The 137,352-nt window shown below is 39.2% G+C and overlaps 4 protein-coding genes across 12 annotated transcripts in view; all 4 read right to left on the bottom strand.

Moving 5' to 3' along the window:
- TXNDC15 (thioredoxin domain containing 15) overlaps positions 1 to 18,403 on the bottom strand; it is a gene marked incomplete at its 5' end in the record, with an annotated part of 23,868 nt that extends 5,465 nt beyond the window's left edge. The window contains 3 exons of one of the 3 annotated variants that reach the window (XM_082652485.1): positions 850 to 1,013; positions 9,567 to 10,054; positions 18,172 to 18,403. In XM_082652485.1, coding sequence (XP_082508611.1) covers positions 850 to 1,013; positions 9,567 to 10,054; positions 18,172 to 18,403 — 884 coding nt within the window. The remainder of the gene's footprint in view (positions 1 to 849; positions 1,014 to 9,566; positions 10,055 to 18,171) is intronic. The other 2 variants (XM_082652487.1, XM_082652486.1) reach the window with 2 other exon arrangements.
- A 22,521-nt stretch (positions 18,404 to 40,924) lies between these two features.
- LOC309820795 (UPF0461 protein C5orf24) lies at positions 40,925 to 51,950 on the bottom strand. 4 transcript variants are annotated; one of them, XM_082651793.1, is made up of 4 exons: positions 51,724 to 51,950; positions 45,036 to 45,465; positions 43,236 to 43,309; positions 40,925 to 42,687 (listed from the first exon to the last, which is right to left on the bottom strand). In XM_082651793.1, the coding sequence occupies exons 2-3, from the start codon at positions 45,460 to 45,462 to the stop codon at positions 43,269 to 43,271; spliced, it is 468 nt and encodes a 155-aa protein (XP_082507919.1). In that variant the 5' UTR covers positions 45,463 to 45,465; positions 51,724 to 51,950; the 3' UTR covers positions 40,925 to 42,687; positions 43,236 to 43,268. The 4 variants fall into 4 exon arrangements, with proteins under 4 accessions (XP_082507919.1, XP_082507920.1, XP_082507918.1 ...); XM_082651794.1 differs by having other exon boundaries at positions 40,925 to 42,380; XM_082651792.1 differs by having other exon boundaries at positions 40,925 to 43,309.
- Positions 51,951 to 55,171: 3,221 nt separating this feature from the next.
- On the bottom strand, positions 55,172 to 121,728 carry DDX46 (DEAD-box helicase 46). Of its 4 annotated transcripts, none has more exons than XR_014296606.1 (24): positions 121,569 to 121,728; positions 119,149 to 119,337; positions 117,722 to 117,865; positions 114,280 to 114,376; positions 111,579 to 111,744; positions 109,985 to 110,136; positions 108,835 to 108,948; positions 107,270 to 107,435; positions 106,432 to 106,552; positions 105,682 to 105,857; positions 104,632 to 104,753; positions 103,216 to 103,294; positions 101,336 to 101,418; positions 88,419 to 88,583; positions 87,193 to 87,355; positions 77,628 to 77,821; positions 75,884 to 76,021; positions 75,420 to 75,569; positions 72,174 to 72,350; positions 69,782 to 70,000; positions 69,262 to 69,406; positions 62,186 to 62,259; positions 60,813 to 61,021; positions 55,172 to 55,190 (listed from the first exon to the last, which is right to left on the bottom strand). XR_014296606.1 is itself a non-coding variant. In XM_082652608.1 (23 exons), exons 1-23 carry the CDS (start codon positions 121,583 to 121,585, stop codon positions 60,974 to 60,976), a joined length of 3,099 nt encoding a protein of 1,032 aa, XP_082508734.1. In that variant the 5' UTR covers positions 121,586 to 121,728; the 3' UTR covers positions 59,100 to 60,973. The 4 variants fall into 4 exon arrangements, 2 of the variants coding, with proteins under 2 accessions (XP_082508734.1, XP_082508735.1); XR_014296607.1 differs by lacking the exon at positions 55,172 to 55,190 and adding an exon at positions 59,100 to 59,539; XM_082652608.1 differs by lacking the exon at positions 55,172 to 55,190 and having other exon boundaries at positions 59,100 to 61,021.
- Positions 121,729 to 126,176: 4,448 nt separating this feature from the next.
- On the bottom strand, positions 126,177 to 135,140 carry CAMLG (calcium modulating ligand). Its single transcript, XM_082652523.1, has 4 exons — positions 134,869 to 135,140; positions 132,855 to 133,315; positions 130,088 to 130,153; positions 126,177 to 126,791 (listed from the first exon to the last, which is right to left on the bottom strand). Exons 1-4 carry the CDS (start codon positions 135,038 to 135,040, stop codon positions 126,600 to 126,602), a joined length of 891 nt encoding a protein of 296 aa, XP_082508649.1. The 5' UTR covers positions 135,041 to 135,140; the 3' UTR covers positions 126,177 to 126,599.
- Between the last annotated feature and the right edge of the window lie 2,212 nt (positions 135,141 to 137,352).

Genomic DNA, 137,352 nt, shown 5'->3' with positions numbered 1-137,352 from the left:
CTGGCAGTTCCATTACCCACCCTGAAAATCAGTGCCTCATTTTCACCACCAACTTGACTATCTTCCAGACTTTCCAAATTTATTCACACACAACCTCCTTGTGACCTGCTAATAAGCAGCATCTGACTTAGAGGAGGAGGGGAGTACACAGTTTATAACCCCAGGCACAGTCACAGGGGAAATATACAACATCTGCACAAAGTTCTTTGTAACTTACCTTACTGAACATTCAGAAAAGACAAAACCCCACTGAACAATATGAAAGAACATAAATTTAGCAAGGGTAAATGTATTTCAAAGGCCTAAAATAATTCGTCAAATTTATTGAATGTCTCCTAAGAACACGCATGCAAGAATACATGTGAGCATGAAGAAAGAAAAGGAAGGAGGGAAAGAAGGAAAGAAAAAACTAAAAAGGAAAGAAAGAAATCCTTAGTAGACATAAAACGGGTGCCCAGAGTTAGGCTGCCAGGGTGGGAACCTAAGCTGCAGATGAAAGTCACAAAGGAACACCCTACTTAGGATGCTAATTTTGCTAATTCAGTCTGGCCCGGACCCTAAAACGTCCTCTGCCCCCACCCCTGCCATCAGGCAGAGCCATCACTGAATTCCACCACGCAGAGAACAGTCTTTCTTTCTCAAGGGGCCTCCAGAAAGTCTCCCTTGGGAATGTGACAGTCCTCACTAGTCACACTTGTTTCTCCCTCCCTCAGTTCCATTTCAAAGCTCAAGCTCAAACCTACCTCCTCTGCTCCTAACTTAACTGATTACGACCTCCAAGTAACTGCAACCATCATCCAACAAGATGAGGCAGAAACCCCACCAAGGGAAGATACTAAGGGAAGATACCTGCTGTGCTGAGATGCATCCAGTGCCAAAAAGTGAAGAGCTGGAAACGCCCGGGGCAGAGAGTTAAAATGAGGGGCCAAACTGGCAGAAAACCGGCACCAAGGGGTGTAAAACAGGACTAGAGTGCAGTCACTACCGTTTGGGTTGAGAAAATCCATAAGGTCCTGTGGCAAAAGAAACAAAGTGTTAAAGTCAGCAGTACAGGATGTACACTTTTTCTGGAAGGATACACAAAAAACAGGAACCACTGCTGCCGTCAAGGGAGAGGAGGTAGGGGCAGGGACGGGAGGGAGACAGTAGTGCAGCTCCCGAAGAACCTTCTGGATTGGAACCATAGGGATCCATGGGTCAGTAGAAAAGTACTATCAAATGACATGTTATAAACTTTCCTCCAAGGTTTCTTTTTTTCTTTTAATTGAAGTATATAGTTGATTTACAATGTTGTGTTAATTTCTTTTCCATTATGGTTTATCAGAGGATATTAAATACAGTTTCCTGTGCTATACAGCAGGACATTGTTGTTTATCCACTCTCTATGTGATAGTTTGTGTCTACTATTCACAAACTCCCAGTCTATCCCTTCCCCACCCCCTTCTTCCTTGGCAACCACAAGTCTGTCCTCTATGTCTAAGAGTCTGTTTCTGTTTCCTGGATAGGTTCATTTGTGTCGTATTTGAGATTCAACACATAAGTGATATCATATGCTATTTGTCTTTCTCTTTCTGACTTACTTCACTTAGTATAATCATCTCTAGGTCCATCTATATTGCTGCAAATGGCATTATTGCATTATTTTTTATGGCTGAGTAATATTCTATTGTATATGTGTACCACATCTTCTTTATCCATTCCTCTGTCAGTGGACATTTAGGCTGTTGCCATGTCTTGGCTATTGTAAATAGTGGTGCTATGAAATAGGGGTGTTCTTTTTTTTTTTTTTTTTTTTGGCTGCACTGTGCGGCATGCAGGATCTTAGTTCCCCGACCATGAATTGAACCTGTGCCCGCTGCAGTGGAAGCGTGGAGTCTTAACCACCGGACTTCCAGGGAAGTCCCAGCATGTTTTTTGTTTGTTTGTTTGTTTTTTACATCTTTATTGGAGTATAATTGCTTTACAATGGTGAGTTAGTTTCTGCTTTATAACAAAGTGAATCAGTTATACATATACATATGTTCCCATATCGCTTCCCTCTTGTGTCTCCCTCCCTCCCACCCTCCCTATCCCACCCCTCCAGGCGGTCACAGAGCACCAAGCTGATCTCCCTGCTTCCCACTAGCTATCTACCTTACGTTTGGTAGTGTATATATGTTCATGCCTCTCTCTCGCTTTGTCACAGCTTACCCTTCCCCCTCCCCATATTCTCAAGTCCATTCTCTAGTAGGTCTGTGTCTTTATTCCTGTCTTACCCCTAGGTTCTTCATGAGATTTTTTTTCTTAAATTCCATATATATGTGTTAGCATACGGTATTTGTCTTTCTCTTTCTGACTTACTTCACTCTGTACGACAGACTCTAGGTCCATCCACCTCATTACAAATAACTCAATTTCGTTTCTTTTAATCGCTGAGTAATATTCCCTTGTATACATGTGCCACATCTTCTTTATCCATTCATCCGATGATGGACACTTAGGTTGTTTCCATCTCCGGGCTATTGTAAATAGAGCTGCAATGAACACTTTGGTACATGACTCTTTTTGAATTATGGTTTTCTCAGGGTATATGCCGAGTAGTGGGATTGCTGGGTCATATGGTAGTTCTATTTTTAGGTTTTTGAGGAACGTCCATACTGTCTCCATAGTGGCTGCACCAATTTACATTCCCACCAAGAGTGTAGGAGGGGTCCTCCTCTAAGCTTTCTTAATATTACTATAGAGCAATTTTAATATTTTTCATAATTCATCAATTCATATACTAAGTACTCACAGGGTACAGGCCACGGTCCCAACTTTGGAATTCTGCATCTCATACAATCTAACCACATTATTAAAGCACTGTGGTCTCAGGCCCAAACTATCATCTCAGCAGCTCCAAGTCTGTACTAAGCAGTCAGATCCATGTGTTTGACCAAAGGTTAGTTCAGTTTGAGGGTGCACCATCCCTGCCACCACCAAAACTCAGACTGCTCAAACTGCTTGCTCCTGGTCATGTGTGTGACGCCCATTAAAAGGCCACAGAGCTGAGGCACAGCATTCACCAGGCACCGAGGGGAGGGTGAAAGGCCAGTGCTGACAACTGCCTCGGAGGGGAGCTCAACATACCATATGTACCCTCATTTGAAATAAGCAATCACACCTCTCAGAGCTAGGATTCTTCTCTTACATAAGCAGCCTGAATTCATTCTGCTCTCTGGCTTTAACAATCTTACAGAAAATGTCAGTCAGTATCCCAGTATTCTCTTTAGAATCACCATTTAGCCAACTAGATGGAAAAGCATGGCTGGGCTGGACAAATTGGTCAGCTCTCAGTCCAGAGTAAACACTAGATTCACACTCTTTGGAGGAAAAAAAACTTTTCATCAATGTAACATACTTGACGGAGGTATAGAACCAAGATGGTGGAGTACAAGGATGTGATCTCACTCCCTCTTGTGAGAACACCAGAATCACAACTAACTGCTGAACAATCATCGACAGGAAGACATTGGAACTCACCAAAAAAGATACCCCACATCCAAAGACAAAGGAGAAGCCACAATGAGACGGTAGGAGGGGTGCCAATCACAGTAAAATCAAATCCCATAACTGCTGGGTGGGTGACGCACAAACTGCAGAACACTTATACCACAGAAGTCCACCCACTGGAGTGAAGGTTCTGAGCCCCACGTCAGGCTTCCCAACCTGGGGGTCCAGCAGTGGGAGGAGGAATTCCTAGAGAATCAGGCTTTGATGGCTAGTGGGATTTGATTGCAGGACTTCGACAGGACTGGGGGAAACAGAGACTCCACTCTTGGAGGGCACACACAAAGTAGTGTGTGCATCGGGACCCAGGGGAAGGAGCAGTGACCCCAGGGGAGACTGAACCAGACCTACCTGCTAGTGCTGGAGGGTCTTGGGCAGAGGCGGGGGGTGGCTGTGGCTCACCATGGGGACAAGGACACTGGCAGCAGAAGTTCTGGAAAGTACTCCTTGGCGTGAGCCTTCCCAGAATCCGCCATTAGCCCCACCAAAGAGCAGGGTAGGCTCCAGTGTTGGGTCACCTCAGACCAAACAACCAACAGGGAGGGAACCAAGCCCCAGCATAAGCAGACAAGCAGATTAAAGTTTTACTGAGCTCTGCCCACAAGAGCAACACCCAGCTCTACCCACCACCAGGCCCTCCCATCAGGAAAGTTGCTCAAGCCTCTTAGACAGCCTCATCCACCAGAGGGCAGACAGCAGAAGCAAGAAGAACTACAACCCTGCAGCCTGTGGAACAAAAACCACATTCACAGAAAGATAGACAACATGAAAAGGAGAGGGATATGTACCAGATGAAGGAACAAGATAAAACCCCAGAAAAACAACTAAGTGAAGTGGAGATAGGCAACCTTCCAGAAAAAGAATTCAGAATAATGATAGTGAAGGAGATCCAGGACCTTGAAAAAAAGAATGGAAGCAAAGATCGAGAAGATGCAAGAAATGTTTAACAAAGACCTAGAAGAATTAGAGAACAAACAAACAGAGATGAACAATACAATAACTGAAATGAAAACTACACTAGAAGGAATCAATAGCAGAATAACTGAGACAGAAGAACGGATAAGTGACCTGGAAGACAGAATGGTGGAATTCACTGCTGTGGAACAGAATAAAGAAAAAAGAATGAAAAGAAATGAAGACGGCCTAAGAGACCTCTGGGACATCATTAAATGCAACAACATTCGCATTATACGGGTCCTAGAAGGAGAAGAGAGAGAGAAAGGACCCAAGAAAATATTTGAAGAGATTATAGTCGAAAACTTCCCTAACACAGGAAAGGAAATAGCCACCCAAGTCCAGGAAGCGCAGAGAGTCCCACACAGGATAAACCCAAGGAGAAACATGCTGAGACACATAGTAATCAAATTGGCAAAAATTAAAGACAAAGAAAAATTATTGAAAGCAGCAAGGGAAAAACGACAAATAACATACAAAGGAACTCGCATAAGGTTAACAGCTGATTTCTCAGCAGAAACTCTACAAGCCAGAAGGGAGTGGCATGATATACTTAAAGTGATGAAAGGGAAGAACCTACAGCCAAGATTACTCTACCCAGCAAGGATCTCATTCAGACTGATGGAGAAATCAAAAGCTTTACAGACAAGCAAAAGCTAAGAGAATTCAGCACCACCAATCCAGCTCTACAACAAATGCTAAAGGAACTTCTCTAAGTGGGAAACACAAGAGAAGAAAAGGACCTACAAAAACAAACCCAAGGGCTTCCCTGGTGGCGCAGTGGTTGAGAGTCCGCCTGCCGATGCAGGGGACACGGGTTCGTGCCCCGGTCTGGGAAGATCCCACATGCCGCAGAGCAGCTGGGCCCGTGAGCCATGGCCGCTGAGCCTGCGCGTCCGGAGCCTGTGCTCCGCAACGGGAGAGGCCACAACAGTGAGAGGCCCGCGTACAGAAAAAAGAAAAAAAAAAAAAAAGGAACTAGAGAAAGAAGAACAAACAAAACCCAAAGTTAGCAAAAGGAAAGAAATCATAAAGATCAGAGCAAAAATAAATGAAATAGAAACAAACAAAACAATAGCAAAATCAATAAAACTAAAAGCTGGTTCCTTGAGAAGATAAATAAAATTGATAAACCATTAGCCAGACTCATCAAGAAAAAGAGGGAGAGGACTCAAATCAATAAAATTAGAAATGAAAAGGGAGAAGTTACAACAGACACCACAGAAATACAAAGCATCCTAAGAGACTACTACAAGCAACTCTATGCCAATAAAATGGACAACCTGGAAGAAATGGACAAATTCTTAGAAAGGTATAACCCTCCAAGACTGAACCAGGAAGAAATAGAAAATATGAACAGACCAATCACAAGTAATGAAATTGAAACTGATTAAAAATCTTTCAATAAACAAAAGTCCAGGACTTCACAGGTGAATTTTATCAAACATTTAGAGAACAGCTAACACCCATCCTTCTCAAACTCTTCCAAAAAACTGCAGAGGAAGAAACACTCCCAAACTCATTCTATGAGGCCACCATCACCCTGACACCAAAACCAGATAAAGATACTACAAAAAAAGAAAATTACAGACCAATATCACTGATGAACATAGATGCAAAAATCCTCAACAAAATACTAGCAAACAGAATCCAACAACACATTGAAAGGATCACACAGCATGATCAAGTGGGATTTATCCCAGGGATGCAAGGTTTCTTCAATATACACAAATCAATCAATGTGATACACCATATTAACAAACTGAAGGAGAAAAACCATATGATCATCTCAATAGATGCAGAAGAAGCTTTCGACAAAATTCAACACCCATTTATGATAAAAACTCTCCAGAAAATGAGTATAGAGGGAACCTACCTCAACATCATAAAGGCCATATACGACAAACCCACAGCAAACATCATTCTCAGTGGTGAAAAACTGAAAGCATTTCCTCTAAGATTAGGAAAAGAGAAGGATGTCCTATCTCACCACTATTATTCAACATAGTTTTGGAAGTCCTAGCCACAGCAATCAGAGAAGAAAAAGAAGTAAAAGGAATACAAATTGGAAAAGAAGAAGTAAAACTGTCACTGTTTGCAGATGACATGATACTATACATAGAGAATCCTAAAGATGCCACCAGAAAACTACTAGGGCTAATCGGTGAATCTGGTAAAGTTGCAGGATACAAAATTAATGCACAGAAGTCTCTTGCATTCCTATACACTAATGATGAAAAATCTTAAGGAGAAATTAAGGAAACACTCCCATTTACCACTGCAACAAATAGAATAAAATACCTAGGAATAAACCTACCTAGGGAGACAAAAGACCTGTATGCAGAAAACTGTAAGACACTGATGAAAGAAATTAATGATACCAACAGATGACGAGATATACCATGTTCTTGGATTGGAAGAATCAATATTGTGAAAATGACTATACTACCCAAAGCAATCTACAGATTCAATGCAATCCCTATCAAATTACCAATGGCATTTTTTATGGAACTAGAACAAAAAATCTTAAAATCTGTATGGAGACACAAAAGACCCTGAATAGCCAAAGCAGCCTTGAGGGGAAAAAACCGAGCTGGAGGAATCAGACTCCCTGACTTCAGACTATACTACAAAGCTACAGTAATCAAGACAATATGGTACTGGCACAAAAAGAGAAATAAAGATCAATGGAATAAGATAGAAAGCACAGAGATAAACCCATACACCTATGGTCAACTAATCTATGACAAAGGAGGCAAGGATATACAATGGAGAAAGACGGTCTCTTCAATAAGTGGTGCTGGGAAAACTGGACAGTTACATGTAAAAGAATGAAATTAGAACACTCCCTAACACCATACACAAAAATAAACTCAAAATGGATTAGAGACCTAAATGTAAGACCGGACACTATAAAACTCTTACAGGAAAACATAGGAAGAACACTCTTTGACATAAATCACAGCAAGGTCTTTTTTGATCCACCTCCTAGAGTAATGGAAATAAAAACAAAAATAAACAAATGGGACCTAATGAAACTTCAAAGCTTTTGCACAGCAAAGGAAACCATAAACAAGATGAAAAGACAACCCTCAGAATGGGGGAAAATATTTGCAAATGAATCAACATTCAAAGGATTAATCTCCAAAATATATAAACAGCTCATGCAGCTCAATATTAAAAAAACAAACAACCAAATCCAAAAATGGGCAGAAGGGGGCTTCCCTGGTGGCGCAGTGGTTGAGAGTCCGCCTGCCAATGCAGGGGACGCAGGTTCGTGCCCCGGTCCAGGAAGATCCCACGTGCCATGGAGCGGCTGGGCCCGTGAGCCATGGCCGCTGAGCCTGCGCATCCGGAGCCTGTGCTCCGCAACGGAAGAGGCCACAGCAGTGAGAGGCCCGCTTACCGCAAAAACAAACAAACAAACAAACAAACAAAAATGGGCAGAAGACCTAAATAGACATTTCTCCAAAGAAGACATACAGATGGCCAAGAAGCACATGAAAAGCTGCTCAACATCACTAATTATTAGAGAAATGCAAATCAAAACTACAGTGAGGTATCACCTCACACCAGTTAGAATGGGCATCATCAGAAAATCTACAAACAACAAATGCTGGAGAGGGTGTGGAGAAAGGGGAACCTTCTTGCACTGTTGGTGGGAATGTAAATTGATACAGCCACTATGGAGAACAGTATGGAGGTTCCTTAAAAAAACTAAAAATAGAATTACCATATGATCCAGCAATCCCACTACTGGACATATACCCAGAGAAAATCATAATTCAAAAAGACTCATGCACTCCAATGTTCATTGCAGCACTATTTACAACAGCCAGGTCATGGAAGCAACCTAAATGCCCATCAACAGACGAACGGATAAAGAAGATGTGGTACATAAATACAATGGAATATTACTCAGCCATAAAAAGGAATGAAATTGGGTCATTTGTTGAGATGTGGATTGGGATTGACATGTATACACTGATGTGTATAAAACTGATGACTAATAAGAAGATGCTGTATTAAAAAAAATTAGAAAAAATAAACAAACAAAAAACATACTTTGCAACCTAAGTGTCCATCGACAGATGAATGGATAAATAAGATGTGGCACATATATACAATGCAATATTACTCAGCCATAAAAAGAAACGAAATTGAGTTATTTGTAGTGAGGTGGATGGACATAGAATCTGTCATACAGAGTGAAGTAAGTCAGAAAGAGAAAAACAAATATCATATGCTAACTCATATATATGGAATCTAAAAAAAAAAATGGTTCTGAAGAACCTAGGGGCAGGACAGGAATAAAGACACAGACGTAGAGAATGGACTTGAGGACACGGGAGGGGGAAGGGTAAGCTGGGACGAAGTGAGAACAGCACTGACATATATACACTACCAAATGTAAAATAGATAGCTAGTGGGAAGCAGCCGCATAGCACAGGGAGATCAGCTCGGTGCTTTGTGACCACCTAGAGGGGTAGGATAGGGAGGGTGGGAGGGATACGCAAGAGGGAGGGGATATTAGGATATATATATATGTATAGCTGATTCACTTTGTTATACAGCAGAAACTCACACAACATTGTAAAGCAATTATACTCCAGTAAAGATGTTAAAAAAAAATATATATATATATATATATATATGTATAAAACATACTTCTCAGGGACATGACTAGTCTAAACAATGCTAAATTACAATTTTAGTAATTCAGATCTTTTATTTTTATGCCTCCATAACAAATACCTGATTTAGAAGAAGAAGAATGCTATGATTCTGATACCAAGCACCTATCTGTCCACTGGGATTTTTATCATGAGACTTGGTGGTGAGATTAACCCAAGGCTGACTAGGTTTAGGCCTCCTAAAAAGCATATTCGACACTAGTTATATCTCCTCCTTTTCCTACAAACATCACAGAAAGCCAGATGAATTTTCACTGATGCAGCCATTAAATGCTATCCCACTTACAATATGATAAAGATTATGACTCCTCATTTGAAAGTTGATACAGTATCAAATCGTAAAATGAAATGTGCGGAAAAGGAGAAAAGCACTAAATACTTTTGTCTTACCTGTGACATATTTAAAATTTTCAGAGTGAAATTTTCTAATCCCGTCACATTTCTCTCCTCGCAGTTCACCTTCGGGGATTTCAGACTTTCGGTGGTGTTGGCATCCTCTGTCGGCGGGGGGTCAGATTCCACCACTTCGGGCTCTGCGTAGTACTCCTCTTCTCTCTCCGGGAAGCTGGCTCCAGCGCTGTCCAGAGAGAAGAGGCTCTCCCGGGGGTTGCACCTCGAGTCCTCCTCCCCTCCAGCCCTGCAGGTGCCACTGCTGGGCTCTGGGCTCAGTTTGTCCTCGGCTTCCCCAGGAATCACAGACAACATTACCATGTGTTCACCATCAGCGTCCAGCCCCAGCACTGCCTCGGCCTCTTCAGCAGCCAGGTCCTGGCCCACTGGGTCACGGGAAGGCACCTCCTCACTCATGTACCCAGCCCCCACCTGGAATGGGTAAGCAGGCTGCTCCTCTGACCATAAGTGACCTCTTTTCTCTGCAACTAAAACATGCCACTATGTTCACAGTCACATCTAACTTCAAAATAAATGAATCCCAAAGAATTACAGTTCTCAAATATGAAATTTTCCCCTCCAGGGTAAAAAGTTACCTTCCCATTAAACTGTCACAGAGCCACCCATCATTCTCCAGGTCATGAAGAAGATCACAAGGAGATACTAGATTAATGAATGCCAGGAAGTGGACAAACACATAGCTTCATGCAAAACCTGCTGCTTGCCATGCGGATTACAAGCAAAAACATTCCACTGCAGACATCCAATTAGGAAAATATAATACAAACACTTTAACAATTTAGTTTCTTTGATGAGACTATCCAAGAAAATGATGATGGCTTTATGGAATATTCTACCATGGCAAAGCATCTTTGCACCCATTATAACAGCTCTGTGAGATGGGCAGCACAAGGGTTATCATCCTGACTTAATAGATGAGGTACAGAGAGGTTCAGTGTAATGCCCAATGGCACACAGCCAGTAAGCAGCAGAGCCACGTCTAAGAGCGAAGTCTACTGACTGCTACTCCAGAGCGGGCCTTACCCTCCCCACATGATACCTCGGAGGGCTGCTGGGCAACACTGCCCGAAGAATGCTACTAGAGCCAGCTCCTTCCCGGGGTGGCCTCTACAGCTGGCCTCTGCTCTCCTGCCTGCTGCCCTTGGGCTACTGCCCTCAGGAGTGCTAAAGGTGCACCAAGCAGAGCAGGGGCAGCAGCAGGGAGAAGAGGAGGAGGGTTTTCCTCTCACTTTGGAGCCACTAGATGCGGCTTGGGCCAAAGGTTCCGGTAAGGGGAGAGTCCTGGGCAGTCTCATACATCCATCCAGCAAGCTCCACTCACCTCTGTACAATGACTCCTGCCCTCCACCTCTCATGACCTCAACGACAGCCGCCAGACTCCGGGCCAGGCACTGACCAGGGGAAACGAATGGGCCCAGCTGCACTCAGACAAGCCCACCATATGGCTGGGGAGCCACCAGCTGTATAATGAGCTCTGCATGCAAACAGTGTGTCTAGCAGAGTGTGAATGACCAACTGGCTTCAAAGCCGGGGAGGGAGCTGGGAACTTCCTAAGGTATGCACGTTTGTATAACGTCTCAAAGAATATCTCCACAGATGTTTGCAGATTCATTCAGCAATTCAAAAACACTCTCTGGGAATTTGCTTCAGGCTAAGTGGAATAACAGGAACCAGATTTATTCTCCCTCCTGAAACAACCCAAAAATCAGCCAAATATGTGAAACAACAGTTTCAGGAGACTAGCAATGAGACAACGAAGGACAGTGGACAGGAAGCAGATGAGAAGAGCCCTACAAACGCTCTAGCTTACTGCCTGAGAGAGTTCCTGCCCTGTCTCAGGGAGGGCCCAGCTGACTTCTCCAGTTGAGATGGAACTGAGGGTCCAGAAAGACCAAGAAGCTAGAGTTTGCAGGACAGAATACTGGAGATGGGAGAGCTGCAGAAAGAGGACTCTGGAGATCTGTGGAGGGGGCCCCGCCTTGAGTATACTGGTCAGCATATGCCTGTAAGTGAACTACCCCAAGCCAGGGAAAGAACCACTCAAAGGGATTAGAGGTAACAGTACCCAACAGCCACAGAAAGCTGGGAATAGTACCTGTCCCCACCCACTAGCCTGGGAAACCTCCTAAGTCACAGGGTACTGGGGAGAGTACGCGAAAGGGACTTGCCTCAGCAGTGGGGCCCAATTAACCCTAAAGTAAATACAGCTCTGCTTCCATCTAGCAATCCTTAAAAGTGAGAATCACACTGTGTTCAAGTAACTTAACTGTATCCCAGAACAAAGCTCGAGAATATTTACAGGAATACTAAAATATCTAGCACTCGACCAGGGAAAATTTACTTCTGGCATCCAATCGAAGATTACCAGGCATGCAAAGAAGCAGGGAAATTCCCCTCATTATCCATAATGAGAATAAGCAACCAAACCTGACCCAGAACTTGCACAGATTTCAGAATTATTAGATGAGGCTGTCAAAACAGCAATAACTGCATCACATATGTTTAAAAAGTTAACTGGATATAGAGAACATAAGATATAAAAAAAGACCCAAATCAAAATGCAAATCAAAACCACAATGAGATATCACCTCACACATATTAGAATGGCTATTATCAAAAAGACAAGAAATGACAAATGTTGGTATGCATGCAGACAAAGGGGAACCCTTGTGCACTATCAGTGAAAATGTAAATTGGTGCAGCCACTAAGGAAAACAGTACGGAAGTTCCTCAAAGAATAAAAAATAGAACTACCATATGATCCAGCAATTCCACTTCTGGGCATTTATCCAAAGAAAATGAAAACACTCACTTGAAAAGGTACATGCACCCCCATGTTCACTGCAGCATTATTTACATAAGCCAAGACATGGAAGCAATTGATGGATGCATAGATAAAGAAAATGTGAGATATATATACATATATTTGTATATGTATACGTGTGTATATATATGTATATATATATATATAAAGTATTATTCATCCATTTAAAAACAGGAAATCTTGCCATTTACGACAACATGGACAGACCTTGAGGGCATTATGCTAAGTGAAATAAATCAGAGAAAGACAAATACTGTAATATCTCACTTAAATGTGGAATCTAAAAACAAACAAACAGGGCTTCCCTGGTGGCGCAGTGGTTGAGAGTCCGCCTGTCGATGCAGGGGACACGGGTTCGTGCCCCGGTCTGGGAACATCCCACATGCCGCGGAGCGGCTAGGCCCGTGAGCCATGGCCGCTGAGCCTGCGCGTCCGGAGCCTGTGCTCCGCAACGGGAGAGGCCACAACAGTGAGAGGCCCGCGTACCGCAAAAAACAACAACAACAAAAAACTCCACAAGCTCATACAGAAAACAGTTTGGTGGTTGACAGAGGTGGTGGGTAGGGGGTGGGCAAAATGGGTGAAGATGGTCAAAAAGTACAAACTTCCAGTTATAAAATAAGTAAGTCATGGGGATATAATGCACAGCATGGTAACTATAGTTAATTATACTGTATTGTATATCTGAAAGTTGCTAAGAGGGTAGTAAACCTTAAAAGGTCTCATCCAAAGAAAAAAATTTTATAACTGTGTGTGATGATGGATTTTAACCAGACTTATTGTGGTGATCATTTTACTATATATATATATATATATATATATATCAGATGATTATGTTATACAACTGAAACTACTATAATGTTATATCAATTATATCTCAATAATAATTTTTTAAAAGACCCAAATTATACTTCTAGCAATGAAAATTACAAGGTCAGAGATGAAAACTGCACTGGATGGGATTCATAGTAGATTAGACATTACAGAAGAAAAGAGTAGTTAACTTAAGGCATAGCAATAGAACCCATACAAAATGAAACACACAATGAAAAAACGAATCCCCCCCCCCCCAAATTAAGAGTGACAGTGAGCTGTGGGACAATTTCAAGTGGTCTTATGTACAGATAATTGGAGTACCCAAAAGAGAGAAGTAAATGGGGGAAAACACAAAAAGTAATTGAAGAAACAATCACTGAAAACTTTACAAACCTGATGAAAACTATAAATCCATAGATCCAAGAAGCTCAACAAACTACACCAAGATACATCATAATCAAACTGATCAAAACCAGTGACAAAGAAAAAAATCTTAAAAGCAGAAGGAGAAAAAAGACATGCTATGTATAGAGGAACAAAGATAAGGATGACAGCAGATTTCTCATTGGAAACAATGCAAGCAAGAAGAACAGCATCTTTAAGGGACTGAAAGGAAAAAAACTATAAACCTAGAATTCTATACCCAGCAAAAATATCTTTCAAAATCAAAGGCAAAATAAATACGTTTTCAGACATACAAAAGCTGAAACAGTTCATAACCAGCAGACCTACATGACAAGAATCTGAAATGAACTTCTTCAGGCAATAGAAAAAGATACCAGGTGGAAATGTGGATCCACACAAAAGAATGAAGAGCACCAGAAATGGTAACTACGTAAATAAATATATACAATTCTTTCTGAAAGTCTAGCTCTGAAGGGGAAAAGAAAGACCCGGTAGTTGTTATGGGCAGGCAGGGGGCTAAGGGAAATTTTTGTTTTGGTTTTTAGGACACAGGAGAAATTTAAGGATATATAAAGCTCATGGGAAAGTGAGTAAGCAGGGAGAGGTGACAATACAGGTTAGAGAGGGCAGAGTACAGGGCTTGAGAAGCAAGATAGGTCCTTGACAGAAGAGGGTCAAGCACTTCTTTGCCTATGACCTAGAAAAGGGGCTGGGTGCCTGGGCAAGGAGCTCTGTCAATGGGGTGCAGATGGCAGTCCTTCTGTAGCCTTTGGTTGATAAACATGTACTACTTGTATAATCATAAGTAAAAACAAACAAACATATTTACTAGATCGTCCTCAAGACAGAGCAGAAAATGAAGCCAGAGAGGCTAAAAGTCTGGAGAAGAACAAAGGGTGCCAGATTTGGGAACCAACTCCACTCCCAAATGCACCAGCTCTGCAGAGATCTTCTCTCTCTGAACCTAATCAACATTCTAGGTCCTCTAAAGTAAATGGAGAATGCCAATATCCTAAAAGAATCTCAAGAGAAAAAAATCAGGGCACAAAATAGAATCTGGTTCTTCTGATCACCTTTATGTAAAACTGGATAGATGTCCCTTACAGAAAATCAAAAGGAAGTCTGAGTGATGCAGAGAGCTAGAATTTTGAGTCAGGAGTGTTGTTTTTCCCTCCTGTGAAGATATTTAAGTAGAGAGGACAAGTTAGGAAAAAAACAAAAATTCTCACACCCTCAGGTACCATTTTTTTCATTTAAGCATTGGGAAGAAAGGAAACATTGAATTATTCCACTCCAAGAAATGACCTACCGTGTGATAGCCATTGAACCCTCCCATGGTAATGCGCCTTTTAAAAAAGATTGCTTCTCAATGTCAATCATCTGATTATAGTTTGAGCCATGCATAAAGTGGAAATGACTGCACTATTGGCAGCAAGGAATATGTTTGGAGAACAGGGGCGAGGGCACCACTCCAACTCTGCCAAGGAGCCCTAGCCTGGGTCAGCTCCTTCATACCCTTTCAGTTGTTCTCAAAAGACTCTCTACCAGCCACAGGTTTTTTTTCATAATGGCTTCTGTGTCAGGGGAGCCAACTGGGGAGGACCAAAAACAGCTGGGGGTTAGAGGGGCAGCAACCCGTACTTTCCATAGGAAATTTTCAGTGTGTGCATCTAACAAATGGAGAAAATATCACTGAAATGCAGACATTCATAGGGCTACCATGCAGATTAAATGAGAAAAGACGTATATGGTCCCTGGCACATGGTAAGCACTCCATAAATGGCTACAGTGATGGTGATGATGATGATGATGATAATGGTTATGACTGATGCTTACAATTCAAAGAGATGGACGGGAGCCACAACTAGGTCCTATTAATTCCTCTGCTAAATACACTCTGGATCCATCCACTTCTCCCAACCCACTCACACCCCTCAGCCCAGGCCACAGTCATCTCTCACTTGGACAACTGCTGCAACCACCAAAATGGTCTTCCTGGTTGGCCCTCTACCCCCTCTCCAAACCCTTCTCCTCACAGCATCCAAGTGAAACTGAAAGTCAAAGGCAAATGTGATCATGTCACTCCCCTGCTCAAACCCTTTCAATGGCTTCCCCCTACGCTGTGAATGAATCCATGCTCTGTAGCATGACTACCAGGCCCCAGGTGATAAGGCCTCTGTCCATACTCCCAACAGGTGCCACTAGACATTTCTGGTCCCTGATCACTCACACCCTCCTCCCCCTACCTCAGAACTGTCCCGAGGGCTGTTTCTCTGCCAAGAGCCCTCCCTCCACTCCCTCTCTTCTTCTGGCTAATCTGACACATCCTTCAGATCTCACCCTAAACTTCACCTCTGTAAGGTGAACTTCACCCTCCTAGACCCTCATACCAGAAGGGTCTCCCATTACAGCATTCCATAATGCCCTGGGGCTCTCCTTGAAGCATTTTCCACTCTTGTGGAAAATTTACTTAATTATTTGTGGTCATTTAATGCCTGCCTTCCCCATCAGACAGGAGGGTGGGCGTATTTCTCTACTTGCTCTCCACTGCACCCAGAGTGCCTAACAGAGCATATGGCATATGACAGGTGCTCAGTCAGAATCTGCTAGTTGACTGTCTAGTGAAGACAGGTGTGGGGTGTTGAAGTCCAGGGTTGGCACCCGTTCCTTGACACCTGGACAGCACTGCCACCTCCACTTGCTAATTTGCCAGTGGTATCCTCTGCAGAAAAAAAGTGTTGGATTTTCAGCCACCCCCAAAAGGAACCAGCTGGTGAAGCTTCCTCAGTCCTCACCTCATTCATGGCCTGGCCATGATGACCAGTGATCCACCCCATGGCTGGTGTTACCCTCAGGTCTGTATGACGTGACCCTCCCTGCCAGGTAGGCTCACACTGACTGCCGAATCAGCCAGTGTTCTGCCAGGAAACAGCACGTGCAACTTGGACAATTGGAGGAGAACTTAATAAAGGTACCTCCAACATGTGAGCTGGGTGTAGAGAAACCAAAAGCAATGGTAAGGAATCCCAGGGTCAATAACAGCAGAGGGGGAGCCAGTTACCACTCATAGACCTTAAGAGTCCAGAGGCAGAAGCCTTGAAACAGAGAGTACAACCTTCTATAAGCCCTAACTTTCAGTGGAGGGACACAGCCAACCTGCGATATCCCCAAGGGAGGGAGCTGAGAGAATCAATAACCTGACCTCACTCTCCCTTCATGCCAACACAACAGAAGCCAGAAGACAGAAGAGCCAGTTGTTTATTCCATATAGGACAGCTACTCAGGGCACAGAGCAGGGTGGAGAAGGCTGAAGAATGATCTGAGAGACAAACAGAAGATATCCAGCACATGCTGTCCCCTCTCTGAGGCTGGTGGTTAAGTGTAGTGACAGAGAAGTGTGGTACAGAGCTTTGACTGTGAGGTCAGGCAGACAGAGGCTTGAATTGTAGCATCTCAACTTCTCTGTTGGACCTTGGTAAAAGACTTAGGGGATGCTGAGTCTCAGTTTACTCATCTATCAAATGGGGACAATAACAACATACATTTCATAAGCATTTAAAGACTAAATAAGATGATGCTCAAAAAGCACTAAGCACACTGCCTGGCAGATAATGAGTGTTTTCATTACTTTTCATTACTCAGCAAGCCGGCTGCCCTGCCTCTTTCCAGGACACGGCAGGGAAAGGAAAGATCTGTGTATTCCTGTTAAGTTTTGAATGACAAGAAAGGCCAAAGGGTCTGGACTTTAATAGGGCTCTGCGGAGTAGGGCGAAGAAACAATGGGAATAAGGCCTCCACTCCTGGGCCCAGCCATGCCTCCAGGTGGCTGCCTTCCCCACGGAGGGACCCTGAGAGCATGCTCTGGCAAGCAGCAAGTTACCCTGGGATCTGCTGTGTTTTCCTCATCTGTCCTTCACAGGCACCTGAGCAAGAGTTACCTTCTTACGAAAGTGGTCCAGCAGGGTGCAAAGTAAAGCGTGGGCTTTGCAGTCAGAGATACAGGCTCTGCCAATTACCAGAATCGCAAACGTAGGCAGATTACTTAGCCTCTCTGAGCTCAGCATCTTCATCTGTAAAACACGGATACTCACGGAATCTATCTCATAGGATCGGTGGGAGGGCTAAATAAGATAATGATAGCACTATGCACAGTTCCTGGCTCCTAATAAGAGCACCATAGATGTCGGCTATTCGTTATGATGATTATCATTAATAATGAAGTGCTCAGCACATGAGGGTACGCCTCAGTAAGCGCTAATACACGGTTCCTCCCGACTGAGTCACCTGCTCAGGGGCCTGAACATGGCCCGGGCATCCCGCCCCGCCGGCCCCTACCCCGGACCGCGAGCGGAGACCACCGGGGGAAGGAGGTCGGGATAACCCGGGGAGACGCGCTCTAGGGGGCGCCAGGAAGAGGCGAGGCGCGCAGCGCGGGCCTTCGCGCAGGTAAAAGAGCGTCGCCCGGGTAGACAGTCACCTCGCCGGTCATTACACGCACGGCCGCCCGCGCCGCCGCCCACGGCCCCAGCCCGCACTCACCCTCCTGGCTGCGGGCGGAAGGCCCCAGCACCCACAGCAGTACCTGCCACCAGCCAAGGAGCCGCATGGTGCGCGGCGGGCAGCGGCCGCACCACCCAGGCCGAAGGGCAACTGGCACACAGCGACGCGAGTCGCGCTCCTTGCCGGAGGAAGGCTTGAGGAGGAGAACTCGGGAGCGCGGGCGCGGCTCCGCGCCGCCATCTTGACAGCTGGCAGCTGCCGCGGGCGCCATCTTGAAGCCGGGCGGCCGCCTCCCGTCTCTGGCCTGTGCCATGGGACTCGGGGCTGTTTGGGAGCCAAGCACCCGCCATCTCAGGTCGTTTCGAAGTTTCCTGACCCTCAGGTCCTGGGCGGGGTTCCGGCAGAGGCCCGTTGCCCTCTTTCTTCACCCGGCAATCGGGGCCGGGCAGCCGGCAGCAAGCCCTGCGCCCGCCCAGCGCTTCGTTCCCGGGCCAGAAAGGCCCGGAAGCGTCCTCCTGGAGTGCCCCATCCAGGGTCAGATCCCTTTCCTCATCCATATTATCCTTCCCAGGTTGCCAGATAAAACACAGGATGCCCAGTTAAATTTGAATTTCACATAAACAACGAATAATTTTTACTATAAGAGACCGACCGAGGCTGGGCTGCGGTAGTTTTGCTATAGTAAATTTTCTAGTGGTTCCAGGAGGATCTGACACAGTGGACAACATGCGTGGAAAGCCCACGTTCTTGATCACCACATTCATCTTTTGGCCAACAACCTCCCTCTCCCCCAACAGTGTAGTAGCAAATATTTTCTTCTTTAAATTATTCTCTCCCATACCCTCCATACTGGTTTTGAAGGTCATGATAAAGCCAATGGGACAGAGGATTAAGGGGATTTAGGCTTAATGAAAAGGAGGCTGATTTGACTCATCTGGACACTCCAACGTGGATGCTCTGTGGTTACAATTCCGTCCTTTTTGTTATGTCCTTTTCCCTCTCTGTGTTTGTGTTTTGGTTGTTTGGACAGATGCACTTAAAGATGTTAGACTTGTTGCCTTTCGATAAATACTATATATACACTCTGATGGAAACTCAATAAATACAGCCAACAGAATAGAATGCGAATTTGACTGTCTCGCCACCAGGTGGCACATGCACTTATTTGCAGTGAGAAAATTGCATTCAGGTTTGAAACTTTGATTTTACTTTCGTTTCTAGGGGGTAAAAAAGTTGACATCATCCTCTTCCTTTGGCTGAGATGAACTCTATGCACCAACACCATACAGCCCGGGGATTGTTCATACAAGAATCTGATAATAATTGGAATTGTTCTTCACAGCTACACACCTGCACTCCTGGTGTTTTGTCTCCCCTGATCGGTTTGCATAAATTTTTTTAATCTATTGAGTCATGAGGACCTCTTTGTCTCTCTCCCTCCCTCTCTCTCAACAGACAAGTATTTACTTTCATTTAGATCACTGTGGCAAAGTGTATTTTCCAAAGCTTGCCACAAAAATATTCCCCATCCCACATGCTGCTGTGCAACGTAATTTTGCCACTGGCCCATCAATAGGTAGAATCTAATTCCCCTCCCCTTGAATCTGGGTGGTCCTGTGATTCACATATAACCAAGAGAATGTGGCAGTGTATGAAATGATCCTGTATGACTTCTGAGGCGACACAGCTTTATCCTTTTTTGCTGGAAGGTTTGCACAGGCGTTCTGAGCCACGAAGTAAGTAGATGGACTGTCCTGAGGCTGTATGCTCTGAGGAAGTTCAAACCTAGCTTGCATAGGGAAGCCGTGACACGTCAAGAAGAGAGATGCCTACCATCACCAGCTGAGCCTGGCCCCATGCTGTTGCAGCTTCGGCAACCATTGGACTACTACTGCCTGAGAGACCATAGCCAGAGATGCACAGCTTGAGCTGTTTCCAAATTCCTGACCCACAGAAACAGAAATTTTAAAAATGTCATTTTAAAAATGGTTCTGAAGAACATAGGGGCAGGACAGGAATAAAGATGCAGACGTAGAGAATGGATTTGAGGACAAAGGGAGGGGGAAGGGTAAGCTGGGACGAAGTGAGAGAGTGGCATGGACTTATATATACTACCAAATGTAAAATAGCTAGCTAGTGGGAAGCAGCCGCATAGCACAGGGAGATCAGGTCGGCGCTTCGTGTCCTCCTAGAGGGGTGGGAGGGAGACACAAGAGAGAAGGGGATATGGGGATACGTGTATACGTATGGCTGATTCACTTTGTTATAAAGCAGAAGCTAACGCACCATTGCAGAGCAATTATACTCCAATAAAGATGTTGAAAAAAAATTGTTATTTTAAGTCACTAAGTTTTTGGTGATTTTTTAAATAGAATAGATAACTGGATTGTGTTGTTTTGTAATGTAATACCTTTCATCTGAAGAGGATATTTAATTAATAAATCAATACTTTGGGCATGTATTCACATAGTTATTCTTCCAAGCTCCTTTCCTGTCTTTATCATTTTAATTTTGATGGACTTAAGATGACCCAATGTACTCATTATTATTTCATCAATACTGGATATGCTTTGCAGTTATAACAAAAGGAGATTAAACTAAGCTCCTTCAATAATTAAGTAGCCTCCCAAGATATTTAAGAGACTTGTGTCCTGAAGCACAAGGTAGATCAGGCAATGTACAGTAGTTAAGAAAACTCTAAAAACATCACAGGCCATACCCTAAGTTTCATTCCTAATCAAAACCATGCTTTACTTTGATGTACATGAGATGCTACCTGGTATAATCACAAGTATAAACCTCAACTGTAAAACAAGGAGACCTCTGCATTTTTTTTTTTAACGTTTTCTCTTTTTTGTAATTTATTTTATTTTTTTGGCTGCACTGGGTCTTCGTTGCTGTGCGCGGGCTTTCTCTAGTTACGAAGAGCGGGGGCTACTCTTCGTTGCGGTGCGCGGGCTTCTCATTGCGGTGGCTTCTCGTGTTGCGGAGCACGGGCTCTAGAGCGCAGGCTCAGTAGTTGTGGCGCACGGGCTTAGTTGCTCCGCGGCATGTGGGATCTTCCTGGACCAGGGCTCGAACCCGTCTCCTGCACTGGCAGGCAGATTCTTAACCACTGCTCCACCAGGGAACCCCCGACCTCTACATTTCTGATCTGGGTATTAAGCCTTTGGCATTTATGATTTCACTCAGATGGCTTTCTCCCAGAGATACCATTCTTATTTGACTCATTAGGAAACTAAAGCCAGAGAAAATGGCTCAGTGTCACATAGGGAGTTTCTGACACAGCTGAAGCTAGAATATCAATCTGAATTCAAAACTTTTTACACTGATATACAACCAGTAACCCATTTCAAATGTTATCACACTGTTAACCAATACTTCATAATAGCTTGTGTAATAAATATTAGATTTAACTAAATTGTGTTTAAAAGCTAATGAGAAGGATCCTACTGAGAGAGGTTTCAGACACAGGAGAGAGGATAATTTCTGAGGAAAAAGTACGGTGGGATCCAAAGAGGGATAAACTAGAGACAGTAAGAGGAATATTTCCTCCATTGTAATAGGAGGAAAGGATGAATGCAGATAAGCTATTTTCTCTGTCAAGAAGAAAGGTGGTCTGCTGAGAGAGAGCATGTGGTGATCTAAGTATCTAAGGAGAGTGGAGAGTGGAAATTTGAAATAACCTGAATAAAGAATGGCATGAGAGCTGACTAAGGATACTACTAAGATAGTGTTGGGGATCCAGCTGTGGTTGCAAAGCAGGAATTTATAGTGGCAAATGGCACAGTTAAGCATTTTTCTCCAATAGCATTTAGCAGCTCTGGAGTAAAAGGGAACCAAAATTAGCCCAGAGTCAGTGTTTTGCCAGGCTTGCATGATGGAAAGTCCGCGGCAGGGGGATAGGAGGGAGTTAGTTGAAGATAATGATAGTTGCTAATGTCCTTATCGGTATAGTTGTGTCTTAACATCATTTTGAAAGGGAAATCTTATGAATTGGTTATTCCTTAGGTACGTGAGTACTTAGTATAACCTAACAATCATGTACAATCAGTGTATTGATTATCTAGTGTTGCATAACAAATTACCCAAAACTTTGTCTTAAAATAGTAATAATCATTTATTATCTCACACCATTTATGTGGGTAAGGAATTCAGAAATGGCTTAGCTGGGTGGTTCTAGCTCAGGATCTCTCATGCGATTGCAATCAAGATGTTGGCTTGGGCTGCAGTTATTTGTAGGCTTGACTGGGGCTGGAAGATCTGCTTCCAAGATGGCAAGTTGACACTGACTGTTAGTAGGATGGCTCAGTTCTTAACCATGTGGATCTCTCCATAGGAGAGTTTCTATGTTCTAATGATATGACAGATGGCTTCCCCCAGACCAAGTGATCCAAGGGAGCAATGCTAAGTGCAGTCCATTATGTCCTAGACTCAAAAATCACACATCGGGACTTCGCTGGTGGTGCAGTGGTTAAGAATCTGCCTGCCAATGCAGGGAACATGGGTTCGATCCCTGGTCCAGGAAGATCCCATATGCCACAGAGCAACTAATCTCGTGCGCCACAACTACTGAGCCCGCGAGCCACAACTACTGAGGCCGCATGCCACAACTACTGAAGCCCATGTGCCTAGAGCCTGTGCTCCACAACGGGAGAAGCCACAGCAATGAGAAGCCTGTGCGCCACAACTAGAAAAAGCCCGCACACAGCAACAAAGACCCAACGCAGCCAAAAATAAATAAATAAAATAAATTTTAAAAAAGAAATCACACATCATTATTTCTGCAATATCCTATTGGCTACACATTTTACCATGCAGGAGGGGACAACACAAGGACATAATACCGGGAGGTGAGCATCACTAGGAGCCATATGGGGCTGGCTTACCACAACTGAGTAATAAGATTTGAATACCTATAGTATTAATACTTGATGATGTTATAATAATAAGAAAATAACATAAAAATTACTTATCCAAGCCATTACCTAATGGTCAATTACCTACTTACCTAATATGTTCTTCCTCCCCTATTCAATTCATTGAATCTGATTTTTTTGAGATGTACTTGAGTTTACAACAGATTTGAGAAGTTCTGTTTAGGAAATGCCAAATCCTCAAGCAATAAAGAAATCCATAAATTATGATTCAACTTACTGTGTTTGATAGTATAACCAACATAGCATTTGGAGATACTGATTCACCAATCCCACCTTCAAAATATTAAAACTGACATCAAAATGGTGACTATAAAAAGTTACAGGGAGTTCCCTGGTGGTCCAGGGGTTAGGACTCAGGGCTTTCACTACCATGGCCTGGGGTTCAATCCCTGGTTGGGGAACTAAGATTCCACAAGCCCCACGGCATGGCCAAAAAAACCCAAAAGGACAATAGGCTATATATATTTTGTTTTAAAAACTAAAACATGCTTTCTAGCACATGCTAGAATACTCTTTGACTTAAATTATAGCAATATTTTTTGGGTCTATTTCTTAAAGCAAAGGAAATAAAAGCAAAATAAACAAGTGGGGCTAATCAGACTTAAAAGCTTTTGCAGAGCAAAGGAAATCATCAACAACCTACTGAATGGGAGAAAATATTTGTGTATGATATGACTGATAAGGGATTAATATCCAAAATATATAAACAGCTAATAGAACTCAACATCAAGAAACAAACAACCCAATTAAAAAATGAGCAGAAGACATGAATAGACATTTCAGAGAAGACATACTGATGACCAACAGGCACATGAAAAGATGCTCAATGTCATTAATCATCAGAGAATTGCAAATTAAAACTACAATGAGATATCACCTCACACCTGACAGGATGGCTGTCATCAAAGAGACCACAAATAACAAATAACAAGGATATGGAGAAAAGAACTCTCATACACTGTTGGTGGGAACGTAAACTGGAGCAACCACTGTGGAAAACAGTATGTTTCCCAGAAAACTAAAAACAGAACTACCACATGACCCAGCACTTCCACTCTGGGTATATATCTGAAAAAAACAAAAACACTAATTTGAAAAGATACATGCACCTCAATGTTTACAGCAGCATTATTTACAGTTGCCAAGATATGGAAGCAGCCTAAGTGTCCATCAGCAGACAAATGGATAAAGAAGATGTGGTGTATATGTATACAATGGAATACTACTCAGCCATAAAAAAGAATTTGCAACAACATGGATGGACTTGGAGGGTATTATGGTAAGTGAAATATGTCATACAGAGAAAGACAAATACTGTATAATATCACTCATAAGTGGAATCTAAAAAATAAAACAAACTAGTGAATATAACAAAAAGGAAACAGATTCACAGATACAGAGAACAAACTAGTGGTTATCAGTGGGGAGAGGGAAGGGGGAGGGGCACGACAGGGGTAGGGCATTAAGAGGTACAAACTATTATGTATAAAATAAACAAGCTACAAGGATATATTGTACAATATAGGGAAGAGAGCCAGTATTTTATAACTATAAATAGAATATAACCTTTAAAAATTGTGAATTACTGTGTTGTACACCTGTAACTTATATAATACTGTACATCAACTATATCTCAATCTTTTAACAAGTAAACAAAAAAACAGTACATGCAATTCTTAAGAAGGCAAATAAAATCATTCAAGTCTTGGAAGTATCCTTACATTCAAGTCTTCCAAGCAAGAATAACTGCGCAGGGACTACCCTCGTGGTCCAGTGCCTAGGACTCCGAGCTCCCAATGCAGGGGGCCCAGGTTCAATCCCTGGTCAGGGAATTAGATCCCACATACCACGACTAAGATCCAGCATGCCACAACTAAGATCCAGCATGCCACAACTAAAGATCCCGCACACCGCAACTAAAAAAGATCCCAGAGACTTCCCTGGTGGCACAGTGGTTAAGAATCCGCCTAACAATGCAGGGGACACGGGTTCAAGCCCTGGTCCAGGAAGATCCCACATGCTGCAGTGCAACTAAGCCCACGCGCCACAACTACTGAGCCTGCACTCTAGAGCCCGCAAGCCACAACTACTGAGCCTGCGTGCCTCGAGCCCGTGCTCCGCAACAAGAGAAGCCACAGCAATAAGAAGCCCACGCACCACAACAAAGAGTAGCCCCCACTCGCTACAACTAGAGAAAGACCGCATGCAGCAATGAAGACCCAACGCACCCAAAAAGAAATAAATAAAATAAAATAAATAAATTTATTAAAAAATAAAAAAAAGATCCCAGGTGTCGCAACTAAAACAGATTCCTCATGCTGCAACTAAGACCTGGCACTGCCAAATAAATAAATATTAAAAAATATAATAATAACTGTGCAGAGAATTCCCTGGCGGTCCAGTGGTTGGGACTCTGCACTTTCACTGCTGAGGGCGCGGGTTCGATCACTGGTTGGGAAACTAAGATCCCACAAGCCGCAAGTCGCAGCCAAAGGAAAAAAAAAAGAACAACTGTGCATCAATTGATGTTCCTCTTCTTTCTCTTGTCCATTCCCCACTCCAGATAACCTTCAGATAATGTAAAGGTTAAAGGAATATCTTGTGATATTGCCTGATGTTCTGCTAATACAGAAAACAAAATGCCCAAATCAATGGGCATGTTTTACAAATTTGAAAATTCAGTATCTGCTTTCATTTTATTAAGATACTTTCATGTTAAAAGACCTTTTAGAATGTATAACAAAAGTTAAAATTATCATACTAAAATATGTCAGGTGATGGGTTAAGTATTTTAGTTTGGTTATATATCCCATATAATTCTTGCAATATCTCTGGCATAGACATTATATACATTTTTTAAATGAAGAAAATAAAAGCTTAAGTAATTTGCCTAAGGTCCCCACGTTAAATGGCAGAGCTTGAATTTGAACCTGAAACTAAACTCTGTCAGTATGCCAAATTGCCCGAATGCATTAGTAAGTCCCCTACATATGAAGGAGTTCCATTCCGAGAGCACGTTCATAAGTCCAATTTGTTTCTAAGTCCAACAAATTAGCCTAGGTGCTCAACTAACACAATCGGCTACGTAGTACTGTACTGTAATAGGTTTATAATAATTTTCACACAAATAATACACAGAAAAAAAACACAAAAAATACAGAAAACAATTTTAAACTTACAGTACAGTACCTTGACAAGTACAGTAGTACAGTACAACAGCTGGCATACAGGGCCTGGCATCGAGTGAACAGGCAAGAAGAGTTACTGGCTGGAAGAGGGAGAGGAGGTGGGATGGTAGAGCTGAAGGATCGTCAGCAATGTGAGACAGAAGACAAGCTGCAATTTCACTCATGCCTGACGCTGATGGCACAGGTTCTAGTTCCTTGCTAGATTCAATTCTATCTACCCTCTTGAAAAACGGATCCAGTGATGTCTGGTTAGTACTGTACCAGCTACATCACCGCTGCTTTTACGCTTGCTTCTGGACATCCCGGGCTTGAAATAAAGATACTGTATTACTGTACTCTATACAGTACTGTACAGTATACAAAAACACAACCACTTGTAGAGGATGCACGCATGTGACAATGTACACCAGACATGGGAACTAACTTAAGTGATTCAACATGAGAACACATGTTTGCATCGCTGAAAGTTCACAACTTGAAGGTTCGTATGTAGGGGACTTACTGTATTCTCATTTAATTCTCACTACAAACCTATCTCTGAGGCTTAGATTAAGCAACAACTTGAGAAAGGTCATAAACTACTGAGTGGCTGTGCAGGGACTCAAATCCAGGTCCATCTCTAAATCCAATGTGTTTTGCTATAAACACAGAAATTAAAAGTAACACATATTATAAATATCAAATTAGGAATATGAAACAAATAATTTACTGAAATAGGCAGTGAGTGCCCTAGAACAACACTTTACCAGTAGTCAATATATCTATTCCAAATCAGGGTTCAAACTTTTCACAAACGCCAGATCAATAATATCTAACTTCATATAAGCTAACTGCAACAAACGTATTACTTTGTCAAATGCCATGAAGAGAACAAATCTTTATTCAAATACCTCTGCTCTCATTGGGAAGCTGCTGTGTGGGATGCTATGGCAGGGGTGAAGGGGAGAGAGAAAAAGGTTTAGAGGATGCTTTAGAAGAGCAGGAAACTGGCCATTGGTAAGACATCCGTGTGCTGAGAAGGACTATAATTTGAAAACAAAAGTATGTTTAGCCATATTTCATTCACACTTCTAAAGTCTGCTCAAAGGGATACCCAAGAATCTGAAGTTCACTTGGAACAGATCTCAGGCCAGATGTTGTACTTCAAACTAGTGCCTTTTTGTTCTCTTTGCTTTCCTTCCTCATCCCACCTTTCTTTAAATATCCTTTGTTTATAAAAATCTTTTTAAAGATAATAGTGTCATTGTAAGGATTCTTTCAAACAGTTTAAATATTTTGTAAAATAGCAAAATTCTAGAAAATAAAGAGAATTCTTCTAAAACCCATACACCCTAAAATTCAAAGTAGAGCATATTGCTTCCCTAAATTGCCTTGTTAAGTCAAAAGACCCTTTTTTGTGAGTCTGGGACATCTTCTCATACCAAAATGCAAGGAAGCAGACAAAGAATACTAGGCCTATGCCAAAATGATTGAGGAGCCAAACTGGCTCCTACAAGCCAAAGATGGAACAATTTGAGCATAAAAATGAATAATTTCAATAGAAGGAGATATATCATATATGTTAGAATCCATGAGTTCATATTGAAAAATATTTTTTTAAACCTTCAATGAACCAAAAGTACGTCAGTGATTCTCAGTTTCTGTTTGAAAGTAGAGAAATAATGATTATTTGACTGGTTTCCCTATCATTTTATGAACTAGGTGTTCTCACCTATACTATCAGCCAGGTTAGGTCCTGCTGTCTCTTGAGTGAGGCTCATTTAGGTCAAAGCAGCCAACCTATACTGAGAATGTGGGGCTCAGAAGTCTCCAGCACCCTGAGATAGTGACCAGTGAAGACAGCATGCTCACTCTCTGTTGCTGAAAATGGAATGAAGGAACTTTTAGGACTTAATAACTCCTTTAAAGAGAAACACCTGTATCCATGCTTGGAACAGAGCTCACACGTCAATACTGATCTGCAAATGAGTATGGTTTTTTGGTTTGTTTTTTGTTTTTTTTGTTTTTAATTGAAGTGTAGTTGATTTACAATATTATGTTAGTTTCAGGTATACAACATAGGGATTCAACATTTTATAGAACATACTCCATTTAGAGAAATGCAAATAAAAACAAAAATAAACAAATGGGACCTAATGAAACTTCAAAGCTTTTGCACAGCAAAGGAAACCATAAACAAGACCAAAAGACAACCCTCAGAATGGGAGAAAATATTTGCAAATGAAGCAACTGACAAAGGATTAATCTCCAAAATTTACAAGCAGCTCATGCAGCTCAATAACAAAAAAACAAACAACCCAATCCAAAAATGGGCAGAAGACCAAAATAGAAATTTCTCCAAAGAAGATATACAGATTGCCAACAAACACATGAAAGAATGCTCAACATCATTAATCATTAGAGAAATGCAAATCAAAACTACAATGAGATATCATCTCACACCAGTTAGAATGGCCATCATCAAAAAATCTAGAAACAATAAATGTTGGAGAGGGTGTGGAGAAAAGGGAACACTCTTGCATTGATGGTGGGAATGTAAATTGATACAGCCACTATGGAAAACAGTATGGAGGTTCCTTAAAAAACTACAAATAGAACTACCATACGACCCAGCAATTCCACTACTGGGCATATACCCTGAGAAAACCATAATTCAAAAAGAGTCAAGTACCAAAATGTTCACTGCAGCTCTATTTACAATAGCCAGGAGATGGAAGCAACCTAAGTGTCCATCATCGGATGAATGGATAAAGAAGATGTGGCACATATATACAATGGAATATTACTCAGCCATAAAAAGAAACGAAATTGAGTTATTTGTAGTGAGGTGGATGGACCTAGAGTGTGTCATACAGAGTGAAGTAAGTCAGAAAGAGAAAGACAAATACCATATGCTAACACATATATATGGAATCTAAGGGAAAAAAAAAAGGTCATGAAGAACCTAGGGGTAAGATGGGAATAAAGACACAGATCTACTAGAGAATGGACTTGAGGATATGGGGAGGGGGAAGGGTAAGCTGTGACAAAGTGAGAGAGTGGCATGGACATATATACACTACCAAACGTAAAACAGATAGCTAGTGGGAAGCAGCCGCATGGCACAGGGAGATCAGCTCGGTGCTTTGTGACCACCTAGAGGGGTGGGATAGGGAGGGTGGGAGGGAGGGAGACGCAAGAGGGAAGATATATGGGAACATATGAATAACTGATTCACTTTGTTATAAAGCAGAAACTAACATACCATTGTAAAGCAATTATACTCCAATAAAGACGTTTAATTAATTAATTAATTAATTAAGTTATTACAGGACTTCCCTGGTGGTCCAGTGGTTAGGACTCCATGCTTTCACTGCAGGGGGCACAGATTCGATCCCTGGTCAGGGAACTAAAATCCCTCATGCTGCACAGTGCAGCCAAAAAATTAAAATAAAATAAAATAAATTAAAAAATAAAGTTATTACAAACAAAGGCAGAACACTCTGACGTAAATCACAGCAAGATCTTTTTTGATCCACCTCCTGGAGTAATGAAAATAAAAATAAACAAATGGGACCTAATTAAACGTAAAAGCTTTTGCACAGCAAAGGAAACCATAAACAAAACAAAAAGACAACCCACAGAATGGGAGACAATATTTGCAAATGAAGCGACCAACAAGGGATTAATTTCCAAAATACACAAACAGCTCATGCAGCTCAATATAAAAAACAAACAAACAACCCAATGCAAAAATGGGCAGAAGACCTAAATAAACATTTCTGCAAAGAATATATACAGATTGCCAACAAACACATGAAAGGATGCTCAACATCATTAATCACTAGAGAAATGCAAATCAAAACTACAATGAGATATCACCTCACACCAGTAAGAATGGCCATCATCAAAAAATCTAGAAACAATAAATGCTGGAGAGTGTGTGGAGAAAGGGAACCCTCTTGCACCATAATTCGAAAAAATTCGAAAACCATAATTCGAAAAAATACATGCACACCAATGTTCATTGCAGAACTATTTACAATAGCCAGGATATGGAAGCAACCTAAATGTCCATCAACTGAGGAATGGATAAAGAAGATGTGGTATGTATATACAGTGGAATATTACTCAGTCATAAAGAGAACAAAATAATGCCATTTGCAGCAATGTGATGGACTTAAGAGATTGTCATACTGACTGAAGTCAGTCACAGAAAGACAAATATCATATGATATCGCTTATATGTGGAATCTAAAAGAAAAGGGTACAACTGAACTTATTTACAAAACAGAAGTAGAGTCACAGATGTAGAAAACAAACTTATGGTTACCAGGGGATAAGGGGAGGGATGGCAGGGAGGATAAATTGGGAGACTGAGATTGACACATACACACTACTATATATAAAACAGATAACTAATAAGAACCTGCTGTTTAGCACAGGGAACTCTATTCAATACTCTGTAATGGCCTATATGGGAAAAGAATCTAAAAAAAAAAAAAAGAGTGGAGATATATATATATGTATAACTGATTCACTTTGCTGTACACCTGAAACTAACACAACATTGTAAATGAACTATACTCCAATAAAAATTTTTAAAAAGTAGTTATTACAAAATAATGGCTATATTTCCATGTGCTATACAATATAACCTTGTTTATTTATTTTATACATAGTAGTTTGTATCTCTTAACCCCATACCCTTATTTGCCTCTCCCGCCTTCCCTCTCCCCACTGGTAAAAAAGAAATTTTAACCAGCTAATCACCTTTGGAAGATGATAGAGAACTCATTATTCTGAAAACTGATAGGTAAAAGGAAAGAATTAGGTGTTTATGTGTCCTTCCCACACAAAGTTTATTTCAGGGTAACCAAATATTTGACAAGGGGAAGCTTATTTGTATAGAAGTATTTGAGCCAATTAAAGAAACAATAGAATTTTAAATTGCCATTTAGCAGACCCTAATGAAATAATGAAGCTAGGCCATCACCAAAGACTACTACGATGGTTAATTTTACGTGTCAACTTGCCTGGGCTAAGGGATGCCCAGATAGCAGGTAAAACGTTATTTCTGGGTGTGGTTGCAAGGGTGTCTCTGGAAGAGATTAGCATTTGACTAGGTAAACTGAGAAAAGATCACCCTCACCATTGCAGGTGGGCATCGTCCAGTCTGTTGAGGATTTGAATAGAAGAAAGTGGTAGAAATAGGGCAAATTTTCTTTTTAATTCGAGCTGGGACATCCATTTTTTCTTGTCCTCAGACATTGGCGCTCCTGGTTTTCAGGTCTTTGGACTTGGAGTGAGACTTGCATCATTGGCCCCCTGATCCTTGAGCCTTTGGACTGGGACTAAAACCACTGGCTCCCTGGTTTTCAGGCCTTTAGAATCATACTGAATTATACCACCAGCTTCCTGGTTCTCTAGCTTGTAGATGGCAGATCATGGAACTTCTTGGACTCCTTAATCTCATGAGCCAATTCCTGTAATATATCTTTATCTATCTATCTATCTATCTATAGTTATTAAAACCATTAAGTGAAAAGATGAAGAGGAATTTTTAAGTGGATAAATCAGGCTAAGAACACTTTAATATCACCATAAAAGACAATGAGTTATTATGGACAAACTAATATGATGAAATAGGAAGTGCAAAACACTACCTAAGATGGACAAAAAATCAACACGGAATCTCATAACACCTCTAGAGCTCACTACCAATTTACAGAAAATACAGGAGTTAGAGAACTTCAAATAACACCATGGGAGGGACTTCCTGGGTGGCACAGTGGTTAGGAATCCGCCTGCCAATGCAGGGGACACGGGTTTGATCCCTGGTTCAGGAAGATCCCACATGCCGTGGAGCAACTAAGCCCATGCACCACAACTACTTAGCCTGCGCTCTAGAGCCCGTGAGCCACAACTACTGAGCCCACATGCTGCAACTACTGAAGCCCACATGCCTAGAGCCCATGCTCCGCAACAAGAGAAGCCACTGCATTGAGAAGCCCACGCACTGCAATATGAGTAGTCCCCACTCGCTGCAACTAGAAAAAGCCCGCGCACAGCAACGAAGACCCAATACAGCCAAAAAATAAATAAAATTTTTAAAAATAAATAAATAACACCATGAAAATGCAATCAACAAAATTCAGAATTTGGGGGGAAATGACCTAGTTTCTTCAACAAATAAATTACAAGAGGAGAAAAAGAGAAATGGAATCCATAAGAGAGACTTAAGAGACATAGAGATTGAATGCAGCTGGGCACCTTGTTTGGATGGTAGTTCTAACACTTATGTGATAAAAATTATTAACAAAATATTAGCAAACAAAATCCAGCAATATATAAAAGGAATTATAAACCATGGGTCCCAGGAATACAAAAATGGTTTAACATCCAAAAAAATCTATTAATGTAATATACCATATTGAATAAAATAGAACTATTTGTAGAATAATGTAGAATAAACCACATGATCAATTGATGCAGAAAAAGCATTTACAAAATTCCACACCCAATCATGATTTAAAAAAAAAAAAAAACTTTCAAAACACTAGGAACAAAGGGAACTTCCTCTTAAAGGATATCTACCATAAACATACAGCTAACATTACACTTAATGATGAAAGACTGAATGTTTTCCTGCTAACAGGAATAAGGCAATGATGTCCACTCTATTTCTATTCAACACCGTATTGAAGGCTCTAGCCAGTGCAGTAAGCAATGAAAAGAAATTAAAGGTGTAGAGTTTGGAAAGAAAGAACAACTGTCCTTATTCAGAGATGGCATGATTTTGTATGTAGAAAATCCTATGGAAACTCCCCAGAAAACTACCAGAAATACTACGTAAGTTTAGCAAGGTTACCAGATACAAGATCAGTACACAAAATGGACTGTATTTCTGCAGACCAGCAACAAACAATACTTAAAGTGAAATAAAGAAAACAATTCCATTTATAATATCATCAAAAATAATAAAATATCGGGACTTCCCTGGTGGTCCAGCGGTTAAGACTCCGTGCTCCCAATGCAGGGAGTCCGGGATTTGATCCCTGGTCAGGGAACTAGATCCCGCATGCTGCAACTAAGAGCCCGCGTGCTGCAACTAAAAAAAAAGGATCCCGCATGCCACCACGAAGGATCACGCATGCTGCAACTAAGACCCAGCGCAGCCAAATAAATAAATATTTAAAAAATAATAAAATATCTAGGAATAAATTTAACAAAATAAGTGGAAGTTTTATACCCTGAAATCTATAAAACACTGCTGAGAGAAATCAAGGAACACCTAAGCCAAGGGAGAGGTATACCATGTACTTAAGTTGGAATATTGTTATGATGGCACATCTTTCCAAATTAATCTATAGATACAATATAATCCCTAACAAAATAATGGGGATTTGTAGAAACTGACAAATGTATCCTAAAATCTATAAGGAAACATAAAGACCAAAATAGCCAAAACAATTTTAAGGAAGAAAAACAAAGTACGAAGACTTACACTACCTGATTTCAAAACTTATTTTAAAACTATATAAATCAAGGAAGTGTAGCATTGGCATACGTACTAGCATATAAATCAATGGGATAGACAAGAAAGGCCAGATATAAACTTATACATTCATGGTCAATTGATTCTCAATAAACATGCCAAAGTAATACAGTGGGGGAAAGGATAGTCTTATGGTGCTGGAATAATTGGTTAGACATACAAAATACAATGAACTGTATACTTACAATGGGTGAATTTTTTGATATGTAAATTATACGTCAATAAAGAGACAGCAATTAAATAATTTTTTCTTACAATTATCAGAAAATTAGGACAATTTTTTTGTTTTTGTCCACACCGTATAGCTTGCGAGATCTTAGCTCCCTCACCAGGAATTGAACCAGGGTCCCCGGCAGTGGAAGCGCTGACTCCGAACCACTGGGCCGCTAGGGAATTCCCAAATTAGGACAATTTTAACACTGTCTGGATACTTGGTGATATCTAGGAATTATTATTTTTAAAAGTGTAATAATGGTATCATGCTTATCTGATTTAGAAAGTCTTTAGTTTTAGATTTATGTATTGAAATATTTTAGGATGACATGATATGATTTGGAGAATTTGCTTCAAAATAATTGAGGGGGAAAGAGAGTGGGTAGGGATATAGATTAAAAAACAAAAGACAGGTCTTGAATTTTTAATTACTAAAGCTTGGTGATGGCCACATGGAGGGTCATTATACTCTTATTTTTACTAAGTTTTGTGAAAGTTTGTAATTTCCAAAATTAAACAGAATTTTTACAAAGACTTCTTCTGTATGTGCTGTTTTTGTTACAGTCCTACAGTTACTCAAAAAAAATCATGATCAGTTTCAGTCATCAGCCATTCTGCACCTGGCATATTGAGGGTGTATAACACTTTGCAGTTATTATTTGTTTCTTTATGTGACAGAGGGAGCACAACAGCCATAGAAGTAGCTCCCAACATGATCTAAAAGCCAGCATCATCACGATTTATGAATGATCTCTTATCTGATACTTCTTTTCTTAATTTACTTTTTATTGAAGTATAGTTGATGTACAATGTTGTGTTAGTTTCTAGTGTATAGCAAAGTGATTCAGTTATACATATACACTTTTTCATATTCTTTTCCATTATGGTTTGTTACAGGATTATCTGATATTTCTGAGCTTATAAGAGAATGAGCACAGTAACCAGTTTTTCTGTGGAAATTCATCTAAAAACATGCCTAAAGCTTAGGACTAAGCAGATGGGCTGGAGTTTCACCGGCTCTGTGCTAAAATTAATTAGCTAGTTTGAGAGATAAAGCATGTTAAAATATCAATTCAGAACAAATAAAAACTGCATTACATGGTTTAAGTTCTACATATTAAGGCATCTGTTTTCTAGTATGCATTCCTAGAGGTTAGGGACTTGTGTCTTGTTCAGTATGTGAGCTGCTACATTGTACAGGAGATGATCAACAGTTACTAAGGTCAGTAACTGTTGTTGAATTTATTAGGTTAGTTGAAAGCTTGGGAAAATTACCAATTAAAATGGGTTCTTTTTACCTAAAATATAACAAATTCTTTATTTTCAGAAGTGGCTCCCACATCTGTTAGAATGGCTATTATCAAAAAGACAAGAAATAACAAGCATTGGAGAGGATGTGGAGAAAAGGGAACATTTGTGCACTGTCAGTGGGAACGTAAACTGCTGCAGCCACTGTGGAAAAGAGTATGGAAGTTCCTCAAAAAATTAAAAATAGAACTACCACATGATCTCATAATTCTACTCTGGCTATTTATCCAAAGAAAATGAAAACATTAACACGAAAAGATATATGCACTCCATGTTCATTGCAGCATTATTTACAATGGCCAAGATATGGAAACAACCTAAGAGTCCATTGACAGAAGAATGGATAAAGAAAATGTGACATATAGAAATAAAAATCTATGTATCACGTTTATCTATACACCAAAATATTATTCAGTCATAAAATAGAATAAAATCTTGCCATCTGCGACAACATGGATGGACCCTTAGGGTATTAAGCTGAGTGAAATAAGTCAGACAGAGGAAGACAAATACTGTGATCTCACTTTTATGTGGAATCTAAGAAACAGAAATCAAAACCAATCTTACAGAGAACAGACTGGTGTGCGACAGGTTGGTAGGGGGTGGGGTGTGGGCTAAAGGGGTGAGTGGAGTCAAAAGGTACCAACTTCCAGTTATAAAATAAATAAGTCATGGGGATGTAATGTGCAGCATGGTGACCATAGTTAATAATATTATGTTGCATATTTGAAAGTTGCTAGATCTTAAAAGTTCTCATCACAAGAAAAAAAGAATTCTGCAACTATGGATGGTGATGGATGTTAACTAACTAGACTTACTGTGATCATTTCACAATATATACAAATAGCAAATCATTATGTTGTACACCTGAAACTAATGTTTAAAAAAAAGAGTAGCTCCTTTTGGCCCCACACCCTCCACCAGCAATAAAAACAATATTTACTTTCATTTACAAAGGGATATCTTGAGCTATACCAGGAGAAATGTAACCCCTCGATATAGGCAGGGGCATCTTAATCTGTTGTATGTATTTGGCTTGGATATACTCTATCTAACCAATTCCCCCTACCATGTGTGCATGTGCATGCACACACTCACATGCTCCCTAGCCTACTTAATACTATGCCACCACTCATTGACTCCTCTTTCCATTACTGACACCAAGCTTTATTAACTACCTATTTCAGATCACAGTCTGTCCACTTCTCTCTTCCCCACTGCCTGATCTTAATCTGAATATCTCACTCAAATGAGACTTTACCACTGTGCCTGCCTCTGATTTTCCTCCTCCAAGCCAACCTAAACTACAACTGCGAGTGTCATTCCCTTATTTAAAACCTTCCAATGGCTTGCCATTGTCCTCAAAAGGAAACAGAAACTCTTTAAATTGATTTTTCAGGGCTCTTCTATGATCTGGTCCATTTCATCTCCACTTCTCAACCCTTGTTCACCACCACCACTTACCATACACAATAATTTGTTTAAAGAATTTCATATACACAATTCTTCCAGGTTTGCGTATATGTGTATGTTGTTTTTCCTGTCCCTAATACTCTCCCCCTCCTCCACACACCAATCCATACTCATCTTTCAGCTCCCAGCTTAAATGTCATTTTGAGCACTCTCATAGCCCCCCTCATTTACCCCAGAAACAGTATTCATCATATTGTATAATTTTCTGATTACTTGTCTAAATCTTCCATTAGACTACAAACCAGTAGTCTAGTGCACGCAGAAGAGTGTTTGGCTCAATGATGGTATGCAAATCTTCAGTAAATTAACAATTTTTTTAAAATGACACCTAATAATGACTTAAATTAGCTTCAAAACCCTCAATTTGGTTTCACATAATCTGTAGGATTTTGCTTCTTCATTCTACCCCAATTTCAGCCCACAACCCTTACTTACCTATAGCGATGTGGTAGAGATTGCCACTAAAATCCATTCTCTTCTTGCATAACTAGACCTGGCTGCCCAAGTAGAGACTACACTGCCCAGTGCCTCTTGCAGCTATATGTATTCATGTGACCAACCTACTGTCAAAAGAATGTGAGAAGTTATATAACTTATTTACTTAAAACGGCTTAGACTTCCAAAGCCCACCAATTCAGGGACTAAAATGAAAACAACTGAGTAATCTCAGAAGCCACATTTTGAAAACGGCAAAGTCAGTTAGAGCCCAGGTCCTTGAAAGACTGCCTGGAGGACAGCACAGGACACTTAAGTGGTGAGAAATGTGCTAGCCTTAACAGAGCCATCACATTTTGGGGTCTCTTTGTTACAACTATAACTACTATAAGGCCTAATACACAGGATACAGAAAGGCAGATGAAATGGGAGACTTCAGATTTTCATAAAAACTACATAGACCTAATAAAATAAAGATTAAAATTTCCAATATCAAAAACAGATTACGAACCAAGAGTCATATAAACATAGAAACTAGTAATTTTTGAAACTAGTCAAAAATATCTTCCTTAATGAGAAAGAATTGATATGTTGAGACTTCCCTGGTGGCGCAGTGGTTAAGAATCCGCCTGCCAATGCAGGGGACATGGGTTCGAGCCCTGGTCCGGGAAGATCCCACATGCTGCAGAGCAACTAAGCCCGTGCGCCACAACTACTGAGCCTGCACCCTAGAGCCCGCAAGCCACAACTACTGAGCCCACGTGCCACAACTACTGAAGCTCATGTGCTTAGATCCCATGCTCTGCAACAAGAGAAGCCACCGCAATGAGAAGCCCGTGCACCGCCACAAAGAGTGGCCCCCACTCACTGCAACTAGAGAAAGCCCGGGCGCAGCAACAAAGACCCAACGCAGCCAAAAATAAATAAATAAATATGTGTGTGTGTATACACACACACACACACACACACACACATATAAAGAATTGATATGTTATCTGAGGCAAATTAACAAAATCAGAAAGTAAAAATAATACGGAAGAGACAAGGAAAAAGAACTTATGTGTCTGTGGTGCCCATACGTCATGTGCAGTTATAAGCCAGCAACTAGGGTAACTGCCATTCTACATGCAACTTCTTATCCCAAGAAAAGCTAGCCCAAGGATAATGGGACAAATGATAGACAACAGATCACAAACCAACTTCAGAGGTCACAGACCAGCACCAGGCAGCTCAAAGACAAAATGGGCAGATTCTGTACTTAAAAACATGCCTTGCTCACATGGAAATAAATGCCTAACAGAATGAAGATTTTGAAAGATTTCTGAAGATTTAAAAACTTCAAAGATTTTATGGGGGACTTCCTTAGTGGTCCAGTGGTTAAGAATCCGCCTTCCAATGCAGGGGAAGCAGGTACGATTCCTGGTCGGGGAACTAAGATCCCACATGCTGCGGAGCAACTAAGCCCGTGCACCGCAGCTACTGAGCCTGTGGCGCTACAACTAGAGAGAAGTCCACACGCTGCAGTGAAGAGCCCGCGCGCTGCACTGAAAGATCCAGTATGCCGCAACGAAGATCCTGGGTGCCACAACTAAGACCCAATGCAGCGAAATAAATTAAAAAAAAAAAAAACCTTTAAAGATTTTAAGAGTAATGAGAAAAATGACCGAGAAAACTTAAAAAAAAAGGCTCTGTCACCCTCCTTACAAAGAAGCTACTTCAAGATCCCTTAGGTTCTCAGAAAAGAATGGCCACTGGCAAGGAGACAAAACAAATTATTAGAATTCCATGGCCACATTTATCTATTTCAGGCCCAGCACAAAAATACCTACTAAAAGCAGAACCTCTTTTTTAAATTTTTCCAATGGTGAGTAGAAGCTTAAGAGCCCCAGTTTTGCATGGGTTCAGATGCTGACTCTTACCACTTACTGGGTGTCATGACTCTGGGTAAATTATTTAACCTCTCTGGGGTTCAAGTTTTCTTACCAGTAAAGGCATATTCCAACTCCTTTGACACCATTCAATAAAATTGCAATGGTTTAACAAAATAAATCATGTAAAGTATTTATTATTTATGGCAAGCACTGTACTAAGAAGCCATTATTACTGTACCTGTTTATACTTTCACTCCAATGGGGTTTTGTACTTTGTTTTTTAATAACATTTATAGTTGACACTGATTTTGAAGCAGCTACAAGTTTCCTTTAAGTTAGGAACCTAACTTAAACCTGAGTTTAAGACTCAACTACTGAGCCTGCACTCTAGAGCCCGCGAGTCACAACTACTGAGCCCGCATGCCACAGCTACTGAAGCCTGTGTGCCTAGAGCCTGTGTTCCGCAACAAGAGAGGCCACCGCAATGAGGCCCGCGTGCCACAATGAAGAGTAGCCCCCGCTCACCGCAACTAGACAGAAAGCCCATGCGCAGCAACGAAGATCCAATGCAGCCAATAAATAAATAATAAAATTACTAAAAAAAAAAAAAAAAAAAAAAAGCCATCACTAGACTTCCCTGGTGGTCCAGGGGTTAAGGTTCTGCACTTCCACTGCAGGGAGTGTGGGTTCAATCCCTGGTCAGTGAAGTTCCACATGCCATGTGGTGTGGCCAGAAAAAAAAACAAACCCCAAAACCATCACTTGCTCAGGTTTTGAAATTCAATTTTAAATTGTATTTGCTGTTTCCTACTCCAATTTATCCTTCTAGATAAGGGGGGGTCAGCAAACTTTTCTGTAAGGAAAGGAATAATCAGTAAATTTTAGGCTTTGCAGGACTTATGTCACAACTACTCAAGTCTGCCATTGTACTGCAAAAGCAGCCAGAGACAATATGTAAACAAATGGGAATGGCTAATCCAATGAAACTACAAAAACAGGCAGTGGGTCTTAGTTTGCCAGCCTCTGTTCCAGATGATATGCAGGATTCAGAGAAAATGGAAAAGGTAATTAGATATTCGAATAATTAGGAGAAAGTGTTTTTCTTTTTATATCTCCAATATTTGACAGTTACAAAATATGCACATGCTGCTACCCCTAAGGTTAACACTAAAAAAGTTAGCCACGTTTAATATCTAAACTTTTCAAACTAAAAGGATCAATCACATTTAAATTTAAGCCTTTAGGGCTTCCCTGGTGGCGCAGTGGTTAAGAAACCGCCTGCCAATGCAGGGGACACAGATTCAAGCTCTGGTCCAGGAAGATCCCACATGCCGTGGAGCAACTAAGCCCGTGAGCCACAACTACTGAGCCCACGTGCCACAACTACTGAAGCCCGTGTGCCTAGAGCCCATGCTCCAGAACAAGAGAAGCCACCACAATGAGAAGCCAGTGCACTGCAACGAAGAGTAGCCCCCGCTTGCCGCAACTAGAGAAAGCCCGTGCATAGCAACAAAGACCCAATGCAGCCAAAAATAAATAAATAAATATATTAAAAAATAATAATAATTTAAGCCTTTAGTAGAACCATTAGCCTGAAGTATCTTAATAATTGGAAGAAAATGAGATTCATTTATAAGTTAGAAGTTTAAATTACAAATATATAGATAATTACTATTTTGAGAAAAACAAGTAGAGAGAGGCAGATTTCAGAAAGCACAACCCAAGGAAAATACAAGACCACCAATCATGAAAGAGGTTTTACCATTTACAATTACCCTACTTGGAAAATACTTTGCTAAGAAATAAAGTAGTAAACATAGTTGGTTTTAAAGTAATGACTTTATTAATAAATATACATCCATATGATGATGTAGATACAAATCATGAACACTACTCCATTCCCATACACATAATTGCACACGAGTAGCTCAAGTTCATGGACATAAAAACATACACAGTATCTATTCAGACTTTTTACAGCAGAGAACAGCGTGCTTATATCAGTTAACTGGTAATTATTTTCTCCATAATTACCTGTGGAAAAAGGAAACTGAAACTCAAAGAATCAAAGTGGTCTGATTACTATAAATCACACGCTTGATTTACTATAGCATTGAATTTTCCAAAAATTAAATACATTATTTGTGAGAGCACAGATTTATCTACTTGGGAGTAGGGGGGAAAAGCAAAGGAAAGATTTAGATACATCCTAGAGTTTAATAGCATATAGTTAAGCTATAATAAAAACAAAAACATAATAGCATCAAAATATCTTATGTTCAAGGGAAAAAATGTTTTGAACAACTGTTGTGAATTCTTATATTGATAATTTACTATAAAGGGATCATAAAATTTTACTGCATATATAGACAATGACTGGCAGAGTAGCAGTTATTGTCAATATCCCCTGAATTGTTCTTTTAAAGCGTCTTAGAATATAAAAGAGAAACTTTTTTTTTCTTTAGGTCATACACTGGTTTTTCTTACATTGGATGAATCACCTTTAACGTAATAAATGGATCCAGATAATTTTTTTTCCTCCTTAATTCAAAGAAACGCTATTCTTATTTCATGAAAATATACATGTAAATTCACACAAACATTAGTTTGGAATGAATATTACTTTTACTACTTTAACAGATGTTTCTTTTAAAAAGTAAATTAAAAATATAAAGAATTTTTTAGTCTAACTGAAATACTGATTTTTAAAACATCCCCAAATATTAAAAATTAATCACTTATTTTCTTCCAATACACTGTGCTAGCATTTTTTTAAATATCCAGTGCAAAACTCCAAAGATAGTATCAAAATCATCCCACGCTAAAGATTAGTTATGCAAGGTTATAGCTGTCAAAAAATGGAAGTTTCATCTGTATTAGCTCCTAATTTGTTAATATAAGAATAAATAAGGCATGTTAAAATATTTTTTAAAGAAAAAAGTAAAGCAAACTTACTTGAAGAGCAGATCATTTTCTGACCAAAGTTTTAATATAGAATAGTGAAACCTATTTTGTGAAGAATAGAATTACACAATATAAAATTACTAATTTACCTTTCAAGGAACAATCATACAGTGGGAGGAAAAGGCCAGTTTTCCCCAACTGATTATATTAAAGTATAGGCAATTGTTTAACATGCTATTTCAGTGTTTATCATGACAAGAGACAGTGTTACAAAAGATGCACAATGTAGTCTTTATAGAGAAGTAAAAATATTTTGTATTTTAAGACTTCATTCATGTTATCATTTAGATGTCTTTCTCTTCATCATGGCACCAACAAACTGTTCACAAGGAGAAAAGGAAGTGCAATCAGGAGATGCTCATCAGCATACAGATCTAATACTCCAGGTAACGACTCACATGAACACAGAAAATTCAGCTTTTTAAATGATGTTATCCATTCACAAAAGTAGCCATTCGTCCCCCCTTTTTTCCTGGGACATAGCTCCTGATGTTAATAAACACTGTTATGAACATATTTCCTTTAGTTGATCTCACCATTTCATTAACTTGAATATAAGATTCATCATACATTAACACACCTGCTTTATCTTCTGACACACAGCACAGCACCACCGAGTAGATGTGCTGGAGGATGGAGAAAGGGGGAGGGGAATGAATGTAGAAAAAGGCAGGGAGAAAGAGCATGTATAACAAAATCAGGAAAGCAAATAAACCGAAAGGGAAATGTCAAATGGGTGTACTATAAAACACAACCTGCAACCAAACCCTTGACAGTGATATATATAATTCCATGGAAGAACATTTAATTAAACAACTGTTTTCAGGAATTCAAAAGAGGATTTCTAAGCAGCCAACTGCTGAACATCATCTTGAGAAACAACTAAATGACAGATACATAATAAAAGTGGATGGATGAACATATGAATAAAGACATAAGCATCTGTGTGTGTGTCAGAAGTTATACTGTTCTAAGTAAATTATTTTAAAAGTTTTATATTTTAAGCTTCTGCAAGAAGAAACTCTTGTAGCAATTTAGCTGCCAGAATGTTACAACTGATTATGTAGTCATCCAACATTGTTCTCTATGGTTTGTGCAAAGCTAAAATTGTTGAGGTCACTGTCTTAGATGCCAGTGCACACACAGTCCCCACATACAATGCAACACCTCTTACTGTAAAGAGCAGCATAAAGTCCAGCTCATTGTGTCAGGCATCACTGGAACACCTGAAGGCTTGCTGCTTTTTTCCTGATAAAAAAGGTATGAAACATGACATCCATTTGCAGTCAGAGTTTGCAGTAACTGAGAGCAAGCCCAAACAACACAGTATGTGCCCTTTTAAAATTTTAATTATTTTAAAAGTTTTGGGGTCCTGCAAATCTACATTATAATCTCAAAGGCATTTAAGCTCACAAATACATATACACTGTAACTTTAAAGTTCAGTGGAATTTTTTTTCCAAATCCAAAGTTTATAATAGTTTATTTTATTTAGAACTCAGAATAAATAAAATGTATATTAACAAAGAATATTACTTTCAGAAAGAGGGAAGAGAGATATCCCCCTGTCCCTGCTATATGTATCTACCCAATATGTTTTATTCTTTCCTATCTATTTTGCTTCTAAAGCAAACACTGTCAGAAAAAAAATTTATTTTGAATGAAGTGGTCTCACTAGAGCAACCATGAGATTTTTAATTAAACTAACCAACATATTTCTTACATGTTTCATGCATAGATGGATTCCTATATACTTCTTAATATTTGGGTTCTGACAGTCAGAAAACTACATTTTGTTTATACCAGTTTTACGGTCTACCATTCAATTTTTGTCCTTTGGTAGATACAGACCTGAAACCACAGTAACTGCTAATGCAATGGGACAATTTATCAGAAAAAACTAAAAAATATTCTTAATGAATGAACATTAATAAATGCTTTAAGCATAATGCTTTAAAACTAAGTATATGAAAGACAAAATGTAGTAACTATAGCAACATGCAGACCTTAAGAATGTTTCTTTTCCTATTATATTAAATATGCTATTCTCAGAATGCACTGTATTCAATATTTCACCAAAAATGTAATGTGCAGTTTTTATAAAAAAGTTTATTTTTTTTGTAAATATGAATTGTTTGTAGTGTTTGGTATACATGCTCTTAGGCAATTAAAAAATACACAACCTAACATGGCTGAAAGGCAAACACTAAAGAATTTGTAAAGGAATAATAATTAAATCAATTAATGCCATGTAGGTCAATAAATAGGAAGCTGCTTAAACCTAGAATATTAAAAATAAGATTTTTAACATATGAAATCTAAGTAAATGCCAAAGCATACAAATATCTGTGTCTTGTCTCATGAACATGTTACAAAAAAACCTCACAGCCACTACCTCAAGTAATCCTGAATCATTAGTTTGCTTTGTTCCATCAGTTAATAATACCTTAGATATTATCTTTATTATATTGTAAGCTTATTTCACAAACTAATAGGTATAATGGTTTCAGTTGTTTAGTACATGAAGCATCTATTTAGAATGACCCAAAAGTAGTAATGAAATGAGACACAACCATAACTCTAAAGGAAAAGCAAAAATGATTTAAATAGGTGTTACACTTGAACCTATGTACAAAGACAATGCCACTGCTATGCCCTGAGTGCATCTGTCAGCATATGACAGTTTCTGAGCAAAAGCAGGAAAAAAAAAAATCAAATGGGAAAACAAATTTGGAAAGCCCAGGCCATAAAATCATGTATGTCAAAATAAAACCAAGAAGCTTTGGGATTATTCACAATCTTCCTTCTAAACCTGGCCCTCCTTTCCTGCCTCATTCACTCATTGGGCGGCTTGATTTCGCTGCTGGTTTCCTCTACGCCATGAACTGCTCTACCATGCATCATAGGGTAAGGAAAAGCAGCAGTCCCACAGCCATAACCAAGATCGGCAAGACGGGATAGAGCTTTAATGCTACCTGGAGGTCTCCCTGGGCTGACTTTGTATCCCGCAGCTTTAGTTGTACCCAAAGGTCTGCCTGGACTTGTCTTAAATCCAGCTGCTTTGGTGGTTCCCAGGGGTCTGCCCGTGCTGGTCCGGTATCCTGCTGATTTGGTGGTTCCTGAAGGCCGGCCACGCTTACCAGATCGGTTGAGATTTTTCTTTTTCTTTAGTTCATCTTTTATCTCTATGCTTCTGCCACTTGTAGTCTGCAAGTGTGTTTCATTTAATGGGTCTTGCCTCTGACAAGCCATTGGTTTGTGGCTGACTGTGTGGCTGTATTTGTTTTGCTGGGAGGAATATATGTCAAACTGATCAGCAGCTCTCATGGCATCTTCACTGAGGCAGGAAGGTTTGCCAGGCCCACAAAAAGCTGGATTACTGCTGGCAACGGGATGCATCATTTTCTACCAAAAATAAAAGACAAATATGCATAAATACACATATACAAATATATATCTGTATGACAGCATTTAGTGGGAAAACAGTCTGTCTTCCAACAACTATGCAGGCTCTCTAAAATTAGCTGACAGGCAGGACTCCAGACCACTTATAAACAAACACACATCAGCAGATTCAGATACTTTTTTTTCCCCTCAATTTAATCACTGGCAGGCACAAATGCCATGCAAGATAACTCTAGTTCTGATTTTGTAGTTACAATGTTCTCTACTTAGGAATTAGCAAAGTGTGTACATGAAATCTGCTACATTTTGTAGGCTCTTTTCTTTTAGACTACTAAATCCTAAAAAGATAATAATAAAGACAAGAATTGTTATTAACATGATTCTTTTTTTCTTAAGTTTCCCTAGCATTCTTAGAATGTCTTCCTTTGGCCTTTCATTATATTTCCCACATGTATACTTCTGATCTGGCCAGTTTTCACAAGGTGGACACTTCCTTATCATTATCATCATTTATTATTTATACAGAATCCTGAGTGTATGTTACACTTTACAAAAGATAGAATGTACCAAGGAAAGAACACAATCTGTTGGCCAAAGGTACTGACTCCCTCTAAACTATTCTATCCAAACAGGAGGCAATAACAACATAAAGGGTAAACAAAGGTTTCCATTAGGGCTTCCCTGGTGGCGCAGTGGTTGAGAGTCCGCCTGCCGATGTAGTAGGACGTGGGTTCGTGTCCCGGTCCGGGAAGATCCCACATGCCGCCAAGCGGCTGGGCCCGTGAGCCATGGCCGCTGAGCCTGCGCGTCCGGAGCCTGTGCCCCGCAACGGGAGAGGCCACGACAATGAGAGGCCCACGTACCGCAAAAAAAAAAAAGGTTTCCATTAGCTGAAATAAGTGAACATTTATAGAAACTACAGAGACTTATACTACAAAAATATGTGTAACAATCATAATAAAATACTTTTTTTTTTTTTTGCGGTACGCGGGCCTCTCACTGTTGTGGCCTCTCCCGTTGTGGAGCGCAGGCTCCGGACACGCAGGCTCAGCGGCCATGGCTCACGGGCCCAGCCGCTCCGCGGCATGTGGGATCTTCCTGGACTGGGGCACGAACCCGCGTCCCTTGCATCGGCAGGCGGATTCTCAACCACTGCGCCACCAGGGAAGCCCAAAATTTTCTATTTTTAAAGTGTGGTTATCAAGACAAAAAGTTGAATGTGCCACACTGCTTTCTCCCTTGACCATAAATAATGATGTGGATCTTCTTCCCTTACAAGAGCTCTGTGGCTTATTGACAAACAGTCCAAACTCTCTATCTGTGAAGACATCCCTGTGAATTGTTTCTCTATTTAGCCATATCGTTTAGACACACAGAAAATGAGAGTCTATATAGACTACAGTATTATATTTCAATAAGGTAAAAAACAAAAAAAACCACATGGGTTCCAATTCATATTTTGAATGTATACGAAGGTCCAGCCCCAAGTTGTTAGAAGTTCGCCTGCACCTTTCATAAATGTAAAATTGTACCAAAACCTCAGTTATGAAAATAGTTACTCCCAGAGGCTAAGAATAGATAATCAATGTGAGCCAAAACCACTGCAAATTTATTTCAGTTATAAAGGTAAAAGGAAATGGAAATGAAGTCAAAGAACTGAATTCAGTTACATTACTAAATATTTGCTGAGAATCAACAGATATAGAGCCACTGGCCAGCTAGCTTAAAGTCTTAACTATGAAGGAAAAACATTTACAATGAGAAGCTACTTGTTTATGGCAGAAGACTTATAGACTTGAAAACATAAAACAAGAGTGAGCTAAACACAAACATTAAATGGAGTGATTCTTCACTTATTCTCCAAGGATAGAGAATGAGTTTATTATCACTTCATTTGCTCAAATTCTAATTTCAGATGAGAAATAAGGAGAGATCTGATTCACTTTGTTATAAAGCAGAAACTAACACACCATTGTAAAGCAATTATACCCCAATAAAGATGTTTTAAAAAAAAGAAATAAGAAGAGATCATCAAGATGTGTTCCAAATGTAATGATATTAGCTGAAAGTTTTTTCAGATTTTTCTACATGCCAGGTAATAAGTTTGGCCCTTTGCACATTATCTGACTTAATCATCACTACAATTCAACTCCATGGGGAACATATTGTTAGCTCTGTTTTACAGAAACTGAGGCAGGAACTTTAAGCAACTTGCCAGGGTCACACATTAGGAAATGGTAAAGCCAAATACAAATTCAGATAATCTGACTTCAGAACCAACTGGGGTTCTCAACAGCACCACTATCATTTGAGTCAGATAATTCTTTTGGGTGGGGGCAGGTGGAGGATGGGGTTGTCCTGTGCATTTTAAGATGCTTAGCAGCATCCCTGGCGTCTACCCACTCCACCCTCTTGATGTCAGTAGCTACACCCTCCTCTTTACCCTCCCAATCTGTGACAAGCAAAATATTCTCCAGACATTGCCAAATATTCCTTGGGGGGAAAAATCTGCCACCTATCATGGGAATCACTCAGCTATACTAAAATGAAAACCGAAAACTCAATTTCAAATACTCCTGTTGGTCTTCCCTGGTGGCACAGTGGTTAAGAATCCACCTGCCAATGCAGGGGACGCAGGTTTGAGCCCTGGCCCGGGAAGATTCCACATGCCGCGGAGCAACTAAGCCCAGGCGCCACAACTACTGAGCCTGCGCTCTAGAGCCCGTGAGCCACAACTACTGAAGCCCGCCTGCCTAGAGACCGTGCTCCTCAACAAGAGAAGCCACCTCAATGAGAAGTCTGTGCACCGCAACGAAGAGTAGCCCCCACTCGCCGCAACTAGAGAAAGCCCGCACACAGCAACGAAGACCTAACTCAGCCAAAAATAAATAAATAAATAAATTTATAAAAAAATAAAACACTCCTGTTGAAGTTTTTATTCACATCTTAAGCTCCTACCTCTCCAAATATCCATAAAATCTGTTGATAACTTCTCCAAATAATCATAAAACTGTTTTGTTGATAACCTCTCCAAATATCCACAGAATCTTTCTATTGATAACATCTACAACATCTAAATCAAATAGATTTGTTTTCCAAATTGAAAAAAAGCCAACGTTGGGATTTGTGAAGGGACCAACCACATTCCTCTCCCCTACAAGTTATAAACTAACTGAGAAATATACACAGGAATTAGATAGGAATCAAAATACTAGTTTATTGCCAATAAAACTAGACTAGAGCCCACATGCAAATACAAAGAGAAACACACTGAGACCTTTGAGCAGATTATAAGAGAAAAAGTGGTCACTTTTTCTTTCTTTCTTTGGGCCGTGCCCTGAGGCTCGGACCACACAGTGAAAGTGCCGACAGTCTTAACCACTGGACTGTCAGGGAATTCCCACAGTGATCCCTTTTTCAATTTTATTATTCAGAAATCACCCTGCTGGAAAGCTCTAGTATAAAGAGATAGAAAGGTACCAGTTCTCTTCCACAAGTAGCACTGCCAGTAAAGGGAGAAAATGTTTTTTTCCTATAATCTGTTTCAATGGTTTATAGCTCATGCCTTTTAAATTCCTATCACTAACTTACCAAAATCTTCCCTCTGGACCTTACTTCCTTTAACTTCATTTTCTCTTAATATATCAGAACATTCACCATCTATTATCACTCAGGATATACAGTCTCAGCTTACATTATGTTAGGCTTTCAGAAGCAAGATTCTGCCACATATCCTTTACTCAGACAACCAACACTGAAGAAAAACACATCATTTAAACAGTAGACCTGCAATAAAAAAAAAAAAAATCCACCCATCTTCAACTACTTTAATCTTCTCCAGGAATTTATGAATTTGGTTTGTATTATGTTAATTAACTTCTGACACTGCTCACGTTTATTGAGGGCCAACTCCATGCAAAACACTATTCTAAGCATCAGAACACAAAATAGACAGGAGTAAAGTTCTTTATCCCAGGGAAGATAGTAAGATACTGACTTAAAGAACATTTCTAAAGGGCAAGTCTTCTATATGTTCTATATTTTCCTTCCCTGCTACCACCAAGAAATCAGTACAGTATTCTGCTTACTCAATTACTGATTAAGAAGCTGGACAAGAAATTTACTATGACTTTTACTCATGTAAATAGTTAAATAAAGGGGCTGCCCTGGTGGCTCAGTGGTTAAGAATCTGCCTGCAAATGCAGGGGACATGGGTTCGAGCCCTGGTCCAGGAAGATCCCACATTCCATGGAGCAACTAAGCCCGTGCACCGCAACTACTGAGCCCGTGCTCTAGAGCCCGCGTGCCACAAATACTGAAGGCCACGCACCTAGAGCCCGTGCTCCGCAACAAGAGAAGCCACCGCAATGAGAAGCCCGTGCACTGCAACGAAGAGTAGACCCCACTCGCCGCAACTAGAGAAAGCCCACACGCAGCAACAAAGACCCAACACAGCCAAAAATAAATAAATAAGTAAATTTTTTTTTTTTTTAAGTTAACTGAAACAAGAAACAGAGCTAAAACCAATCCCTTTCTACTTTCAGGTGTCAACTTTTTAAGATGGGAGTCAGCACCATTAGATCCTTGTGTGCATAACCATCATAAACACACGCACACACACAGGCGGGCGCATGCAGAATTTGTATGTTTTGTTTGTCTGTTTGCTTGTTTGCGGTACGCGGGCCTCTCACCGCCGTGGCCTCTCCCGCCGCGGAGCACAGGCTCCGGACGCGCAGGCCCAGCGGCCATGGCTCACGGGCCCAGCCGCTCCACAGCACGTGGGATCTTCCCGGAACGGGGCACGAACCCGTGTCCCCTGCATCGGCAGGCGGACTCTCAACCACTGCGCCACCAGGGAAGTCCTAGAATTTGTATGTTTGTATGCAGTATGTGCATATACAAGCATTAATCCTACATTTAATAACGCCTCCCTGGTTCCATCCACCTCAGGGCTCGCCAGCTAACTGTTCTTTCTTGAAAGACTCTTCCCATACTATAGTACAGAGTTCATTGAAAGCATGCAGGCCACATTTCTTAATAGAGTCAGAATGAATACTACATTTCTAGAAAGTTTGCGCTGAACGAAATCCAAGAATACAGAACTAGCAAAGGTTAATAATCTTTTAAAATAGTTCACTAAATATAAGGGAATCAACTAAGAGCTTCGATATATTTTAACTATGACTCAATTAGAATTCTTAAAAGCATATGCTAAAACTTGCCATCCCTGAAGCTGTTTTACTGCGTATTTAACCCCTGAAGTCTTTCCGTGGGCTGTTCTTTACGAAATAATTCCTTTTCCTTCTCCTGAATGTGGCAGTCATCACTGTCAACATAAGGAACTATTTTTAGTAACTTCACAATGCATTCATTTTTAAACATGGAGAAAATCTTCCTTTCAAGAAAACCAGGTTCTGCTCTCTTCCGAGGAGCGAACACCACATAATTCTCAGAGGTTATTTCAGGTCATTTGACTTGTAACAACTAGCTAAAATCATATGCGATTTTATAATTCTAAATGAAAGTCCATTGGTGATCGACCTCAATCACTCAGAAAGTCTATTCAGCAAAGGCTAAAACAAATGCCAGTAGCGACGCATCCTGCTCCACCACGGAAAGTTCTTATACTAGGAGAGAACATAAATAACGGTCTTCTTTGTCTTCTTTCTACTCTTTAATTGTGCCTCCACGGCGCAGTTTCCCCAGTGCCGGAATCCTTATTTGACAAGAGGCGTTTAAAAATTCATTACCTGTTGTGCCCGAAAGCGATTATTAATGTATCAGCAATAAGAACTTTGCAGCAAATACACGCCCACACTAAAGAGAGGGTTGTGAACCCTCTTCGATAATCATAACTGATAGCCCGCTGTCGTGCACCGGAGTTCTGCAAGCTGGTCAAGTCCACAGGCCACTCCATCTAGACGTCCATCTCGAAGCCAGCAAGCATTAATTTAAAGTGATGGCGGGGAGGAATGAGGATTCTGACCTCGCGAAGAAAAGAAAGGGTGACCCCTCCCCCCGCCGCAGGAGGAATTTCCCCTAAATAATGGCTTCAAGCCCGGAGAAGAGCAGGCTACGACCGGGGTCCCTCCTCTCGCTCCGAGCTAGGCCAGAGCCCCTTCTCAGGCGCGGGTCGGAGACCTGTTCTCACCAGCTGGCTAGGCCCTCATTCTGGCCCCCTCCTTGCCTTTTCCACGAGCACCCGTCGCCCCGACTCTGCTCCCGGCCAGTCTGACAAACCCCCGCGCGCCCACCTACCTCAGCCGCCAGTAGCCCGGCCCCTCAGCGCGCCCAGGGGCTGCCCATCGGCTGGGAACCTCACGCTGGCGCCGCTCTCTTTCCAGCCCGGCGCCTCTACACTGCGCGTAGAGCCCAAGACAGAGGGAAAAGCAGGCAGGGCGGCGGCAGCGGCGAAGCGGACGCTGGTTCACGGCTCCAACCTCAGCCACCGCTCACAGTGCACCACCGGACCGAGCAGGAAGAGGCCACCACAGCCCCGTGGAGCAAGCAGCGGCGTGCGCGAGCTCGCCAGTACCGCTCACGCGCACGCACACGCACACGCACGTCGCGAGACCCAATCTCCCGCCGACGACCAGCACGCAAGCCTGCGGAGAGTAGCCCAGGGAGCCGGGCTGCGCTTGCGCGGCACGGGGACGACAGGAGGTGGGGCTTAGGAAGGAGCTCCTTAGGCTCTGGTGCAGATCGCACGACCAAAGGGATAACTTCCTAACGTGGATTTTTCAACCCAATCCTGTGATGCTGGATCTACTACCGACCCCATTTTTCAGATTACAGGACTAATAAATGGTGGAGTCAAGATTTGAACCCAGCATTCTTGTTACAGAAACTGTGCTTTTAATCACCGTTGGCAAAAAGATTTATTAATCCCTTATTGTGCTAGGTGCTGCCCAAAGCACATTGAAAGGATTCAGCCTCTTTTAGTTACTTACGAATGGGTCGGGTGAAATCTCCACCTGCAAATAAAATGGGGAATATTCAAATAACATGAGGCGTTTGGGCCCTCAGTCCTAGCACCATGTAATAATGAAAAGCCTCATTTTGTGACGCTAATATTAAAAGTTTAACAAGTTTTTATATACATGACCTCCTCTGAATTACCATATTCTTCATTCCACCATCACAGGAAGGGATGGGACAAGAATTAGCTTGCTTACAAAATCTCCCCTTCTATGTAGCTGTTGCGAGATTTCTGGCATATGGGTCACCCCATACAAGCCACTTAGCAGAAGGGATTAGTTTCCCTGGTTCTTCGGTCCGTTAATTCTAAAACGTCAGAAAGGAGAGGATCCAGAATTAGGAAGGCTGCCGAGAGGAAGACACTTTTTTTTTTTTAATAAATCATGGTTGTTGTTTTATTTTATTTTAAAACTGTTATTTTTTCCGGCCAGGCTCTGCTGCTTGCAAGATCCTAGTTCCCAGCCCCAGCAGTGAAAGCGCAGAGTCCTAACCACTGGACCACCGGGGGATTCCCAGGAAGACACTTCTTTGACAGCATGAAGAAGCCAGAGGCAGGTGCTTATCCCTTTTGCCCATGCAATGAAGGCTGTTTGAGGAATTAATTCTTAACACTGAATTGCACCATGAGCACACTTGGCCCAGTGCTGCTGTCAGCTGGAAATAAAGAGCAACAACTTTTCTGGGTGAGTACACAAGCTAGGAGGCAAACCAAATACAGTACATACAACAGGCAAGCTCAATCATTTTTTGGCAAGCAGGGTTTTGTGAAATGATTCTAATAATCATTCTAATTACTCCTATAGAATACTAGAAAACAGGACTGATCATACTATTGCTCATATATAAAAGGAGAATACCAATATAGAAAACAGCTAAAATATGTACACAGATTTTAGGGGATATTAAGTAGCCTTCCAAAAAACTTTTTGAAAACAAGTTTTCTCTAAGGAAGTTTTCTTTTTTATTCTTGAAGGGAAATGTGAGAATGCACTGCTGTGCTGCCATACCATGACTATTCCAGATCCATAACTTTAAACTTCCAACTGAAATGGCGTTTGTACATAAAACCACTTAAGCAGAAAACTTGTGTGAATTCCCTGGTGGTCCAGTGGTTAGGACTCCCCACTTTCACCGCCAAGGGCCCAGGGTTCAATCCCTGGTCAGGGAACTAAGATCCCCGCAAGCTGCAAGGCGCGGCCAAAAAAAACCTTTCACACTAATAAGGTCAAATGATTTGCAGGCCCAATGGGGAAGTAGCCAGAGTAATAGAGGAAGTCAGACATTCCTGGGTTTGAATGTCTTTCTGCCATTCACCTCCTATGGTACCTCGCACAAGTCACTGCTTTTTCCAGAAGTTTCCATATGTGTGAAATGAAGATAATGTCTTTCTTGTAGGGCTGTGAAATAAAATGAGCTAATAGGTAAAGAAAGATGTGGATTTAAATCCTCAGTCTACCACTTACTAGCTGTGTGACTATGGACAAGTAACTAGTTAATTCAACATATTTATTGAATTCAAAGTACAAGCTATGCAGGACAGACAAGGTCCCTAACATCAGGAAGTTTACATTCTGATGTGGTAGGCAGAAACTCAAAATAATCAAAATACAGTGTTAAATGCAATGATCTGGTGTTTTCCGATAATTATCTCAGGTTGGTCTTCATGAGGTGCTATAGTACACAAAACACAGGTAGATAAATGGATATGCTTTTTCAAGAGCATATCCATTTATCATCACTTCATTTGCAAAAAGAGCACACTTTCAATTGTCACACTATTTGACTTACCTCCATTTCTTCAATAGTGTATACCTGTGAAATACGATTTGGACTCAGTTCGACACTTTTCATTCCTTCTCCAAAAACCTCAGCCTGGCCCAGAGTAGGCCAGATAATATAGACAAACCACTAGTTAATAAGACTTTTGCATGATAAGCAGTGATTGTATACATGTGAATGGAAGGCCATAAAAGGAATATTCGACTAGAGTGGGAAACTGGCTGCCCCTAAAGACCTTTCAATTAAGGCAACAAGTGTTCTTAAATGCTATTCATTTGAACCGAAAGATATCCATAGGAAAAATGAATCTCACTTTCTAGATTTTATCAGTAGCCACTGACTGTCCTTGCTAGATATACAGCTTATAGCAATACTGAAAGACACAGCAATATTGAAAGATAGCCTAAGAAAATGCACTCCCATTCACCCATTGTAATAAGAGTACTAATATTTATTGAATGCTTACCATATGCCAGGCACCATTTTTATATGCTTTAATGCTTTATATGTATTATTTCATCTTATCCTCACAAAAACAGATAGGTATTATCTCTATTTTATGTATTAAAAAAATGAGACATTTTAAAGCATTTAATCAACTTGCCTAAGGTTGTCCAAGTATCGCCCAATATGTGAATTTATTTATAATTATGTATATGAACTGTTATTCTAAACTGTAATAATACTATACATGATATATCATGTAACAACATATTATAAAATCTACTCAAAAAATTTAAAGGATGAGATTTAATGTGGACTTTTTTTTTTTTGGCTGCGTCGGGTCTTAGTTGCGGCACGCAGGCTCTTCGTTGCAGCGCTCAGGCTTCTCTCTTGTTGTGGTGTGCGGGTTTTCTCTTCTCTAGTTGCGGCGCGCAGGCTCCAGAGCGCGTAGGCTCTGTAGTTTGCGGCCCATGGGCTTGGTAGCTGTGGTGCGCGGGCTTAGCTGCCCCACGGCATGTGGGAACCTAAAAGATGAGATTTCAAAGAAGAAATACAAATAGAGGATCCAGTGTTTTCTCCCTTTTTTCCAATGGCTTACTAAACATGTGCCCCACTTTGAAGACCACTGCTTTAGATAACAGGCAGTCAAAATCCAAGAACAAAACAAAGTGAAGATTATCAGTGGCTTTCAAACTTGAATATGTATCACAGAATTAGTACCATCCCAAACACACTTATAATAGCAACTCTAGACTGTAAAAAGTTACAGGGGAACTTGGGCTCTCTTTAAAGACATCCACTCCCCTGCTCTTTCCATGGAGCTTTCCAAATCTGAGACTTGGGCCGTGGGCTGGCTTCGGGGATGGGGAAGACTCTTTTTCAAAAGTCTACAGTACAGTTTTAGGAATCTCAGCTCCCAGAAGCCTCCCTCAGGCAAAGGTATGGAAAGAAAATATTACCTTCGATATTACCTTGCACTGGCTGGACACAGGCACCTGAGAGCCTCCTAAGAATTCAGGAATAAAGGCCAAGGACACTTTAACACCCAAGGCTTCTAGAACTGCTGGGAGTTGACAAGCTGCAAAAAAATCCACCTACTACCAAGTGCCAAGTTCAAATGACATGCTTTTTCTGTGGTCAAAGAGCACATTTTTCATACTGAATCCTCACATTTTCTTTATTCTATAATAGGCAAAATTGTGAAAAGGGACTAATACTCAAAACATGAAGTATCACGTATTTCCATTTATTAAAGATAATTAGGATTTTCTTAAATTCTGAAACTCTATAGCTTTTACAGTAATCCTAATGATATCTGCGAGAGTAACTCTGAGTTCCAGTTTTCCAAAGGGGTTAAAACTTTATTTCACATTTTTACCCCTCTAGAAGAACAAGGTTAACACAAATATAGAATTTTTAAAGGCTTGAGCTTCAAAATCATGAACTTCTATAAGCTTATGCCATATTTGGAAGAGAACAAGGTCAAGAAAAATAATCAAAAGTAAATTCCTCACTAGTCATGTGATTTGATGGTATGCACTTACATACCAGTTTGGCCATAAAGCCCCAGAAAGGTGAGACCACTGATATTGTTGGGATATTGCAAAGAATTCATTTGCTTACACTTTTTCTTCATGTCTCTACTTGGACTCCTGCTCAAGTAAAATTATAAGTTGATACAGAAAAAAAGGACCTTCAAATATCTGCAATTGGTAATACACCAGGGAATCTTTACCTAGTGATGGAAATGTAGCCACCTTTAGCTCCAGAGAGCTGGCCTAAAAACACAGCATATGTTTCACTAAGCAACATGTAAGATGTTGCTATACTCCAAGTCAAATGCCTCACTCCAGTGAGAATTTATTAAGGTTTTCTGGTGGTTACAACACCTAAACTGAATAAAATGTTAAGACATCCCCTCTACCTATCCACACACATTCATCCGTTCTCTTTCTCTATATTTACATACACACTTTTTTTAAAGGTTAACTTCAGCTTTTCATGCCAGAAGCAGAAGGCATAAGAAAATGTCAATAGATTCCAATTCTTACATAAAACTATATACCACAATGTGAAGAACTGGTAGCTCCAGACTCAGTTCTAAGAGGAAGAGTATTCTCATTGACATTGGGCTAGCCACTCAGAATTCACGCCTGCTACATGTACTTAGCATCCATCATCTAAAAAGGACCAGAATGGGGCATTTTACTAAACAAAATATAGTTTTTTACCCTGGACTTCACTTCAACTACCATTTTCCCCCCAGCCCCTATCTTTTTATTTAAAAATTTTTTAAAACATCTTTACTGGAGTATAATTGCTTTACAATGTTGTGTTAGTTTCTGCTGTATAACAAAGTGCATCAGCTGTATGTATACATATACCCCCATATCCCCTCCCTCTGGTGCCTCCCTCCCACCCTCCTTATCCTACCCCTCTAGGTGGTCACAAAGCACCGAGCTGATCTCCCTGTGCTATGTGGCTGCTTCCCACTAGCTATCTATTTTACATTTGATAGTGTATATATGTCCATGCCACTCCCTCACTTCGTCCCAGCTTACCCTTCCCCCTCCCCATGTCCTCAAGTCCATTCTCTACATCTGCGTCTTTATTCCTGTCCTGCCGCTAGGTTCATCAGAACCATTTTTTTTAAGAGTCCATATATATGTGTTAGCATATGTATGTTTTTCCCTTTCTGACTTACTTCCCTCTTTATGACAGAGTCGAGGTCCATCCTCCTCCCTACAAATAACTCAATTTCGTTTCTTTTTGTGGTTGAGTAATAATCCATTGTATACATGTGCCACACCTTCTTTTTCTATTCATCCATCGATGGACACTTGGGTTGGTTCCATGTCCTGGCTATTGTAAATAGTGCTGCAATTAACAGTGTGGTACATGACTCTTTCTGAATTATGGTTTTCTCAGGGTATATGCCCAGTAGTGGAATTGCTGGGTCATATGGTAGTTCTATTTTTGGTTTCTTAAGGAACCTCCATACTGTTCTCCATAGTGGCTGTATTAATTTACATTCCCACCAACAGTGCAAGAGAGTTCCCTTTTCTCCACACCCTCTCCAGCATTTATTGTTTGTAGATTTTTTTAAATTTCTTTATTTTTTGGCTGCATTGGGTTTTTGTTGCTGGGCACAGGCTTTCTCTAGTTGTGGCAAGCAGGGGCTACTCTTCATTGCGGCTCGCGGGTTTCTCATTGCGGTGGCTTCTCTTGTTGCGGAGCACGGGCTCTAGGCACGTGGGCTTCAGTAGTTGTGGCACACAGGCTCAGTAGTTGTGGCTTGCAGGCTCTAGAGAGCAGGCTCAGTAGTTGTGGCGCACAATCTTAGTTGCTCCACGGCATTTGGGATCTTCCTGGGCCAGGGCTCGAACCCATGTCCCCTGCATTGGCAGGCAGATTCTTAACCACTGCACCACCAGGGAAGTCCCTGTAGATTTTTTAATGATGGCCATTCTGACCGGTGTGAGGTGATACCTCATTGTGGTTTGATTTGCATTTCTCTAATGATTAGTGATGTTGAGCGTCCTTTCATGTGTTTGTTGGCAATCTGTATATCTTCTTTGGAGAAATGTCTATTTAGGTCTTCCGCCCATTTTTGGATTGGGTTGTTTTTTTTTGATATTGACCCCCAGCTCTTATCTTAAACAAGTGCTATGTTATCTGCCACTAAAGGACTTTAGCCGATGGTTTTATAAAGCAAAGCAAGGCATCATAGGAAAAAGAGCTCACACACAGACAAGTTATAACTTTGGAGGCTTTGCTCTCTAGCATGTGTTTCTTAAGGTGCTGATGAATTATTTAGAAGTGGGCTCCACAGCTGGCTTCGTAGGATTTATACATCCCAGGTACTCAAGAGCTGGTTCTGCTCAAACAAAAACTTCTTTGCACATAGGGGATGCCTCCCGCAAAAGGACTGCAGTCACAGGTATACTGTGACTACCAGTTCAATACCACGTGCATACCAACAAGGCTAGTAAGGTATGAAATATATCAGATAATAAAACTGTCTAAAAGGAGTTGAAGAGAATCTAGCCATTATCATTTCATTCTATACTTCCATTTTCTAAGAATGAGTGTCACTGTGATAAAACACCAACTGGCACATGGACCCATTATTTCACCTACAGCCTATCTTAGGCCAAATACAAACACCATTAAAGACTAAGAGCCTTCTTCAGGAAGATATTTTTGGATAGAACTATATATTTTGTGTTGCTAGAATTTTTTTAAAAAGATACAGAGAGTATAATACCTCTCTCACATGCCTAGCAATGTAAACAAAATTAGATAAACAGCAGAAAACATTTCAGCAAAGATAATTTTAGGAAAACTCAGACTAAATTAACTTTATTTTATAAGGAATTTAGAAAACATGAGCAAATATTGATATTGCATTAAAAAAACAAATTAACTGGTACGTCATTCAAATCTTAAAAATCAAAGACTGTGACACTAAAAAAATGTAATAACAGGGGCTTCCCTGGTGGCGCAGTGGTTGAGAGTCCACCTGCCGATGCAGGGGACACGGGTTCGTGCCCCGGTCTGGGAAGATCCCACATGCCGCAGAGCAGCTAGGCCCGTGGGCCATGGCCGCTGAGCCTGCGCGTCCGGAGCCTGTGCTCCGCAACGGGAGAGGCCACAACAGCGAGAGGCCCACGTACAACAACAAAACAAAAAAAATGTAATAACAGAGAAATGTGCTTCATTTTAACAAAGTACTATCAGTGGCCTATTACAACTAGATATACAAACATAAAGGTAATAATGCTAAAATGATGTAAAACTCTGAATCTCCAAGTGACCATGGAGCAGGCTGAAGGGAGCACCAATTGCCATCAACGTGGGACTGCAACATATTCTATCAAAAGAAACAAACTATCACTAGATAACAAAAATAAGGATATAAATAAAATGGGGGAGGGGGGAGGAGCCCAAGATGCCTGAAATCTTATAGTAAATGGTATATTTGGTTCTGTTGCTGTGTTGTGTCTGTTTTCTTCCTCCAAGAAAAAAAGAGGATATGCGAGGGATCCAAGAATATTTCCAAGTTATACCTTAGATTTTCATTAAGGATAACTTTATATTGAAGAAATCATGATTGATACTCCTTGTCACTTTAACCACCTAACATACTATAAAATAATTTAACAGCTATAATATTCTTTGGTTTTTTTCTTTTTTAAAAACTCTAAGTCAAGAATACTCAAGGGAACTTCTATATCTTTTAATTTAAGAAATACATCTATTTAATTCCTGAAAATTTTATTTTTTCAAGAAGTGACAACAATATGAAGTTCTAATACACCAGGAGTCTTGAAAAAAATTAGGTGATCCAATTATAGCAATTTAAATTAGAATATTCAGGAAATATATCTGAAGGCTCAAAAATATAATTTATGATTCTTTGTGAAATGAATTTCACTGAGAAATGCTTAAAGTCTAAGTTTAAAATGTGAGTGCCATTATACTTTTTTTTAAGAAAGAAAATTCACAACCTATTCAATAATCCTGAAGAAAAATCAGATTAGTATGGTGTTTGTATGTACAGATGCATAAACGAACACTTTCAGGGGAAAAAAACAATCATATTAATATTTATAGGCTACAAATCACTTTCTTTTAAGGAAGATTAGAAAAGAGTTAGTAGCTAGGCACAGAGCCAGAGGTTGTTAGGGGAACCTAAAAGTAGTAAATACTAAAACTCTTAGCAGTGTAAAGGAATGCAAAAAATTCTTATACTACAAATTTTTAATTTTACAAAACCAAAAACCAGTCCAACTATGGCCCATACATGATAATAAAAATTGAAACAAAAACTGTGAATGCATTTTGTAAAAATTCTATTATAATATTCTTAAATATAGTTCATATTGTTCCACTGAGTCAAGTAAGATTTAAGCTCAAGGTGGTCACAAAATTAGAGAATTTTACCTTTTCTGAGGAGATTATCACAATTTCATTGCAAGAAGATAAGGTGAATAGCCCCTTAGCGACTTATATACTTTATTTCCTTCAATGGAAAGTCCAAATATTTTAATTTTCTTACGCTTCTGGAATATTATCCAGATTTACATTAAAGGGCACTTTAATGAAAACTTTAAATATAGTTTGATAATTCTGGGGATACTTACTGAAAGAAAATTCATTAGCAAATACTGGTTTCTTGTATTTAAAAAAAAAATCAGCAAGAAAGAATTTTAAAAATCTTAACTTAAAATACACTGTAAACTGCAGACAACAACTGCCACATGTATCACAGACCAGCACAGGTAAAAAGTTTTTTCCAGATGTTTTATAAGACTTTGTATCTTCCTTTATTTGTTGGTTGGTAAGAATTTTGCTACAAGAGAAAATAAAAGGCATATGATCAGTAAAAGGGAGGAAAAAAAAAGAAATATGTTAAGTAATTTCCTTTACAAACTTATAAAACTATCAGATATTTAAAATAAAAAATATTAATACTGAGGAAGAAAGAACTATTCAACAATCATCTCCCTGTGTTCACTCGACTGTTCCTTAACCACGGTTCTGAACCATCTTAATGGTGGTGGCATTCTTTTTCTATCACTCCTCGGTGAAAGTCACTTGATTTAAACGTTGTTTTTATTCTTCCCTCGTTTTGTGTACCTTCTATTCTTTAAATTTTTTATCCACCCGAAAGAATGTTCTGTAAGGGAAATTTTAGAAAAGCCCTCAAAAACACATTCTTAGAGAAAGGATAATGTTTCCTTTCAAAGGGTCCTCATCCCACTGTACACATTGTAGGGAGAGTTTACAGGGATGTGTCTGCTTCCTTTGGAAAGGTGGTCTATAAAAGGCCGCTTTATCCAAAATCAAATTAAGTCCTCATCAAAGTTTAAAAACACTCAAAACACCTAAGTTTAAAAACACTGGCAAAAATGTAGAGAAACTGGAATTTTCATACACTGCTGAAGGTAATATAAACTGGTGTAACTACTCTGCTAAACTACACATACCCTATAACTAGCAATTCTAGTCCAAGGTATATACTCAAGAAAATAATATATTAACGTGAATGTTCATAGAAGCATTATTCATAAAAACCAAAAACTAAAATGACCTCGAAGTCTAAAACATAAATTAACTGTGGTATATTCACATGCTTAAATACTGTACTATTTAATACTACTGATTTCCTCAAAGTAATGGTGAGTGAAAGAAATCAGATATAAAAGAGTACACAGCATTTGATTCCACTTATATGGAGTTCAAAATTAGGCGAAACTAATCTGCAATGTTGAAAGTCAGAATAATGTTACATTTGGGGGCAATGAATAGTGACAAGGAGGGGCATGAGCAGGGCTTCTGGGATACTGGTGATGTTCTATATTTCTTCAACTGGGTAGTGATCGCATCAGTGTGCTTATTTTGTGAAAATTCATCAAACTATATGTATATCATTTGTCTACTTCTCTTATTTATATTATAGTTCAATAAAACATTTACTAAAACAAATAAATAAGTCCTTGAGGTTTTCACTCACCAGCCGGATCAGTTCTTCTTTTATAAGCCTGGTGATTTCTGCCTTTGCTTTCTGCACAGCCAGTTCATTGGCACCTGGTGAGTGAGTGGAGAACATTATTTGTATTATTAGATTTATGCTGGATGTTTATCCACTGCATAGAGATCAGTACATGACTTTCAGCAACATTGTACTACTTGCCAAGATAGTCTTTCAATACCTGGTGGAACATCATCTACATTGTATCATGGCTGCTTATTATTATGATTACTTTTAGAGTTTCAAATGTAGCCAGTGACGTTAGTGTTAAGAGTGTTAAGGTTAGTGAGGTACTAGTGTTACAAGTTCTTGGTATGTTGGTATGCAAAGTAAAGATAATTCGCAATTTGTCCAGAAGAGAAGAAGAAAAAGTAAAAGGAAAATATAACTTCCTAGGTTCATTTATTTAGCAAATATTTATTGGATGTTTATTATGCTCTTTAAAGTCAGCAAATGTTTTGGAAAAGTGTCACCTGAGCAAAGTCTTAAAGATGAACGGAGGACTAGCCAAGTTGGAGGAGGAGAGATGACATGAAAAGTATTTTACAAAGGGAATCATGTGTGTAATGGTACAGATTAAGAAAGTCATGCTTAACTACTGAAAAGTAAGAGAAGTACAGCATGGTTGAAAAATTTAAAAAGTGTGTGAAAGAACACAGCAAGATAGCCAAGTAGATGAGGTAGGCTGAAGACATTTGTATAGTTATAAATTCAAGAAACATTAAGCACCCACCATGTATGCTATACTATAAGAGATTCATTATACAAAGTACTCATTCATCTCTTTATGATCTTTTGGGCTACTAGAAAAACAAACTTGTAAAGATATTGCAGCAAGATGAGTAGGTAGTAAGTAGTCTACCAGAGCAACTTTAATTATTATTAATTTTTTTTCCAAAATATGTTTAATGATGCATCTTTTTTTTTTTTTTGGCGGTACGCGGGCCTCTCACTGCTGTGGCCTCTCCCGTTGCGGAGCACAGGCTCCAGATGCGCAGGCTCAGCAGCCATGGCTCACGGGCCCAGCCACTCCGCGGCATGTGGGATCTTCCCGGACCGGGGCACGAACCCGCACCCCCCGCAACAGCAGGCGGACTCCCAACCACTGCGCCACCAAGGAAGCCCTATTATTTTAATAAAATTTTATTTATTTATTTTTTGCTGCATTGGGTCTTCATTGCTGTGCACAGGCTTTCTCTAGTTGTGGCAAGCGGGGGCTACTTACTCTTCGTTGCGGTGTGCAGGCTTCTCATTGTGGTGGCTTCTCTTGTTGCAGAGCACAGGCTCTAGGTGCGCGGGCTTCAGTAGTTGTGGCACACGGGCTCAGGAGTTGTGGCTCGCGGGCTCTAGAGCGCAGGCTCGGTAGTTGTGGCACACGGGCTTAGTTGCTCCACAGCATGTGGGATCATCCCAGACCAGGTCTCAAACCCATGTCCCCTGCACTGGCAGGCAGATTATTAACCACTGCGCCACCAGGGAAGTCCCCAGAGCAACTTTTAAATATCACTTCTTCCAAGAATCTTTCCTAACTTTTCCAGGTGGGGTTAAGTGTTTTTTCCCTCAGGGCTCTCACAGGATTATGTTCATACCATCATGAAAGCACATTTTTTTTTTTTGGCCACGTGTGCGGCATGCGGAATCTTAGTTCCCTGAGAAGGAACTGAACCCCTGCCCCCAGCAGCGGAAGTGTGGAGTCTTAACCACTGGACCACCAGGGAAGTCCCTGAAAGCACTTTTTTTTTTTTTTTTTTTTTTGCGGTACGCGGGCCTCTCACTGTTGTGGCCTCTCCCATTGCGGAGCACAGGCTCCGGACGCGCAGGCTCAGCGACCATGGCTCACGGGCCCAGCCGCTCTGCGGCATGTGGGATCTTCCCGGACCGGGGCATGAACCCGTGTCCCCTGCATCGGCAGGCGGACTCTCAACCACTGCGCCACCAGGGAAGCCCCTGAAAGCACATTTTTAAGGTAGAATGGACAAGATGTTTTTTCTGACTAGATGTGAACAGTGAAGAAGAGGAACAAAGATGCTAAGAGTTGAGCAGCAAGTAAAGAAAATAACAGGTAATAAAGGAGATACTGAATCCAAGAGGAAGAACAGGTGCTACTATTAGCAGTGATAGTGGATGAAATTCGATTCTGAGATCTTTGTGGCTGAGGTGCTCAGGGGACACCAAGCTGGAAATTTCAGTAAGGCCAATGGAAACAAGGAGCAGAAGTAGAGGAGAGACGGAGATTAGAGAGCTATCAAGGCTAAGTGTGGAGGGATTTGAAGCCAGGGGACAATGCCAGGAAGTAGGTACGTCTAGAGAGGTAACATGGTGCACACCTATAAAAGGAATAGAGCTGGACCAAAGAAGCAGACTAGAGATTAAGGACTAGGAGTGAAATGTCAAAGAATAAAAGAAGAACTGGGGTTGTAGAGAACTATGTTTTTATCATTTAAAAAAAAATTTTTTTTTTTTTTTGGTTGCCCCACATGGCACGTGAAACTTCCCCGACCAGAGATCGAAGCCATGTCCCCTGCAGTAGAAGCTCGAAGTCTTAACCACTGAACCACCGGGGAAGTCCTGTTCTTATCATTTTATATAAGAAAATCAAATAAGGAAAACAATTCACAAGAAATGGGAAAATTTCCCCCCTTATTAGATATGCTTTTTCGAACCCATAGAGAGGAGAGGAGAGGAAAGGAGGAAGGGAGGAGTGGGAGGGAGAAGAGGAAGAAAAGAAATGGGAGGGGGGAGGGGAGGAGGAGGAAGTGGAGAAAGAAGAGGAGGAGAAGGAGGAGGAAGAAAAAGAAACAGTTTAACAACAGGAAGGAAAGGGCCATGAGTATGGCTGTGAAGTCAGAGCAACATGTCTAAGCCCTACACCTCGACCAGCCACTGACCACAAACATTTTAAAGCTGTGGGTGCTGGAAGGGAAGAAAGGTAGATGAACGTGGAGCCAAGGGTATAATCAAGAGCCAAGCCAGAATGAAAATTATTTAAAAAATGAAATTCAGGAGGAAAATACGCTACTTGGCATGAGTTGATGTGTAGCCTGTTGACATTCTCTGCTGTTTTAAAAAGAAGGAAAATGATACTCCCACCCAGCTCCAAGTGAAGAGCAATTTTCCTGCTTTAGTTAGAGCCTGACCATTTGGACCAGTTTAAATTTTTGACTGACACAGCTTCTTTAGGTAATAGGTTACATATGTTTATAAGCTGTCATGAAAAAGTGGCATTTCCTTTCATTGGTCCCAAAACAACTCTGGCTGCTTTTAAGGGATTCTCCACTAGTAAAAACAGAGGGTCACAAAACAGGCTATAAATTATACAGGCTGGCTAGGCACGTACGTCCTTCCTGTTCTCCTTCCCACTGCCGGGAGCTGCTGAGCCACACAGAGCCTCTAAGGAGCCAGGCAGTGGGGTCCCTCCAATTACAGAACTAGAAACAGATGACACTAGGCTCCTTCCAACACCTGTTTTCATCCTATTAGTGTTCAGTTGATTTGGTTGGAGTTTCAAAAACTAAAAGATCCTTTAAATCTAATCATCTATGAAAATTCTCAAAGCTTTAGGTCATTTTAATTACCAATCTCCAGCTCTTATTTAGCATATTTATGTTGCCAGAATTCTCAAGATTCATTTCTGACAAGGTTATCTTTTTACTGGGGGAGAGAAACCTTGCTTAGATTATAAAAATTAGATGTTACTTCCTAAGTACAAGTTGACAGTGGAAAGAAGCACCCAGAACCATTTTAGGTGGATGGAAAAGTCAGCAGAAGCTGTGGGCTTCTCATTTCACTTCACTTGGTAGTACAGGAGATATGTTGTGATAAAGTTATATACAAATTAAACCTGGCATACATTAATTATACTACACTAAATAAGTATAATTACCTTTAAATTAATAAATTATATATGGGATCCTTTTTCAAAGCAAACAATCATCTCTGATTTACCTCTTTAAAAGGCAGTCATTTAAAATACTGGTTTTGAAATCTTAGAGATATTCAGAATAAACTACAGTTATGTTATTGCAAAAAAAAAATACAATACTGGTTTTGCTTAAATGACACCTATGACATTCAAGCTGAATATACAAGGATGACTCCATGTTTACAAAAGGTTTTATCATCAGATTCTACTGAATGACATCCTGTATGGCCTAATGAACACAGTAGGAAGAGAGAGCTGTCCAGTTCCAAGTGCAGAAAGATTTCAGTGTAATTTTCTCTCCTTGAACGCTGAGGTGCCAGCAACCCGCATTTTGCCTCACAATAAGGAACGGTGTCACATGATTCAGAAACACACTGAGTCATTGGCAGAGTGAAAGTCTTTCAGGATACATAAAAGGGTGCCATTTAAAAACCTGACTTGAAATAGATATGATCCAGTTTCTCAAAGTCACAATCACAAACAAAAAAATACAACTTGCCTAGTTCTGGACCCACATTCTTTGCATACCATTTAACATATGTATGAATCTTACTGTACTGTAAAGGTAGAATTTCAATAATATGGAAAACATAAAGGCTATATCTGAGTTTTACCTTTGCCACAATTCTTCATTTTAAAAAGTCCGAAAGTGAGAGTGACATCAGTGAAAATGGCACAGGAGGGAACTTCAAAAGCCTGTCCCTCCACAAAAGCAGTGAATAAACTTGCAAAAACTATTAAAATCAATTTTATCAGAACTCAGAAACTAATAAAAACCTTACATCAACCAGGCAAACCCTTATTAAAGGAGAAAAAAACAAAACCCCAGCTCAATCCTGGTAACAAAACTTTTCTGTTTTTTAACTTACTCTGATCCTATCAAGCATTTTGACCAGGAAACAACTTCTACTTAGGGTAAATGGGATGCACACTGCACGTGCATTTCTCTTCTTGTAGTCTTTATGTTAAGAAGTCACACAAAAACAATTTGAGGTCACCAGTTAAAAGTAAAGTAAATAGGCACAGTACTAATTTATTTTCACATCTGTGAAATTCTTTGTTTTGGCCAGGAAAGAATCAAACCCTAAAAATAAGTCCTCGGGCTTCCCTGGTGGCGCAGTGGTTGAGAGTCCACCTGTCAATGCAGGGGACACGGGTTTGTGCCCTGGTCCAGGAAGATCCCACATGCCACGGAGCGGCTGGGCCCGTGAGCCATGGCCGCTGAGCCTGCGCGTCCGGAGCCTGTGCTCCGCAACAGCAGAGGCCACAACAGTGAGAGGCCCGCATACCGCAAAAAAAAAAAAAAAAAAAAAAGTCCTCATATATATTTAAATCATTTTTAGTTTATATTTATTTCAGTAAGGAACTTACATACAGTTATAAAGTCCTCACAAAAACCAAAGGAATGCCAAAATATAACAAGAAAATACTAACTAGTGATAAACCTTATTTACAATATACTTTCAGTTTATACTTCCATTGATCTTTCCAGCAACAAACTTTAGAGCTGAGCTAGCCAATTCAGTAGCCATCAGCTATGTGGCTATTTAGATTTAAGTTAATAAAAATTAAATTAAATTTAAAATTTCTTGGTCACACTGCCTGTATTTCAAGTGCTCCACAGCCATCAGAGTTTTTATTGGACGGTGCGGCTTTAGAGAGATCACATGGATATGCCTGTCAAATAATATTTTGTGTGCAGAAGAGAAGTGGCTCTAGAGCATGATCAGATGTATTATTCAGAAAATTTATCAAGTGCCTACCATGTGTCAGACACTGGGAATACAGCAGATGATAAAGTCACTGCATTCACAGAGCTCTAGTAGGGGAGACAGAAACAAGTAAAAATACACTATAATTTCTATGTAATGAGTACTGTGAAGAAAAACAAAGCAAGTAAAGAGCTACAGAGTGGTGAAATGAGATCAAGTAAGGCTTCCTTGTTAGAAGTGATGTGTATAACTCAAAGGACTAGACTGCTGTTTAAGATTATACAAGGTGTGGGAGAGCTCCTTTGCAGCCAGCTAAGCCATTTAAGCAGTAGATATGCAGACTCTGGATTTACATGACATGGAGTAAAACCTCTTCACAGCTGCAACACCAGTGTTCAAAAAATACTTAGTTCATTAAGTAGATGAAATGGATCTGTGGCTGGTCTATGCTTAAAAATCTATTATAAAAATGTTCAAATTAAATATAAATGAAGGGAGACAAGTTATCTACCATGCAGTACATAACGAAGTAGGAAGAAAATCAAACTGGAAACTGTCTTTTGAATTCATTCATGAATGTATAAAATAAGGTTAAAAAACACACCTGATCACTCTTAGATAACGCATTACTTATACCCTTTAAGGGACTTCCTTGGTGGCGCAGTGGTTAAGAGTCTGCCTGCCAATGCAGGGGACATGGGTTCCAGCCCTGGTCCGGGAAGATTCCACATGTTGCGGAGCAACTAAGCCTGTGTGCCATAACTACTGAGCCTGTGCTCTACAACCCGCGTGCTGCAACTACTGAAGCCCATCCGCCTAGAGCCCATGCTCCACAATCAGAGACGCCACCGCAATGAGAAGCCTGCACACCGCAACAAAGAGTAGCCCCCGTTGGCCACAACTAGAGAAAGCCCGCGCACAGCAATGAAGACCCAACTCAGCCAAAAATAAAGAAATAAATATACCCTGTGAGTTATGGTATTAATTGTCCTATCCTATTTTTTAAAAAGGTATGTGTGAACTTTTAGGCATAAAATCACAGGTAATACTTGCTTGGATAAACAAGCATTAAGTGGACTATTATATATAGTTGATTTACTTTCTAACCTAAACTTTGGCCTGAACGTTCTACTTACTGGAAGAATAAACAGACCAGTCCTGAAAATACATGTTTTCTTATAGAGTGATTTTCAATTTGACCAAATTGTCAAAACTGAAAGAGTCCCAAACACAGATCATTTACCTCTATATATGTACTAAACTTCTAAATAAAGACCACAATGATAGATGAAACTATTTTTTTTCTTATAGGTGTTCCTCATTTTCAGTCCTCTCTAGAACTGACCTCATATTCTTTCTGTGTCTATTACATCTATATCAACAGTGATCTAACTCAAGATTGAAACAGAACGAACAGTACATACTTTCAATTGCCAAGTAAATTTTCCGCTCTCCTTCCTTGGGTTCTTTGCCAGGTGGGAAGTATGTTCCTCTGATTGTAATTGCAGCTTCAGAATATTCACTGATTCTCTGCAGAGCTTCCTTAGAGGTAACTTTCCACCTAGCAGTCTATGAAATAAAGAGTGGGGGGACAATTATACTCCAATAAAGATGTTAAAAAAATAAAATAAAAAAGAGTGGGGGGAAAAAAATCACTTTACAACAGAATAAAGAAACCTGATGTACTGACAAAGAATAGGTTAACTAAATCATATTATGGTCAATATTAAGATTATAATTAATACCTGCATCATAAATTCATTTAGATTCTAATGTAACTAGAATATAATCATAAATATGGAATTTCTAGTGTTGTCTCCCCATCTAGATAAAAAGTAAAGCAGCCATTTAAATGTTCATGGGTTTTAAACAAGGCATTTTCGCTCCTAAAAAAGGAGTTTCTACTCTACAATAAAAAAAAAAAAGTTTAAATCTGTTACTTGCCTGTGGGAAGTCATTGATCTCTAATTCTTCTTCATATCTCTTAAAAGATTCATTCTGTCCACCATCCTGTCTCTCCTCTTCTTGTTTCTCCAAAGGCACATAATTAAGCTTGGCATTGATCTTTTCAGCAAGTTGCTCTGCAATGGTTTTTGCAGAGACAGTGGGAGCCAGGATGGTGCCACCTCTAAGAATTGCATTGGTGGCCTGCTGCATCACATCCTGCAGTTAAAGAAGACCTACAGTCAAATCTCAAATGAGGGCAGAGACAAGATCAAAGATCCCACCACAAAGTATTCTGTGGAAAGCCACTAACTAAAAGCATCTTTCTAATGTAAAGTGCTACCTGTAAGTGCAATTTAACAGCATATATTTATAACAGTTTAATATATCTCCCTTACTTGATGAGAAAACAATAATATTCAATTCTACATTAAAAATTCTACTGAATCATACATAATTAGGTAACTCTTGATATCAAATATAGTATATTTCTAAAATCATTTACATACTTTGTGGCTACTAGGAGTTTTCCTCTGAATCAGAATCTTTGCCCACTACCACCACTGAGCTCTTCCTTCTCCCATGGACCAACCCAACATTCTATAAATTACAGTAAATGACTTTACTCAACACAGTTTTTTAAATTTGAACTTAATTTTACTATGTGCCTAATGCAGAGATAATTCTTCTGTGGGTAATACACGACTCACACCACAAGCTCTTCTAACAACAGCGAAAAGTTAGAGCCATTTGCTTTCACAATAAAGAGTTATTAGTAGCAATAATCCAAGAGAATATTAGGTGAGGTGCTGTGTCCCTGTTGTCAGAAGAGGCACAGGCTTGAGTACAGTAAACACTTTATAGTAACTCACTGGCTAAATAAAACAGATGCAGAGACCCAAGGCTCTGAGCCTTGATTGTGGCTGCCTCACTGGGTCAGCCCACTGGCCTCTAGCTTGGTCATCCCACTTGGACACTAGAGACCTGAACCTATACAGGCTACTGGACACAGGGCCCTGCAGGTCCCCAAACTCTCAAAATCTTAAAAATACTGTCAAAATTAACAAATTGTTCTTTAGGAATGCTATGAAAATTTAACCTTAGTTAAAAATTAAGTTAACCAAAATGCTGGAGAGGGTGTGAAGAAAAGGGAACCCTCCTACACCGTTGGTGGGAATGTAAACTGGTGCAGCAACTATGGAGAACAGTATGGAGGTTCATCAAAAAACTAAAAGTAGAGTTGCCATATGATCCAGCAATCCCACTCCTGGGCATATATCTGGACAAAACTATAATTCAAAAAGATACATGCACCCTTATGTTCATAGCAGCGCTATTTACAATAGCCAAGACATGGAAACAACCTAAATGTCCATGAATGGATAAAGAAGATGTGGTATGTGTATACAAACACACACACACACACACACACACACACACACACGTACATATATACATACACACAATGGAATACTACTCAGCCATAAAAAAGAATGAAATAATGCCATTTGCAGCAACATGATGAACCTAGAGATTATCATACTAAGCAAAGTAAGTCATGAAGAGAAAGACAAATACCATATGATATTACTTATATGTGGAATCTAAAATATGACACAAATGAACCTATCTACAAAACAGAAACAGACTCAGACATAGAGAACAGACTTGTTTGTGGTTGCCAAGGGGGAGGGGGCTGGGGGAGGGATGGATTGGGAGTTTGGGATTAGTAGATGCAAACTATTATATAGAGAATGGGTAAAGAAGGTCCTATTGTATAGCAGAGGGAACTATATTCAATATCCTGTAATAAACCATAATGGAAAAGAGTAAGAATATATATATCTATGTACAACTGAATCACTTTGCTGTACAGCAAAAACTATCACAACACTATAAATCAACTATACTTCAAAAAAAAAATTAAGTTAACCAAAAAACTCCCAAGAGAAACAAGGCAAGTGAAATATTTAACACATTTTCCCACTGTCTAAACCCATGTTAGTTTCAGTTATGTAACTTGATATTCATACTTCCAAGGTATTGTTTGTGTGCCCAATAACCCACCTAATATAAACAGAAAAGAAAGAAAAGAGAGTTATTTCTTTAGGATTTTGTTAAGATCAATCAGAATACTACTTTATAAAATTATCCATGGTTAACATGCTTAACAGTTAGGCCTTCCAGACTAGGCATTAAGACCTCAGTTAACCACGCTAGAGAAATCACCCAAATATAATAATTAAAGAATTCTGTATTGAGAATAATGTTAAATGCTTACTACCTCAGTGTCTAAAATAACTTCTTGTTCACTTGTGCTGCCATAATTCCTGAAAAGCATTTAAATCAAAGAACTTACAAAAAGTACTAAGACTTGGAACAAATTACTTAATACCTGAGACTCAATCCCCAAATTCTTCTGAGCATTGATTCTAAGAGCCAATCTCTTTGCAATTTCTAACTTCTCAGCATTTCCTGCAGTTGGAGCAGGAACACTAGATGTTCCAGGAGCAGCCATATCCTTCACTCTCTTCTTTGAATTAAACATGCTTTCAATTTGCTCATCAATCTAAACAAGAAGAAAAAGGGTTAGTAAAAATCTAATTAAAAATACCAATTTATAGAGGGAGAAGAGGAGGAGAAGGGGAAAGGAAAGGAGGAGAGGGGAGAGAGGGAGGGAGGGAGGAAGGAAGGAAAGAAAGAAACAGAGATACAAGGCTGCAAGAACCACTTCAGCAGACTCCTGAGTGGTACAGATACATCCCAATTCAGTAAATGAAGAACATGTGCTGTCAAGACAGAGCAGACAATTTGATGCAGCTGCTTGCTCCAGGGCCAAGGCCTTAAGGCCAAATTACGTACACTGCAATGAAAGAGGCTGGACGAAGGGCAATAACTCAAGACCAGTGGACATCTAAAAATACAGTCAGTGGTTCCCAGGGCAAATGCTGCAACAGGGTTCCTAAAATTCTTCCCAACTTCAAAAATGCAATTGGATTTATCTAAAAAACTGGGTAAGAGAATCAGGAAAAAAAGCCTTTATTGTTTTTTTCCTTCAAGGAATGAAAGAAATGAAGGTTGGTTTCCCCATCAAAGCAAGAGCAATGCTGAAAATTAGGCTAATATTTTAAATCTCAAATGAAGAGCAAGCTTTTTTCAGGGTTTAAAATTAATTAGGTTAATTTAGAAAGACCTTTTACTGAAATGGAAACAGACAACTTATCTTCTTTTTAAAATATTTGTTATCTAATAAGGGGTTTGAGTTACCAACTACTTTTAAACTAACATTTAAATAATCCTTTTAAATTAAACAGCATACATGGCGTTAAAATCCAAAACAAATGCATAAATCAGGAATGGGGAAGGTATATGGAGGTAGGTGACAGGGGTAACTTTACTTTTAACTTTATTCACTTTAGTATTGCTCTATTTTTTTTTACAAAACTTATATAATATTTTAACAAGAAGGAAAAAATCAACATATTTCATTATGAGATTTTTAAAAAATGTTTAAGTAACATAAAAAAACTGAGGTGGTTTTAAAAACAATGCCACATATTCTTTAATACTCTTCCCTCCAAGAGGTGGAGCCTCTCCTTAAATGTGGGCTGGACTTAGTGATTTGATTCTAACAGACAAAAAAAAAGTGGAAAAGCCAGTATGTAACTTCAGAGACTAGTCATAAAAGGTACTAAGGCTTCCTCTTTGCTCTCTCTTGGATCACTCATTCTGGGGGAGCCAGCTGCCATGCTGTAAGGACACAAATGCAGAGTGAAGAACAGAGGCATCCTACCAACATTAAAGTGACTGAGCCATCTTGGAAGAAGATGGTCCTGCATCAGTGAAGCCTTCAGATAACTGCAACCTGGGACAACAGCTTGACTGCAACCTCGTGAGACCCTAAGTAAGAACTACTTGGCTAAACTGCTCCTGATTTCCTAACCCTCAGGAATCATGAGATAATAAATGTTTACTGTTTTAACCTACTAAGTTTTGGATTGATTTGTTACATGGTAACAAATAACTAAAATATTGACTTAATGGAATTTTAAGCCAGTATGGTATGCTAGTAAGAAATGGCCTAGAGTTAATAGGAGACCTTGGTCTGGTCCTGGCTGTGCTTAACAGCCAGTGTGGTCATTTCCTGAAATGACAAGATCAGACTGAATTCCTGATTTCCTAAATTGTGTTCTGAGCTAAGGTTTAACAGGGTATGTTTCAAAAACAACAACAAAAAAGTTCTATGATCAAATATCAAATATGTTGGAAGATTTCTGTGTCAAATAAAGTTAAATAAGATTATTTTATTAATGACTTTTCACATCCTTTGATAGGATACCACTAATAGTGGTATATACTAGGCAGATTTTCCAAAATTATTTTATAATGAAAACATCTAAAGCTCAAGATCCTGGGATTAGGGCTCCAAAGAATACTCTGGGAAACCCTTAACTTGCTGAGTCCTCAGGGTCCCTTTTCACTGGGTTACAAATAATTCCGTAAGCTAAGAACATGGGCTTTGAAGTAAGAACAGAATGGGTATAGATCCCAGCTCCTCCCCTTAACAGCTATGCAAATCTGAAAAGGTTATTTCTTTCTAAGCCTCAGTCTCCTCAATTATAAAATGGGAATACTCTGAGTATCCACTCATCTAGCTATTGTGAGGAAGTAAATGAAATAATCCCTGTAAAGCACGTTGCACAGGACATGGCACTTAGTAGAACTCAATAAATGTTGACTATTATTATTACTAAGGATGTTGTATAACAATTAAATTGTAAAAGATTAAAAAATAATATTAGTACCAATGATGTTAAAGATACAGGGAGCCAGGCACTCTTATATAACACTATTGTGAGTGCAAACTGGTACTCACCTTGCAGGAGAACAATCGGACAACGTTTTAAGACCAAATTAGATATACCCTTTGGCCTAGCAATTCCATTTATACATTCATCCTCAAGACTTAATGCGACGAATGTGCAAGGTTTAATGTTCAAGAATGAGCGATGAAGTACAGTAAAGTATATTCCAAATAAAAAATATATGGAAACAAACATGTTTGTTTCCATATATTCAAAAATAGGGATTTGAGGGCTTCCCTGGTGGCGCAGTGGTTGAGAGTCCACCTGCCGATGCAGGGGACACGGGCTCGTGCCCCGGTCCGGGAAGATCCCACGTGTCGCGGAGCGGCTGGGCCCGTGAGCCATGGCCGCTGAGCCTGCGCGTCCGGAGCCTGTGCTCCGCAACGGGAGAGGCCACAACAGTGAGAGGCCCGCGTACCGCAAAAAAAAAAAAAAAAAAAAAAAAAAATAGGGATTTGATTCATTAAACAGTGGAACATCCATATAATGAAATATGTAACCAAACAATAGCATAAGAGTGAATTTACTAAAAGGGAAGACTTCAACATAGGACTATTGTAAAGATTATAAAGCAGTATGATCTCATTTTTATGAAAATACAGAAATACAGGCATATGTGAATACGTCTGTATACATAGAAAAAAACGGAGAAGGGTACACAACGAAAAGTTTCCAGTAACTTGCTAACTAAACAAGCCTATGGTAAAACCTCCAGTACCAAAGGAATAATTGTTTCAACTGGTAAGAATAAGGCTTAGAACAACAATACTTACATCAACTGCAGCATCCTCATCATCCGAATCTTGAAGACCAAGAGCAGCTTTTTGTAACTTCTTTCTCTCATTTGCCAAAGCTTGTTCTGTTTCATCAAACTTGAATCCCTTACCAGAGAACCCACTACTCTTTTTAATTATTTTCCCTTCCTTTCAAGGAAAAACAAGAAAGTTAATTTCATAATAAAAAACTTTAATATTCAGGAATTTATGGCAATTAAATATTTTTCAAGGTGGTGTATGACAATGTAACAAAAACATTTCATCTAGCATGTGAGAAAAAGGAACTCTATGTAGACTACAAAAAATACTAAGTTGAAGCAAAAGGGAGCATTTTGTTTTCACTCCTTTCCCTTCCTCACTAAAGAGATAAGTGAAAATAATCCTATCAAGATTTACAGGTATTAAATATTCAAGATCTAGAACACAATGACTTGCATAAAAATGAGACTTAAAAAACTCACAGCTTTCTGTTGATCTTTGAAATCACTCCAAAGTTTCTCTAGATCAGGTGGCACTGCAGTCCCTGACAATTCAAGGGCTTTAATTATGTCACCAGCATACCGAGCCTGATCTTCTGTGATGAAAGTATAGGCGAAGCCCTAGTGAATGATGAAAAAGTGATACTATTAAACACTAACAAGATGAATCCTCCTTAGATCACAAATAAGATAAAATCTGAGTCACCTAATATACCCTCTTTAAGATGACTCCATTACTAAAGAATTTCAAAGACCACAAAAGAGTCCTACCAAATTCTTTAATGGTTCAAAGTGAAATACCTAAGTTTAATATTTAAAAATAAGCAAAACCAGAAAATTTCTAATCTTTTTATGCATAAAGGGAAATACATGTGATTTTTACATAAATGTACAACTCCACTGTCATAAGTATTAACTTTAATATATCTTATTTCTCCCTCTTTGCTTGCATTCCCTTCCTCCACTACCTACTGCACCTCTCTACCCCAGCTAACCTGTATTAACGTCCTAGAATACAGCTTCCCATATTTTTTAAAGACCAATTAAAAGATATAAAAACATACACACATGTATATCTGATATGTTTTTAACATATACAAAAATGAAGTCAGCTACATCACTTCCCTGGGATTCTCTAAAGCCTAAGGATGCAGGTGTCCCCAGCAGCTTTTTGGTTCAGGCAAGAGAAAGACTGGAGTTGTAAGTAGAGGAATAGCAAACTACAATTAGATTGCCATCTTCACAAAACGCTCTACCCTACCAGTGAACTGTTATAAATTTTAAAACATGATTTAATATTTTATTTCAGGAGTACCTAGTTACCAGATTTGACCCATGGCCTACTTTTATACGACCCATGAACTAAAAGTGTTATTACATTTTTTAGGGTTGTGTACACACGTACACACACGTACACACACACACACCCCCGATGTGACAGAGACTGCGTGTGGCCCAAAAAGGCTACAATTTTAACTACCTGGCCCTTTACACAAAAAGTTTCCCAAATCCACAGAATAACTCAGGTTAAAAGAATAAATGCCATCACTACTTATTAGCTATGTAAATTTGTCAAGTAACAATGTCAGTGTGCCTCAACTTTTCTCATCTGTTAAAAGGGGTAATATTATCTACCTCAAAGGGAATTTGTGAGAATAAAATGAGATGATATATGTAAAGCACTCAGAACAGTGGGGGGCATTTAATAAATACTCCATAAATATAACCTATTAATATTATTATTGCTTCAGTATGTAGAAATGTCCATGGTTGTAATATCAAATATATCACCATCAGTGCTTCCATCAGTGCTGCCTTCAAAAAGAAAGAGTTAGAACTATATACTTAACAGAATACAAATAAGTCAAAAAAGCAAATAATATTCATGTGTATAGGGGGGTGAGAACGGGGTGATAGGTGTGGGCTGAGTGTATTTCATGATCCCTTATTTTAAAAAAAGCAATGAAAGATCTTGAACTATATGCATGTATGTATATACAGAAATTTTTACCTTTTGGGGACACAAATGGTTAACACTATCTGCCTACAGAGAACAGCACTTAAGACATATATATGTATATAAATGATGAACATCAACTATTCCCCATACTCTGATGATGAAGGATTTTCAGAATGTCCCCATAACTCCTATTATCTCTTTATAATCATAAAGAAACACTTGTATTTTAACATAATAGAAATCAACTTTAAAAGCAATTATTTTTACTTTGTTGCCTGCTCTTCCAGTCCGTCCTGCTCTGTGCACATAATCCTCATAATGGTTGGGGCAGCTATAATTTACTACAAGAATCAGATGTTTCACATCTAGGCCTCGGGCAGCAACAGACGTAGCAACAAGAAGTTTGCAGGTCCCATTCTTAAAATCATTTATGATGCTATCTCTGTCATATTGATCAATGCCTGCAAGTAAATTAAAGAGTTGTAAAACCACATATTCAAGTTAAATTTTCCATTTCCTCTGACATTCAGACAAAGAAGTTAAACACGGGGTAAAGAACAAATCCAACTTATATTGACCACATGTCCAACAACTACCATATAGAAAGTAAAAGACTTGGCGGGGGGTTGGTGAGGAGTGATAAATTAGGAGTTTGGGATTAAAATATACACACTACTATATATAAAATAGATAATCAACAAGGATCTACAGTATAGCATAGGAAACTATACTCAACATCTTATAATAACCTATAATTGAAAAGAATCTAAAAGAGGATATAATGTATAACTGAATCATTTTGCTGTGCACCTGAAACTCAACACTGTAAATCAACTACATTTCAATAAAAAATTAAAAAAAAAAAGACTACGGAAATTTAATGGCAAGATGAAAAGTTATTGCTATTTATGAATTCCAAATCTGCCCTGTTTTGCCCCCTTTCTTACATATAAGGCTTATCACTCCAGAAGCCCAACCTCAGAATCACTAACCTATATCTCTTATGGGGGCAAATGGGAAAAAGGCAGGTACATTCAGCCTATATTGGCAGGATTCAGATCTTTCTAATTCTCTCATAGGTTATTTAGAGCCTTGCTCCTCACAGTTTTGTCCCAGGGACCAGGAGCAGCATCACATGAGAGCTTGTTAGAAATGGAGAATCTCAGATCCTACCCCCAAACTACTGAGTCAGATTCTGCATTTTAACAAGATCCACAGGTGATTACATATGCACACTAAAGTTTATGGTGCACTGCTTAAAAAGTACCCAACTGGATCTCTCTTTAAAATTTGTTACTCAAAGAGCCTCAGGATGAGTGACAAAGCAGAGCATAAAATACCAAAATGTTCTTTTACAAAATGTCCAGGCCACAAATATACTTTATGATGGGGTACCTGGGAATCTCTAGTAATCAGTGAAGGGAATGGGATAAATTCTCAAACCTTGAAATTCATTTTTGCAGCAAGAGATATTCTAACATTCCATATAAAACCTGTGTTTAACATATACAGAACATTTAGCATCTAAATATTTATCAATATTAATTTATATTACCTAAAGTTTTAAATGTACTCTTCAAAGACTTAATTACGGAAAATATTTGCATCTTATCTCAAAGAAACTAGGATCCAACATTGTACCCAAAAACCTCATAAGAAAAATTAGTGGAATCAGTAACAATACACATTACGTTTATAATTTTAAAATACCACAACTTTTAGTGTAGACTGAGGTATCCTGACACATACGTGCAGTAGGGTTAGTAGTTAATGGCAGCAACCATTAACCCTCTTCCTTTTTAACATAACCTCAATTTTGTTATCCACCCAACACATGGTCACATATATTAAACCAGAGATAAGCCTAATTCTCAGTCTTAGGAGGTGAGTAATGATTAGTGTAAACTAGCCCTTCTCAAACTTTCTGTGCTCAGGTTGTCTGTGCACTCTTAAAATTAATAAGAACCAGACCCAGAGAGCTTTAGTTTATCTAGGTCATCTCTATCAATATTTAATGTATTAGAAACTAGAACTGAGGAAAATTTTAAATATTTATTAACTTATTTAAAAATAATAAAACAATTACATGCTAAAAAAATATATTTTTGTGAAAAGTAACTTTTCCAAAACAATAAAAATAAGGCGCTTCACATTTTTGCAAATCTCTTTGATGTCTGGCTTAATAGAAGATAGTTGGAGTCTCATATCTTCTGCATTCAATCTGTTGCAATTTAACACGCTGTGCAACCTCTAGAAAGCTATACTACGTATACACTGATGAAAGAATGAAAGTGAAAAAGGCAAATAACTTGGTGGGGTTATTATGGAAATATTTTTGACTTCATGAAACCCCTGAAAATCTCAGAAACCTCAGGGGTGCAAGGATAATACATTAAGAACTATTTGTCATTCCCTTGTCTTTGAATGAATTAGGCATAAACATGTGAAGCAATTCTGACCAAAAATATAAAAGAAGTACAGACAGGGGATTATGGGGTAAAATTTCCTTATATATATAAAAAAATACACATTTACATCAAGGTAGGGGAAAATCTTATAGACTAACCCTCCTGTGGGTAACAACTATGAATTCTGGACAAAATACAAAGAACTAACTACCTGAAGGCACCAGAGAGTGACTAAAAGAAGGCAGAAACTGGAAGGGAGTTGACACCTGGAAGAATGCAATGACACTGGTTGAGTTTACAGGATTTTACTTCTTTATTTTAAACTTTCTGTTTGGGAGCAGGCCCTGAGCAGCCCAGGTAGGGAAGTCAAAACGTGAATAGAAACAGTCTTACTGACAAGAATAAACAAGAAGAAAGCATTCAGGATAAACTCAGGACCAGAAAAGAGGGGATAAATCCCAGAAAGAACAACAGAGCAGGCACATCCAACAGTGCATAAAAACACTGTCCAAGGACTTCCCTGGTGGCGCAGTGGTTAAGAATCTTCCTGCCAATGTAGGGGACATGGGTTCGAGCCTGGGTCCGGGAAGATCCCACATGCCGTGGAGCAACTAAGCCCATGCACCACAACTACTGAAGCCCATGAACCCTAGGGCCCACGCACCACAACTACTGAGCCCACATGCCGCAAGTACTGAAGCTCACGCGTCTAGAGCCCATGCTCCGCAACGAAAGAAGCCACCACACCGCAACAAAGCCCCCGCTCACTGCAACTAGAGAAAGCCCGGGTGCAGAAACGAGGAAGGGAGGGAGGGAGGAAGGAATAAAATTAAAAACAAAAAAAACACTGCCCAAATATCTGACACCTAAACCATACATGGGGCAGAATCCAAGTAGCCCAGCTCTGGCTGAAAGAAATTATTAGATATTTCAGAGGTTGCCCAACAAGAAAGACAGTTTCAAATATGGATTCAGCCAAGTTAATACCCTATTTAAAAAAAAAAACAAAAAACCTTAAATAAAACATAAGAGAATTCAGACTCTACAAGGTATCATTCACAAAGGCCAGTATACAAACCAAAATTACTAGACATACAAAGAAACAGAAAACTATAAAACAAAATCAAAAGAAAAGATAATAGAAACTGACTTCAGATGACCAAGACATTATAATTAACAAAGATTTTAAAGCAACTATTGTAATTGTGATCAAGGAAAAAAACTTTTAAATGCTTATAATGAATGGCTAGGAAACTGAATTAGAGAATCAGTAAAATATAAAAGAGAGCCCACAGGAAATTCTAGAACTAAAAAAAAAATTGAATTAAAAAATTCACTGAATGGGCTTACTATTAGCAGATAAGAGATGGCCAAAAACACACAGTGAACTTAAGACAGAGTCAAAGAAATTATTCAGTCTTAGAAAGAAAAAAGATTGTAAAACAAAGACTGAACATAGCATCAGTGATACGTGAGACAGAATCAAAAGGCTGAACATACACACAATTGGAGTCCCAAAAAGAGAGGAGAGAATAGGCCAGTAAAACAATCAATCAATCAATCAATCAAGAAATAACAGTCAAAGGACTTCCCTGGTGGCAGAGTGGATAAGACTCCACACTCCCAGTGCAGGGGGCCCAGGTTCAATCCCTGGTAAGGGAACTAGATCTCACATGCATGCCGCAACTAACAGTTTGCATGCAACAACTAAGGAGCCTGCCTCCCGCAACTAAGACCCAGTGCAACCAAATTAATTAATTAATTATTTTTTAAAAAGAAATAACAGTCAAGAATTTCCCAAATTAGATGCAAGACATAAATTTACAGATTCTAGAAGGTGATAAACCCGAAGGAGAATACAAAGAAAATCATATCTAAATCAACTTACCATATGACCCAGCTATCCCATTCCTGGTTATCTACCCTTGAGAAATGAAATGTTCACACAAAAATCTGGACTTCCATATTTAATAGCAGCTCTATTCATAATTATCTAAAACTGGAAACAACCCAAATGTCCTTCAACAGATAAATACACAAACAGTAGTACATCCACACAAAACATACTATTAGATAATAAAAAGAAATGAACAATGCAACAACTTGAATGAATCTCAAAGCCATCATGCTGAGTGAAAAAAAAGCCAACTGCAAAAAGCTGTATAATGTATGACTGCATTTATAAACATTCTTATAAGAGCACATCAGTGGTTTCCAGGGGCTATGTACAAGAGGAAAGAGAACCTTAGAGTTACTCTGCATAGGGATAGGACAAGGGAGTCTTGAGGGGTGAGGGAACTATTCTGTATCCTGATTATGGTGAATCCTTTGGGATGGTTAAAACAGCCAAAAAGCTGGAAGTAGCCCAGGTGACCAACAGAAATGACTAAAAAAACTATGATATACTTATACACTGGAGTATTACTCAGCAATAAAAGGGAAGAGCTGTTATATCCAACATGGATGAAAATTCAAAAATATATGCAGAGTCAAAGATACCTGACACAAAACCGTCCATAATGTATGGTTCCATTTATCTGGAATTCTAAAACAGGTAAAGTTGGGAAAAAAATGTAAAAAGTGGTGGCAGGGACTGAGGGAAATTTCTGAGGTTATATCTTAACAGAGGTTTGGGTTTCACAACTTACATTTGTCAAAACTCATCAAATGGCACACTCAGGATCTGTACATTTCACTATAGTTTACTTACAGATGTTTTATTTAAAAAATTTTTGAACTAGTGTTAATCATGTGCACACTGAAGTGAAATGTGCTGATGCTGCAACGTATTCTGAAATGTATCAAAAAACTAAGAAAGGGCTTCCCTGGTGGCGCAGTGGTTAAGAATCCCCCTGCCAATGCAGGGGACACGGTTTCCAGCCCTGGTCTGGGAAGATCCCACATGCCACAGAGCAACTAAGCCCGTGCACCACAACTACTGAGCCTGCGCTCTAGAGCCTGCAAGCCACAATTACTGAAGGCTGCGCGCCAAGAGCCTGTGCTCCACAACAAGAGAAGCCACCGCAATGAGAAGCCCGCGCACCACAACAAAGAGTAGCCCCCGCTCGCTGCAACTAGAGAAAGCCCACACACAGCAACGAAGACCCAACACAGCCAAAAATTATAAATAAATAAAAAGAAATTTATTTTTTAAAAAAACTAAGAAAAATTGAGGAGTGGGTAAAAGGACAGATGGCTAAAGATGTGACATAAATATAACAAAATGCTAATTGTAGAATCTAGTATTAGATATTCAAGGGTGTTAATGATATAGTTTTCTCACATTTTCTGTGTTTGAAATTTTGGTAGTAAAAATGAGGGGGAAAAAAAGCCATAGATATATGGAAAATAGTCTTCCTCCTCTGGAAGCTGTCAAACCTGGAAGTGATGACTGAGCCTGCAGAAGGCTTTTTGCTGCCATAAAGAAAGCTTAGCTTAATAACTAAGTTATTATGCTCAAGATGGCAGTATAGAAACTACAATATGGTAACACTGAGCTACTGCAGAGTGAAGCAATTCTGGAATCATTTTCTGTTTTTTTCTTCTTTGGCCACACCTTGCAGCATGTGGCCTCTTAGTTCCCCAACCAGGGATAGAACCCAGGCCCCCTGCAGTGGAAGCGCAGAGTTTTAACCACTGGACTGCCAGGGAAGTCCCCTGGAATCATTCTGCCATGGGCTTTCATGTTTTATAAAATAATAAATATTCCTCATGATTTATGGCAGCTGAGTTCATATTTTCTGTTACTTGCAGAGAACCAAAAGGAAAAGTAACTGATATTAATAGTACACATCAGGGCTTCCCTGGTGGCACAGGGGTTGAGAGTCCGCCTGCCGATGCAGGGGACACGGGTTCGTGCCCCGGTCCAGGAAGATCCCACATGCCGCGGAGCGGCTGGGCCCGTGAGCCATGGCCGCTGGGCCTGCGCATCCGAAGCCTGTGCTCCGCAACGGGAGAGGCCACAACAGTGAGAGGCCCGCGTACCGCAAAATAAATAAATAAAATTAGGCAAGAGAGTAACATTATTTAAAAAAAAAAATAGTACATGTCAAAAGTCTCATTGAAGCATTTTGCCCTATTTTAAAATGTCTCTGTTTTCATATATCATAAACACCTGAAAGTAGAAACCATTGTGCTACTTTCCTAATTTCAGCAATATTTACTATATTAAATGCAGGTTGCATCTTTAAGGAATTTTAAAATTATTCATTATTAGTGCAAAAATGAAGAAATGGATGACTGACAGAATAGAAATTATAGCCATGGTTTAATGACAGTATTTTCAGATTTCTTCTTTCATTTTTTAACCCAGTTTAGAGGAAAGTTTAGAGGAATGCAGGTATGTGATAAATAAAAAATAGAGTATTAAGAACAATATGCTCTCCACATATTTTGTTCATAAACTACAATTACCCGGCCTTTGTGCTCTAACAAAAAAAGTCAAGCAACCATGGAATGCTCTGATTGTTGAACTGAGAAAATTGTCTCAGGTTAAGAAAACCAGGAGTGGGCAGAACACATCATCCACTCTCCAACCTCCTGCCTCCCTTTATCCCTTCACTAGACCTGAAGACTAGAGAACTACAGATGGCTCTGAAGAAGTGGCAGCACTCAGAGTGTCTCTGAGCTTCCTTCTCACTATTCCGAAGAGTAAGCAGGAATAAACAGCTATTACTCAATTAAGCGATAGGTTCTGCAAATCAGCCTGACTGCCCCTTTATGGAGATCAATCTTAGAAGAACAGAAATACCACAATCTCCATCTTACAAATGAACAAGTCCAGGATTTTCTGTCATTTGGTCACAAACCAGAGTCAGCAGCATCTTGCAGTTGCAATAATCCTAGCAGGAAGAATGGACTAAATGTTTTGTAGTTTGTATTCTTCTTTCTTCTAAAGGGGCACACAATTGTATGCATTTCAGACATACTAACACCCACACTTCTCACAACTAATGCCATTATACTATGTATTATGCATGAAATGCACATTAATTACATGTGCACATTAGGAATTTCATGGTTATACCTTTAAAAAAAAAAATTCTTCAAAAGCCCTACATAGGGCTTCCCTGGTGGCGCAGTGGTTGAGAGTCCGCCTGCCGATGCAGGGGACACGGGTTCATGCCCCGGTCGGGGAAGATTCCACATGCCACGGAGAAGCTAGGCCTGTGAGCCATGGCTGCTGAGCCTGCGCGTCCAGAGCCTGTGCTCCGCAACGGGAGAGGCCACAACAGTGAGAGGCCCGCGTACCGCAAAAAAAAAAAAAAAAAGCCCTACATAATTTCATACTGCGGAGCAACTAAGCCCATGCACCACAACTACTGAGCCTGCGCTCTAGAGCCCGCGAGCCACAACTGCTGAGTCCACGTGCCACAATTACTGAAGCCCGGGCGCGTAGAGCCCGTGCTTCGCAACAAGAGAAGCCACTGCAATGAGAAGCCTGTGCACCACAACGAAGCGTACATAGCCCCCACTCGCCGCAACTGGAGAAAGCCTGCACTCAGCAACGAAGACCCAACACAGCCAAAAATAAATAAATATATTTATTTTTCAAACCATGTAACTCACAACTTTAAAAATAAATAAAGAAAAGGAAAACACAACGAGTCACTTTCAAATATTAAAAGTTAACCAAATACATATCCTCAAAGCCCTTTTAATTGCATTCCACATGAAGCCTTATGTGGTAGATTGTATTTTCCAAAGACGGCAGCAAAAGCATGTCCTATCCCACATACTCTTCTGCATATCGAATGACATTTTCCCATAAGGCAGTGGAGTCTATGACTCCATTCCCTTGAACGTGGGCCAGTCTAGTGACTATTCTGACCTATAGAATATGGTGGAAATAAAATTTCTACCACTTCCCAGTATCCTCCTTAACTGTCTTGGCAGCTTCTGGTTCTTGCCTTCTGGCCAAGCAGCCTCACAGAGAGGCTCACAAGGGAAAGAGTCAGGACTCCTGGCCAACAGCCTGACTGAGCTCTCAGTCAAGAGCCAATACCAACTTGTCAGCTGCCTAAGTAAGGCAAATTGGAAATGGATCCCCAACCCCAACTGAGCCATCCGAGTAGACAGAGCATGAATGAGAGACTAGTTATGTGCTAAGAACTACACAAATTGCAGATTCATTAAAAAAGAAAAAAAAAAAGACTGTTGCCACTAAATTTGGGGGTGGTTTGTCACAAAGCCATATTGCCAGAACACTTGGTTAGTGAGTTTAATTCAAACTGTCTCTGTTCCATATGTTTAGTGTTCTAAGTCCCACATATATATAACAATGGCAATATTACACAGAAATTAATTAAAGCTCTAATGTGAATCATAATAAAAACCTCTAGGTAGCATGGTACAATGGAAAGAATAGAACATAAATCAAAAATTTTAAGGGCATAGAAACCAAGCCTATCGATCTGCGCCTGCGTGACCAGCTGAGTTGGCCTCTGGAGACTGCAGATAAGCCGAACTTGCCTAGACAACCGAGTGAGAGGTACCCCGGTGATTAGTGATTTCCTGCTGCCTCCTCACACAGTACCTGGGATTCTCATGACAGCAGTGATTGGTGAGGGGCTTGACCAAGGGAGCCCCCTTATCTTCCTCCAGTAGCAGTTAAGCTCATGGAGTGTGGACCCACCCAGGCTGGGTTCCAGTTCTGGCTCCACCATTTTCTGTGTCATCCTGGCAAAGTTTCTTAACCTCACTATGCCTCAGTTCCATCTTAAAATAAAAATATCTTAAAAGACAATAATGGTACGTACAGCGTAGGGTTGCTTTGGGGATTAAATGAGTTATACTAAAGCACTGAGGCATTTCCTGGCACGTGGAAAGCTCTCTAAGGCAATTGCAGTTCTTTGATGTCTCAGTCTGCTTTTAGTTTGCGGATTTGGGAAAGTCATCAGAGACCATGCCCCTGCTCTGTTTCAGAAACTCCAAAGGCTCCCTTTGATTACAGCAGGGGCTCCAAAGTGATGGTGCAGGGTGGGGGGGGGGGGGAGAGGTAACATAGGGTGGGTGTGATATGATACGTTGGGGGAGTGGGAAGAAAATACTAGAATATTTCTAATTTTTGTGTTTTTTAATTTCTTATTTGTGTGTTAATGTTTATAAAGAGCATATTACATTAGTTGTACATATAAATAACTTGTAAATAAATATTGGGGGTTTGGGCTGAAAAAAAAAATTTAAGTTCAATTCCTCCTTAGCTGATTAATGGTTATGGAATTTGATCAAACCAATATGTTGTTGTCTTATTTTCTTTATCGCTAAGATGAAATAAAATAATGCTTACCCACCCCCACAGAACTGTTGTGAATGAAAAATGACATGGATGACATAAAATTTACTGCTAAATTAGAGACAAAGGAAATACACAGCACAGTGCTTGGCTAAGTTAAGTACTTAACAGAGACTTCATTAAACGTTACCTCCATGAAGAGACATGCAAGGGTAAGAAGCTCTCATTAAATCTTTCAGAAGACCATCAGCATGTTCCTGCTTATCCACAAATATAATGACAGATCCTGATTCTTGATAATGGCCTAGAAGTTCAAGTAGCTTCAAGAATTTCTTTTCTTCTTCAATTACAATCTGAAAACACATTGTACCAAGTTAATGGAGTAAAAACCCAAATACATTTCATGAACAAAAATATTCATTTTATTTGTGGCAAATAAATAAACATCTTCCTATAACTTTAGGAAGGGGTAGGAAAATGTTGATTTTAATTGATAAACCACTAAGACCAAAAAAAAAATTGTAACTTTCAGAGACTAAGAGGCTTACAAATGTGGACAGATGATCATCTGTTCTCTCTCTCTTTTTTTTAATTTTTGCGGTACGTGGGTCTCTCATTGTTGTGGCCTCTCCCGTTGCGGAGCACAGGCTCCGGACGCGCAGGCTCAGCGGCCATGGCTCACGGGCCCAGCCGCTCCGCAGCATGTGGGATCTTCCCAGACCGGGGCACGAACCCGCGTCCCCTGCACTGGCAGGCGGACTCTCAACCACTGTGCCACCAGGTAAGCCCCTCTCTCTGACTCTTAACTTCACATCCTATTAACCAAAGAATAACATAGGTATGTGACATTTTATCACCAGCCTACCACTTCTGGTGAAAAAAACTAAAAGAGCATTTAAACAGACAGTTCCATGGAAGAGCAAATTCAACTATACTTGGTAGGGCTTTCCTGGTGGCACAGTGGTTAAGCATCTGTCTGCCAATGCAGCGGACACGGGTTTGAGCCCTGGTCCAGAAAGATCCCACATGCTGTGGAGCAACTAAGCCCATGTACCACAACTACTGAGCCTGCGCACTAGAGCACGTGAGCCACAACTACTGAAGCCCGCACGCCTAGAGCCCGTGCTCCACGAGAGAAACCACCACAATGAGAAGCCCATGCACCGCAACAAAGAGTAGCCCCCACTCACCACAACTAGAGAAAGCCTGCATGCAGCAATGAAGACCCAATGCAGAAATAAATGAATAAATAAAATTTAAAATATATATATATATATTTCGTAAAATGTTAAAGGCTGCAGTTGATACGTACTATTTAATTTTAGAAATTATCTGCCTACATGACAACGATCCCAAAAGGATGACACAGTGCCTAAACATACAGGGAACTGGGGGTTTCCTAAGGACTGTACGCACCACTTGTTGCTCCACATCTGAGCAAACCACACTTCTGCCTCCAACCTGCACTTCAATGGGTTTACTCAGGATTCTGCGAGCCAAGGCCTCCATAGCTCTGGGGAAAGTAGCTGAAAACATAACTGTCTGTCGGTCAGGACGAACATTATCCACAATGCGCATGACCTGAGAAAACATTACAAATAAGCATGGTGAGTGTAGTCTCCAAAAACTGTAGGATGGTAAAACCAAGTAGAAGGAACTTTTGAAAACATCTATTCAGTGACTTTTAAATGTGTTACCTTAGAATATTATAATTGATTTTACCCTAAAATTTGCTCCTCTTATAGTTTCCCCCTCTCAAGATATGGCAACTCTAGTCATTTTGGTTTATGCCAAAAATCTAGGAGCCATCCGTAACTACTCTCTCTCTTACTCATCCCACACCCAATCCATCAACAAATTCAGTAGTCTTGATCTTCATACTAAACCTACAATGCACCTATTCCTCACTGATATTTCTGTTTTCCTCCAATTATTCAACACATTTTTACTGAGCAACCATTATGTGCCAGGCATTGTTCTAAGTGCTTGGAATATGCAATAAAAATAGAGAAAAACTTGTCTTAATAGAGCTTATATTCTAATGAGGATGGACAAACAAATATATTATGTTACAAATGGTGATAAGAGCTACAGGAAAAAAAAGAACAATGATGGTGGACACACTGTTGAGGGAGTGGGATACAGGTACCAATTAACTACCTCAGTGTCTAAAGAGCCCTGGAGGAATCAGGGAGTTCTAGGATTCTTATGGCATAAACAAGAAAAAAAAGACATAATGAATAAAATTATTACTGATGGTTTCAAGAGAGACAGGGGTGAGTGGTTGGAAACTGGAAAGGGTAAAGGTCTTGCCAGGAATACACAGGACCACATTTCTACTCCAATCAATGATGATGTGATATCTGTGAAAGGGGCTGCCGTACCCAAGGCATGTGGAAATGCTGGGCTCCTGGTCCAAACCTCAACCATCTCTCATCTGGATTATTTCAATTGTCTCCTACCAGGTTTTCCTGCCTTTACTCCTGTCCAATCTGAAATCTATTCTCCACCCTGCAGCCAAATTGATGGCTTTAAAACTTATGCCAGTATTTTCAGTTAAAAATGTTTCAGTGTTGACAGCACACACTTACTTCTCTTCCCTTGAAAAACGCTGTAAAATGTAACAATACAGGGATTGTTTTAAAAAATTACACAAACCAACAAAGACCAAGAAAATAAGACAGGACACGATAGCAACAACATTTTGATTAAGTGGTACCTGACTTAGCAGACCCAAGAAAACTAAATCCTAAAATGGGAATGAACTAGACTTTCAACAAGTGGCTTCTCTTATACCCTATCCTGTTTCTCTTCTTCAGGAGGATTGCTCTTTACCACTTGGTCTTTACATAAATTTCAGAGTTAAGCTCTCTTTAATGTTTTCCAGTAAAGTTGCACAGTTTTCTCCAGATACATATTACAAATCTTTGTCAAGTTTATTTTTTCAAGCTTTTGTAACTTACATGATTTCTAAAGTACATTTTCTAACTTACTGGGAAAAGAACTGCAAATGACCTTTCTTTACTGACTTTGTGTCCAGAAATTTTACTATTCTCTTTATCAATTCTAAAAATTTATCTGTAGATTATTTTGAGTCTTCTACAAAGATAGTCATATCATCTGCAGATAACACTTGTTTCTTCCTTTCTAAATATTATACCTTTTTCTTGCTTACTGTGCTAGGACCTCCAGCAAAGTGTTGAGTGAATGTTCACTACCTAATTTTCTTTCTTATGTTAAAAGCTTCAAAGTTGCACCATTAGGTGTAAGGTTTGCTACAGGCTCATTCTGGTAGCTCCCTACTAGTCCTAGTGTGCTGAATTTTTAAACCATCAGTGAAATTTTATCAAATGCTTTTCTACATTATTTGAGATAATACTATGGTTTTTCCCTCTATTCTGGTAACAGGGTGGACTACATTACTTGATTTTTCTAATGATAAACCAGCCTTACATCCAAAGGATACTAACTTCGATATGACTAATGATCTATTTTAAACATTGCTATATTTGGTTCCTTAATATATTTTTTTAGGGGTTTTGCATCATTGTACATAAAACTGTAACATAACGTTTGATTTCTGTATCGATATTATATTGGCCTAAAAAATGGAATAGCTACTATGGAAAAGTTTGACAGTTTCTTAGAAAGTTAAACATAAATTACCATACAGGGGTGGGGAAGATGGCGGAAGAGTAAGACACGGAGATCACCTTCCTCCCCACAGATACATCAGAAATACATCTACACATGGAACAACTCCTACAGAACACCTACTGAACACTGGCAGAAGACCTCAGACCTCCCAAAAGGCAAGAAACTCCCCACGTACCTGGGTAGGGCAAAAGAATAAATAGAGACAAAAAAATAGGGACGGGACCTGCACCAGTGGGAGGGACCTGTGAAGAAGGAAAGGTTTCCACATGCTAGGAAGCCCCTTCACGGGCGGAGACTGCGGGTGGCGAAGGGGGAAAGCTTCGGGGCCACGGAGGAGAGTGCAGCCACAGGGGTGCGGAGGGCAAAGCGGAGAGATTCCCGCACAGAGGATCGCTGCAGACCGGCACTCACTAGCCCGAGAGGCTAGTCTGCTCACCCGCCGGGGCGGGCAAGACTGGGAGCTGAGGCTCGGGCTTCAGTCGGAGCATAGGGAGAGGACTGCAGGGAGAGGACTAGCGGCGTGAACACAGCCTGAAGGGGCTAGTGCGCCACGGCTAGCCGGGACGGAGTCCGGGGAAAAGTCTGGACCTGCCGAAGAGGCAAGAGACTTTTCTTCCCTCTTTGTTTCCCGGTGCGCGAGGAGGGGGGATTAAGAGCGCCACTTAAAGGAGCTCCAGAGACAGGCGCGACTCGCGGCTAACAGCACGGACCCCAGAGACAGGCATGAGACGCTAAGGCTGTTGCTGCCGCCACCAAGAAGCCTGTGTGCGAGCACAGGTCACTATCCACACCTCCCTTCCGGGGAGCCTGTGCAGCCCACCACTGCCAGGGTCCCGGGATCCAGGGACAACTTCCCCAGGAGAACGCACGGCGCGCCTCACACTGCTGCAACGTTATGTTGGCCTCTGCTGCCGCAGGCTTGCCCCGCATTCCGTACCCCTCCCTCCCCCCGGCCTGAGTAAGCCAGAGCCCCCAGATCAGCGGCTCCTTTAACCCCATCCTGTCTGAGCGAAGAACAGACGCACTCCACCCTACATGCAGAGGCGGGGCCAAATCCAAAGGTGAGCCCCCCAGGAGCTGTGCAAACAAAGAAGAGAAAGGGAATGTCTCCCAGCTGCCTTAGGAGCAGCGGATTAAATCTCCACAATCAACTTGATATACCCTGCATCTGTGGAATACCTGAATAGACAAGGAATCATCCCAAATTGAGGTGGACTTTGAGAGCAAGATTTATTATTTTTTCCCCTTTTCCTCTTTTTGTGAGTGTGTATACTTCTGTGTGAGATTTTGTCTATATAGCTTTGCTTTCACCATTTGTCCTAGGGTTCTATCCGTCCGTTTGTTTTTTTTTACTTTTAAAAAACTTTTTTTCTTAATAATTATTTTTTATTTTAATAACTTTTATTTTATCTTACTTTTTTATTTTATCTTTTCTTTTCCTTCCTCCCTCCGTCCCTCCCTTCCTTTCTTTCTACTTTTTCTCCCTTTTATTCTGAGTCGTGTGGATGAAAGGCTCTTGGTGCTGCAGCCAGAATTCAGTGCTGTGCCTCTGAGGTGGGACAGCCAACTTCAGGACACTGGTCCACAAGAGACCTCCCAGCTCCATGTAATATCAAACGGCAAAAACCTCCCAGGGATCTGCATCTCAACACCAACACCCAGCTTCACTCAACGACCAGCAAGCTACAGTGCTGGACACCCTATGCCAAACAACTAGCAAGACAGGAACACAACCCCCACCCATTAGCAGAGAGGCTGCCTAAAATCATAGTAAGTCCACAGACACCCCAAAACACACCACCAGACATGGAGCTGCCCAACAGAAAAACAAGATCCAGCCTCATCCACCAGAACACAGGCACTAGTCCCCTCCACCAGGAAGCCTACACAGCCCACTGAACCATCTTTAGCCACTGGGGACAGACACCAAAAACAACGGGAACTACGAACCTGCAGCCTGCAAATAGGAGACCCCAAACACAGTAAGATAAGCAAAATGAGAAGACAGAAAAACACACAGCAGATGAAGAAGCAAGATAAAAACCCACCAGACCTAACAAATGAAGAGGAAATAGGCAGTCTACCTGAAAAACATTTCAGAATAATGATAGTAAAGATGATCCAAAATCGTGGAAACAGAAAAGAGAAAATGAAAGAAAGATTTAACAAGGACTTAGAAGAACTAAAGATGAAACAAGCAACGATGAACAACACAATAAATGAAATTAAAAATACTCTAGAAGGGATCAATAGCAGAATAACTGAGGCAGAAGAAAGGATAAGTGACCTGGAAGATAGTGGAAATAGTGGAAATAACTACTGCAGAGCAGAATGAAGAAAAATGAATGAAAAGAACTGAGGACAGTCTCAGAGACCTCTGGGACAACATTAAACGCACCAACATTCGAATCATAGGGGCTCCAGAAGAAGAATAGAAAAAGAAAGGGACTGAGAAAATATTTGAAGAGATTATAGTTGAAAACTTCCCTAATATGGGAAAGGAAATAGTTAATCAAGTCCAGTAAGCACAGAGAGTCCCATACAGGGTAAATCCAAGGAGAAACACGCCAAGACACATATTAATCAAACTGTCAAAAATTAAATACAAAGAAAACATGTTAAAAGTAGCAAGGGAAAAACAACAAATAACACACAAGGGAATCCCCATAAGGTTAACAGCTGATTTTTCAGCAGAAACTCTGCAAGCCAGAAGGGACTGGCAGGACATATTTAAAGTGATGAAGGAGGAAAACATACAACCAAGATTACTCTACCCAGCAAGAATCTCATTCAGATTTGATGGAGAAATTAAAACCTTTACAGACAAGCAAAAGCTGAGAGAGTTCAGCACCATAAAACCAGCTTTACAACAAATGATAAAGGACCTTCTCTAGGCAAGAAACACAAGAGAAGGAAAAGACCTACAATACCAAACCCAAAACAATTAAGAAAATGGGAATAGGAACATACATATCAATAATTACCTTAAATGTAAATGGATTAATGCTCCCACCAAAAGATACAGACTGGCTGAAAGGATACAAAAACAAGACCCATATATATGCTGTCTACAAGAGACCCACTTCAGACCTAGAGACACATACAGATTGAAAGTGAGGGGATGGAAAAAGATATTCCATGCAAATGGAAATCAAAAGAAAGCTGGAGTAGCAATTCTCATATCAAACAAAATAGACTTTAAAATAAAGACTATTAGAAGAGACAAAGAAGGACACTACATAATGATCAAGGGATCGATCCAAGAAGAAGATATAACAATTGTAAAATATTTATGCACCCAACACAGGAGCACCTCAATACATAAAGCAAATGCTAACAGCCATAAAAGGGGAAATCGACAGTAACACAGTCATAGTCGGGGACTTTAACACCCCACTTTCACCAATGGACAGATCATCCAAAATGAAAATAAATAAGGAAACACAAGCTTTAAATGATACGTTAAACAAGATGGACTCAATTGATATTTATAGGACATTCCATCCAAACACAACAGAATACACATTTTTCTCAAGTGCTCATGGAACATTCTCCAGGATATATCATATCTTGGGTCACAAATCAAGCCTTGGTAAATTTAAGAAAACTGAAATTGTATCAAGTATCTTTTCCGACCACAATGCTGTGAGACTAGATATCAATTACAGAAAAAGATCTGTAAAATATACAAACACACGGAGGCTAAACAATACACTACTTAGTAACGAAGTGATCACTGAAGAAATCAAAGAGGAAATCAAAAAATACCTAGAAACAAATGACAATGGAGACACGACGACCCAAAATCTATGGGATGCAGCAAAAGCAGTTCTAAGAGGGAAGTTTAGAGCAATACAATCCTACCTTAAGAAACAGGAAACATCTCGAATAAACAACCTAACCTTGCACCTAAAGCAATTAGAGAAAGAAGAACAAAAAAACCCCAAAGTTAGCAGAAGGAAAGAAATCATAAAGATCAGATCAGAAATAAATGAAAAAGAAATGAAGGAAATGATAGCAAAGATCAATAAAACTAAAAGCTGGTTCTTTGAGAAGATAAACAAAATTGATAAACCATTAGCCAGACTCATCAAGAAAAAAAGGGAGAAGACTCAAATCAATAGAATTAGAAATGAAAAAGAAGTAACAACTGACACTGCAGAAATAAAAAAGATCATGAGAGATTACTACAAGCAACTCTATGCCAATAAAATGGACAACCTGGAAGAAATGGACAAATTCTTAGAAATGCACAACCTGCCAAGACTGAATCAGGAAGAAATAGAAAATATGAACAGACCAATCACAAGCACTGAAATTGAAACTGTGATTAAAAATCTTCCAACAAGCAAAAGCCCAGGACCAGATGGCTTCACAGGCGAATTCTATCAAACATTTAGAGAAGAGCTAACACCTATCCTTCTCAAACTCTTCCAAAATAGAGCAGAGGGAGGAACACTCCCAAACTCCTTCTACGAGGCCACCATCACCCTGATACCAAAACCAGAGAATGATGTCACAAAGAAAGAAAACTACAGGCCAATATCACTGATGAACATAGATGCAAAAATCCTCAACAAAATACTAGCAAACAGAATCCAACAGCATCATACACCATGATGAGGTGGGGTATATTCCAGGAATGCAAGGATTCTTCAGTATACGCAAATCAATCAATGTGATACACCATATTAACAAATTGAAGGAGAAAAACCATATGGTCATCTCAATAGATGCAGAGAAAGCTTTCAACAAAATTCAACACCCATTTATGATAAAAACCCTGCAGAAAGTAGGCATAGAGGGAACTTTCCTCAACATAATAAAGGCCATATATGACAAACCCACAGCCAACATCATCCTCAATGGTGAAACACTGAAAGCATTTCCACTAAGATCAGGAACAAGACAAGGTTACCCACTCTCACCACTCTTATTCAACATAGTTTTGGAAGTTTTAGCCACAGCAATCAGACAAGAAAAGGAAATAAAAGGAATCCAAATCAGAAAAGAAGAAGTAAAGCTGTCACTGTTTGCAGATGACATGATACTATACATAGAGAATCCTAAAGATGCTACCAGAAAACTACTAGAGCTAATCAATGAATTTGGTAAAGTAGCAGGATACAAAATTAATGCACAGAAATCTCTGGCATTCCTATACACTGATGATGAAAAATCTGAAAGTGAAATCAAGAAAACACTCCCATTTACATTGCAACAAAAATAATAAAATATCTAGGAATAAACCTACTTAAGGAGACAAAAGACCTGTATGCAGAAAATTATAAGACACTGATGAAAGAAATTAAAGATGATACAAATAGATGGAGAGATATACCATGTTCTTGGATAGGAAGAATCAACATTGTGAAAATGACTCTACTACCCAAAGCAATCTACAGATTCAATGCAATCCCTATCAAACTACCACTGGCATTTTTCACAGAACTAGAACAAAAAATTTCACAATTTGTATGGAAACACAAAAGACCCGGAATAGCCAAAGCAATCTTGAGAACAAAAAATGAACGGAGTTGGGGGTATCAGGCTCCCTGACTTCAGACTATACTACAAAGCTGAAGTAATCAAGACAGTATGGTACTGGCACAAAAACAGAAAGATAGATAAATGGAACAGGATAGAAAGCCCAGAGATAAACCCAGGCACATATGGTCACCTTATCTTTGATAAAGGAGGCAGGAATGTACAGTGGCAAAAGGACAGCCTCTTCAATAAGTGGTGCTGGGAAAACTGGACAGGTACATGTAAAAGTATGAGATTAGAACACTCCCTAACACCATACACAAAAATAAGCTCAAAGTGGATTAAAGACCTAAATGTAAGGCCAGAAACTATCAAACTCTTAGAGGAAAACATAGGCAGAACACTCTATGACATAAATCACAGCAAGATCCTTTTTGACCCACCTCCTAGAGAAATGCAAATAAAAACAAAAATAAACAAATGGGACCTAATGAAACTTCAAAGCTTTTGCACAGCAAAGGAAACCATAAACAAGACCAAAAGACAACCCTCAGAATGGGAGAAAATATTTGCAAATGAAGCAACTGACAAAGGATTAATCTCCAAAATTTACAAGCAGCTCATGCAGCTCAATAACAAAAAAACAAACAACCCAATCCAAAAATGGGCAGAAGACCTAAACAGACATTTCTCCAAAGAAGATATACAGACTGCCAACAAACACATGAAGAAATGCTCAACATCATTAATCATTAGAGAAATGCAAATCAAACCTACAATGAGATATCATCTCACACCAGCCAGAATGGCCATCATCAAAAAATCTAGAAACAATAAATGCTGGACAGGGTGTGGAGAAAAGGGAACACTCTTGCACTGCTGGTGGGAATGTGAATTGATACAGCCACTATGGAGAACAGTATGGAGGTTCCTTAAAAAACTACAAATAGAACTACCATATGACCCAGCAATCCCACTACTGTGCATATACCCTGAGAAAACCATAATTCAAAAAGAGTCATGTACCAAAATGTTCATTGCAGCTCTATTTACAATAGCCAGAAGATGGAAACAACCTAAGTGTCCATCATCGGATGAATGGATAAAGAAGATGTGGCACATATATACAATGGAATATTACTCAGCCATAAAAAGAAATGAAATTGAGCTATTTGTAATGAGGTGGATGGACCTAGAGTCTGTCATACAGAGTGAAGTAAGTCAGAAAGAGAAAGACAAATACCGTATGCTAACACATATATATGGAATCTAAGAAAAAAGAAAAATGGTCATGTGGAACCTAGGGGCAAGATGGGAATAAAGACACAGACCTGATAGAGAATGGACTTGAGGATATGGGGAGGGGGAAGGGTAAGTTGGGACAAAGTGAGAGAGTGGCATGGACATATATACACTACCAAACGTAAAACAGATAGCTAGTGGGAAGCAACCGCATGGCACAGGGAGATCAGCTCGGTGCTTTGTGACCACCTAGAGGGGTGGGATGGGGGGGTGGGAGGGAGGGAGACGCAAGAGGGAAGAGATATGGGGACATATGTATATGTATAACTGATTCACTTTGTTATAAAGCAGAAACTAACACACCATTGTAAAGCAATTATACTCCAATAAAGATGTAAAAAAAAAGTGGCTTTCTTCTATTTGAGGCTTTCCTCGCCTAAAATAAATAAATAAATTACCATACAATCAGGAATTCTACTCCTAGGTAATCTATTCAAAATATACGAAGAAGTATGTCCATACAAAGACTTGTATACAAATGTTCCTAGCAGCATTATTCCTAATCATGGAAATAATCCAAACGTTCATCAGCTGGCTAATGGAGAAACAAAATATGACATATATTCATATGACGAAATATTAATTACTGAGCAATTAAAGGAATAAAGTACTGACAAATGCTAGGACACCAATGGAGCTCAAACACATATGATAAGTGAAATAAATACAAGCTAGATGTATACTGTATGATTCTCCACCCCCTCCACCCCCAACAGCACGGCTTGCGGGATCTTAGTTCCCTGACCAGGGACTGAACCCGGACTACGGCAGTGAAAGCACCGAGTCCTAACCACTGGACCACTAGGGAACTCCCTGTAAGATTCCATTTATATGAAATGTCCAGAAAAGGCAAATCTTTTAAGATAGAAAGCAAATTAGTGGCTGCCTCGGGCTGAGGTGGAAATAGGAAATGAATGCAGACAGGCACAAGACATTTTTCTGGTGAAAGAAATCTTCTAAAACTGAATTGTGGTGATGGCTGAAAAAACCTGTATGTGTACTAAAACCCATTTTATTACACACTTTAACAAAGTGAGTTCTATGGTATATAATTAGACCTTAACAGAGCTCTTTTAAAAGTAAAAGATTATAATGACCTTATAAATTGATGAGTATTCCCTCTTTTTTATACTTTGAAATAAAGTATGATTAGGAACATAATTATTTACTCCTTGAATGTCTGGTACAACTTCCTAGTGAAAAATAGTCAGGAACTTGTGTTTTCCTTGTAGGAAAATTAAAAGTTGATTTATTTAACAAATGTAAGACTATTTTAGTGTTCCTGAATCTGTTTAACCTAAAGCTTTCAAAGGTACTGGCAAACACAGGAAAAAAAAAAAAAAAAAAAAGAAGCAAGAAGTGAGAAAGAGACTACGCAAGGAGATGAAAATTTCAAAAAACTATCAATATCCAGGGAAACTTAAGAAATTTCTGTATCTATGAGACAAGAACAGGATACCATTTAAAATTAAAATTCAGAGAAAAGAAAAGAACATTTAGAAATTAAAACTATGAAAGCAGAATTTAAAAATTCAACAGAAAGGTTGAAAGCTGTGAGTTTAGGAAATCTCCTAGTACGGCAAAATGATAGAGATGCAAAATACTTAAGAAAAATTAGGAAAATGAAAGGATGAGTCCAAAAGGTCCAACATTCAAATAATAAGAGTTCCAGAAAACAAAGAGAAGGAAATTATCAAAAAGTAATTCAAGAAAATTTCTCAAAACGGAAGGATTTGAGTTTCTAGACGGAAAGAACACACGAAGTAGTCAGGACATTAGTTGAAGAAAACAAGCCTAAATGACATAGAACATTCGGATAAAGATCCAAAAAGTTTCAAGACAAAAAGTACAAATTAAATACAAAAGGTTAATAACTGAGTAACATTGAATTTCTCAAGAAAACCAATGGAGGGACTTCTCTGGTGGTCCAGTGGCTAAGACTCCACACTCCCAATGCAGAAGGCCTGGGTTCAATCCCTGGTCAGGGAACTAGATCCCACATGCCACAACTAAAGATCCCGTATGCCGAAACTAAGACCCAGCGCAGCCAAATAAATAAATAAATAAATATTTTTAAAAAAAGAAAAGAAAAGAAAGAAAAAGAAGAAAGAAAACCAATGGAGACAAAAAGAAATTCTGAGGGAAAATAATCCTCACCTCATATCTGGCTAAATGTCAAATAAACGTGAGGGTAGACCAAAGACTTTCCAGACATGCAAAGACTCAAAGAATGTACCTCAAGCACTTTCTACTGAAAAAGCAGTCCATAAACAAAGGAATACACCAAGAAAAAGCCATGAGATCAATTTCTGGTTAAAAATGAAAGACTGAACACATGCATCTATTTTTACACCCTCCAGAACGACAAAACATTATAAAAAGGAGATTTTTTAAAATTCACAATGATATGACTCAAAACAAAAGCAACTAATCAGGACAGAGTTTTGGTGAGGGGGCATGAAAATGTTCTGATATTGGATAGTGGTGATGTTTGTAAAGTTCCAGGAATACGATAAAAACCACTGAACTGACTGGGAAAGGGCACCTAGCTCCATATTCCACCTGACTTCTTCAACTCCCTCTACTCTCTTTCTACAAATGGACCTGCTGTCTCTACTAGAACACATAATTAAAAAGCATATTCAATATCTCCCTCCTACAAAGTAACCTGTTTAATCTCCCCAGAATGCTTATCCAGTCCTTTTTCACATTACGCTCAGATCAAGCTCCCTATAGCTTCCCCACTATCCCAGTCCTACTTGTTGGGACCCAAAGGATAAATTTAATGCTTCTTTCATGTGATAGACTTTATTCAAAGAGTTAAAGGATGCTACCAAATCCCCTACTTCAAGCTAAATATTCCTCATTCCTTTAACTGTTTCTCGGCTCAGGTATTACCATAGTCCTGTTTATTCTTATATGCTCCTCTGTATCTCATTTAGAATGTGGTCCCTAAATCTAAACACAATACATGCATTATCATATGACAGGTAATACATTTTTGGAGAATACATGAATAAACGGAAAAGAATGAACACTTTAACCATATCCCTTTCCAATATTCCATTTCTATTACTGCAGTGATTTAAAAGCATTTTTTTGGCATCCATAGCCCATTGACTACTCATACAGCTCCTCTTGCTAAGAAAAATTTCTACCACCTTTTAAAAAATTAATTAATTAATTATTTACTTATTGACTGGTTGATTGACTGATTGATTGCTGCGCCGGGTCTTAGTTGTGGCATGCCGGCTCTTAGTTGCAGCATGCATGCGAGATCTTGTTCCCCAACCAGGGATCGAACCTGGACACCATGCATTGGAAGCATGGAGTCTTACCCACTGGACCACCAGGGAATCCCCTCTACCACCTTTTAACATGTTTTTCTTTAGGCTTTTTTTTTTGTGTGTGTAGCCTTTAGGCTTTTATCACTATAATTTTGTATTGAACAAAACTGCACACATGAAGAATATAAAATCTAAGCTAGACAAATGCTTTGGGCCTTAGTTTTTACATCTGGAGAATGTAAACAACCTGTGCTATCTAGATCATGAGGTAGTGAAAAGCATGAATTAAAGCAATTTATTTGGAAGTACAATGAAAACTATAAAATATGAAAGCTTAAGTTTCTATTAGGACTCCACTTCTAATTTTACCAATGATGGTTTTAGATGGCTTAGGAAAGCCTGCAAAAATACCTCCTGAACAAGTTTAATGAAGAATCCAAAACATAAATATCTACTTCAATTCCCTATGTCCTCAATCCACTGTATCACCACACAACAGAAATGTGTGTGAGCATTTCAGAAACCATACAAATATTTCACGCTCATGGCAGTTACAAGGTTTACTTTATAGTTCAAAACACTAAGAAATTTAATAAATACCTGTGGTTCAAAACCCATGTCAAACATTCTGTCTGCTTCATCTAAAACAACATAAGTCACTCTTCGAAGATTTGTAACCCGACCTAACATGAGGAAAAAAAATAAAGACAAAAAGAAAACTAAAAATCAGTCACAATTCATTTTATGACTACCAAAATCTTTAAAAAACTGTAAAGGGAACTAAAATGCCTGACTTAACCAGAGGGGTGAGTTAGGTATCTTTAAACAGTGAAAAGAAATTTTGGTTTACAATATCTTATCTACTGGCAAATACTTTCTGACAATGGGTATATGAGGCCCTTTATTTTGTCAAACTCGTCTCTTGCATACCATCATAGGGCCTGAAGAACCTGTAAAATTCAGAAAACAGCCCTCTCCAAAACACATCATAAAACTAAGACTGAGATGGAGCATCGAGCCACATCAGCCATTATCTGACAGCATCACCTAGGAAAAAACATATTAGAGATTACAGCGTATGTGTGGAAAGCAAGTTCCAGTGCTAACTACTTCAGACGCAGAAAATCTCTCTTTACAATACTTTATGTAGTACATAACCTACTTATATACAGTTAGAAGCTTCTAACGGGCATGTCAAAACATAAATAAGAAGCTATTCAATATCACTAGGTAACTAACATATTACACAAAAATTTTAAAAATCAATGTATTACATAGATACATTTTTCTATACAAAGATACAAATCCTATTTTACACAGTGCTCCCACTGGTTTAAATAAATGCAACTGGCTTCTTAGCCAGAAAAAACTAAATACATAGACAGGAAACCCTTTCTAAAGGATTAACACAAGCATTTCTATCAATTGTTGATTCAATCACCTGGCAAAAACATGTATAAAACAGTTATTAAATATAAACCAAAAGGACAGATAAAGGGAAAAGATAAAATTAATCAAGATGAATTTCAGGAGGAGACAATCAATGCAGCATTGAGAAAAAACAAGGAATTATTTCATTAGCATTCAACCCAAAACTTTTCATATGCTATACAAGCACAATGACTTATCAATACCAATGTCACTTTACCAACTTCATGTAGAATTAGAATTAAGAGTACACAGAAATCCAAGCAAAATGCTATTAGAAACATGCATTACTCAAAGTTTTAAATACTCTATGATATATATATACTGAATACTACAATGGAAACGTTTGAAAGCATTTTCTTCAAAAAACAGAAATGTGCCAAAATAAATGCTTTCTAATATTTAAGTATTCCATACTAACATGTGCAGCCCCAATTAGTTTTGCAAGATTGGGAACAGCATTAAATTACCTACCTTTGATGGTTTAAGTCTCGGAAGCCCAGTTCTATAAATCTTGAAGGGCCTTTCTCCACAGAAGTTAAATAATGTCAACAGTTTAGTAACAGTTTTGATAGGGAATAATTTAACAAAGCACAATATTTGAGCTAAAAACATGCAAATTTACAAAAGATAAATTTTCTTGAAGCTGCAAGATCTTAACTTATCTAGTATTGTAAGAAAGTACTAGCTCCTATGGAGAAAATGTCTAAATTGTACAATTAAAAAGAAATAGTCCCCCACCCTTTTAGAAGCAAAGCTAGGCCAAAATTGAATTAAGAATCCATGTTAAGTGCTAAAAAAAAAAAAAAAAATCAGATGGAGTAGTTGTGAAAAAAAATGTTTTTAATTAAATTGCAAAAATATTATGAATACTTGCAACAAAAGCTTGTTACAATACAAATTTCAAGATATTACAGCTTCAAGAAGAAATGTAGAAACCTTTGGTGGTTTCTTGTTTCTGCTTTAACAAAAATGTACAGAATTCAAAAAGGAGAAAAGAGAACAAAAAAACGAACAACAACAACAAAAAAACCCCAACACCCCTGACTTACCACTGTTAGCTGCTAACATGTCAATCATTCGACCAGGTGTGCAAACAATAATTTCAGCACCTCTTTTCAGCTCAGCAATCTAATAAGAAAAGATGAAATTTTATAGTGTATTTATCACTAATGCTTCTTTACAAACTTGAAAATACTGACTAAGGTCCTTGCAGAGCTCCATAACATAAGACAGCCAGGTCTGATTAGAAGACACCAAAGCCTCCTGCTTAATTCTTTGGAATGCTGGAGCACTAATAAAGGAATAGGAAGCAGCAGAAAGACCACATGATGCTGTAACTTTGAATGAAAACCACAGGTTTTTACCAATTTTAATTTGACACAACTCCTCAAAACCAAGAAAGGAATATGAGAGAGCAGTAAATAAAGAAATTTGATAGATCAATGTTTTTCAAATTGAGATTTGTTTCCATTAGTGAATCACAAAATCAGTAAGTCACAACCTGCATTTTAAAAATGAAATAGAATGGAAAACACTAGACTTTGTTAGACATTATAAAACTTTGTTTGACTTCTATATAAATATGCATGCATGTACCACCTTATTTTGTAACTGTATTTACTACAGACTATGGCCAAAAAAACTGACACAGATAAACTTAGAAAACTAAGTTCAAGCGTTTAAAATAGCATTGGGATAACAAAAGCAAATATTCCCAAGATGTGTCTAAAATCTGAGAAGTCCTGGTGGTTTGGGGGTTAAATATGTTCAGAAAACGCCACTTAATTTATCCCATTTTTTTCTAGCATCACAATATACATTAGCTTATTAACAACTAAGAAGTCTTGCAGAAAAGAAAATTTTAACTTTGCATAGTCCAACATTTCCAAAACTTATTTGACCACAGAACCCAGTATTTTTCCTTCTTCTAGTTAAAGCAAAATATCTGATGACTAGCATTCTTTAGAAGACACATGGAGAAATGCCAATCTAAAGAGAGTGAATGAAGGTATGTTTAAATAATTCTCACTAAAATCATTTAAGAATGCAGATGAAACTCTGATATTAATACATCCCACTCAAAACCACCTTTTAAAGATGTCATTTAGATTAGAGAAAATAAATGTTGGTCCAGGAATCATAAGACCTAGATTCTAGGACAAAGTCTTACTAAGCTAAAGACTTTGGTCAACTTAACCTTTCTGAACATCTGTAAAATGGAAAAAATAATCTGCTTCCTTGAGCGGGGAAAGACAAGCACGGGAAAGCTAAGATATGAAAATGACTCAAAAATTCTAAAATATAACTTTAACATAATTCATTCTTACTATTATTTTCACACCTCATTTTAAAGATTTTAGAAGCAATCAATACAGAAAACACTAAAGCAAAAAATCACTTTTACATTATTAAGTCATTCAATTTTTAAAAAGACTGGAAAAACTGAATGTTCCTTTTATAACTACCTGCTCACTGATTCCTGTTCCTCCATAAACACAGACCACTCTAAGGCCCAAGGTCTTCGAAAACTTCTTACATTCTTTAGTAATTTGTAAAGCCAGTTCTCGAGTTGGAGTCATGATGACAGCTGAAAAGATAAATGTCAAAAGCCTAACCACCAAAATTCTTGAGAGGCTAAGCTTTATAGTGTTAAATTTAACCTCTGCAATCAAGTTCAGATCTTAGTCTAAATTTTGTTTTGTTTTATGCACCTTTGAAAATCCTATTTCGAAAGTTTTGTAATAGCAGAGATTGTGGTGAAGGATAATTTTAAGAAGGTTTTAAGAACATGCTATAGGAAGATAAATGAGAGTTAAATACCTTACTCAACCATCAGGAAAATACTTGGTTGAAAAGAATGCAAATCATTCTCAACTGCAAATCACAGAGCAAAGATAATCAAGTGACTCACTGTGCTGAAGAGCCTTGCCGTGGCTTCCGGAAACAACCTTGGTCTGAGGGGCACAGACAGAGGAGAAATATACTGTGCCCTCTGTTGCCAAGAGAGGAGTTGAACAACTTTCCAAAACCCTACTCAAATTTGGAGAACAGATCTCTGCCAAATGAATCAAGAAAACTGAATCTAAAGACCTAATCCTGAATGAAATGTTGGCACTACAGCCTTTTAAGGCCGAAAAAAGAAAGAAAAGAAAAATACACTTCCCTACAATCTTCTATGTTGAGTTGATAGATCCACTGATACGGGCTAAGAACAAACCTCAACATAAATAAACAGATAGATGCACGAGGAGTCTACCTGCCGAGTCAGAGTTTAAAAACTGAGCTGTGCCAGGAGAGGCTGTTTTTGTACTTCTGAGATGTCACTCCAGAGCTCTGAAGATTCTCACTCCACCTGCTGGTAAGGGGAAATCAGCCCCAAAGTGCCAAATTTATAAAGGAAATGTACATAAAGACATCTTTATTGTTATAATTAACATTACAAAGCATCAGGTCTTTCTGATTAACGGACAACGAAGTTGTTAACTGAAAAAATAGTTTAATGAAAGGAATTGTACCTATTGGCCCCTCTCCTTCTTCTAATGACCTCTGATCCATGATGTGTCTAAACATAGGCAACAGAAAGGCAATGGTCTTTCCACTTCCTGTCTTGGCAATACCAATCAAATCTCGTCCAGACATTATAGCAGGAATCGCCTGGGTTTGGATTGGCGTAGGCTTTTCATAACCATGCCTTAAAAAGCAAACCAAAGGAAGACAAGGTAAGAACTGTGATCTCTGGGTCCCTCAAACTGTAAATAAAAGTTTTCCAAAATGTATATCCATACAATGAAAAGGAATGAAGTACTGAGACATTCTACATCATGGATGATGTAGAAATATTTGAAAATACTATGCTAATTGAAAGAAGCCAGTCACAAAAGACTATATTAGTATGATCTTATTTATATGAAATGTCCAGAATAGAAAAATCTATAAAAATAGTAGATAAGAGGTTGCCTAATGTGGAGGAGAAAAGAGAAAACTGACTACTAATGGATCCAGGCCTCTTTCGGGGATAATGAAAATATTCTAAAATTAGATTACGGTAATGACTGCACAACTCCATAAATATACTAAAAATCATCAAATTGTACAATTAAAGGGTAAATTTTATGGTATGTAAATTATATCTCAATAAAGCTGTTTAAGAAAAAATAATCAAGTTTTCCCATTAGAGTAAAAATGTAAGCAGAGGAATTATTTGTGTAAACGGCTATTTTTAGTAGCAAGATATTGAAAAATGTGGACAACTACTGAACACTTACTTTTTGAGAGAATTTAAGATCTTCATAGAAATCCCACACTGAACCCAAGATTTAATTGGTTTGGGGCAACCTTTTCCCTTGACAATAATGCCCTCCATTTCCAACCGAAATACATTCACTTCTACAAAACAAAATCCAGATTAAAAACTCTTAAATATTGTTCTAATAGTGCCTTCTACTTTTCAGTGAGGCATGGTAAGATTAAAAATTTTCAATTCTTTTCTAGTGCTCCTGAAGATAATTCCATAGAAAAGCTACGTGACAAAGCACTGAACAGCTCAGAGAGACAACTGAAGCGATTACTGTTGCAACCAATTAGGAACAAAAGAAACACTCCAATTTCTACAATTTGGCTTTTATTTTGACTTAAATTGTACCAGCAATAAAAGAACAATGATTGACAAGTAATACAACCACTTGTTCTTTAAGCAAGGGTTGCCCAGATTATCCTTATTCTATCAATATCACACAGATTCACATTGGTTCCTAACTCTCAAATATCAGAAAAGGTTAACAATATTTTATTTGCTAACTTCACATGAGGAGTATTTTCGATGCTAAAAATCTCAACTACATGAGCCAAACTAATTTTTCCTCATTTTTTTTTAATGTTTCCAAAAACACACTAATTCCTCACTGCTCCAAATCTTTGCGGATGTTGTCCTACCCTCTAGAATGACTTCTCGCCTTCTAGTTCCCTCTCATTTCTCCAGGTAAGCCAGGCAAATTCCTCCTACTCATGCATCAACTCACAGGCCTATCAACATTCCTCCCAGGCAAGGTGAAGTGTACTCCCTCTGTTCCCACAATAACCAATAAATGAATAAAAAAATTCTACCCTCTTGAGACATTTTTGCCAGTTCTGGAACTTCAACATAAAAGTTTTTTCTGAATTGTTCATATTCAATTTTTCCATGATCCACTGGTTCTAGAAGCTTTCTCTGCTTTGTCTGATAACCTGTAAGGGCAGTCTGAAGATCAACTTCTTCCTCCTCTGACGAATACTATAATTAAAAAAGAAAAATTAAGAGCTAAATCCATTACTACTTTCTCCTATGGGAAGAAATATTCCTAGTTTTAAAGATCCTCCTCTCCTAGAAAATATTCTTTGGCTTTTACTTTATTTTCTGAATTTTCCAACTTAGTTTATTTTTTCTTTGCCCTTATAGAAAGCTATAATAACAATATAAAGCTAAAATAAAAAAATAATTTTAACACAGCTTTAATAAAGTTTTCCTATAGTTTTCTCTATATAAATCTTTACAATGAGTGCTAATAGGAAAAAAAAGTTTAATTTATTCTGTCACTTCATTTCTTCTCTCCCTATCCTATGTCTGGGATGAGCTGATGAGGGACAAGCGGGAATCAAAAAGTGGGCATACACTTGTGCAGCAACACGGATGAACCTAGAGAATATCATACTATGTGAATTTAGTCAGACAGAGAAAGACAAATATTATATGAGATCACTTATACGTGGAATCTAAAAAATAATACAAATGAATTTATTTGCAAAACAGAAACAGACGCAGAAAACAAACTTAGGGCTATCAAAGGGGAAAGGGGAAGGGGAGGGATAAATTAGGAGTATGGGATTAACAGACACAAACTGCTATACATAAAATAAACAACAAGGATTCACTGTATAGCACAGGGAACTATATGCAATATCATGTAACAACCGAAAATGGAAAAGAATCTAAAAAAAAAAAAATATATATATATATATATATACACACACGTGTGTATATATGTATATGTTTGTGTGTATGTGTATATATATGTATATATACCTATAGACAGATATATATATCTGAATCACTTTGCTGTATACCTGAAACTAACATTGTATTATAAATCAACTATACTTCAATTAAAAAAAAAAAGTGGGCATACAGCAAGAGGTCAAAGATGTTAGAATGTTCTACCAATTTGAATATGCGGCTACAATACTGTTGAGAATAGCAAGAATTTCTCCTAAGAGTAACTGAAAAGCACACTTCCATCAATGCTTTCTTATAAATACTTCTAGGACAGTATCGCAAACAAAGTCAAAAATGAATGAAGGGGGCTTCCCTGGTGGCGCAGTGGTTGAGAGCCCATCTGCCAATGCAGGGGACACGGGTTCGAGCTCTGGTCCGGGAGGATCACACATGCTGCGGAGCAACTAAGCCCATGTGCCACAACTACTGAGCCTGTGCTCTAGAGCCTGCGTGCCACAACTCCTGAGGCCTGGGCGCCTAGAGCCCATGCTCTGCAGCAAGAGAAGCCACTGTAATGAGAGGCCCATGCACCGCAGCAGGGAGTAGCCCCCTCACCACAACCAGAGAAGGCCCGCACACAGCAACGAAGACCCAACGCAGCCATAAATAAATAAATAAATAAAAATTAATGAATAATTACCTCCATGGCATCCTGGTCATTCTCCATTAGCTCACCTTTCTTCTTATCAGAATCTACGACTGCTTTTTTGGTTGTGACAACAGTGACAACTTTTGTGACTGTTGGCCCAGACTTCTAAAAAAAGAATATAAAACGTAAAGTTGAAACACAAATTATACACCAAATGAAACACAATGATAACTGTCACAATTTATAATTTGAATTAACTTAGTTGTTAGTGACAACCTAATGAAAAAACAAAAAGTGGTCTGCTTTCTCCTTACTGACTTGCTTGGATTTAAAAATGTAGGTACTTCCCTGGTGATCCAGTGGTTAAGAATCTGCCTTCCAATGCAGGGGATGTGGGTTTGATCCCTGGTCGGGGAACTAAGATCCCACATGCCGCAACTACTGAGCCCGCACGCCACAACTAAAGAAGCCCACACGCCACAACGAAGATCCTGCATGCCGCAACTAAGACCCGATGCAACCAAATAAATATTTTTTAAATTTTTTTTTAAATGTAATACAATTGCATTATATTTTGTAACACATTAATAATATAGGTAATGCAGTATATAATATATAATTTTATATAATATTATGTAATATAATTTATTTTAAAAATACTACTAAATGGTACTTTTCACTCATTCAACAAGCCAAATACTATTCTGGGACCTTAGGATAAATCAATAAACAAGACAGGTACGGTAAAGATCACTGCTCTTGGGACAGTTTTAGAAGAAGGAATAAACACAACAAAAAATTAATTTATATACTTTTTCAAAAGGTAATAAATGCTATTAAGAAAAAGAAAAACTAGAGTAAAGAGGATCAGGAGCATAAAAGATGGGAGTGCTGGAGAAGGACCTATTCAGGGCTTACTGAAGAGGACCTACTGAAGAGGACCTACTGAGAAGGCAACAAGTAAGAAAAAATACTAAACAAAGATGATGGCAGTTAACAGTGACTTCTAAAAGCACATTTGCAGTTAAAATTCACGAGTATCTCTGCTATTGAGAAAAGCATTGACACTTCTGAGATGGGGAAGGAAACAAAATCATTAACTTTATAAAGCCATGCTCGTCAGCAGTAGGTCAATGCACCAATGAATTCAAGTTACCCAATTAGGAATGTAAATCTTTAAAAATAGGAGAAAATTCCATACCTTTTCATTTCCCCCACCACCTTTCACACTTCTCATATTAAACTTTTTTACTTCCTCTTTCACTTCTTCCATGTAAGCATCTAATGGATCTAACTCCTCACCCTCTATTTCATTTCCTTCCTTTTCAGCCTCTGCAGGATCATCTTCATCATCTAAAATATCAGAATACACTTTCTTTGAATTTGTGTTTCAAAAGGAAATTCTTCACAATGATACCACACACCCCCCAATTAAAGCCTTTTCTCTTACTACCCAAACACCTTCCTTACCAATTAACACAGGCACAACGCAGTTCAAATACTCACACTGGCAAGGTTTTAAATCTAGCAGGTATTAGTTTTGAATAATACTAATAAAAGAAATAAATTATAAATTATTAAACTGAAAAGAGGAAGAAAGACTAATATGTCTAAAAAATGGATCTCCAGTATTGTTTTACAACTACACTAGCAGAAGCAGAAATAAAAACTCTGTCTGCTAAAATGGTATGTTTATTTCTTGCAATTATCTTTCTTTAAATGACACAAAGAAAAAATAATAGCACATTCTTAATTAAAGACAATCTAATGTTTTTTACATAACTAAGATATCATCACCACTTAAAGGTATAATCCATTCATCTATTTAGTTCAACTTTCACAGAAAATGAAAAATTCACAGGAATTTTCACAGAAAATGGAGCAAAATTCCCTTTTCCTATAATATCTCACACTCTTCCACTTTACTAAAATGTTAAACATCAATATCAGATGTGGAGGGGAAATGTTTCTCTTATAATTTATGAAAAAATCAGAGGGACTTGAAAACATGCCCTTAACTTACCCTCATTACTAACATTGGAAGTAAAAAATTAAAGAGCTATTTACTGACTATGCCCATAAGCACCTAACTCTCCACTCTAAGGTAAGATCAGTGATCCTTACCAAACACTACTATACAATTTTAAAATTTAATGTAAACATTAAAGGGGCGTTTAAAAATCTCAAAATGAAACTAGTGATTCTACTTCTAGGTATATACCCAAAAGAACTGAAAGTTGGGACTCAATCAGATACTTGCACACCAATTCTCACAGAAGCATTATTCACAATACCCAAAAGACGGAAACTTATATATGCAGCAACAGATGAATAGGTAAACAAAATGCAGTATATATGTACCATGTAATACTATCCAGCCTTAAAAAAGGAAATTCTGAGACATGCTACAACATGGATGAAACTTGAAGACACTTTGCTAAGTGAAATAAGCCAGACACAAAAAGACAAATATTGTATGATTCCACTTATATGTGGTACCTAAAATAGGCAATTCACAGAATCAGAAAGTGGATTTGAAGTTACCAGAAATGGGGGGGAGGGGGACAGGATGGAGAATTATTGTTGAATGAGATACAGAGTTTTTGTTTAGTTCTGGAAATGGACAGTGGTGAAGGTTGCACAAATGTGCTTAATTGTCACTGAATTGTACACTTAAAAATGGTTAAAATAGTAAACATTATGTTTTTCCACAATAAAAATGGCCTATTACTCATAATTCTAGAATAGTCTACATGAATTGTTATATAGTCTATTAGTCTAACAAATCAATATACCGTCATCATCTTCTAAACTCCACTTTTTCCCTTGTTTCATCTCTTCAATTTCCTTTTTCAGTTCCCCTATGTTTTCCATGGCCTTTTTACGTTGTTCTTCCCGCCATTTCTCTACCCTTTCTTTTCGCTTTCTCATTTCTTCTTCTAGCTTATTCTGGTCAAAGTTCTTAGGGGAAAAAAAAGAGAAATAGAGAGAGGGAAATAAGGATCAACAATTTTACTCCAAGTGACATTCCAGATAACTTCTCCAAAGTATAAAAAAAGGAAAAATAGATGTACACAAAACTCCTGAAAATAGATGTACACAAAACTCCTAAATTTAGACCAGATTTAGATCATACATCTTTTAAATATATTCAGGAATAAACTAGCAAAATGAAATCACAATAAAAAGCATCTTCAACTAAGAAAGCAGACACACTTCAAACACCATAAATTAATCTCATTTTAGTTACAAGCAATATGCACACATGAATTCAATTTCTCCCTCTAAGTGGAAACTAAATGAACTAGCAAGCAAAGTTCCCTAGTTATTAGTTATTCTCAACTTTAAATCCTCCAAACTCCTCCAAGACTGCCTCCATGAAAACCAATTTTCTATTACAAATTACTGAGTAAATGAAAGCTATTTATCAACATGATTAAGAAGTTTTGATCTTTTAGCCTTTAGGTCTAGGTTTCCTAGGAACAGCCATTCTAAACCCTGTATCAAGATTATTAATAATACTCTTAAAAGGAGAGAGCAAATCATTTGCACAGTCATAATCAGGGACTTAAAGATTAAGCATTATAGAAATCAAAATTTTAGACACGCTATCTTACAGGTAGTTATGGAAATACACATGTATAAAAGTGAAAGAAAATATTAATAAATGATAATGATGATGGCATTTTGGGCACCTAGGATTACAGAGAATTATTTCTGACTTTCCAAGTATTTTATAATATAGTTATATTATGTTTGTATTAACATAATAAGTTTATTTCTTAAACAAACAAAAAGCTTTGATCCTGAATTTATATCCTTTATAATTCCATCCTCTCTGAAGATGAGCCCCAGAAAGCTTATGTGTTTTTCTCAAGATCACCCACTCATTCAAGACTAGTAGAAACTAGATCAGAAACCAGACTCCCAGACTTCTTGTGTTATACCTTTTCTTAGATACACTGCTCAGAAAGCAGGTCCCTTAAAAAAAAAAACACTAAACAAATAGAACTCAAAAAAAAAAAAGAGGGCTTCCCTGGTGGCACAGTGGTTGAGAGTCCGCCTGCCAATGCGGGGGACATGGGTTCGTGCCCCGGTCTGGGAAGATCCCACATGCCATGGAGTGGCTGGGCCTGTGAGCCATGGCCGCTGAGCCTGTGCATCTGGAGCCTGTGCTCCTCAATGGGAGAGGCCACAACAGTGAGAGGCCCGCGTACCACAAAAAAAAAAAAAAGAAAAAAGAAAAAAAAGTGAAGCTATAATATATTCTAAAATGGGCAAAAGATATGACTAGGCATTCTAAGAAAAGTGCAAATAGTAAATAAACTTAAAATACCTTATTTAATTATTAGTTTACATTATGTTCATAGCACTTAAAAATATTTACTCATATTTAAAGATACGCAACTCAAAATAACAAGAAACCAACTACACTGGCAAAAATTAAATTTTGAAATATCCATGTTAGCAAGAATGTGAAGAAACAGACATTTTCATGTCTAAAATCGTAAAACTTATACAACTTTTTTGGAGAGTAATTTGATACTATTCATCAAAATGTTAAATGTATACAGCCAGCCCTCTGTGTCTGTGAGTCCACATCCTCAGAATTCAACAAACTGTGGATCAAAAGTATTCAGGAAAAAAAATTCCAGAAAGTTCCAAATATCAAAACTTGAATTTGCCCCATGCTGGCAACTGTTCACATAGCATTTACATTATGTTTACAACTATTCACACAGCATTTACGCCATATTAGGTATCATAAGTAATCTAGAGATGACAATGTATGCGGGGAGGATATGTGTAAGTTATACTACATCATTTTATATAAGGGACTTGAACATCTGAAGATTTTGGTATCTGCAGGGGTCCTATAACCAATGCCCCTAGGATACTAAGGGAAAGCTATATATATATATACCCACTGACAAAGTCATTTATTTTACTGATACCAATTTACCCTATACTATATTCACAAAACACATGTGTACAAGGATTAATATATCATTGTTTGTAACTACAGACTGGAGACAGCCTAAATATCCATCTACTTTTTTTCAACAAAACACTATGCAGGCATTACAAACAACAAGCTCTACCTCTGTATGCAGCTACAGAAAGATATCCAATATTTAACAAATGAAAACAGAAAGGCATTCTACTTCTTAAGTTAGATAGTTCGTATACTGCTATTTATTACTCTTAAGACCTTACATATTGAAAAAATAATTCATAATTTAAAAGTGACAAAAAGCAAGGCACAGAATAGTGCATATAGTATGATCACATTTTGCACATAAAATTAGATAATTTGTATAGATATGCAACTTTTTTCTGAAAAATTTTCTCATGGGACAACTATTATTTTACCTGTTTATTTTACAAATCTATTATCATCTACTTAAAAATAAAACACACAGCATTAAAAAACAAGAATTTGTCACTACAGGAACAAATTTGATATTATACGATTACTTATGTTAGTAAACATACACCGGCATCCTTTTCTTTTTCATCCTCTTTGTCATCTTTGTCTTTTTTCTTCTCTTTAGAACTTTCCCCACTATCTGTTTTCTCTTTGGACCTAGACCTACCAAAAAAGAGAGAGACAGAGAGGGACATCATCTATTTGTTTTTGGAAACATTAATTTTAGAATACTTAGACTTGTATTTTACTTTTTATGTAAGAAATAAACTTCCAAGAGTCAACTGAATTTTTATATACCATTAATAAACACTTTGGAAATAAAATGAAGAATTATTCCCATGAAACTAACTGCAAATATTATTAGATACCTGGAAATTGACCAAAGGAAAACTGGACACAGCATATAAAAATAATTACAAAATTTAAATAACAAAATTAAAATTTAACAAATGGAGAAATACACGAAGACATTAATAGTCTACAAGACAACTGATATATGTAATAATATTTAAAATCCCAACAGGCGGGGCTTCCCTGGTGGCGCAGTGGTTGAGAGTCCGCCTGCTGACGCAGCGGACACGGGTTCGTGCCCCGATCCAGGAAGATCCCACATGCCGCGCAGCAGCTGGGCCCGTGAGCCATGGCCGCTGAGCCTGCGTGTGCGGAGCCTGTGCTCCGCAACAGGAGAGGCCACAGCAGTGAGAGGCCTGCATACCGCAAAAAAAAAAAAAATCCCAATAGGCTTGCATTTTGACCCTACTTAGGGCATCTAATAATGAATAAAATCCCTTAATTGTAATGTAATCAAATTAGTTGACCTTTTTCCCTCCTTTATGATTGGTGCTTTTTAAAGCATCTTAGAAATTTTTCCAACTTTGATGAAGATACTCTAGAGGTAAAGAAGATATTCTCTAGTACAAACTCCTAAAAAGTTTATAGTTTTGCCATCTAATTTGGTTTTTAATCTGTTTGGAAATGCTTTTTGTGCACAGAATGAGGTAGCCGGTCCTATTTTATTAAGGAGAGCAAATGTCCCTAACACCATTTATTGGAAAATCTTTTTCCTACTATTTACAATGTCACCACTGTCATTTATCAAATGACCTTATATGCGTGGATCTGATTCTGAGTTCTTTATATGGTTCCAGTGATCTACTTGTCTATCCTTACAATAAAGCAACACTCTTAATTTCTATAACTTTATGACAACTCTTGATACCTGGTAGTGCAAGCCCTCATAACTTGTTCTTCAAAAGTGTTTATGCCCTTTGCATTCCTAATTTTATAATCAGCTTATCAAATACTTTTCTATTCATGTCTGCTAAGAACTTTTAAACATCAATGTATGTTGAAGTTAATAAGATGCTTTTCCTGAATCTACTTAGATAACCAAGACTTTTCTCCTTGAATCTTATTAATGTAGAGGATCATACTGATTGATTTTCCAATGTTAAACCAACCTTCCATTCCTGGAATAAATCCAACCAGTTTATGATTGTATTATCTTTTTTATATATTGTTAAAAGCAGCATGCTAATCCTTTATGTTTAGACTGAGTATAGCCTATAATCTTTTTTCACACTGCCCCTGTCAGGTTTTCCTCAATCATCTTATTAATTTTCTTCATTTTATGAATGTTTCTTCTTTCTTAAGTCTTTGTTCCTCAAAAGTATCATTACAGAGTAAAAAGACAAACCAGAGTAATATATCTGCCCCTCACATAAATGACAAAAAACAACTATCCAGAATATTTAAAAACAAACCCCCCTATAAATCAAGTTTTAACGACAGAAACAACCCAATAGGAAAATAAGCAAAACATTTAAACATGTACTTTAGAAAAAAGGAAATCTGAATGACCAAGAAACATATGAAAAAGTGTTCAACTTCATTAGTAATCAAGGAAATGCAAATTAAAACCATAATGATATTGCTATTACATGTCTAACAAATAAACAAAAATCAAAAGGACTGACAATACCTAATACTGGCAAGGGTATGGAGGGATACAATTCTCATATACTGCTGGAAGTATAATTAGTACAAACTCCTTGGAAAGCATTTCGGATTACTTAGTTAAAATGAAGCTATGTTTATTCTATGACCATGTAACTTCACTCCTATATATATATACCTAAGGGAAACTCATACACATGTATACTAGGATATATATACAAAAATGTTCATAATAGCCCCAAAGTTAAAACAACCCAAACATCCACCTCAGTAGAATGGATAAATAAATAGTGGTATATTTATACCACAGAATAGTGTTCAGCAATAAGAATAAACTACTGTTATGAGCAACACAGATAACTCTCGATGTTGAGCAAAAACGCAAAAGAAGACAAGACTCATTCATGTAAAGTTAAAAAACATATAAATCTAGACTATTCTTTTTCCAGTTATACACACAGGTGGTAAAACTATAAGGAAACAATTACGACACAAATTACTAGCACAAAAGTCAGGAGTGGTTTTTTTTGTGTGTGTACACGGGCCTCTCACTGCTGTGGCCTCTCCCGTTGTGGAGCACAGGCTCCGGATGCGCAGGCTCAGCGGCCATGGCTCACGGGCCCAGCCACTCCGCGGCATGTGGGATCTTCCCGGACCAGGGCACAAACCCATGTCCCCTGCATTGGCAGGCGGACTCTCAACCACTGTGCCATCAGGGAAGTCCCCAGGAGTGTTTTTATATAAGGAAGGAGGGAGCTGGGTTAGGGAAGGGACATGGAGGGCTTCCGGGGGTACAGAAAATGTTCTATTTCTTGACTTCGGTGGCAGTTACATGGATCTTGCTTTATAATTATTTAATAAGCTGCATGTTTATATTTCACTCATTTCTCTGAATTTATATTTTAAAATTTAAAATAATCCCAATGGGCATTATTACACTGACCTTGACAAAATAAAAGTAAAATTTATAAAGTAAAATAAATGACATGGAAAAAATCCTCATTAACTAATATGGAGAAAACAGAGCAAACAGAACAAATCCATACATCCCGTGACACCACTTTAGAAACAATAATGGCAAAGAACAAACCACTAACAAGAGAAACAAAAAGAGTAAATGTATTATGTCTAATAGACATAAATAATATCTCAAAATTGAATGGTACTGACATCTTAAGGAAACAGGTACATTTAACTTACAAAAGCAAAGTTCACCCATTATGAATAGCAAATCAGCAATACACACCATGAGTAAAAAAGTTATTTGTCAATCAACATTGGAAATGCCAAGAAAATAATTTCAAAGGAAAAAACATAGTTCCCACAAAGATGTATATAAAATGCATTTCTGACCACTAATAGCAGATATTAAATAAAAGAACAATGCATTATGAGTGTTAAAACTAATAGAATCTAGCATTTTCTAAAAGCATTACAAGCTTTATAACCTATTGAAATAATTCAGCTAACAGCTCACAGCAGCAGCCAAATTCAGTATTTATAAAGATTTTTTTAAAAAACTGTAGGGAAGAGAGACAGTTCCCAACCTACCTATTCTCAGCTTTCTTGCTTTTATTGCCAGGACTGGAGGATCGGGATCTCCGGCCCCGGCTTCTACTCCTCGAACGTCTCCTGTCTCGACTTCGAGATCTTCTTCGCTCTCGACTTCGATCTCTCTCTCTACTTCTGGAACGCCTGAAAGGGGACACTTCATTTATTCTATGACCAAGTGGAACGTCTACTTCAGGCCATGGTTCTGCCTCATGCTGAAAGAAGCTTCTTAATTATTACCATTATTAAAGACAGATTTCAATTAACTATCACATCATCTAAACAGGGAACAAGTAAAGCCAGTCCTTACAAGTGGTCAATGAAATAAATGATACTAATTTCAAAGCGATGTTTGTTGAAAAACAGGAAATATGTAACAAGAGCTATTTGAAATTTATGACCTATAGCAGAAAATCTAAATTTCAAAGACAGCTGAAACCTAAGTATAAGGATGGGCAGAATGGGGCTGTGGAAAGATCACAGATATGAAAATTAGGAGACAAGAATTTCTACCCTGGTACTATTAATTAGTAACATACATAGGGCAGATCAACTCTCTGGGTCTCAGTTTCCTCATCTGTAAAATATGGAGACTTCCCCAAATAATCTCAAAATCCTTCTTGCTCTAAAATCTTGTGATTCTTTCACACCAAAAAGTCAAAGACCAAATCTTTAACGACCAATTTCACTTAACAAGTACTTGACTGAATTGTATGAAACTGTTCCTGGTACCACATAATATAAAATTGAATGAGTTAGTGTTATCCACATTGTTACGAGTGAATATTTTCCCTAAGTACCAGATGACACTTTTGCAATCTCTCCTTCCAATGTCTGAAAAAGATAAAGTCAAAGTTCTTTCTGTGATCAGTTCACAGCACCTGTATAACCTTGTCTTCTTTCCCATTTTAATGAGAAATCTTTTTTTGGTGTGGGGAAGATTACTTTTATTTAGAGACTGTTTTCTACCTCTACAAGTTATGGCTGCTTGGGCGGTACCATGGAATATTTAATCAAGTTTAAAAAAATTAGGATGTTCTTTGGTTAAATCTAAAAAAGTTCTTTAAAATAGTTTCAAACAGAGTATGGAGATGGCTCTGCCCTGTTTCCTTCTCCTGTCAGCTCTAGCAGTTGCTCTGAAGACAGGGGTCAGCTTTCTTGGGACAGGATTAGACTAGAACCCCCCTGATGGCATATTACATTAGCTTTTACTTCACTGTTGAAAATGACAGTGGAAAGGGGAAAAAAAATACTGTTTGAAAGTTCTTGTTCTAGGCAAATCACTTCTGTACCTCATCAAACAAGCTGGGGTAAAAGTAGAGGGCCTGCAAAGGGGCCACTAAATTCTAGTCCAAAATTTTTGAAGAAGCCTGATTTAGCTGAGAAGGTCCAATTTATCAAGAGTCCTGTGGAGATTAATGTCTTACCTCAGACGCTTCCTGTCTCTTGACCGAGATCTTCTTTTATCCCTGCTACGAGACCTCTCTCTCCTTCTATCTCTATCCCTGCTTCTAGACCTTCTGTCATCTCCACGTTTACTTCTTTTGTCTGAGGGTGAGCGACTTCTAGATCGACTTCCAGAGCGTCCCCGTGATGCTGATCGCTTCCGATAGTGGCTAGATTATTAAGTTAAAGATTAAGCTTAGCAAACACAGTTTCTATTACATTTTATTTATTTTATTATTTTCTAAAAAAAATCTCAGCAGATAAATTAAACATTGAAAGGACTTCTTATACGTAAACTTTTTTAAAAGTAGGGGGAAAGAATGAACTCTTCTGCTACAGCATACTGTCCTGAAAAAGAAGGAAGGACAGTAAGCCAAAGAGACCAAGTTCCTGCCTTTGGGCCTCAAGCAGCTTGCATTCTGGTAAAGGAAGAGAGGACAGGCAAGTAAAGAAATAAGTATACAATATGTATTTGGTGGTACGGAGAAAAACCGATGAAAGTAAAGGAAAAAGAGAGACAGTGGGAGGTAGGAAGTTTGCTCCTTTACACCAGGTGATTAGAGAAGGCCTCACTAATAAAGTGCCATTCAGAGGTTTGAAGGAAGTAAAGGAAGGAACCATGGAGATATGTGAGGGAGAAACTTTCCAGGCAAAAGGCACAGTAAGTGCAAAGACCCTGAAGAGGAACCTTGATTGGTGTGTTTACGGAACAGCAAGGAACCAGATGTGGTTGGAGTTGAATGAGTGAGAGAAAGTGTCATGAGATGAGGTCAGAGGTACAGCATGGTAGCCAAATGTGGAGAGCTTTAAAGTCTTATAAGGACTTTCTCTTTTACTTTGAGAAAAGATGAGAAACTATTGGAAGATTTTAAGCAGAGGCGTGACATAACCCCCCTACTATTTTTAAAGCATTACTCTGGCTGCTGAGGGGAGAACAAACCAAAGAAAGGCAAGGACAGAAGCAGGGAAAACAGGTAGAATGCTACAGCAATCGTCCAAGTAAGGGACAGCGTTGACTTGGATCAGAATGTCTCGTGTAGAATTGTTGAGAAGTGTCAAACTCTAGATATTTTAATGACTAATTAAATGTCAAGTGCAACAGCAAATCTAGTACACAAGCCAGGCAAGGCAGAGAAGTGGGGGAGAAGGCCGAAGAGATAGAAAGGACCTTCTTGGGAAGGGCCCTGAAGGCTGTGCTGAAGAGTCTCACTTCATCTTGGAAGCAGTAAGAACCAACAGACATGAAAGCAAAGAAATGACATAATCTTATGTTAATTTCAGAAGTGTCACTCTGGCTGCAGTGTGGAATCAACTGGGAGCGCAAGATCAGAGGAAGGTAACGAGGCAGGTGTAGCAGTCTGAGTAATAAATGATTAGGGCCTGAATTAAGTCAGGGAGAGCAGGAATGGTGACTGGGTGCAGTATCTAATTAGATGTAGGCAGCAAGAGAGAAGAACCAGTCAAATAAATATCACTTCCAGGTTTCCGGTCTGGGTGGCCAGATGAACAGCAATGCTTTCACAGAGATTTAAAAGACCTTTACACGAATTTTCTGTAGTTATGGAAATACTCTTTATCCAGGTGATGGTTACACGGTTCATATATGAGCTAAATTTCACCAGCTCTACCCTTAAGCGTTGACCATTTCCCTGAATATTAATTATACCTCAGTAAACTACTATTACCTTACTTACTTATTATTTATATCCTAGATATAAATGATCTTTCAGTCACAGCTAAACATTAAGCAAATACGCACATTTAAGATAAAAATCTCAAGGTCCCAAACCAGGTAACAATCTGAAATGTTGAAGAGATATCAGAGTTCTAATAAAACCTCCCAGTTCTCAGTTTAAAAAGGATAAAAAACACATAACAAAGAAAATTTAAATCTATGTGCGAAATAAATGCCCATGCAACAAGCATTTACTGTAGTCCAAAACAAACCTAGTCACGTAGTATTGAAGGCGATGTAAAAATGTTTGGCCACACGCTCCTTTCAATTAAGAAAATACCACACGCGCACAAAAAACTAAAGTAGAGAGCGACAGGGGCCAAAGAAATGTTGCAAACGCGAAGTGGTGAGAAATTCAACTAAGGTCGCTATTGACTAAGGCGATACGGGTAAGCTCCGCGGAAATGGCGGGATGTAGTTGACGTCCCGGAGGTGTGTTCCCGCTCCAAGGGCTCGAACCGGCCGATGGCCGTGTAAGGGAACCCTGTGCCCGCCGCCGACCCAAGCACACCCACTGCCTCAGCCGAGGTCTCCCAGCCCCTCTAGTAGCCGCGGGCAGCGCTGGCCGCACGTGCGGTCGCACCGGGCCAGGCCCGGCCCCGCGGCCACCTCGATCCCGCCTGAGGAAGGGACTCGCCCGCTCGCCCGCCCAGCGCGCCGCCTCACCGTGACTCCCGGCCCATGCCGCAGGCCGCGGGAAAGCGGCGCCCTTCGGGATCACGCGCAGGAGAACCGGACAAAGTAGGAGGCCGCACAACCCTCAGCACGCCGGGCGAGGAACAGCACTAACAAGCTGCAGCAGCCACAGCGGTAGCCACCATCCGAACGCGGCCAACGAAAACAGGACGTGCTGGCGCCAGCGGCAGGAGGAAGGAAAAAGCGGGCCGGAAGCGGCTATCGTTCCACAGCGTCCCCTCTCGTCTGGAGGCCGCACAGTGCCGGCTGCGCCTAAAGAGGTTGCCTCGGCCGGGTTTTCCCTGCACAGCCGCGGAAGCCCCCGCGCCTTGGTGCGGTAGAGGGTGGTGCCTCGGCCGCCATGCAAGCCCTGGGAGGGTCTTTCCTACAGAGGGCACTGAAACGCCATAAGCAACCCCGAGCTGCCCCAGGAAGTGTACTGACATCTAAGCGATGCTACAAACATCTCCATTCACTCTCATCATTTCTACGTGCATTCATTTAAACATATTGTTACGTGTCAGGCATGTTCTACCTTCCAACGAGCTTTCAATCGCGTGGCAGACATAGGCATTAACAAAAACACAAGCAGATGTAATATAACAGAAAAGAGATTCTACCATAGGAAAGGGGTTCAGAAAAAGTTCCCTAAGGAAGTGACCTTTGAGGTATGATTTGAAGACTGAATAGGAGTTAACTTGGTGAAGAGGACGAAGAGCTAAAAATACGTTACACAAGATTATGGTTCTCAACACTGCCTACGCTTGGGAGCTTAAAAATACATATACGGATGCGTGTGTTCCATTCTGATACTCTAATGTGATTGGTCTGGAGTGCTTCCAGTGCACTGGGAATTTTAAAGCTTCCCAGGTGATTCTGAAGTACAGTCCGGTCAAGGCGAAGAACGACTCGCCTAGTGGAACTTACGCTGCAATGTTGTTTTAGCAGAAAGCTGTAAAGGCGTTGGGGACAGGCTCTCACTTACTTTACGTGCTTCTGTACTATTTTATGTTCTTACACATACAGATGATAGAAAAGTTCCATATTTTGACTGTGGCAGTCCTTGCATGGATGTTTGTCAAGATTCATTGAACTGTACGCTTTATTTTTATTTTATTGTTTTTTTTTTTGGCCGTGCCCCACAGCCTGCGGGATCTTAGTTCCCCAACCCGGGGGCCCTGCAGCGGAAGCGTGGAGTCCTAACCACTGGACGGCCAGTGAGTTCCCTGAACTGTATGCTTTAAATTGGTGTGTTTTATTGTATGTAAATCTTACCTCGATAAATTTGAATTTTTAAAAAATGAAACCAACGAGTTTAAGACTCTAAGACTGGCTTCTGCTCTTCCTCTGTGATTTATTGCCCACCTGTGGCTGCAGGGCAGACCATGCCGAGTAAGGAAGGCCTGAGCCAATATATGACAGAATGGACACCAATGAGGGTCAGGTATGAGAGCCATTGTAAATTGCTTGTATGAGGGCTGAAGGTAAGGAGTGTGGAGACACTGACAAGTGGTCAGATTCTGGATGTATTCCACAGGCAGCTTTCCAAACACTAATTGATAAAATGGATGTGAACTGCAAGGGTAAGGGAGGAATAAAGATGACTCCCAGGTTTTGATCCGAGCTACTCTGGATTGTGGTGAATTTGTGGAGATGAAAAAGGCCTGGGTGCAGCAGATTTGGTGGGAAAAGGAGAGAAAATCAGTGTTTCTGCCTACCAGATATCCAGAAGGAGATAATGGCTGAAAGGAAATATATGAGTCTGGAGTTCAAAGGAGAAATAGAGATTGGAGAGATAAGGGTCATAAGCACTTTATAGAATGTATAATACAGATCTTCCTCAACTTAGGATGGGATTACATCCTGATAAACCCATCTTAAGTTTAAAATACTGCAAGCGGAAAATGCATTTTAATACGCCTAACCTACCCATCATAACTTAGCCTAAAAAAAATAAAAAATAAAATAAAAAATAACTTAGCCTAGCCTACCTTAAACGTGTCAGAACACACACATTAGCCTGCAGTTGGGCAGAATCATCTAACACAAAGCCTATTTTATAATAAAATGTTGAATATCTCATGTAATTTATTGAATATTATACTGAAAGTGAAAAGCAGAACAGTTTTAAGTGGATCATCATGGACTGGGATCTGCAGCTCTCTGCCACTGCCCAGCGTCACTATAGAGTATCATACTGCAGATGGCTAGCCCAGGAAGAGATCAAAATTCGAAATTCAAAGCGCGGTTTCTAACGAATGTGTCACTTTGACACCAACATAAAGTCAAAAACTTGTAAGTCAAACCACCCTAACTTAGGGACTTTCTGTATACGGTATTTGAAGCCAAGGAACTGGATGACGCCATGCAAAAATTGATATAGCTGGAACAGATTTTTTAAATCACTTACTCAAATTTCTTGATTTTAAGGGAGAATACTGAGACATGGGAAACAAATTTAATCCCAGATCACTAATCTTCTTGGAATCTAAACTGGAACCAGAACCCAGGCATCTGATACCCAGGCCAGAGCTCTTTCCAAGATACTTCATTTCTAACTCCCTTTTTTTAAAAAATAGTTTTATTTTCTTTTTTAATATTCATTTATTTAGTGGCTGCCCCAGGTCTTTAGTTGCAGCATGCAGGATCTTCAGTTGCAGCATGCATGCAGGATCTAGTTCCCTGACCAGGGATCGAACCCCAGCCCCCCACACTGAGAGTGCAGAATCTTAAACATTGGACCACCAGGGAAGTACCTCTAACTCCCTTTTAAGAGAACATATTCATGTGACAATTCTAACTGGCTTTTTGTGCCCACAGCATATTTACAGTAAGTTCACAGCATTTCTATGTCCTTGAAGAAACTACTTTTATCTATTAGCAGAGGTGAAAGAAGTAATTATAGTCTACTATGTCTCCAATACATCACTTATTTAGCAAACTGCCCTGGCTTCCAAAGCAGATTTTGATTCTAACTAACCTACTTCTGAATCTCATAACCCTCTTGCTGTTTTTACACCAACTGTGTGTACACACATCCGTTTATACAGCTAAAAAGACTAAAAATCTATAGCCAAAGATGTCACCTCTCAACGACCATCCTTTGTTGTTGTTTTCTTTTTTGGCTGCACCTCACAACATGAGGAACCTCCCAGACCAGGGACGGAACCCACGCCCCCTGCAGTGGAAGCACAGAGTCTTAACCACTGGACCACCAGGGAGATCCTCAACAACCATCCTTGTCAATCTAGTTTGTTTTTATTTTTATTTTTTAGCGGTACGCGGGCCTCTCACTGTTGTGGCCTCTCCCTTTGCGGAGCAAAGGCTCCAGACGCGCAGGCTCAGCGGCCATAGCTCACGGGCCCAGCCGCTCTGCGGCATGTGGGATCTTCCCGGACCGGGGCACAAACCCATGTCCCCTGCATCGGCAGGCGGACTCTCAACCACTGCGCCACCAGGGAAGCCCTGTCAATCTAGTTTTAACTCATAAACATTTCAAATCCCTGAAATTTCTAAGTAAAAAAAATTCCTCTTAATTATTCCAAACACTAATAAACCTGCATTTCCATTTGACATTATTCAACATGCTTAAGCAAATACTCATGTCTTCTCTTTGAAATAAATTTGATAATGACCTACAATTACTAAAACTTGCATGTGTAAAGTGACAAAATGGAAGAAATAAAATGTGCAATTGAAAACCCCTAGTGTCTTCCCAGGGATTGGGGAGAGTGTGACAAATTCAAGAATACTATCCAATCCTCTGCATATTAGATTTGTATGGAATTAGGAAAAATGTGTGCTTGTAATCTTACCCTAAGTCAAACGAATAGACAAATTGTTATACTTACTCTCCATCACTGTGGTTCAAAATAAAAAAACTTTGTGAGTAATTAAAAAAAAAGTCTATATCACAAGAATTAATCAAACAGACGATACAAAAAAACTAGTGAAATATAATACCAAGTGATAAAAAACTTATGCTTTATACTCTTTTAAGTCAAACCTTCCAAATATGACAGTGTTACTACATTAGTTAAGAGTATTTATGCTATTGGGTTGAATACTTCAGTCAATTCTTCAAATTCGATTTTTATATCTAATCATTCTATGCCTATTGCTTAAAAAACATACTTCTGAAAATCTAAAACTCAAAAGTAAAAATTTCCAATTCTGAGTTTGGTAATAAAATTTTTCATAAATTAAAATTAATAAAGATTTCATAAATACCTTTTAATTTCACATGTATGAATCTTAATCATTTCCTCCATTAAATATTTATGCTGGAATAAAAATTAAGATACTGGGGCTTCCCTGGTGGCGGAGTGGTTGAGAGTCCACCTGCCGATGCAGGGGACACGGGTTCGTGCCCTGGTCCGGAAGGATCCCACATGCCGCGGAGCGGCTGGGCCCGTGAGCCATGGCCTCTGGACCTGCACGTCTGGAGCCTGTGCTCCGTGACGGGAGAGGCCACGGGGTGAGAGGCCTGCATACCGCAAAAAAAAAAAAAATTAAGATACTGACTCAACGAGAAAAGATAAAATTGGCTACCTTATTCAGCCATTATAAATTAAAATGTGCAAACTTAACACTAGACAATTCAATTTCTTTCATTTTATTTTTAAGATGGCTCCATTTCTCAGGACAGAACAATACAAATACAAGATTCAGTCCTTGGGACTGGCTGAGACGACATTCATCTGCTCTCCTTAAAGCACTAGCTCAGCTCTCAAAGAGGAATTACAAATCTGAGAAGTTAGGGAAAGGTGTAGACTAGGAATTCTAATTAAACAAGAAAAATCGATTACTGACATTGGTACTCTAATCTTCACATCAGTATTAATACAAACTCAACCCTTTCCAGTCAGGGAACCTGCCATTCCATTCCTAATCAAGTGGTTTTAAAACCTCAAAAAGTAAAAGAATTTCATAAAGGTGTAAACCAATATGTTTCCTTTAGAGTCACTGCAATATAGAAAAGAAATTTTTTTTGTAAGCTTCTCTTTCTGAGTTCTGCAGGCTTCATGGTACTTCAGAGCCCAAATAATCAAGCAGTTCATGACAAAAGATAAAAGTGAAAAAGTAGACACAGAGATCTGTGAAAACTTCGCCCATTTTGCTATAAGTATCCATTGATCGATTTATCACTTCAGCAGGAATTCCGGATAACAGAAGCGCAGCTGTTAGCACTGTTGTCTTTATCTTCTTTTCACCCTGCATAGAGAAAGACTTCAATAAATCTTACAGCTTTCAGAAGACTACTTAAGCTCTATAAAAACATCAGTGCTGCTATTTTTGCCTAACTGATTTCAAAACTGTTAATAAAGTTTCAAAATATCAATCAATAATATATGAAGAAACATTTACTGAGCATATAATATGTAAAGCAGCAAACTGCTAGGCAATAGGGAAAAGACACCATTCTTGCTATCAAAAGTTTTTTAAAAAAGTCTTATCTTGGAGGCAAGATATAAATAATAATTTAAGATACATACAAAAGCTCAAGACAAAAACAGGAAAAGCATTACCAGACAGGACATAAATAATTGCTAAATGAATGACATGGATGACGTGTGCCACAGTGGCTCAAAGGAGACAGAAATTACTCCAGGGTTTTTACGTATAAGTAAAGCACAGGGAAGGATTTCAGAAGGAAGTGGAATTAAAAACAGGCCTTTAAGAATGAGCAAGATTAAGATGAGCAAAAGTGAGAAGATAAATCTTATTATAAGGTTAAGTCTCATGACAACAAAAGTCAGAAGAGTAATAGGTGTACTGGAGGACAGTGAATAATTTGTAACAGAATCAAAGGAACATTCTGTAGAGTCAGCCCTAATTGCCATCCAAACGAATTCACATTTGTTTACATATGCAGCAGAATATCACTGAACATTTATTTCCTAATATAATTTTCTAGTCTCATTCTTTAAGAGATTCAAGGCTGAATTTTCATTTAATTTATTGATTTGGTATCACCAAATCCAATCACATGGTTCAAAACATTTTAAATATAAAAAGCTATAGTTACCCAAGAGAAATCAAAGCCTATGTCCACAAAAAAACCCACTCAGGAAAGTTCTTTGTTGCTTTAGACATATTAACCAAAAATTGGAAACAACCAAGACGTCCAGCAATAGGTAATTAGACAAATTAATGGATACACTCACTCAACTGGAGCATTACTCAGGAAAAAAAAAAAAAAAAGAGAGAGAGAAAGAGAATGAACTACTTATGCACTCAACAATATGGATGAATATCAAAAATATGATGCTGAATGAAAGAAGCCTTGCACAAAGAAGTACAAACAGGAATGATCCCATTTAAAATAAGTACTAAAACAACCAAAACTAATCTACAGTGGGAAAAAGAAAATCAGACCTTCATGGTGCAGGGGTTGGGACTGCCTGGAAAAGGACATGATGGAACTTCCTGACAGTAATGTTCTAAATCTTAAAGGATTTGGGTTTCACGGGTTGTCAAAACTCATTAAATGGTATAATAAAGACTTGAGCATTTCACCGTATGAAAATTTTACCTCAAAATAACGAAAAATAACCATAAAGAAACACTAAATTGTGTGTGTATATATATATATATATATATATATATATATATATATATATATATAAATATAAAAACTGAAATGTACGTGTAGGGGTAAAATATACTGATGTCTTCATCTACAACATACTTTGAAATGCATCAAGAAAAAAGATGTATTAAAAAAAGATGTATTGAAAATGGAAAGAAAATTGGGTGAATATATGATAAATATAATGAAATGTTCACTACAGAATCTAGGTGGTAAGCATAAACGGGTGTTCACTGCACAATTCTTTCAACTTTTCTGTTGAAACCTGTTAACAACAAAATATTTTGTTGAAGGAAAATTATACAGTAATCTCCCTTCCTTTTCTCTCCCCATTTACCTAGTAACCGACACACACTCTATCACAAATAACCACCGTTAAAAATTTCATGTAATATTCTTCCAGAGTTTCTTTACACATATACAAGCAAAATGAAATACATAGGATTTTCCTCCTTTTTACAAGAAAAAGGAGTATACTATAGATGTTATTCTGTATTTTTATATCTTAATATTTCTTGGCGAGCTTAACATTATCAGTACATGGAGACCTTTATCATTCTGAATGGATAGGCCATAATTTTTTTTAACTAGTCACTTATCAGTAGACATTTAGGTTGTTTCCAAACTTTTGCTATTGCAAAACTAAAATCAGTGTTTCAAGGGTAAATTTCTAAACAAATGCTTTAATTAAAATTACATTTTTGGAGGGGATCAATGAATATACATCTATATCATAAAAAAAGTTTTAATTAAAAAATAAAATTACAGGGCTTCCCTGGTGGCACAGTGGTTAAGAATCCACCTGCCAGTGCAGGGGACACAGGTTAGAGCCCTGGTCCAGGAAGATCCCACATGCCGCGGGGCAACTAAGCCCGTGCGCCACAACTACTGAGCCTGCGCTCTAGAGCCCACGAGCCACAGTTACTGAGCCTGCATGCCACAACTACTGAAGCCCGTGCACCTAGAGCTGGTGCTCCGCAACAAGAGAAGCCATCGCAGTGAGAGGCCCGCGAACTGCAACGAAGAGTAGCCCCCACCCGCCACAACTAAAGAAAGCCCGCACACAGTAAAGACCCAAAGCAGCCAGAACTAAAATAAATAAATAGATAAATTTATTTTAAAAATAAAATAATAAATAAATAAAATTACATACCTTTCTTTACTCTTTTACTTTGTGGATTTGACTATTTGACCCCTCAAAAATATGTTTCAAACCCATTAAACACACACATGAGGTCTATCAGTGCATTACAAATGACTAAGCAAACAATAAAGTAGCCATTTTTAAGCAAAAATCTCACACAAAAACTCAGTTACACAAGTAAGGTTATCTTCTCTAATGGCAAGGCAAGTTCCTTAAAACTGTATAGCATAATTGGAGTCAAGCTGACCAGATAAACACTGATACTCCCCATGATTCTGCTCTGTAAGTATGGCCAAATATTTCTTACAAATATCAGACCCTTGGCATTAAAGATAAAGCGCACTGTCATTAAGTGTTCAGTAAGGAGCACAGTAAGATAACTGAACCCATTTTAAAAATAACTTCCTTTGTTAAAAACAAAATGTGTTACTAAACTTACTAAGTAACTAAGTTGAACACTTTCTTAGACAAGTACTATTCAAACTCTGTCATGAGGGTTTTCCCCTATTCCATGGTGGACCAACATTTTTGTAAAATATGATAAAAATGTTATGGCAATGTCATATTGCTATACAAGTTTCTAATTACTCACTTTCTGAACTGAACTTATTACAAACAGAAACAAATAGTTTGAAGATCTGCACTTGTGAGCCAATCACTCTTTGAATAGCACTGATTCAGACCATAAGTATAAATAATTTTAAGTTCTTAAAATCATCTAGTTGTTAATCAATCTAAATATATCACCATAATTCAGAAAAAAATTTAATTTACCTTAGGAAAATATTTGTATAGTCCCATGTATGCAAGTTGTAAAGTAAGAAATGGAGCAAATATGGACTGTGAAGACAGAAGATAAAGTTACATATTTCCAACATAATCATTCAAATCACAATAAATCAAACTAACAGCAGTTATAAAATTCCAAGCAAAAAAACTGTAATAAAATATTTAATTTTAGTGGCTGAAAGGATTCTTGTTTCTGCAAAAGAGTGACAAAAATAAAGAGATTTGATTTCCTTAACATAAAACATGTTTCTCAAGTCACATTCTATCAACATCCTCCAAAATTCCCTCTCTCTTAAAAAGTTATCTTTTAAATAATTTAAAAGGTAACTTCTCAGCGGTGATTGATGTATAATCATCATGCAGTAACATCTCTCTCATCTAGAGGTAATTAACTGACAGTTTGAAAGCATACCTAAAAGGCTCAATACTCAAAAGAGATACCATACATACCTCACTCACACTTCAGGGCAAGGAATGAATTCATCTCTGGCCCTCAAATGACGAGGTGTTTTTATTATAGATAAAATGGCTTGGTTATCTCACTTCTCACACAATAAAACAGAAAAGATCAAAATAATACCTAATTTACATTTATTTCTAAAGTTAGAATAGGGAGTGAAGGAGCAAATATTACTAGATGGAAGAATAGTGAGAGCAGTGATTAATAGCTGAAAATCTGACAGCAAAAAAAACACCCAGAAAGCCAAAAAACCTCACACGAAATGAGGTACAAAAATAGGACATAATTTTAAAAGCATGGAAGTACAGAGCCCTTTAGATAATACAAAAAAAGTACCTATACATCTCACTAAACGCTGAAAGCTATGATGCCAATTTATCATAAGGAAAAAAAAAATCGAATCTGTTCAACAGATTCTCTTTAAGAAAAAACTGGCATAAAAATAGACTTTCAGGGACTTCCTTGGTGGCACAGTGGTTAAGAATCCGCCTGCCAACGCAGGGGACACAGGTTCGAGCCTCGGTCCGGGAAGATCCCACATGCCGTGGAGCAACTAAGCCTGTGTGCCACAACTACTGAGCCTGCAAGCCACAAGTACTGAGCCCATGTGCCACAACTATTGAAGCCCATGTGCCTAGAGCCCATGTTCCGTAACAAGAGAAGCCACCGCAACGAGAAGCATGCACACCACAAAAAAGAATAGCCCCCACTTGCTGCAACTAGAGAAAGGCTACGTGCAGCAACGAAGACCCAATGCAGGCAAAAATAAATAAATAATTTTTTTTTTTTAAAGATGGGAATTTCCATTAAAAAAACAGACTTTTAAAAACTTTTTTTCTGGGCTTCCCTGGTGGCACAGTGATTAAGAATCCACCTGCCAATGCAGGGGACACGGGTTCGAGCCCTGGTCCAGGAAGATCCCACATGCCGCAGAGCAACTAAGCCTATGAGCCACAACTACTGAGCCTGCACTCTAGAGCCCGCGAGCCACAACTAGTGAAGTCCACGTGCCTGGAGCCTGTGTTCCGCAGCAAGAGAAGCCACCACAATGAGAAGCCCGTGCACCGCAACAAAGAGTAGCCCCTGATCGCCCTAACTAGAGAAAGCCCACGTGCAGCAACGAAGACCCAACGCAGCCAAAAATAAATAAATAAAATAAATTTTAAAAATAATAATAAAAACTTTTTTTCTTAATAACATAAACCTTAATTATCTGAAAATTTACTTATGTGGCTGGTACTTGGTAGGTATTCTTAAAATGTCTACTGAATGGAAACACCTCAAAGAGCAAGACACTGTTATGCTTTTCTTCTTTCCTGCACATACTATGAAACAAAAGGACCAATAAATCCCAACTTTCACTGAACAGCCATGGCATATGAAGGTACAACAAAAATGGACTGCTCCTATGATAATACTACACTATAAAATGCAGAATGCCTTCTGAACCATAAAAAAATTACATCACATCCAGGACCATAGGAACTGCACTTTAATATTTCAAATTTGAAAAGTGGTAATTAATATCTCTATATATGTAGGTAATTTACCCTTTGGTTTTGGAATCAAAGTGCTTGGGTTTAATCCCTGCTGTCACTTAGTAGTGTGACCCTGGACAAATGATTTCACCTCTCTGAGTCTTCATTCCTTCATCTATAAAACAGATTCAAATGATACCTGGTTCACTAGGGGCAGTACAGGAATAAAGATGCAGACATAGAGAATGGACTTGAGGACATGGGGAGGGGGAAGGGTAAGCTGGGACGAAGTGAGAGAGTGGCATGGACATATATACACTACCAAATGTAAAACAGATAGCTAATGGGAAGCAGCCGCATAGCACAGGGAGATCAGCTCAGTGCTTTGTGACCACCTAGAGGGGTGGGATAGGGAGGGCGGGAGGGAGATGCAAGAGGGAGGGAATATGGGGATATATGTATATGTATAGCTGATTCACTTTGTTATAAAGCAGAAACTAACACACCATTATAAAGCAATTATATTCCAATAAAGATGTTTTAAAAAAATGATACCTGGTTCAAGGATGAGGTTAAATGAATTAATATATGTAAAGCACTTAGAATGTTACTTAGCATGTAGAAAGATTTTAGCAATTATTATCAGGCTCTGTATTTAACCAGAACACCTCATTCTATACCTAAGGCGAATAGCAGTTTACAACACATCTCCAAACATCCACATGAATCTAGTAAATATTAAGTTACTGTTGGCAATGAATCTTACAAAAGCACTCATTATTATAATCAATTTGCATTTTCTACTGTTTCTTACCAAATATTTGCAAACAAAGGCTCTGACTCCAAAGGCAAGAAGAGCACATCCCACCAATCTAAATATTCGAAAAGAGTCAAATTCTTCAGTTGTATTTCCATCCTCTTGGTTGGGTTTTTCACTAATCAACTGTTTCCTTAGCTTCATTGCTTCTTCAAATCTGGAGAGGTACTGTTCTAGGCCATGGCGAGAACCCCTCTGGACAGTGTCTGCTGTCAGGTCTCCTCTGTTGCGCTGCCGGAGCTCAAGGCTTACATCCATACTGCACTCAGGAGGTTTAATGAAAGAGTCCAATTTGTCTCCCAGCTGAGTCCCCTTTACCTCGGCCACACCACTCTGCTGGTCAGTTGTTCCTGTACTGACCGAATCACCCAGCACTACTCGCTTTGAAACTGAAGGAATGGTGAGGGAGTTCAGTTTATCACTGTCCTGCTGCTTTGATTTTGTTTGACTTTCTTCTTCTGAGAAAAGAAATTTAGAAGACTTAAGTATTACATACTAGCAAACATCTTTCTTATTACTATTTAAAAATATGCCACTAGAGCTAGAACTTCACAGCCTCTGAATTTAATACTGATTCTTCATAAGACAAACTAGTTCCTTCCTCTACACACTCAAAATGTCAAAATACCCCAAACTTTGGAGGTAGAAGATAACGCTATTATACAAATTGGGAAAGACAGGGATGGAGATTGTTTTAAATCTGTATTTTTAATATTACATTTCTGAATCCAGAGTCCTGTCAGCACAGGGTGTGGCATATACTACAGCTACAGTTTACGTAATCCTTCTACTGTAATCTGGCAGCCATTAGCAGGTATTTAAGCAGTTTTAAGATGCTGTTCCGGTTTAAAACAAAACAAAGGGGAAAAAAAACCTTTAATGACAGATAAAATAAAAATTTCAAAGCAAAATAACAAAGTAGAAGCTTTAGGAAAGAATAAATATTCTACTATTAATCATTAAAGGGGAAAATGCGTCTTCTAACGATTGTTCTAGAATTTGAAATAGGGCTCTTACCTCTCTTGGCAGTTTTCAGTCGCAAACCTGTAAACTGTCTAAAAGTTCAGAGCTATATATCTAAAGCCCCACAGAGCAGAAGTCACAAGGATCTAAGGAACATGCAATCAGTGACTAAAGGCCAAATATTAAAGGCAACGCTCAATGGAAATTTAGAGAACACTAGCTCATACTGAGTGTTCAGTAAATATTCACATGAAAAAAAATTTTAAGAAACTCATTGTACATGTCATTGGGGGAGAAATGAGGAGCTCTTTTCAGTGTTAAATGCAGTTCCTGACATCACTCACATCAATCTCAGCACACTAGGAGATAAGGCCTCAGATGGGCACGTCCCACTTGTTGGGTTTCTAAAGAACGGTCCCTCCAATTTTTTTCACCTGTTTAAGAAGACCTGTAGATGACAGTGTGGAGAGCACGGAACACAGACACTAGGATTTAACCGTAAGAATCTCTGATCCAAGGAAGAACCAGGCGGCAGTTCAGTAAAGACAAGCTCATGCAGGCCGACAGAGTTACAGCAAAAGGCAAACGAAGGTACAAGCCAGGGAATGCACTGGAAGGGAAAGCATTTGGAAAGGAAATAAAGGCAGGCAATCTTCCCGACGGGCACAATAGACAGAGCAGTCTAGGGATAAAATGTGTGCACTTCAAGAGAGGCGATGGAGTGGGGAAGGAGGAAGGGGGCCGTCTCAGGGTAACTGGGCAAAGGGCACCAGGGCAGAGGGTCTCAGGAGCGAGAGTTTCGCAGCCCGCGGCGGAGGTGGAGACAACCTAAGGGCGGAGCCCCCGGAAAACTGAGGAAAGAGACTAGAAACGTCGTGGGGTTACGAAGTGCGAACTGGGGATATCATCAAAGGGACGGGGCCAGAGGGGGAGATCAGAAAGCAGGGTTTGGTCAAAAAGGTCAGCAGGGTGGAGAAGGGAAAGGAAGAATGATCCCGAAGACTCAAAAGGGATGGGCAGGAGACTGTGGGGAAACGGAGGTTCTCACCGGCGCCGCTCCCCGGCCTGTGAAAGCCCATGATTCGGTTGATGCGCTGTTCCGAGTTCATGAGCAGCTTTCTCCGCCGCAGCTCGGCCCGACGCTGGGAAGCCGACAGGCCTGAGCCCGCCGGGGCCCCCGGCCGGTCCCCGCTGTCGGTAGCGATGGTGACCGGCTCCATCTTCCCCTCCACAATCCGGGAGTGGTGACGGTGACAGCAGCGGGAGCCGCGGCGACGAAGACTCCTGGCCGGGCCTCAGAGCAAGCGTCCCTCTACCTCTGTAGACCCGCCCCCTGCCCTAGCGCTTGGCCGCATATGCAGCCTAAGCACGCGCGCCGCCTTACGGGACCAAGCGCGAGCCTTGCGCCGCCATCTTGAGTGAGGGCATCGCTGGAAGCTTCAGTTCCTCCCGCCTGGGCTGGCCCTCGTTGCTCCTCTCCCCCTACCAGCGGTCCCCTGTGGCGTTCCCTCGGAAGTGAAGAAAACCGGCACCTAGCCTGACGCACGGAAAACGTATGGGAGCGAGGAATAAACTCTTCCTACCTGGTGCCAGGAAGTAAAATGGAGATTGCAGCGGCAGGCACTGGTTTCCAGTGATTTTCTTCGGCCTCGCTTATAGGCTTCGGGAATGCGTAACTCCGAGAGCGACGCTTTAGGGACCCTTGCGGTTGGGATTTGTTATTGGTGCTGATTCCTCATCTTCAGTAGTGCTACTACCAAATACACACCTGGTTCGTTCCAGGCTTTCCTCGTGTCTTTGTTCAAGACTTTCCCAGTGAAGCCTTCCCTTTCCGTTCTATTTAAATTTCCACCTCTTCTCAACACTCCTTATTCTCCTTATGTGCCTTTTCTCAACAGTTATAACCGACTCGAAAGCTGAATGTACTTGTGTTTATTATCTGCTTCTTACTAAAATGTAAGCTCCATGAAGACAAGTAATGTGTTTTGTTCACGGCTGCAACTCCTAGAACAGTGTGAGCGCTTAACAGGGTTGCCTTATCCATTAGGCCATGGTGAGGGCCCACAATAGGGGCCCAAGAAAATGTTTTGTTTTGAATTTTTTTAATGGAAGTATAGTTGATTTACAATATTGTATTAGTTTCAGGTGTACAGCAAAGTGATCTGGTTATACATATTGACATATATATATGTACATGTCTATGTTCTTTTTTACATTATTCTTTTCCATTATAGTTTGTTACAAGATATTGAATATAGTTCCCTGTGCTATACAGTAAACCCTTGCTGTTTATCTATTTTATATATGGAAGTCTGCATCTGTTAACCCCATACTCCCAATTTATCCCTCCCTTGCCCTTTGGTAACCATGAGTTTGTTTTCTTTGTGAGTCTGTTTTCTAAATAAGTTCATTTATTTGAATATTTTTTTTAAATCAGAAGAAAAGTGTAGTAATAATTTTTGTATAATGATGAATCAAGCCTGGATTGTAGTCATTCTCATACTAACACAGTCATAAAATATAATTTTAAATATGCTTTCATAGAGGAAGGAGCCCACAAAAGCAAAATATCCACAGCCCACAAAAGTCATAATGCAGCCCTGGTGCACAGTAATGACTAAGTGAATGAGTAAATGAATGAAGGAATTAAATCCCTTGTCAACCCTTGCTGAGAGGACGCCATGGCCAGTTCGTACCTGAGGCTGCAGGGGGTGAGGCAGCCTAGTGTGTCCCCTGCAATGAAGCCTGCTCAAAGTCAGCAAGTGGGTGAAAACCCTGCTTAGATAGAAGGTAATAAAATACTGTTTTTAACTGTTAGTCATCTGACCCTGTCTCAGACAGAAAAGGATTATGAAAAAAAGTGTAAAAACAAACAGCAACTTATCTTTTGGGTTCAACAACGTAAGGAACTCAGGTATAAACATTGAACATTCCCCCTTGATTGGATGATAGCTAAATCTCAGGGACATGCCCTAGCTAGTAATTTTAAAGCATTAGAAAAGGTTTCCCTGCATATCTGTACAGATCTACATCACTGAGGCCCAGACTGTGCCTTAAAAACTTCTACAGTTGAAATAATTAAGTACTAGTAATAAGTGTGCACAACTTGATGAGGTAAAATCCTGATGAGTCAAGACCAAATACAGTTCCATGGTAGACAAAAGATTTTTTTCACTTGAGATAGCATATAGAAACCAAATGGATATTTTGATAGATGTGTTGATGTATGATGGCTGATGGAGTCAGGTAAGAATTTAAAGTGTCAAGATTTCATATTACATGCTTACTTATTTCTGGGAAACCATTTCCCTATGGGGTTTCCATAGTTATTAAATTTCCTTGTGCTTCTCAGTGGTATATGATTCCTTACAAAATGATGTGCATACTTAATGATTCTTGTCTTAATTTCTGTCTCCCTCACTATAGACTTTACAAGGGCAAGCCCACCTCCATCTCTTTTTCTTGTGTGTGTGTTATTTTTTTGGTCTCCTTTTTATATTCTTTTAAAAATTTTTTAAATTTAAAAAAATTT

The sequence above is a fragment of the Grampus griseus genome (assembly GCF_964374135.1).
Source record: "Grampus griseus genome assembly, chromosome: 3".
Classification (NCBI taxonomy): Eukaryota; Metazoa; Chordata; class Mammalia; order Artiodactyla; family Delphinidae; genus Grampus; species Grampus griseus.
This window is presented reverse-complemented; position numbering and strand designations above follow the sequence as displayed.

Coding starts and splice junctions, on each gene's coding strand:
- DDX46 (XM_082652608.1), bottom strand. Junction 108,949..109,984: donor GTGGTGGGGGAAATGAAAAG/GTATGGAATTTT, acceptor TTCTTTTTTTAG/AAGTCTGGGCCAACAGTCAC. Junction 62,260..69,261: donor AATTTACTTGGCAATTGAAA/GTATGTACTGTT, acceptor CTCACTCACCAG/GTGCCAATGAACTGGCTGTG.
- LOC309820795 (XM_082651791.1), bottom strand. CDS start 45,462: ATGATGCATCCCGTTGCCAGCAGTAATCCAGCTTTTTGTGGGCCTGGC.
- CAMLG (XM_082652523.1), bottom strand. CDS start 135,040: ATGGAGCCGGTCACCATCGCTACCGACAGCGGGGACCGGCCGGGGGCC. Junction 133,316..134,868: donor CAGGCCGGGGAGCGGCGCCG/GTGAGAACCTCC, acceptor TTCTTTTCTCAG/AAGAAGAAAGTCAAACAAAA. Junction 130,154..132,854: donor CCTTTGTTTGCAAATATTTG/GTAAGAAACAGT, acceptor CTGTCTTCACAG/TCCATATTTGCTCCATTTCT.